The sequence below is a fragment of the Schistocerca americana genome, chromosome 1, assembly GCF_021461395.2.
Source record: "Schistocerca americana isolate TAMUIC-IGC-003095 chromosome 1, iqSchAmer2.1, whole genome shotgun sequence".
Lineage (NCBI taxonomy): Eukaryota > Metazoa > Arthropoda > Insecta > Orthoptera > Acrididae > Schistocerca > Schistocerca americana.
In genome coordinates this window covers 862,204,120-862,348,298 of record NC_060119.1, presented here as the reverse complement: position 1 = coordinate 862,348,298, position 144,179 = coordinate 862,204,120, and the positions used below count along the sequence as shown (strand labels likewise).

General features: G+C 41.3%; 1 protein-coding gene across 2 annotated transcripts; it reads right to left on the bottom strand.

Annotated features, from left to right (window-relative positions):
* Positions 1-30,883: 30,883 nt before the first annotated feature.
* Positions 30,884-138,485, bottom strand: LOC124613787 (F-box only protein 21-like). 2 transcript variants are annotated; one of them, XM_047142512.1, is made up of 11 exons: positions 138,227-138,485; positions 135,535-135,780; positions 134,790-134,955; positions 121,271-121,540; positions 106,252-106,385; positions 105,507-105,660; positions 79,781-79,990; positions 77,336-77,431; positions 58,977-59,033; positions 38,391-38,613; positions 30,884-33,059 (listed from the first exon to the last, which is right to left on the bottom strand). In XM_047142512.1, exons 1-11 carry the CDS (start codon positions 138,394-138,396, stop codon positions 32,866-32,868), a joined length of 1,920 nt encoding a protein of 639 aa, XP_046998468.1. In that variant the 5' UTR covers positions 138,397-138,485; the 3' UTR covers positions 30,884-32,865. The 2 variants fall into 2 exon arrangements, with proteins under 2 accessions (XP_046998468.1, XP_046998476.1); XM_047142520.1 differs by lacking the exon at positions 58,977-59,033.
* Between the last annotated feature and the right edge of the window lie 5,694 nt (positions 138,486-144,179).

The window sequence follows — 144,179 nt, the reverse complement described above, 5'->3', positions numbered from 1 at the left end:
TGTATTGGGAAGTCAATTCCCCTACTTGAAAAAGCATACATTTATGTAAAATAACACTGTATTTGGCCGTCCTGGTTAACAATTTACAGATCTCAGTCACAACACTGGTATAGTTGACAGATGCTTGTGTGCATTAGCCAGCACCTATGATCTCTTGTAAGTCGAGTGGTCCAACAGGGTACAGCTATACAGCAGTGTGGGAGTGTGTCTGTGTGGTGTCACCGCCAGACACCACACTTGCTAGGTGGTAGCCTTTAAATCGGCCGCAGTCCGTTAGTATACGTCGGACCCTCGTGTCACCACTATCAGTGATTGCAGACCGAGCGCTGCCACACGGCAGGTCTAGAGAGACTTCCTAGCACTCGCCCCAGTTGTACAGATGACTTTGCTAGCGATGCTATACTGACAAACTACGCTCTCATTTGCCGATACGATAGTTAGCATAGCCTTCAGCTACGTCATTTGCTATGACCTAGCAAGGCGCCATTACCAGTTTATATTGATATTGTAAATATGTATCATCAAGAGCGATGTTCTCCAATTATGGATTAAAGTTAAGTATTCCAGAAGCTATGTACTATTTTTGGCTACTATAATTCCTTGTCATTTTCCAGACCTCACGCCAGCCTGCGCGAGCTTAAACGCGTGCCTTTCGGCTTCCTCCAAACACCGTGAATTGGCTCCTGCCAATTCACAACATGGGCAATGAGTCTAAAAACGGTCTTCTTCTTTATACTTGCTTATATTACTTGTGTCATGGCTTCGCCACAATCTCCAGATGTACTGTCCGAATTTTATCGCTTACAGAATCAGCAGACGCAGGCATTATTGGATGCCCTTGGACAGCTCGTCCAGGGTCAACGTGCAAAGCAAAATGATGTGGCGGCTGCCACTCCACCGCTACCGCAGCCACAACTCGCAGTTGCACCACCTTTTCGTCCTTTTGATGCGGCACTGGAAAGCTGGACGGAGTGGTCACGCCAATTTGGATTCCATCTTGCCGCCTACAGAATTCAAGGTATTGAGCGGCAGCCTTTTTTGCTTTCTTGTGTAGGAGTGTCCACCTACCGTGTGATAGTGAAATTGTTTCCCCGACGCGACGTAGCAACTCTGTCCTACGACGAAATTTTGTCGGCATTAGATGCATATTTCAAAAACTCAGTCAATGTAGTTGCCAAAAGGTATACGTTCTTTCGTACAAAACGTACGGCCGGTCAAACTAATCGGGAGTGGGTTGCAACTTTGCAAGGCCTTTCTAGGGATTGTGCTTTTGAGTGTGAATGTGGCCTCCATTATTCAGATACTATGGTACGTGATGCAATTGCACAGAACGTTTCTGATGTTCGTATACGGGAACAGATTTTGAAACTAGTCAATCCCTCCCTTCAACAAATGATGGACATATTGGATAGGCAAGACGCACTTGACTTTGCTCAGGAATCATTTGAAACTTTGCCAGTCGTGTGTCACGTTAACCGGCCCGCCGGGCGAGCTGCATGAAACTGTACACAGCCCTCGTGCCCGTCCGCGCAGCTGCTGCCAAGCTCTCCGCTACGTGTGCCGCGGAAGCAAGCAAATGCAGTGCTAAAATCATGCCCGCGGTGTGCTACTAGACATTCACGTGAGAATTGCCCGTCACGCCAGGCTATTTGCTTTTTCTGTAATAGAAAAGGACATGTTCAAAGTGTTTGCCAGAAAAAGCTCAGAATGGACACTCACACCCATTCCAGGCCCTTTGCTTCGCGCCGGAATCGGAATTGACCAAGAATACTCAGGCTCGTGAACATTCACTCATGGACATTCATGTAGTTAATTCCACTCCGCCCAGTGCCACTCTCTCTAACAGTGACTGTGTTCGTCCCACAAATAGTGTGTGTTGACGTCGACGGAAATCCCGTCAAGTCGCAAGTGATTCTGTATCAGTGTCAGTTCACGTTGCACGAGACAGTCGCTCTTGTCATCAGCAGGACAATAAACTTTTTGTAGACTTGGACATTAATGGCAACGTGATCCCATTCCAGCTCGATACGGGAGCTGCAGTTTCATTGATCAATAAAGACACGTACAAACAACTGGGCACACCTCCGTTGCGTGCCGCAAATGTTAAGTTAAATAGTTATTCAGGACAAGCTATCCCTGTGTTAGGACAGTGCAGCCTTCTTGCAACATACAAGGGACAAACAAAACTTGTGTCATTTTACGTACTTCGTTCTTCTTCTGCAGTGAACTTGTTTGGTTTAGATTCATTTCAGTTGTTTAACTTGTCTATAGTAAATCAGGTCCTCTCAGTGAACCAGACTGTGCCTTCAGACAGTGTTTCTCGTCTATGTGAAGAATTTGCAGACATTTTTGCACCGGGCCTTGGTTGCACTAAGAACTATAAACCACATTTGGAACTGAAAGTAAACGCGCAACCGAAATTTTTCAGAGTGCGCAATGTTCCCCACGTATTGCGTGATGAGGTCGCAAGAACATTACACGATTTGGAATCATGAGGTGTAATTGAACGTGTGCAGGCTTCTCTCTGGGCATCACCCTTAGTAATTTTGCCAAAACCTTCTGGAAAATTGAGACTTTGTGTGGACTTCAAGGCAACAGTGAATCCACAACTAGTGATTGCAACTTTTCCTTTACCCTGCCCGGAAGATCTTTTTGACAAACTGTGCCCGGGTAAATATTTTTCGAAGTTGGATCTAGCGGATGCGTACTTGCAAATACCGGTGGACGAAGAATCCCAGCGCGTTTTGGTGGTTAACACGCATCTTGGTTTGTATCGCTTCACACAACTACCATTCGGGTGTGCATCCGCCCCTGCATTGTTTCAGCAATATCTGCAAACTGTTTGTGCCTCGGTCCCTACTGCAGCAAACTATCTGGACGATATTGTGATATCCGGAAAGACGGAAGAAGAACATTTAGCCAATCTCAGAACATTATTTCAGGTCTTGTGACACAATGGTCTTCGCTTGCGGAAGGACAAATGTGTGTTTTTTGCTCGTGACTTACCCTATCTGGGCCATGTACTCAATGCCCAAGGCATACATCCCAGTCCAGAGCACCTCCATGCCATACAAGACTGGCCTTCACCGCAGAATTTGAAGCAGCTACAGAGTGTGCTGGGCAAAATCAATAACTACCATAAATATGTGCACCTCGCCTCTTCCATTTCAGCTCCGCTTCATCGCTTACGCCGTAAAGGTGTTCCGTTCAAATACTTGCCTTACGCCATTCGATCCCCAGAAACCCCTTTTGTTGATGGTAGATGCATCGGATTTCGGGATCAGTGCTGTGCTTGCGCACAACGATGGATCATATGATCGCCCTATTGCCTTTGCGTCCAAATTGCTCTCGTCTGCACAAAGAAATTATTCACAGATAGAGAAAGAAGCACTGGCTCTCGTATTTGGTGTTACAAAGTTTCATGATTTCTTGTATGGTCATCACTTTACCATCATCACAGACTACAAACCCTTGACGTCACTTTTTCATCCGAACAAGCCTGTACCTCCACGTACAGTGCAGAAATTCATTCGCTGGTCTATTTTCCTCTCGCAGTACCGCTACGATATCTTGTATCGGTCCACTGCTAAGCACGGAAACGCCGATGCGTTGTCCTGTTTGCCTGTTGCTGAGGATAGAGCATTCGATTCCTCCGAACTTCCTTGCATGTTCATTGATGCGGAAACCGATGACGTGGTCGAATCGTTTCCGAATGATTTTCGTCGTGTAGCTACAGCCACAGCTGCTGACCCCGTCCTTGCTACCGTTCTGCGTTTTGTTGCTATGCAATGGCCCTTGTCAAAGTCACGGATCGAGGATCCGTTGGTTCGCCGATTTTTTGCTCACAAGGAGAGACTTTTTGTTCGACATGGTGTTTTGCTGTTGCGTTCTGATAATGATCAGTCCAGGGTCGTGGTCCCACGTTCATTACAGTCCTCTATCTTATGGCTTCTCCACCAAGGACATTGGGGTATAGTGCGAACGAAACAACTTGCTCGTCAGCACTGCACTTGGTTCGGAATCGATGCTGCGATTACAAATATGTGCTCTTCTTGCATGGCGTGTGCCGAACAACAATCCGCACCACCGCGGAAATTCTTTGCATGGCCGAAAACCACTAGCCCTTGGCAACGCTTACACATCGATTTTGCTGGTCCATTCTGGAATGCTCGATGGCTGGTTGTAGTAGATTCATTCATTAATTTTCCTTTTGTTGTCCGGATGTCTTCCACGATGTCATCTGCCACCATCCAAGTGTTAACCGCTATCTTTTGCATTGAAGGTCTTCCACAGACTATTGTTTCGACAATGGCCCACAATTCATGTCCGCAGAATTTCAGTCATTCTGCAAGGCCAATGGTATTCAACATCTGACATCCGCGCCGTTTTCACCTCAGTCAAACGGTGCCGCTGAACGATTGGTCCGGACTTTCAAGTCACAGATGTTGAAGTTGAAAGAATCGCATTCTCGGGAGGATGCGTTATTGCTCTTCTTGTCCTCGTATCGCTCTCAGCCCCGAGATGGTCGCTCGCCGGCTGAGTTGCTCCACGGTCGTCCTCATCGAACCTTGATGTCTTTGTTACATCCGCCGCATCAGGTTCCTGCGCAGCGGCAGACGCCTGCTTTTGCTCCAGGCGACGTTGTATACTATCGCAACTATCAAGGTTCACGGCATTGGCTCGCAGGGCGCATTCTTTGCTGCCTCGGCCGCGCTATGTTTCTGGTTTTGGGGGCCTCTGGTGAGGTGCGTCGTCATCTCAATCAGCTGTGCCTCTCTCATCGCACGGGTTCTGCCGCTCCCCGTCTGCTTTCAGCGACGGTGCCATCCGGTCAGCACTCTGGGGACCCATCTACTGGCTCGCCTCATCCCCAGGTGTTACCGACGCTGCCTTCCATTTTGCCCCATGGTGCGGCGCCGCAACCTGTTCTCCCGCTGGCGACGCCCGCAGTGGACACTTCGCTGCAGCCACCAAGCGCCTCCCTGGGTCATGCGCCGCCGGTCGCTTCCCGTCACCAGCTGTCCTCCGACATGGACCACTTGCTCGCTCCGGACCATATGTCGTCTTCGCCCGTCGGCTGCCCCGCCCCGATGGAGGTCGAGTCTTCGGCCCCTCCTGTCTCTCTATGGGCGCATACACCGCATGTTGGCGTGTACCCTGGACTAGGTTTTCAGGCGTTTCCTAGCTCCCCTCGGACCGAATGGCAGGGTGCAGGTGGCACAGCCTCGCCTGTTGTTAGGCTCCCCACCTCGTTGCATACGCCAACATGGGGTCCTCTCCACAGCGGGCGGAAGCCTTATACCACCACCGTCCGCCGATTTGCGGAGGAGGAATGTGGTGTCACCGCCAGACACCACACTTGCTAGGTGGTAGCCTTTAAATCGGCCGCGGTCCATTAGTATACGTCGGACCCACGTGTCGCCACTGTCAGTGATTGCAGACCAAGCGCCGCCACACGGCAGGTCTAGAGAGACTTCCTAGCACTCGCCCCAGTTGTACAGACGACTTTGCTAGCGATGCTATACTGACAAACTACGCTCTCATTTGCCGAGACGATAGTTAGCATAGCCTTCAGCTACGTCATTTGCTACAACCTAGCAAGGCGCCATTACCAGTTTATATTGAGATTGTAATTATGTATCATCAAGAGTGATGTTCTCCAATTATGGATTCAAGTTAAGTATTCCAGAAGCTATGTACTATTTTTGGCTACTATAATTCCTTGTCATTTTCCAGACCTCACGCCAGCCTGCGTGAGCTTAAACGTGTGCCTTTCGGGTTCCTCCAAACTCCGTGAATTGGCTCCTGGCACCTGCCCCCCATCTTTCAGTTTCCACCCTAGAGTTCTCGTCACACCCTCCAGCAGATAGGTAACTTCTTTTAGAATAGAATAGAACAGAATAGAATAGAATGGAATAGCATTCACATCAAATTCTGAAACATTGTTTTGTTTAGTAAATATGCTGTCCAATACCTTCTTCACATCACACGGCATATGCTCTCCCTATTTACATTCCAAAAGCTATTATGTAGGATTTATGCCAAATAAGATTAAAAAGTTTTGACATATTGAACTTTAATAAAGAGAGTTAAATGCAATGAAAAAAGGAACTAACAAGGAGATACTTACAGATATACTAAGATACTATTCCTAAATTTTACAGTACAAATTATAACATAGGCCCATGTCAAAATTGCAAAAGGATCTACTCATTTATTCTCATGGCATGTATGTATCAAATTCTAAAGCACAAAACTATTACAAAACATAATTATATAGTGTATAATAGATTATAACTCAGTCAATAGATAAGACAGAACCTTAGAAATCACATCATATTACATTCTAAATTCATGACAAACAAAACACACTTTATAGTCCTATGAATCTACAAACTTAATGAATATTTTCTTCTAGACTAGGGATCTCGACCAGCACCCACCTGATTCTAAACCTGTGACCAGGTTCTTGCCTTTCTCCCAGTACTTTTCCGTGAACATCCAGGTGCTAAAAATTTGATCTATTTTGATCTGTTACTTCTCCAGCTGTGGTTCTGGGATAGTTGTCAGTCTCTTTTCTATTATCTTCTCAAGTATTTTCAGCCCATGAGACAATAGGGATATTCCTCTATAGTTGGTGTGTTTCTGCCTGCTACATTTCTTAAACAGAGGAATTATTACACCCTTGCTCCAATCCACAGGTATTTTCTTATCTGCCCATAAGGCATTAAGTATTCGGTGCAGCCATTGTATGCCTTGGATACCTGCTGCATTTATCATGTCTATGTTCACTTCATCTTCACCAGAAGATTTTCCTTTAGGCATAGATTTTAAGGTTGCTTCTGTTTCTGTTAAGGTGATGGGAGTTGCCTCATTGTATGTGTGGATTTCCAGTTCTGTATTTGATCAAAATGTAAATGAGAAATGTGATATTGTTTGTGTTCAATTTCAGATACCTGTACCACATCATTAATATTGTTATTATTGTCTAATTGCAAGTGTAAATTGAGGATCCTGTACTTGTCGTGTTTCTGCGCCCCAAAACTGTGGACCTTTATTGAGGCGGATTGTGGTTTCCTGAATAGTTACTTCTATGATTGTTTCTCATATTAAATTGGCCATAGTTATCCTCATTATGCCTATCTTGCTGATGTCTAAAATTTCTCTCTCTATTAACATTTTGATCATGATGGAAGTTACCGTTTCCTCTGTTTCTGTAGTTATTCCCATTGTGATTTTATATCATTTCAATTCTTATTGTACATACTTCTTTCTACTGCCCTATCCAGCCTGTCAACATATCGTAAAAATTGTTCAAGACATTCATCAGGTCCATGTACTGAATCCCACTACAATCTTTCTGGTAATCTCCTTTTAAGTGCATCAATAAATGTCATATCATTAAATGCTTTGTCAAGGTGTTACTAAAGTTGATTCTTACAAAACTCTTTCAGAGTACCATCCCTATTCTTATAATTAGGACCGCTCAAAAATCCACTTTTAATCCTCCCGTGTTCAGCTTCCGACCAAAATTTATTTAAAAACTTTTTTTCAAAACTTTGATATGTTTCCCACTGACTCAAAATTAAATTTACCCATTTTGTTAACAATTGACCAAGTCCACAAACAAATTTCACAAATAGCTTGTACTTATCTTTCCATCTTTGATGTCCCATGTTGTTCTTGTAAAGTCCTCTTTCAATTGATCCGATCCATCATTGTTAATACTACCTCATCACTGTTGATATGACTTTGTTGGGTGTGATCGGAATTCATTTACATACAAACTGCAAATGACACAAATCACTGCCCCTTCTTCTGCAACAGATAAAACTTCATTACCAGTCAATTGATCCTGGACGACACCACCAATTTTAATCTCCCCCCCCCCCCCCCCCCCCTTTCTGGCCACATTTCATTTGTTGATTTTCACTCTTCCAAATAATTGACTCTTTTAATAAGCTTCAAGAGGAGTATTACAAATAACTTTTTTACTTATCTTCCCTTCTCATAATTGCCCCCAGTTTGCCACGTTTTGAGGTTGATTCTCGAGAATGAAATTTCTGACTTCGTAGGTTCCACATGACATACTAATACTGAAGAATTGCCTGTTTTTAATCTTGATTTTTATTTTGTCACATTTTTCAATATCACACCATCTTTACATTCTCCACTTTTAAATAAAAAATTACATTGTTGTTGCCAAAATTAAAAACACATCCGATCACATCATCGGAGGCATGTCCACTATTAACTCATTATGTGGTACTAACAATATTCCCAGTGTTTACAAATTTTCTTGACAAAAGAAGAATCTTCACCAAGTTATATCATTATTTTATAAATGAATCCAGAAATAAATTTAATAATTATTGTCAGATTGCATAATTAATGATAGGAATTTTAAGTGTGCCAGATATTTCTTAATTTCAAATGTTTCCAAAATAAAAGTATTATTAACTGTACATACAGAGTTAGTACATGTCGACTGTAACAACAAAAATTGATTAATTTCTTTTTCTGGATTATAGACTGGAATATACCACATCATATACAAAATCATATGAAATTCTTTTAGAAAAACAGCTGAGATAATATTAACCTGTTTAAATGGTAGAAAGTATTTTCATTATTGATAACTTCTGTTGAAGGAAGGCAATGTTGGACACAGGTCAGAAAATATAAGATACAGGAAGCTAAAAGGGAGTGAAGAAGTGGAATAGGCACTGAGTTTACAACCATCGTGTTGTAGAGCATTCTCTGAAACAAGATATTATGTGTTGCCAGTATACACCCTCTACCAATGCCCACTCATCCTAATCGATGGCTCAGTGGCAGTCATACCAATGGAGATGACTGAACAATGTTTACATTACAGCTGGTACAAGACATGATGTTTCACAGATGGCTTTCCCTTAGTAGTAAACCTTTTGCCAGTCATGGGACTAGGATAGATAGTGTAGGAGGGTGCACAGAGCTAGTCTTACAGCAGGTACAGTCACAGGTATAGGAATTATAGAGCACAGAATTAGGCCTGGCCTGTATACTCCAGAGTTTGGGAGGGGGGGGGGGCAACAAAAAGCTATTCTAGGTGCAGTGGGCAAAATGTCAGATAGAATGGACCCAATTTCAGGGCATGATTTTAGCAAAACTTTGTCTTGACAATGTATTAGATTAATACATTCAATACCAGAATAGTACTGAGTGACAAGAGATGTACTCCTAAATTGTTTATGGTGGGATCAGCAGTACCACAACTGGATGTCATGACATGGGAAATCTTCTTTTGAACTAGGCTGGTGGTATAATTGTGTCCAGTGAAGGCTGAGGCTATATCTAAACAAATATATTTGCCTTGAATGCCAAGGTTATACGGGAGGCAATATTTGACATAGAAAGGATGACAACTGTCAAAATGTAGTTATGTTTTATGTTACTAAGTTTAATCTGAGCACAAGTGTGTAGTTATGTTTTGTGTTACTAAGTTTAATCTGAGCAGAAGTGTGTAGCTGATCCTTGGTGAGAATGAAGTCAACATTAAAGAATTTAGCATGAGATTCAGAATAGAAATCATGTGAAATTTAATTGGGAGAATATACGTACAGTTTCCAAAAATTTTAACAGGTCACCTCACTGTGAGTCCATACGGCATCAGTGTATTTAAGCTGAATCAGGGGCTTAAGGGTAATGGATTCCAGGATATCTGTCTTCCAACAGGCCCATGAAATTATGGCACAGGAAGAAGCCACTGTGGTCCACATGGTGATGTTCCTGACCATTTGTATGTCTGCCCCTCAAAAGTAAAGTAGCTATTCATAAATATAAAGTTGATTAAGGTGAACAGGAAGTGTGTCACAGGTTTAGAATCAGGTGGGTGCTGGTCGAGATAATGTTCAGCACAGACAGACTATGTATATGGGGGAAGTTGGAATAGAGGGAGACGGCATCAGTGGTAACAATAAGGTGTGGGTGGGAGGGAGATGCGCATGGATTTCAGATGATCTAGGAAATAGTTGGTGTCTTTAATTTAATAGAGAAGTCTTTGTACTGTATGTTGCAGGTGTTGATCAAACAAGGCAGATATGTTCAAACAAATTTTGGGCTTGCAGCCGGTCGTCGTTCAATACTTTGGACGATATTTCAACTGGGCACCTGCCAGTCATCTTCAGGTGAGCCGTCGCAGACTGGCGAAAACGTCCTCCATTCCACAATATATAGCGTACTGTAACTATTGTGTGCATGCGTCGAAAAATTGATAGATGAACCACACTGCCGAACGGCAGCGCCCTTGCTGGTGGAATAGCAGAACTCAGTCGCCCTCTGCATTGCTGTTTGCCGCGGCCGTCGACACACTCTGTCGTCTTCGATTGGAGCAAATCGTGGAGATGATGGGATTCCACGCACTGTCCAGCTGGTAGCCACTGTCATGGTTTAACAGATTTTCCACCAGCCATATTTCTATGGATTCTTTAATAATGGAGTCCCAGAAAGACGTTGCTGTGGACAAAATCATTGTTTTCTCATACTCCATTGAATGTCCAGTAGAAATACAATGTTCAGCAAAAGCGGACTTGCTTGGCTGCAAAAGGTGGGTGTAACGTTGATGTTCAGTGCAGCGTTCTTTCATGGTGCGTGTGGTTTAGTGCCCTGTTAATCTGCCGGATGGAATACCCATTTTCGCTGAATACTGTCTTTAGATGGGGGAGTTCTTGAGGTAAGCTATCTAGATCTGAGACAGTATGAGCTCTATGAACAAGTGTTTTAAGCAAACTCATGGTTTGCAATGGGTGATAGTAACTCGACGCTTGCAGGTACAAATCAGTATGAGTGGGTTTCCGGTAAACTGAGTGCCCTAGAGAACCATCATTCTTCCTTCGAACCAGGACATCCAAGAAAGGCAAACAACCATCTTTCTCTGTTTCCATGGTGAACCGGATGTTGCTATGAATGGAGTTGAGGTGGTGTAGAAACTCTATTAATTTATCTTATCCATGAGGCCACACTATGAAAGTGTCATCCACATACCTCCAAAAAACTGTTGGTTTCAGGGCAGCTGATTCAAGCGCTCTCTCCTCAAAATCCTCCATAAAAAGGTTGGCCACCAAAGGAGACAGGGGGCTGCCCATGGTGACACAATCAGTCTGTTCGAAATATTGTTGATTAAACATAAAATATGTCGAGGAAAGAGCATGCTTGAACAAAGCAGTAATATCAACAGGAAACATGTTATCAATCAGTGTCAAAGAATCTGCAAGAGGAACTTTTGTAAAAAGTGAGACAACACCAAAACTTACTAGAAGGTCTAAACTGCTAAGACGAAGATCCCCCAGTCTATTGATAAAATCAGCTGAGTTTTGTATGTGATGTGAGCACTTGCCCACGAAAGGTCTCAGTAAGGAAGCGAGATGTTTAGCTAAATCATATGTAGGAGCTCCAATGTTGCTCACTATTGGACGCAGAGGAAGACCCTCCTTATGAACTTTTGGAAGGCCATATAGTCTTGGAGGTACACAACCATGCGATCTTAACCTCTTGATGGTCTCTTGCGGTAAGGAGGATGAATTTTGTGGTGTCACTGCCAGACACCACACTTGCTAGGTGGTAGCCTTTAAATCGGCCCCGGTCCGTTAGTATACGTCGGACCCGCGTGTCGCCACTGTCAGTGATAGCAGACCGAGCGCCACCACACGGCAGGTCTAGAGAGACTTACTAGCACTCGCCCAGTTGTACAGCCGACGTAGCTAGCTACAGTTCACTGACCAATACGCTCTCATTTGCCGAGACGATAGTTAGCATAGCCTTCAGCTAAGTCATTGCCTACGACCTAGCAAGGCGCCATAGCTTTGATAATTAATATTGTGAAGCATGTATCATCAAGAGCGATGTTCTACAAATGTAGATTAAAGCTAAGTATTCCAGCAGCTACGTACTTTTCTTTATAGCATTCATTACGTATCCTGTTTCAGACCTCACGCCAGCCTGCGTGAGTTTAAGCGCGTGCCTTTCGGCTTCCTCTCATTGTGTCTAGGCTGTCTTGCCTAGACACAACAAATTTAATAGTACTGAAGTTTTCCGTTGCACACGTCCTGTAGGATCATAATCAATCCTCCTATAGGTAGAGTCACTTAGCAGACCATACATCTTATCTTTATACACACCACGAGGTAACAAAACAGTTGCATTACCTTTGTCAGCTTTCAGTACCACTACATCAGGGTCCTCTCTCAGATATCGTAATGCAGCCCTTTCTGCAGAGGTTAAATTACTGCACTGAGTAGCAGCCTTCAACAGAGCATGGCAAGTTCCCTTCTTATTTCGTCTGCAGCATCCAAAGGAAGACATCATACAGCTTCTTCAACACCACTCAAAAAACTTATTAATGATGGTGCTGTAGGTGTAGGTGCAAAATTGAGTCCCTTGCTTAATACAGACAGTGTTGCGTTGTCCAAATTCTTCTCCGTGAGATTGACAATGGAACGTTGTATCATTATCCCTTCTGGTGACGGCTTCTGTGGCAACAGGCAGTCAAATTTTGATATCTGCCAACAGTTAGCATCCTTGTGGATCCACTCAAACTTTGGCGAAGTCACTCCATCAACCCAGTCCCACGATACAGGAGAAAGATACCTTGTAACCTTCAGATGTAACTGGTAAAGTTCTGCTGAAATATCATCTAACCTTCGTCTTGTATAGCAAATCCTCTCTTTGAAGGCCGGAATTTACAAGATACCGTGCCAATGTGGTATGGGTTACATAGGTCAAACCACATGCACCGTGAAAGAACGCTGCACTGAACATCAGCGTTACGCCCGCCTTTTGCAGCCAAGCAAGTCCGTCCGCTATTGCTGAACATTGTATTTCTACTGGACATTCAATGGAGTATGAGAAAACAATGATTTTGTCCACAGCAACATCTTTCTGGAACTCCATTAATAAAGAATCCATAGAAACACGACTGGCAGCAAATCTGTTAAATCGTGACAGCGACTACCAGCTGGACAGTGCGTGGAATCCTGTCATCTCCACGATTTGCTCTAATCGAAGACGACAGAGTGCGTCGACAGCCGCGGCAAACAGCAACGCAGAGGGCGACTGAGTTCTGCTATTCCACCAGCAAGGGCGCTGCCATTCGGCAGTGTGGTTCATCTATCAAGTTTCCAACGCATGTGCACAATAGTTACAGTACGCTATATATTGCGGAACGGAGGACGTTTTCGCCAGTCTGCGACGGCTCACCTGAAGATGACTGGCAGGTGCCCAGTTGAAATTCGTGTGAAGTATGGAATGACGACCGGCTGCAAGCCTGAAATTTGTTTGAACAGTCAATTTGCTGGGAAAATTTTAAAATTCACAAGGCAGATATATATTTGGTGAGTTCCTTGAAGCCAGCAGCTATTGGAAGGCCAGGGTAATTGGGTTTGTGGGTCTTAGGTAGATGGTAAAAAGCGAGTAGTTTGGGTGTGGTAAGAATTGGATTGAGGTACTAGTCCTCGTGAGGTTTTAAGGAGGGACTGTAAGTCCATTTGTATCGTAGGGACGGGTTCTTGATGGCTGATGTTTTATGTAGAGGTGTCAGACAGCTGGCATAGACTCTCACTTACATTTTTCTGATGGTCAGACACTGGCACCAAGTGGTAGATTTCTTGTCAGCCAGGAGGATAATGATGGAGTCATCAATTTTTAGGGAATGAAAAGTTCTGCAGAGGACCGGTTAGGGTCATGTTGTAGGGTCCTGAGAAAGGACTGTGAAGCTATGCTGGATTTTAAGAATTCCTGTAAGTCTTGTAAAGGATGATTTTGAGGTAGTGGTGATGGGTTAAGTTGGGATCATAGTTTGATCTGTTGTAGGCAGGGTTCTATTCCAGGTTTCCTGTTGGAAAAGTGTTGGGACTGGGTCTGGAAGTGAGACCCTTGGATAATACAGGCAGGGGCAATTCTAGAAGTCAGTCATGGGGAGGGGGGGGGGGGGGTGCTAAAGGGGGAGGGGAGTTGGGGGAATGGAATATGGCTTAACAAAAGGATAGATGGGGTCCTCTACCGACAAATTGGTAAAATTGGGAGTTGCTTAAAGTACTTTTCATAACTGTTTTGGAGTTGAGGGTAAAAAAGTGTATTAATAAATAATAAGATGCCTATTTTAATTTAAATGATATTTATTAGTTTAGGTAGTAAGCTGTTTGCAACTCTTATTCTTTAGTTAAAATGTGTTTGGAATACATTGCAACCTATACTGCTACATAATTATTTAAAAAAATTATTGAATCTGTTGGAGTAATATATTCGCTGATTTCTGAAGTCATTTTATCCAGTGTAATATGATACCCCATGGGGGCCTATTATTGCAGTTGTTGCTATAACTTCCTAAAACCACTCTCTGAAATGTGGTCCATTCTATCTGACACTTTTGCAACCATTTCCCTGCTCTGGGAGGCAGTGGTGAAGAATGAGGGATGATAGGAAGGTTGGCCAAGGTCAGTTTGTTGGAGAGGAGTGGTGCTTGAGGGTGTGGCTGTTTGGCTGTTTAGGGAGCTGGAAAGGAAGGGAACCAGTGCTGTTAATATAGTTTAGGAGATGGTAGGACAGCTTTCTGAGGTGAATCCTGGCCTGTTGTTGCAGTTGTTGCTATAAATTCCCAAAACCATGCTCTGAAATGTAGTCCATTCTATCTGACACTTTTTGCACCACATCCAGGATAGCTTCTCTCCGCCACCCCACCCCCACTCCCTTTCCATCCCTGCTATATCCTGTTCAGGCACTATACTGCTTCTGCAACCATTTCCCTACTCTATGTTGCCTACCCCTGTGACCTTCATCACTGTAAGATTCCACCTATGAACCCTCCTGCCATCACCTGTATCAGCTCTGTAACTGGAAAAACATATGCTAGCATATGCTATCAAAGGAAGAGCCACCTACATGAACAAACTGATTTTACAAGTTGCCCTGGAGCTAGAGATGGGCAGAATATATATAGAAATTCCATGTAGGCTGATAACAGCAATGATAGTGGCATTGGTTGCATGTTGTTGTTGTTGTGGTCTTCAGTCCTGAGACTGGTTTGATGCAGCTCTCCATGCTACTCTATCCTGTGCAAGCTTTTTCATCTCCCAGTACCTCCTGCAACCTACATCCTTCTGAATCTGCTTAGTGTATTCACCTCTTGGTCTCCCTCTACGATTTTTACCCTCCACACTGCCCTCCAATACTAAATTGGTGATCCCTTGATGCCTCAGAACATGTCCTACCAACCGATCCCTTCTTCTGGTCAAGTTGTGCCACAAACTTCTCTTCTCCCCAATCCTATTCAATACTTCCTCATTAGTCATGTGATCTACCCATCTAATCTTCAGCATTCTTCTGTAGCACCACATTTCGAAAGCTTCTATTCTCTTCTTGTCCAAACTATTTATCGTCCATGTTTCACTTCCATACATGGCTACACTCCATACGAATACTTTCAGAAATGACTTCCTGACACTTAAATCAATACTGGATGTTGCATATAAAGTATGAATAGTACTCATAGAATAGCAGAGCACATGTACAAACAGTCACACTATCAAACAGCTAAGAAGAAAAGTAAACTCTCAAGAAACACTACAAATATATCTTTTGAGCACATTTAATGTAATTAGTGTGAAAATTTTGTGAAGGAATGTCTTACTTAATGAAAATCAGTACATGCACTGTTAATACTATTCACATGTGAATACCTGACAACCACAAAGTAATAGTAACAAGAAGGAGTAAACAGAAAGCTATTGATATCTATTTACATATTCAAACATGTACCATTAAATTATCATTGTCACACAATATTGAAATTCAAATGTACTGTCATTTATTCACTTATTTCACATGGTCACAATTTCTTGTATTATTTAAGGATTTAGCAGAAACATCAACTAACATTTCTTTAAAAGGCAGGTAGCCAATAACAATAACATCTGACTCAACATACCTTCTTACAAAATGATATTTTATACCTCTATGCTTGGATCTAGAATTTGTCACTAAATTCTTGGCTGACTGAATGGCTCCTTTGTTATCACAATATACTTTAAGTGACTTTGTCACACTACTTGCATGTTCCTCAGACGTAAGTTGTCTTAAACACAGTAAATGTTAACAATTATCACCAGAGCCGTATATTCAGCTTCAGAAGTAGAAATTTTAATAGTTTTATTGCTTTCTGCTAGAGCACAAAATAGAAGAGTTTTGCATTTTTATTCATGAACCAGTTATAGAGTATCTTCCACTGATTTTATTTCCCCTGTCTGCATCACTGCAGGTCGTCATTTCTCTATTGCCATCTCCAGAAAATTCTAGTTTATTGTATAAACAGTGGTTCTGTAGTGACAGTGTACATAGTGATAAATTATAATGACACAAAGTGTTCAAATTCAGAGAAGATGTAATGCACATTATCTGGTGTTAGCGTGACTGCTAGGGTTGTTAATTCTTTGGTTTTCCTTGATTGCTATGGTGTAGCCAGAGGTATCACTCACATTTATGTTTGCTATGCTTGTTAAATTTTTGAAATAAAAATCTTGTTGTAAGACCCATTATTTATTGGTGGCCCTAACATCATGATAATATAATCGTACCATATACAACATGATTAGTAAGAAATAACCACATTGCACAATGCAATCAAAACTCAACAGTGTCGCCTGACTGAGTTTAAGCAATTGTGTCAGCTATATCATGTTCTGTGATTTACATGAAATACTAGATGTTACCAATGGTAACACCAACAACTGCAGATGAGGATCCGATGAGCATGATAGTCGGCTGCATTGCAGTGCAGCCACCTCTGTTCTGGCAACAAAATATGGTACTTCAGTTCACACATTTGGAGAGCCAGTCTGTGCTGGTACGTTACTACCAATGAGACCAAATATAGTTAGGTCAGAGCAGCTCTTAATGAGGAGATGGCCACTGAAGTGAGTGCAGGGAATTCTAGTTGCGCCACCAGCTACAGATTGATATGCAGCACTTAAAAATGCACTGTTCAAACACATGTCACAGACAGACATCAATATATTAAGGAAGTTGCTGTGGGTGGAAGAACTAGGTGATCACACACTATTACAGTTGCTACATTGTCTGCAAACATTGGCAAATAGTGCAGTCAGTGATGACATTCTGAGAAACATTTGGTTGTCATGCCTGCCATCACACACACAAAACGTATAGTGTGCATGGGAGAATTGGATGTACTTGCACATATGGCTGACCACATTGTTGAAACGTATGCACTGCAAGTATGGTAGCAGTTGCACCCTAATCAAGTCATACCACCAAGTCAAAATTCGCTTTGCTTCAAGTACAGCTGGCGGAACTTACTACAAAACTCGCAGCTTTGTACTTGAGTACCAGCCAACCACAGTGCTATCACGCAACAGGAACTTGCAGATACTCGCCATAGGCTATAAAATTATGCTGGTATCATAGGCAGTTCAGTAAAGAGGCAAGGAAGCGCAACCTGCCTTGTGAAATGTGATGAAGACAGTAATGAGAGCAACTGACTCTCTGAATAAGAGCCGTTGACTTTTTGTTACTGGATGATGCACGAAATAACTGTTCTTATTGGACATAGGAGTGGACGTGTTGTTTTACCCGGGATCCACCTGCCTCATTGTACCTGTATCATACTTCACAAGCCGTCTAATGGTGTATGGTGTATGGTGGAGGATACTTTTTGTACCACTAACTGAGCCCTTCATCCCTGTTACACTCACGAATAGCGTGTGGGAAGAATGATTGTCAAGAAGCCTCTGTACTGGATATAATTTCTCGAATTTTCTTCTCATGGTCATTACCTGAGACATATGTGGGGTGAAATAATATGTTATCTGACTCTTCCCAGAATGTGTTCTCTCAAAATTTCTATAAGAGATGCACACAACTCTCTTGTAATGCCTGCCAATGGAGTTTGTTGAACATCCCTGTAATACTCTCGAGCTGACTAAATGATCCTGTGACAAAATGTACCACTCTTTGTTGGATCTCTTCTATCAATTCTATGTAGGGTTCCCAGATAAATGGACAATACTCAAGAATCGGCCGAACAAGCGCCTTATAAGCCACTATCCTGACATCTGCTTTTCCCGTTATTTGTTTTACGTGGTCATTCCACTTAAGGTTGTTCTTGATAGTTAATCCTCGATATTTTATGGCAGATACAGTTTACAGCAGTTTGTGATTAATAGTGTAGCTATACAGTAGTGGGTTAATTTTACTATGTATGTGCAATTTTATTTATTTACAATTGGGTCAACTGCCAGAGCCTGCACCATTTATCAGGTCATTCTGCAGATTGTTATCTTCTGGTACTGCTACTTTGTTATAGACAACTGTCATCTGCGATCAGCCTCAGAGAGCATCTGACGCTTTTTACTAGATCATTTATATGTATTGTAAACATTAACGGTACTATCACACTTCCTTGGGATAGCCCGGAAATTACCTTTACATCTGTCAAGTTTGTTCCAATGTATTGAGTTCTGTCTGCAAGGAAGTCTTGAATCCAGTTGCAGGTCCACTCTACACTCGATAAGCTCGTATTACTTTCACTAAAAAGCAGTGCGGGATGAGGTCAGATGCCTCCCTGAAGTCAAGGAACATGGCATCAACCTTAGTGCATTGTCTATGCACTGTAGATCTCATGGAAGAACAGAGCAAGCTGAGTTTTGCAGGATTTCTGTTTCCAGAATCCATGTTGATTTTTATAGAGAAGATTTTTCCTTCTCCAAGGAAGTCATAATTCCTGAGCATAGAACATGTTCCATAATTCTACAACCTACTGATGTCAACAATATAGTTCTTTAATTGTTTACATCTGTTCTACGGCCCTTCTTAAAAATGAAAATGACTTGCTCTTTCTTCCAGTCACTAGATACATTTTGTTGCTCAAGCAATCTACAATAAATTGCTGCTACAGGGGTAGCAAGTTCTTTCTCATAATCTTTGTAGAATCTTATAGATATCTCATCTGGTCCTGACACCTTTCCACAACTAATTACTGTAGTTGTTTTTCTGTTCTGCAATCGGTTATCTCAATATCCGCCATTTCATTGTTTGTATGATGATTGAAAGGAGCAACCATATTACAATCTTCCATGTTGAAACAATTTCAGAAGACTGAATTCAGTATTTTGACCTTCTCTCTGTTATCTTCCATTTTGGTGCCAGTATGGTCACTGAGCAAATGAATAGATGATCTTGACCCACTTACTGATTTTACATACGACTAAAATCTCTTAGGCTTTTTACTTAGATGAGTTGATAAAGTTTTACTTTCAAAGTCATTGAACACTTCTCTCATTGTTCTCCTTACACTCACTTTTGCTTCATTCAGCTTTTGTTTGTCAGCAAGACAATCTGAGATGAAGCTCTCTCTGTCTTTGTAGCAGTTTTCTAACATAGTTACTAAACCATGGTGAGTCTTTCCTGTTCCTTAAGACTATACTCTGAACATATTTGTCTAGGGATATTATAAAGTTCCTTTGAATTTTTTCCATTTGTGTTCCACATCTTCATCCTTGTCACTGAATATTTGATGCTGACTACTCGAGTACTCTGAAATTTCCATCCTTTCACTCTTGCTAAGAAAGAATGGCTCCCTAACTTTCTTAACATTCTTTGTCAGACCCATTGTCATAGATGCTATCACAGCATTATGGTCACTGATGCCTTCCTCTACATTAACTGACTGGAAAACTTCAGGTCTGTTTGTTGCCAGGAGGTCTTAAGACGTCACCCCCATGAGTTGATTCTCTAACTATGTGCTCAACTTCTTCCCAGCCTAAGCAGCCAGGATCGATCTCATCACAGTGTCTGTGCTTGAGAACAAGTAATAACAGGAGATTCACCATGCATTAAACTTCTTAGGCACTTTATAGAAATTACTTGACAGTCACCCAAGCTTGCACCAGAGCAACATAATACAGTACATCACATACTGATAGCAACAGGACCACCAGTTCATGCATGACTGACATTTGAAACCCAAAAAGTGCAAAGCAGTGAAGCTAGTGTTTGCCTTCATGCTGGCTTGGGAATCTGCTGACTATCTAGTAGTAGTAGTAGCTGGGCTTCGCAACTTCATGAAGTGTCAAAGAAAACTAAGGGGACTAGATGCAATGGTGGAATGAGGGCTGTGTGGTGCTGGAACAGGAACAGGGAAGGGGCTGGATGGATGAGGACGATGAATAACGAAGGCTGAGGCCAGGAGGGTTAAGGGAATGTAGGATATATTGCAGGGAAAGTTCCTACCTGAGCAATTCAGAAAAGCTGGTGTAGGTTGGAAGGACCCATATGGCAAAGGCTATGAAGCAGTCAGTGAAATGAAGGATGTCATGTTGAATAGCATGCTCAGCATGAGAGTGGTCCACTTGTTTCTTGGTCACAGTTTGTCGGTGGCCTTTAATGCAGACAGCATGTTGGTTGCCATGATTACATAGAATCCAGCACAGTGATTGCAGCTTACAAGGGGACCCTCCATACTGTAAATCACGGATTATGATGCACTTCAAATGTGTTGTAGAGGCACTTACGCTGAGTGCCTGGCTATCTGGTTTAATTGCGACGGGCGTTGGTTTTTGAGATAATCGATTTTTGAGTTCATTGTGTACTGTGTATACCCGTAACATTACATATATTATGAGCAAGTCAGCGTAGAGCAGCAGGAAAGGTTCATGGCTACCGCGATGGAGGTACAGTGTTCAATTTCTACTAGTGTACTCTTTTTTTTCTTTTTCAAAAATCTACTGAATTATTCAATTTTATTTCAAAGAATATCAACAAACAGTGTAAGGCATGCTAAATTATAAAGATATATTCAGTCATTAATTTTTTCAAATATCCATTCCGTTTGTGGTTCACATCATATTCTCCCAATTCATCTTCTTTGCTGGAATCTATCAATTCATCATCAATAATGACCTGTCTTTCGGCCAAGAGATCCTGTATTGTGATACATATCTCATCAACAATTGCATCGGAATTGGTAGAGATCATGCTGGGCGGTGTATTCGTTATGAGATACAAATCACACAGTAGATTTTCAGCGTATTTAATGATTCTTCATTCAACTCCTCTACTTGTGGATCTTCTTCTAGCTGCACTACTGCAGGAACACTTAGTTCTTCTATTTCACAGAATTTTTTCTAGCACTAGAAACGCTTTGTGAGCAACTGATGTAGTTAGATGCAAATGTAAAGGAATGCAACTCGCTTCCTCATTGGCCAAGGAGCTGGGGTTCCCATTACGGCTAACTGTATTCGTGGGAGAGGCAATGATAATGGGCGGAGATCGATTTCAGGTAATGCAAGAAGCAACTGTTGTACGTACATTTGGAACTCAAACTGTGAACCACAAATGGAATGAATATTTGAAAAAAGTAATAACTGAATATATCTTTATAATTTCACGCACCTTACACTGTTGATATTCTTTGAAATAAAATTGAAAAATTCAGTCGATTTTGAAAAAAAAAAAAAAAAAAAAAAATAGTACATAAGCAGGATTCGAACACAGTACCTCCAGCACAGTTGCTATGAACTTTTACCGCTGCGCTACACTGACTTGCTCCAAATATAAGTTATTTTGTGGTATACAAAGTGCGCAATGAACTTCAAAATCGATTTTCTCAAAAACTAAGACCCGTCACAAAAAAACCAGATAGCCATGTACTCTGGGTAAGTGCCTCTACAACATATTTGAAGCACATCAAAATCCGTGATTTACAGTATGGAGGGTAACCTTGTTAGCTTGTAGATCACATGACTTGTTTCATGGGGGGGGGGGGGGGTGATTGTGACTGGACTGGAGTGGGTGGTAGTGGGAGGATGCATGGGACATGTCTTGCATTTAGGTTTATTACAGGGGTATGAACCATGAGGTAAGGGGGTGGGAGCAGGGGCTGTGTAGGGATGTATGAGTATATAGTGTAGGTTCAGTTTGACGGTGGAATACCACTGTGGGAGGGGTGGTAAGGATTGTGGGCAGGACATTTCTCATTTCAGGGCATGACGAGAGGCAGTCTAAACCCTGGTGGGGAATGCAATTCAGCTGCTCGAGCCCTTGGTGGTACCAAGTTACAAGGGTAATGCTCCTCTGTGTCTAGACGGTGAAACTTTGGGAGGTGGTGAGAGATTGGAAAGATATGGTGCGGGAAGTGAAGCAAATGGGGGAAAAGCCATTGAGGTTCTGGAGAAATGTGGATAGGGTGTCCTCACCTACAATCCAGACTGCAAAGATGTCATCAATGAAACTGAATCAGGTGAGGGGTTTAGGATTCTGGATGTTTAGGAAGGATTCCTCTAGATGGCTTATGAATAGGTTGCCATAGGATGGTGCCATGTGGGTGCCCTGAGCTGTATCCCACATTTGTTTGTGGGTAATGCCTTCAAAGGAGAAGTAATTGTGGGTGAGGATATAGTTGATCATGGCAACTAGGAAGAAGGCTGTTAGTCTGGAATCCGTCAAGCGTTGGGAAAGGTAGTGTTCAATAGCAGTAAGGCCATAGGCATTAGGGATGTTAGTGTAAAGGGAAGTGGCACCAATAGTGACGAGCGAGGCATCGTGTGGTAAAGGGACAGGAACTGTGGAGAGTTGGTGGAGGAAATGGTTGGTGTTTTTTATATAGCAGCATAGGTTCCATGTATAAGATGAAGGGACACAGTAAGCAGCCACAATGAGACACCCTGGGTGGTTGGGTTTATGGACCTTAGGAAGCATGTAGAAGGTAGGAGTGCAGGGAGTGGTAGGCATGAGCACAGAGATGGACTCTAGGGAAAGGTTCTGGGATGGGCCTAAGGATTTGAGGAGTGACTTGAGATCCTGCTGGATTTCTGGAATGGGGTCACTGTGGCACGGTTTGTAGGTTGATGTATCTGACAGCTGGTGGAGTCCTTCTGCCACGTAATCCTTGCAGTTCTAAACAACAGTGATGTGGCCTTTGTCTGCAGGTTGGAATCAGTTTTTAGATGGTGGACTGTGGTTCTTTCCATGGATGTAAGGTTATTTTGCATGCTGCAGGATTTGGGGAATGATGGTGAGGCAAGGTTCAAGGTTAAGAAATTTTGGAAAGTTAACAGGGGGTGATCTGGGGGCACTGCAGGTAGATCATGGTTGGACAGAGGGGGGAACTGAGTTAGGCAGGGTTCAACATTGGTCTTTGGTTGAATCTGATTAGTACGGTTGGTGGTGAAAAGGTGTTTCCACTGAAGGGACCGGGAGAAGGAGAGAAGGTCTTTAACAAGTCCTGTATGACTGAATTTGTAAATATACCCATTCTTGTGGAAGTATAATTATGTGCTTCTAGTTTTGCACTTATTGTTGTCTCATCATGATTGACAACACACTAATAATCATAGTTTAATTTTAATAGAAGAAGGAACATGCTTTTACAGTTGCACATATGATAAATATTCAGACATCAATCCCACTATAATATACTTATTTTAATGTGCCTGTACTTTTTTCCCTCCTAATACTGCTCTGTCAATAAATTATAGGCCTCTTAATAGCACTGCAGTAAAATTGTAATAAAATTCTTAAAAGGCATAGTAGTAGTAGTTGTTGTTGTTGTTGTTGTTGTAGTTGTTGTTGTTGTGGTCTTCAGTCCAAAGACTGATTTGATGCAACTGTCCATGCTGCTCTATCCTGTGCAAGCTCTTCATCTCCAAGTAACTACTGCAACCTACATCCTTCTGAATCTGCTTACCGTGTTTATTTCTTGGTTTCCCTCTAGGATATGTAACTCCCACACTTCCACCTAGTACTAAACCAGAGATCCCTTGATGCCTCAGAACATGTCCCACCAACTGATCCCTTCTTCTAGTCGGGTTGTGCCACAGATTTCACTTTTCTCCAATTCTATTCAGAATGTCCCCATTAATTACATAATCTACTCATCTAATCTTCAACATTCTCCTGTAGCACCTCATTTCAAGAGCTTTTATTCTCTTCTAAACTATTTATTGGCGCTGTTTCACTTCCATACACAGTAACATTCCACACAAATACTTTCAGAAAGATTTCCTGACATTTAAATTTATACTTCTTCAGGAATGCTTTCCTTGTCATAGTCAGTCTACAATTTATATCATCTCTACTTTGACCATCATCATTTATTTTGCTCCCCAAATAGCAAAACTCATCTGCTACATTACGCGTCTCATTTACTAATGCAATTTCCTTGTCATCATCTGACTTAATTCAATTACATTACATTATCCACACTTTGCTTTTCTTGATGATCATCTTATATCCTCCCTTCAGGACACTGTCCATTCTGTTCTGCTGCTCTCCCAAGTCCTTTGCTCTGTCTGACAGAATTACAATGTCATCGGCAAACCTCAGAGTTTTGTTTCTTCTCCTTGGACTTTAATTCATACTCCAAATTTTTCTTTTGTCCCCTTTACTGCTTGCTCAATATACAGATTGAATAATATCGGCAATAGACTACACCCCTGTCTGACCCCCTTCTCTGCCCCTCGAGCCTTGTAACTACCATCTTGTTTCTTTGCAAGTTGTGAGCAACCTTTTGCTCCCTGTATTTTACCCCTGCTACCTTCAGAATTTGAAAGAGTATTCCAGTCGACATTGTCAAAAGCTTTTACTAATTCTACAAATGCTTTAAATATAGGTTTGTCTTTCCTTAACCTGTTTTCTATCACAAGTCATAGAGTCAGTATTGCCTTGCCTGTTCCTACATTTCTCCAGAATCCAAACTGATAGATAGGTAATTTTCACACCCATCAGCACTTGCTTTCTTTGGAATTGCAATTATTAATTCTTCTTGAAGTCTGAGGGTATTTTGCGCCTGTCTCATACATCTTGCTCACCAGATGGAAGAGTTTTGTCATAGCCGGCTCTCCCAAGGCTATCAGTAGTTCTAACAGAATGTTGTCTGCTCTCAAGGCTTTGTCCCGACTTAGGTCTTTCAGGGCTCTGTCCAATTCTTCATGCAGTATCATATCTCCCATATCATCATCTTTGTCCTCTTCTTTTTCCATGATGTTGCCCTTACTTCATCTCCCTTGTATAGACCTTTGTATACCCCTTCCACATTTCTGGTTTCCCTTCTTTGCTTAGGACTGGTTTTCCATTTGAGCTGTTGATATTCTTACAGTTGGTTCTCTTTTCTCTAAAGGTTTCTGTAATATTCCTGTAGGCGACATCTGTCTTATCCATAGTGATATATGCTTCTACATCCTCACATTCGTCCTGTAGCCATTCCTGCTTAGCCATTTTGCTCTTCCTGTTGTCCTCATTTTTTAGACATTTGTATTCCCTTTTGCCTGCTTCATTTACTGCATTTTTATATTTTCTCATTTCGTCAGTTAAATTCAGTATTTCTCGCGTTACCCAAGGATTTCTACTACCCCTTGTATTTTTACATACTTGATGCTCTGCTGCCTTCACTATTTCATCTTTCAAAGCTACCCATTCCTTTTCTACTGTTTCCCTTTCCCCTGTTCTAGTCATCAGTTGCCTAATGCTCCCTCTTAAACTCCCTACAACCTCTGGTTCTTCCAGTTTATCCAGGTTCTGTCTCCTTAATTACTTATCTTTTTGCAGTTTCTTCAGTTTTAATCTACAGTTAATAACCCTTAAATTGTGGTCAAGTCCACACCTGCCCCTAGAAATGTCTTCCTGTTTAAAATCTGGTTCCGAAATCTCTCTGTAACCATTACGTAACCAATGTGGAATCTTCCGTATCTCCAGGTCTCTTCCACATCTACGTCATCCTTTCGTGATTCTTAAACCAAGTGCTAGCTATGATCAAATTATGCTCTGTGCAGAATTCTATCAGGTTGCTTCCTCTTTCACTCCTTTTCCTCAGTCCATAATCACCTACTACTTTCCCTTCTCTTCCTTTTCCTACTATCAAATTCCAGTCTCTTATGACTATTAAATTTTTGTCTCTCTTAACTATCTGAATAATTTCTTTTATCTGATCATACATTTCTTTAATCTCTTCCATATCTGCAGACCTAGTTGGTATATAAACTTGTATTACTGTGGTAGGTGTGGCATTTGTATCTATCGTGGCAACAATAATGTATTCACTATGCTGTTCATAGCAGCTTATCTGCATTCCTATTTATTATTATTATTATTATTATTAAACTTATTCCTACATTACCCCTATTTGATTTTTGTATTTATAACACTGTACTCACATGACGAGATGTCCTGTTTTTCCCACCACCTAACTTCACTAAATCCCACTATATTTAACTTTAACCTATCCATTTCCCTTTCAATTTTCTAATGTACCTGCCCAATTAAGGGAACTGACATTCCATGCTCCAATCCGTAGAATGCCATTTTTGTTTCTCTGGATGATGACATCATCCTGAGTAATCACCACCTGGAGATCCGAATGGGGGGACTATTTTACATCTGGAATGTTTTACCCTATATGATGCCATCATCATTTAGTCATGCAGTACAGTTGTATGTCCTTGAGAAAAATTACAGCTGTAGTTTCCGGTGTTTTCAACCGTTCGCAATACCATCACAGCAAGACCATTTTGATTGATCTAACCAGGTCAGATCAGTCAGTCATCCATACTGTTGCCCCTGCAACTACTGGAAAGGCTGCTGACACTCTTCAGGAACCACATGTTCATCCGGAATGTCAATAGATATCCCTCCGTTGTTATTGCACCTATGGTATGGCTATATGTATCACTGAGGCATGCAATACTCCCCATCAGCGGTAAGGCCCTTGGTTTGGGGGGATAATTACAAGAAATAATTTTAAAACATATAGTTTTTTATGAGAGCACAATAGATTCTGGGTTCCTTATCTTTCAATAGTGAACACATCAAAAAAAGTTAAGCATATATTTGTTTCTCATATCTTAAAACAAGATAGACATCATATACTGTATATTCTGTTGACAATACAGAAGGTTATGCAAAGGAAAACTACATTATATGTTCTCTTTCAGCTGACTGTGAAATGAAAAAGGAACTTTATTTGAAAAAACAAAAATGTTGTAATGTCCCACAACATCAAAAATCATAAAATGAAGTGTTCAGTGCACTGTTCAGTAATGTATAGGTCCTCCACAAACCCACAGGCACTCCTGAATGCGACGGGGCATCATCCGTACCAACTCATTGCAGATCTCTTTAACATATCGCCCCACTCCTCAATGGCAGCATTCCTGAGAGCTTCAATCAGTAATGGAGGATGCTTGGTCTGCCACAGGGATGTCACAGTCAGGGATGAAAGTATAATCAAAGCCCTGATGAAGGAGATAGTTCAGTTGTTCCAGTCTAGGGTGATATTGGGTGACAAGGAGGGTGCTCCTTAGTAGTTATACCTTGGGATGGTGTGAGGATTGTGTGTGTGTGTGTGCGTGTGTGTGTGTGTGTGTGTGTGTGTGTGATATGGCATGGGATGAGGTTTTTTTTTTTCTTGGGGGGTGGGGGGCTAGTGCCTGTCCATGATGGCCTTCGTGAGACTTTCAGCATATTGGAAAAGGGCTTTCTCGTCACAGCAGATACTTTGTCTACAGGTGGCTAGGCAGTACAATAGGGAATTTTTGCTGTGGAAGGGATGGCAACTGTCGAAATGCGGGTACTGTTGGTGGCTGGTGGGTTTAATATGGACAGAGGTATGGATGGAACCTTGAGAGAGGTGGACGTCAACGTTCAAGAATGTGGCACGTTGGGCTTAGGAGGACTGGGTGAAGTGGATGGGAGAGAAGGTGTTGAGGTTGTGAAGGAATGGGGTTCGGATGTCTTATCTCCATGATCTGGTATAAGAGCTATCATCAATGAACTTGAACTAGACTAGGGGTTGGGAGTTTCATGAGGCTAGAAAAATTTCCTCTGGATAGGTTGGTATAGGAGGGTGCATTGCGGGTGTCCATGGCTGCGCTGCAGATTTATTTGTATACCTTCCCTTCAAAGGAAAAGCAGTTGTGAGTCAGGATATTGTTGGTATGGTGTAAGAGACGTGAGATGGTGGGTTTGGAGTCTGAAGGACGTTAGGGGTGGGGGAAGGGCGGAAAGAGGGGAAAGGGGGGGGGGGGAGGGAGAGAGTGAGTGTTAAATAGTGGCAAGGCCATGGGCACAAGGGATGTTGACATATAGGGAGGTAACACCAACAGTCCCTTCACAAACTGTAATTATCCTCCAACCTTGTACAAAAACAAATTTCCCACACCTTATCTTTCCAGTCTCTCTCTCTCTCTCTCTCTCTCTCTCTCTCTCTCTCTCTCTCTCTCTCTCTCTCTCACCATCCAGACACAGAGGAGCATTCCCCTCATAACTCAGTACCACCCAGGACTGAAGCAACAGAATCACTTTCTCTGCCAGGGTTTCGACTACCTCTCATCATACCCTGAAATGAGAAATGTCCTGCCCACTATCCTCACTCCTCCCACAGTGATATTCCACCGTCAAACCAAATCTACACAATATACTCGTTCATCCCTGCACAACCCTTGCTCCCAACCACTTACCTGATGGTTCATACCCCTGAAATAGACTTAAATGCAAGACCTGTCCCATACATCCTCCCACTACCACCTACTCCATTCCGGTCACAAACATCTATCCCCCCTCCCGTGAAACCAGTCAAGTGATCTACAAGCTAAGCTGCAACCACTGTGCTGCATTCTATGTGAGCATGACAACCAACAAGCTGTCTGTCTGCATGAATGGCCACCAACAAAACAAGTGGACCACTCTCTTGCTGAACACACTGCCCAGCATAACATCCTTCATTTCGATGACTGCTTCATAGCATTTGTCATATGGATGCTTCCCACCAACACCAGCTTTTCTGAATTGCTCAGGAAGGAACTCTCCCTGCAATATATCCTATGTTCCCTTAACTCCCCTGGCCTCAACCTTCGTTAGTCATCGTCCTCACCCATCCCAACACCACACAGCCCACATTCCACAATCACACCCAGTCATTTCACTTCTCTCCTTTCTCGATACTCCCCCCCCCCTCCCCTACCCTCTATCCACCTTTGTCCCTGCACACATCCCAACAGCACTTCACTGTCCCTCACCCCTACCCTACTATCCCCCCTCCTCCTCGCCCAGGCCACCTCCTTATCCCCAGCCAGCTGCTGCTCAGAGTGGCTTCATCTGCCAGAGACTGCAGATGTGTGGGTGTGTGTGCGCCGCCTATTTTTGACAAAGACCTTGTTGGCCGAAAGATTCTTCTGTGACAAACTTTTTCTTGTGCCTATATGTGACTCAGCATCTCCGCTATATGCCGAGTTGTAACTTTCCTTTTCATAATTTGTTACATTCCATCCTGGATTTTCCAGTGTTTAACATTATAATTTTCTAGTAGAGAAATCCAGCATTATCCAGGTATTTATTTATTTATAGCTGTGCAACCACACCTGTAGCATGGAGCATATGTTTTTGTGCTGAATGGGGCTATGATGTTCCTATCTCCTGAACTGTATCATACAACGACATAACTTGGCACTTACATTCAGAGATATATGTGCATACTGTCTGCAAAATCTATTGGGAATACAGTTAGTAGCAAATAAGTAAAAAATTATGTCATCCCTCATGCGGTACTTTTACTGCACGGAAAGTGGAAAAATAGTAAGCAAGAAATGTGAAAATGAAGTCTTTTGCAATGGCACCGATATACAAAACATTCTCAGTTTTCTTGCCACGTCAATTTAGGATAAAATCTTGAGCTTTCGACGAAAGCCTCCATCATCATCGTCACGAGCAACTGACTGTCTTCACAGTTTCTGTGGTGGCCTTATACAGGGTGGTCCATTGATAGTGACCAGGCCAAATATCTCATGAAATAAGAATAAAACGAAAAAACTACAAAGAACAAAACTCGTCTGGCTTTAAGGGGGAAACCAGATGGCGCTATGGTTGGCCCACTAGATGGTGCTGCCATAGCTCAAAGGGATATCAACTGCATTTTTTAAAAATAGGAACCTCCATTTTTTATTACATATTCGTGTAGTACGTAAAGAAATATGAATGTTTTAGTTGGACCACTTTTTTCACTTTGTGGCAGATGGTGCTGTAATAGTCATAAATGTATAAGTACGTGGTATCACGTAACATTCTGCCAGTGTGGACAGTATGCGATTCATGATACATTACCCGTGTTGAAATAGACCGTTTACCAATTGCGGAAAAGGTCGATATCGTATTGATGTATGGCTATTGTGATCAAAATGCCCAACGGGCGTGTGCTATGTATGCTGCTCGGTGTCCTGGACAACATCAGCCAAGTGTCTGGACCATTCACCGGATGATTATGTTATTTAAGGAAACAGGAAGTGTTCAGCCACATGTGAAATGTCAACCACAACCTGCAACAAATGATGATGCCCTAGTAGGTGTTTTAGCTACTGTCGTGGCTAATCCACACATCAGTAGCAGACAAATTGCACGAGAATTGGCAGGGCCGGGGCGGAGGCGAAGCCGGCAGGGCTGAGGCGGAGTGTCACAGTTCGTGTGGAGGTGGGGGTGAGGGTGAGCCAAGAGGTGGGATGGGCAGGTGAGGAAAGAGATGGTTACTGGAGCAAAAGCAATTTTTCCCCCATATGCATGGGATATATGCTTCAAAATGGTTCAAATGGCTCTGAGCACTATGGGACTTAACAGCTATGGTCATCAGTCCCCTAGAACTTAGAACTACTTAAACCTAACTAACCTAAGGACATCACACAACACCCAGTCATCACGAGGCAGAGAAAATCCCTGACCCCGCCGGGAATCGAACCCGGGAACCCGGGCGTGGGAAGCGAGAACGTTACTGCACGACCACGAGCTGCGGACATACATGCTTCCAATATTAAGTTTGTATGTACTGTTATATTTTGAAAGAATAATATGCACTCCATTTGTAATGACAAATTTATTACTGGTTTTATTTTGTACACTTACATGTAGTAACTCCCATACATCAATAACTTTATAACAATTGTAATAAAATTCCATTATTTCAAAGATATGAATGATCTGCTTGTTTAACCAGTTACATTATTTCAGACAACAGAAAATTGCAGAGGAAGTTCATAAATTGCATACACATGTACAGAGCCATAATATTTTTTTGTACATTAACAAAACTTCTGTAAATTTCTTCCCTATAGTTGAATTTCCGCACAATCTTTCAGTCTTTTTTTAAGGAACCAAAGTAGTGTAACTAACAAAAATTAAATGCTGCCATTCAGTGAGTCTTGATAATAAGTGAGCCACCATGTTCCATGTGGTGCATAATCATGAGCAAGCAGCTTTTTAACACACAAAGAAAGAAACAAATTTAACATCAGCAACAACTATACTGAATCACTTAATGGTATTAAAATTTCTTTGATCTATTAAGATTTCCAGAATGTAAATTGTTATTTACCCTAGATAGATACACGCAGAATTTAAACAGGTGTGCTATGTGAACATGATAGTCTGTACTTGAGCACTGACTATTATCAAAATAATCACACAAAGTAATCACTGTTGCATTATTTATAAATTCTGGCAACCATAAATTTAACATTAAATAACTATGGCCTCTTAGTTAAGTTTGGCTTCAATGCCACATCTTCAGTGTAATTAGTTAATATAACTGACAAAATGAAAATATCTGTCCTGTGCATTCATAACTTCTCAAACACAAACCAGTCAGCTAATAAAGTTATACAATAATATTTACAGTTATCCAAGCAACTATGAGGTATTCAGTGGAATCAGGTCCTTCATTTCTACCCAATTCCTTTTAACTTATACCAAAACAAGCTTTATTTACTGTTTAATATTTCACAAGAAAAAGCTAGTAATATATTAAGCAACACCATTTAAATTTCAAAACAAAATGGAAATCTTTAGCAACACACAAACACACACACTGCTGTTTTACCCGGTTCCATAGCAGTACTAAACCATAACAATGCAGTATTTCCTGGCTTTTTCCAGACTTCTGTTTCACTTCATTACATGAAGTTCTCTGTACATGTTTTTCTATTAGAATATATTACAAGGAAATCTTTGTTTTTGAAATTTGATTTTGACAAATGGTGTCTTCATGTATCACATCATGAAAGCCCTTGAGCAATAAACTTCACAGATATTTTGCAATCAATACAGTGTTCCATTCACATACCACACAATTTGCAAAGAGGAAAAGAACATTATTGAAGGACAAACACTTCTGTTCCACTTTTAAACATTGTGGAAGTCTTCATAGAATAGTGAAATGAAATTATGCTGCCAGGAATAGCTCGTTTAATAATTATACCACCAATTAAGAAAACCATTTTTAATGAATTGTAATAGATGATTTTGGCAAATAAACAGCACTGGAGATATTCTCACATGAATAATTAATACACAAAGATAAACATTAAATAAGAGGAGAATATATTTATGAAATTTAAGACAAGTACTTCAGCATTTAGATGACTAAACCCTTGTTGTGTATAAATATTGATATGGATATGCTATTTTTGCATTTAACGAAGAAGCAGGGACAAGATGAAAGAATGAGGGAACGTGCCTAGAGCCATCTTCCAATTTCTGTGTACCACTAATCAAATTCTGAAATCTGGAAGTAGATTTTCTAAGAGGCATAACTTTTAACATTTTCAATAGTATATTCATTTTCACATTTAGATGACCAGTCACAAAGCAGTACTTACTATAATCTAAGTATGAAAAGCTGACTTTATTGCACAGTGCATATAACTTCATTTGGTTGCACACTCTTAAAATCACCAATCTTGTGATCAAAAAATCCAATTCAGTTGAAAATCCTTACAACTGACTTCTGCATAATAAATAGAGTGTGAGTTTGTGACAATTGTACTATTGCAGAATTTTGTTCTCTCACATTTCACGTGCCTGCTCCAAGCAGGGAATACCCACTTCCCTCAACAAACGCATGCGGACCTCCGAATCTTGTGGATATTCCTCTTCCTTCTCTGTGTTTGGTTGGAAGTATGTCACACAAAAACGATCGAAGTACCGGCCAACTTCTGAGTGGGGAATGTAGGCTGGCTCCATACAGATCTCAAGATTTTCTGTAAAGGGAATCATTACATGAAAATTTGGAGACTAATAACGTAACTCTCTAAAAATTAACATTTCAAGTATAAAGCTGCTCAATATAAAAGTGAGTGGTTTAGAATGTACAAGAAAATTTGCAATGAAAATGTACTTCAATATTAATTTATTATTTTCTTCATTCAACTATTAAGCAATCTAATTTTGAGGCTGCTTAAAGAAGGAAGTGAGGAAAGGGAGGGATGAGTTAACATTGCATACAGCAATAGTTTATATGTAAGACCGGTTCAAAAAATTGCCAATAGCCAAAACTAAGTGCGCTAATAACTGACAGAAGTTGTAAGAATAATATTGTACATAAATGTTTTTCATTACACACACTTCTGCCTCATTTGAAATGTGCTTATCCAGCATATACAAATCAAGTGCTATTCTTTATTGTCAGGGTGCCTTTTGTAACACCACCCTTGGGCTTACTTACGGTAAAATTAACAACAGTATTTCAATTAATTACATTTTATTTAATGAAGTACTAATACCACTTACCACCACCAACCAATATTTTGATTTAAGTGTTATCTCTGCATTTTTATTTTTTAAATTCTTGTTTCACATATGAAAATTCAATGATTTGTTTCTCTTCTCACACAGGTGGCAATGATGTTCGTTGACAATAAACAAAAAGCTAGAGAAGTAACCTTCACTCAAGACAAACAGCAAACTAACACACAATTTTTGTGTGTCTTCATATTTTTGTGGAGGTATTGACTAATCCATCAAATTTCAGATGTGCAGCCAAAACAACATTCTTCAACTGATATTTCAGCTATATACCTTTTGGCTATCTTCTGACTGAGCTGGTGAACTGAAGATACAGCAATCAGTTCCATACTTTAAATGTAAGAGCCATGTCATTAATCTTGTAGCCACAGAATACACAAAGTCCAGAGGTGATGCTTGGTGGCAAAGAGCTTTGTATTAACTGAATCAGTGGTTAGATATTCCATCCACACTGGAATATTAATGCATCAATAGGCGTTGCACTGTAGCAACATATTTGTGGGTTGATCAAAGGCATTGCCACATTTCAGGCTTTGTCCAGGGTGAAAACGCTATCTCTGTTAATTCAAACAATGGAAAATCCCGGATGAAATTTAACAATATTACGGAAAGGAAAGTTGCTACTAACCATATAGTGGAGATGCTGAGTCACAGATAGGCACAACAAAAAGACTCTCACGGAATAAGTTTTCGGCCAACAAGACCTTTGTCAACAACAGATGACCACACACACACACACACACACACACACACACACACACACACACACACACTTCTGTCTTGTTTAAAATGTGTCGATGTTTGTTTATCCAGCACATGCAAATAGAGTACTATCCTTTATTGTCAGGTTGCACACGCAACCCCAACTCTCACAGCTTAGAGTGGTCAGTGCCAATGTATTGCTCTCTTACTACCAATCTGTTGCATTGTAAGAGCTGGTGTTCGTTGCATCTCATGAACTATACACATCAGTTGCCTGATGTCAGAAAGGCCACACTTAAAGGTAACTTTGTAAAACATAGCATTTGGTCTCTTTGTCACAGTCCCGAAGTCCAGCTGTCTTCAGTGGAGGGCAAATGAATTATCTTCATAATTGGTGAGAATCTGAGCTATTTTTGTTAACTCACTTCCAAAGTATGGTAGGAAAGCCACGGATTTAATCATCTGAACTATGTCTTCCTCGATCCTTTCATCCACCTTAGGTTTTAGCTATCGTGCCTTGCGTATCTGTTGAGTGTACCCATATGCTTATAAAACTCTTCCAAGTGTAAAAACTCAAACTGTAGAGTGTTCTTGTGAGTAATGCTATATGCCCTATGAACCAAAGTTTTAAAAACAGCCGTCATCTGGTGGGAGAGGCTGCTGTTATTTGCATGTAAACACAAGACCTTATCAGCGTACTTGTGAAAACTGTATGTTCCAAGGTCCATCATCTTTACATAGAACCAAAACACCCTAGAACAGAAGGCAGCTCTCCTTTTTGATTTTTACTGTAAACTGAATATGTCAATGGATGGAATTTACAATATTCAAAAATTGACATAACTCATTCTCACCATGGGATCACACTCCAGAGGTGTCAACATTTCTCCAAAATACTGTGGATTGTATTCTACAAAATTCAGGAGCATTTCCCTCAAAGTCCTCAATAAACTAATTTGATGTAAAACAGTCTACCTTACTGCAAATAAAATTTTTGGAAGAGAGTGGCTAAATATTCTCTTTCACAAAAATTTTTCAAAGCAACATATTTGTTAAGAAGTACAAATGTCAATTTGGGTTGCCATATCACAAACATTCAATTTTGTCATTGTTGACAGAGGGTGGCATTTTCAGTAAGCAACCATTTCAATCTAAGGTTACAAATACTTAACCAACAACAAAAACAACAACAAGAACAACTAACATATATTGAAACACCTTATGGCATAATCCGTACCACTTTAGGCGGGGGAAGGGGATGTTACCTTCATAGTATCTGATGTTATTGAATTTAGCATATGTTCAAATTAAGGAGTAATAAGAAACACACATTTTTTGTTTTCTCCAAAAAAAATTCCTGCCCCGAGATGGAGATGTTTCCGATTATGACTTTTTGTGTTCTACATGTTTTGGCAGAACAACAACAATGATGGTATTTGAACAAGATGAAGCCTCCTGTGGTTCAGATTCTGCATCAATAGAGGAAGAATTAAATACCCTGAGCCAGTGAACTACAGAGGTAGGTGTTAGTCCTGTTAAGAAACCATGGTCAGTGAAGTTGAGTCGTAAGCTCTATGCATCAAGAATGCGCAGAGAAATTACTAAAGCTATGGATGAATACACTACAGCAAAACTGACCACACTCTTCAAAGTAGAAATTCTATCTTCAGAAGAAAATGAACCAAAGCACTCTTGAATATTGTGCATCCTACAGTGAAAAGCTGCAAGTTTTAACTTTTATTCCAGAGACTTTTTCAAAGAAAATAATTTTGAACTACGTTCCATCAGTATCAAAGTACATGGTAGACATATCAAGAAATGTATGGTCTGTAAAAGGAGTCTTTGAAAGACCAGATCCCTATTATGGTCATCCTGTAGAAGCAGATCAGATTCAAAAACTGCTGTCACTTTATCTGGAAGATAAATGGAACTGTTCTTGCCAGAGTGTCAACAAGAAGGATACTATAACAGTCATAGCTGGAGTTGTGAAAGTGAAGAGGTACACGACTCACACTATTAAAGAAACTCTAGCAGTTTATAGGAGCACCTATACAACTTCACATATTGAAAGATCAAAACTATATGCACTACAACCTAAGTGGGTAGCTCTGTGCCCACCTAGAGGTGTCTGTTTATGTGTGTACAGCACGAATTTTGAACTTTATGTGGTAACTTGGAAGAACTTCCTGGAGCACGTGACATATGACACCTTGATCAGGTGTGTGAAGTAATTAGTAGCCTGTGATGTAAAGTGAAAGAATTGTAGTTTCAAGAATGTGGTGACTGCCCTGGAAAGGAAGGACTGTCTTTACAGACATTTGGCCTGGAAGACATAGCAAAAATTACACGAGACATAGGAGGAAAATAAACTAATTTAAAAAAAAAAAAAAACTGTTGCCTTTGACAGTTTCATTGGCAAACTTGGTAAATTGTCAGTGAAAGCAATAACACACCAGCATCTGAAGAAATTGCAACAGCAACACATTGCAGAAGTGAAAGAGTGTGTACAAGCTGAAGAACTATGTTTACTGCTTCACTGTGATTTTGCTGAGAACAAAGGTATCATTGGAGACCACGTTTCAATTTTTACAGGAGTGACATACTTTCAAAACAAGACCACAAGTGTTGCAGTTATAAGTGATGACAAAGTACATGATTCAGCGTGTGCTTTGCTAGCAATGCACAAAATCCTTGAACTGCAAACAGGGGCAGAGAAGATAATCGTTCTTTCTGATGGTGCGCCTAGGCATTTTAAAACTCATTGCCAGATGTTTGAATTAAGTCGCCTGCGCCAAATGGGTATAAGTGCTACTGGTCACGGGAAGGGGCCTCGTGATAGTGGAGGCGGCCTGCTGAAGCACCATGCTACAAAACAAACTTTCCAGACCAAATACAGCTGCAATTCAGAATGTTCGGGATTTTACGAGAGTCATGAAATCTTACACATCCCCAGCCCTCATTTGTTCATCCAAAGGGGAAATCAAAGAATTTTGTGAGCAGAAAAAAGAAGAATGGTCCAAACAAATTATCCCTGTGGAAGAAATTCAGAAGACACATTTTTGGACTCAAAGTGATGGACAGATTCATACTGCATGCACTTTAAAGAGCAAGAGCATTTGGCCAACACCTCAGAAATAGCAGGATAATATTCAGATTCACAACCTGAAAAAGGGATGTTTGTAACGTGTGTGTATGACTCTGACTGATGGATTGCAGAGATTACAGACATCAGTTATGAGTTAAGCAAAATTGTAGTGAACTTTATGTTGAACATGGACCAACTGCTGGATATAGTTTTCCAGCTGAAGGACAGCAACAATGTCATCAGTGCTCACTTCCTGTTAACAATGTTTTGAAAATTGTAAGTGCTCCAGTTCTTATTGGTTGAACAGGAAGGCATCATTCTATATCAAAGGAAGATATTGAAGCAGAGGACCACATTTTTAATTCAATGACTGGCTAATTTCAGTACAAAACAGAGATCACAGAGGTTGTATAAACTGAAACATTTAAGTCTTTGGACCTTTCACATACATCTTGGAACCATTTAAAATGATTGAAAAACGAGCGCCTTACTCATCTTTCAAAACTAAAATTATGTTAAATAAGGCTAGGTTTTGATTTTTATGACCCCATTATGTGATAATGTGGGATTGGCATTTTTGAAAAAAATTTTCCATAAATTATAAAAAGTGGCATGCGAGTCCAAATTGAGGATTTCTTTGTAATCATAAAGCAATTATCTTTCAAATAAAAAACCAACAAAATATCTAGAACTGTTCCAGAGACACAGCATTTTAAATTTTTTTCCACTATTCACATCTTCAAAACAGTATGCGCAGTGTGATCTTCGGAGCAGTATCTCTGAGCAGATATTTTTTTTTTTTTTTTTTTTTTTTTTTTTTGGAGGGGGGGGGGGGGGGGGGAGTGCTCCTTACTTAGTCCTTCATTTTAACACATGCTGAATTCAATAACATCTGAGGCTATGAAGGTATTATTTTTCCTAGCTTGCCTGAATTGATATGGACTATACCTTATAAAATTCTCTTATTAACAGATAAATTTGCTGTTTCAAGATGTCTTACCTTGGGCTGCATATCTTGTTGATCCATCCTCTACAAGAACATTATAAAATGGTTGATCTGCTTTTTTGCTGAGGTTATCAACACCCATCTGCGTAATCCACTCCTTTGATTCCATACATAACAGGTCCCATCCATAGATTACACATCTGTAGTTGAAGAGTCGATGCTTCATGATCATTCCAACGGCAAATTGTACAGTGGGGTCACGTAATTTTGGTTCAATCTGAAAACCAAATCATCAAATAACAAATCTCATGTGAACATCAATTATATTAGCAAATGAAAGCTTCTAAGTATTAGTAACAATGAGTATGGGAAAGACCAACCCTTGATTGTTCTTAGTATCTAAAGAAAAGTTGCACTGACATTATGGCCCACATGTGAACAAAATGATGATTTATGTGCTTGTTAAACAAATTATTATATTTACAGACTTTTGTTTATGTGTTCACTGTCAAGTTCCACAAATGCTTATGATTAAAATGGTACACTCACTAGAATTTGAGAACAAAAATGTGACACTCTACATACACATCTTGAAGACTATGTAGGAGGGGCTACATAAGGGCTGACTCAATGATAGAAACGCTGAGGTGGCAAAGTGGTTAGCAGACTGGACTCGCACCTAGTAGAACAATGGTTAAAACCTGTGTCTGGCCATCGTGATTTAGGTTTTTCGTGATTTCCCTAAACCGCTTTTGGCCAATGCCAGGACGGTTCCTCTGAAAGGGCATGGCCGACTACCTTCCCCATACTTCCTTAATCCAATGAGACCAATGACCTTGCTGTTTGTTCCCCTCTTCACAACCAACCAACGATAGAAACAGCACTACTTGATACACAAATGCACAGGAAAACTGACAATCGTATGAAAAAATTTTACGCTTAACTGTTGCCAGCAATATTTTTAACAAACAACACTGCCACACACATTAAGCATCAAAACTTGTTTAACAAAAGTGTTCTGGCCTATTTTTGACTGGATTTAGCATAATGTTGGTAGTGAGGTCAACACATGAACAGATACGGAGCTGAAGCATTAGATGGCCAAGGATAGCAATTGACAACAGCTACATCCTTGCGTAAGGCATTCGTCTGAAATAATTCAGAAGTGGTGGGTTCCTGACCTAATACAGTAATGCTAGTTTATGATTTTTTTACTTTTCTCCTTGAATACAAATATAATACTTAAAACCATTCCGTGTTACAACCACTGAATTAATGAACAGAAACAGGAAGAAATGAATAAAATGAAGTCCACAGACGAGAAACATCAAAAATACAACTAATGACACCATCCTATGCCAACTTATTCTTCCTATCCAGTCAATACCTGAAACTTCTGGTCTGATTCAGATTCAATTATGATATTTTCGAAATCTAAACTCGTGGCAGGGAAACCTCCATAAACCTCAGCACCTACTCCGAAACTGCACTTCACCTGATCCTTCTCAACTCAACGAGCCACCTTCCTAGATGTCTATCTCCAACTCTCAGATGGCTCCTTAAGTAAGTCTGTCCATATCAAGGTACACAAACCACCAATTGTACCTCCACTCTGACAACTGTCATCCATTCCACTTCTGGAAGTCTCTTCCTTACAGCCTCACCATCCATGGACAACATATCTGCAGTGGACAAGAAGAGTTATCCAATTATACTGACAGCATTATCAGGACCTTTACTGAATCACAATATCCTATCCAGCTCATCCATAAACAGATCTCCCATGTCATCTGCTTCCTCTGATAACAGTAAAACTGCTAACCAGCCACTGACCAGTACTCTTCTGATTACCCAGTATCTCTCTAGCCTTGAAAAGCTCAACCACATCCTCCACAACGGCTACAACTGCTTCTCATCTTGCCCCGAGATGAGGGATCTACTTTCCACATCCCCAATGTAGTGTTCTGTCACCTAGCCAACCTACAGAACGATTTTGTCCATCCCTATCTCATCCTATTTCCAATTCTGCACCCCATGGGGCGTTCCCTTGCGGTCAGCCCAGGTGCAAGACTTGTCCTGCACATCCACCCGATACCTCCCACCACAGTTCAGTCACAGGCATTTCCTGCCCAATAAAAGGCAGGGCCACATGTGAAAGCAGCTTTGTTATGTATAGCAGTTTGTCTGGGTATTACAAGTACCTGAACTGTCTATTTGCATGACTGACCGAGGCGAAACTGTGGCAAACCACAAACTTAGCCATCCAGTTGCCGAACATGTAGCTCACCATAACACAAATGACCACAATAACTGTCACTATGTGGGCCATTTGGATTCTCACTCCCACCACACATTTCTTCCCCTCCGTTCAGACTGTGCACCACCTTCTTCTGACTCCCCCCCCCCCCCCCCACCTCTGATATGGTCAGTCTCTCTCTCTCTCTCTCTCTCTCTCTCTCTCTCTCTCTCTCTCTCTCTCCCTCTCTCCCCTTTTTTCATCTCCTCTCCCTTCCCTCCCCCTCCCTTTCTGCCTCTTCATCTTCACCTCTCTCCTTTTTTCCTCCAAACTGAATCTAAATAATCAGTCTTGCTATGAACATATGTATGTGTGTGTGTGTGTGTGTGTGTGTGTGTGTGTGTGTGTGTGTGTGTGGGCACGCGCGCGCGCACGCGCTATTCTGATGAAGGCATTTGGCCAAAAGCCTTGTCTAACAGTCTTTACATTGTTCCTATCTGTGACTCAGTATCTTCGCTATATGGTGAGTAGGAACTATACTTTCCATACAAGGTGTACAACTTTGCTTCCGCCGTTTTTTCCCCAACATTTGAGGCTTTAATGAAACAAATTGGTTACACATGTATCATTCAAAGTATTTTCCATTGCTGGCCACTACTTTCTCCCATCTTTTCGGGCAGGGTACGAATCCCGTGTCGAAGAAATTTTTCATCTCTTGAAGCGATCCACGAATCGATACAATTTGTGACTTTATGAGATCGGAAGTGTCGGTCAGCCAGGCCATGTGCCGTTGATCTAAACAGGTGATACTCAGAGGGACCAATGTCTGGAGAATACAGGGGTAAGGTAGGACTTCCCATTTTAACGTTTCCAAGTACATTTTGACATCTTTAACAATGTGGGGTCATGCACTGTTGTGCTGCAAAACCACTATCGTACCTCTCGCTGTATGGCAGCCATTTGTCTTTTAATGCTCTACTCAAATGCATTAATTGCATTCGATAACGAGAACCTGTGATAGTTTCACTTTGATTTAAATCCTCATAGTACACAACACTGAGCTGGTCCCACCAAATGCAGAGCATGATCTTTGAGCCGCAAATATTTGGTTTGGCCATCGACGTGGAAGCATGGTCGGGATATCCCCATGATTTTTTGCATTTAGGGTTATCGTAATGAACCCATTTTTTAACCTCTGTCACAATACGATGCAGAAATCCCTTCCGTTTTTTGCCTCTGACGCAACTGTTCACAGACATGCAAACGCTGTTCAACGTCTCTTGGTTTCAACTCACAAGGGACCCAAGTTCCTTCTTTCTGAATCATGCCCATAGCCTTGAGACATTTTGAAATGGCTTACTGTGTCACTCCCACTAATCGTGCCAATTCTTCTTGAGTTTGACCCACGTCTTCACTCAGCAATGTCTCCAATACTGCATCTTCAAAAACATCTGTCTTCCACCACTATGCCAGTCTACAACGGTCATTTTTAACGTTCTATAAGCGTTGAAACCACTCACAACAAGTTCTTTCACTAATAGCATCCTTACCATACATACTTGAAAGCTTGTAAACTGACATTTTCAATCAAGAACAACTTTATCATGCAGACACAAATCACCTAATGTTTGAATGAGGTTATATTGACCGAGGTCCAAGCTAACTGCCTGACATCTGCGATCTGTTTCTTTTGACCGCTACTTACCGTTGTCTCCACCTATCGGCAAACAGCGGAAGCAAGGTTGCACACCTTATAATATTGTCAATAAATCAATCTACTTAGAAAAAGTTAGTGTTTTTAAAATGCACTACTGGTTGTGATTTGATGACACGTTAACGGCAGATAGATCTGCAACTCACAGAAACTAATGGTAGGAGATCTAGAGAGGATCACACTGACATGGCATCGTATTTCTTAACTGTTGTCCATGTAACATGAGATTAGTCAATGTTGCAGTTTTTTATTATCAAAATATTGTTTCTGCAATTTGTGCAGGTAAAAACCAAAATTTTGTGAGAAAATTTACTTGGAAGAAGCATTAGCAATTATACAACCACAAATAGCTTCAAAAATTACAGCTGACAGTGATGTATAGCACAGAAAGTAATGGACCAAGTCAAGACTAAAGATATGGCATAAAAATGGAACATAAATTAAATAATTAAAAATGTGTGCAGAAATACTTGTCACAAGAACCAAGCACAGTTACTGCCTGAAGATAATATAAAGAAATCCCCCCTTTTAGTTAGTACAAAGCTTTAAATGCAGAGTTACTGGAGTTGTGCTTCTGCAATGATTAATGGCTCTGAGCACTATGGGACTTAACATCTATGGTCATCAGTCCCCTAGAACTTAGAACTACTTAAACCTAACTAACCTAAGGACAGCACACAACACCCAGCCATCACGAGGCAGAGAAAATCCCTGACCCCGCCGGGAATCGAACCCGGGAACCCGGGCGTGGGAAGCGAGAACGCTACCGCACGACCACGAGATAAGGGCTGCAATGATTAATGTCAATGAGATTATGAGGCTACATGAGAGCTTTGTATTATATTATAGGACCTTTTTTCTGAACAATAATCTTTTATACATTGAAAGTGGAAGGAAGTATGGAAACCAAATGTAATATTCTCAGAATAATTATTTTCCAAGACACAGAACTCGTAGTAGTTCAGCACTCTATCGTATTTACTATAAACAAGTTTTATCACAAGAAATACAAATAAGGACTAATGCATGAAAGTTGCTGCAGCATGTGTGGCCAACACTGGTGAAATGAAGTAGCTTTTATCCGAGAGGTTCTTTTTCTGTTTTTGATTTTGCAGTACCCAGGCACTTGAACACTACCAACAACTTGTAATAGCTTCAAACTAACAGATTTCTCATAAAATAGAAATGATAAATTGCCCCGCTGATTAGTTTGTCTCCACCTTGAATTGGAATGAAATATATGGTTTTTTACTTTATTTTGTTTTTTTAATATGTGAAGTTTGCCTCAATAGTAAGAGGTGGAACAAATGAGAAGCACCATTTGTTACAGTATTCTGTTAGAACTGCGGAGGGGGAATCCACAAAATGTAACACAAGGCGAACAGCTTACAGATTCAGGTAAAATGTCTTCTTTTTTCCCTTATATCGTTTAATTTGATTTCATCACAATTTCTTTACAAAACTGTACTGAACCAATAAGCCAACTATAAACTAGGTTGGTATCACCAGAACCATCTGTAACTTTTAGTTGCAGAGACGACTTCGGAGTTAACTACGGGGCTCGGCAAAAATATGTAAACTACCAAGAACAAGACACATTACCATGCCTAATATGGTGCAGGAAAACCAATGGCATTCAAAACAACTAGAAGTTATCTCAGAATGATAAACACGGGTCCTGTATGACTTTCAAGGGAATCGTATGCCATTCTTCCTGCAAAGTAGTGGGAAGTTCAGGTACAAATGGTAGTAGAGGCTGATAGCTACCATACACCCTTCTCTCCAAAGCAGATCACAAAGGCTCAACAATACTGAGATCTGGTAACAGTAGTGACTAGAGGACAACATTTCATCCTTGTGCTCACAAAAATCGGTTCTGGATGGTGCAAGTTTGTGAACAGGTGCCCTGTCATTTTAGAACACAGCATCACCAATGGGGAAGAAGCATTATACAATGGGATGGACCTAATCAACCAAAATGGTCACATAATACTTGGCAGCAATACAACCCTGCACAAATACGATGCACCAATCGTCACCGAACCTCCGCCATGTTCCATCTAATGCTCTACACTCTTGACAGAATTTCAAATCAGTATGAAACAAGATTCATTCCTCAAATGACTTTCTGCCACTGCTCCATGGTCCAGCATTTGGTTTGGCACCACGTTTTCCACATATGTGCATATGCATTAGTCCGGGTGGATTTGAAATTCCAGCTCACACTGTAATTCCCGACTGGTAGAGTTCCCTTCATGTCGCTTTGGTGCCGAGAGGGTTTTTGAGTGAGACTTAGTTCTGCAGTGACTTTTACAGTTGTATTCCCCCCTTATTTTTCGCCACAATCCCCTTAAATAGCCATCTGTCACTTATTGGAAGACATTTTTCCAATTTTCCTGTACATGGTATAAATCTTCAATACGGTGCCTCTTAATACATGAAACATTTTGGCTGCCTTGGTTACAGAAGCACTCACCATACAAGCACCAACAATTTCCCCACATTTGAATTTCATATTAACAGAATCTTCCGTCGGTTCTTGGTAGAACAACATTATAATAAATGAAAAGCACCAGTTTGCTTTTGTTCTACAAATGTCTGAGGATGGCCTTGTAAGCCAAAAACTGGTTTACAATAAAAGTAATATTGTAGAACAAAAGCAAACTGGTACATTTTAATTTGCTTAGCCCTGACATAATGCACTCACAACTACATAGAACGCTGTTCTGACAATGACTGACACTTGCAACGTATTGAGGACATTTCACAGGTATCGTTCATGATTAAATACAACAACACAACTTGCACGCTTCATCAGCAACTGCATGTGTGTTCTAGCATGCATTTCTTGCAGTGTTTCCATAGTTTTGTCAAACCCCTGTATTTAAAGCCCTTCAATTAAAGGTCTTGCAAAACTATTTTTACATTTTTGTTTGTAATGTCTGATTGTGTACAAGCTAGTTGCACTTAAGAATTCCAATATTATGAAAACAAAGTAACTATGTTTTGATACCCATTATCCTCTCAGTCTCCCTACTATCTCTTGCTTCTAGTCCCTTTTCAGGCATCAGACAATGTAAGTACAACACTTACAAGCTTACATCACTTTGTTCCCTACAACTAATCTCCCCCTTACTTCTGTTCACAGTAGGTTTAGGTGTGACAACCCCATCCCCACCTTTTCATACAAATCTTTCTCTGGCACTGTTTCCCAACCACATTTTCTCACTAACACTCTGTTTATGGTGGCCAATATCTATGTTTTACTCCCCACATATTAATGCCACCATTGTTGTAATCTTTCTTTCCATGCAGGTACTCATTCTCAGATCTTAAATTCTGAAAACTGATCCTCCCATCATATTTCCTACATATACCTTCAACCTATTTCTCTGAGGTTTAAGAGGGACACACTTTGGATTCAAATGTTTGCAATTAAGTATGATATTCAAGCTTCTATCTATGGGTTTGTTTTAAATAAATTTCTGATGCCAGTAACTTGCTGTGGAGAAAATTATTTTATGGACAAGCTCATTATTTTCACATTTATAGGCCATTTCAAATACATAAAATAAAGGCTTCTATCAGTTCAATCATAAATTCAGTTTTTTACTCTTTGAACATTTACCTAACTCTACTTAACCTTGTGGCTTTCATGTTGGATTTTGTTTGTCACATTTGAAATAGTTATATTTAAGCACAATATTGCTTCCTGTTCACAGAATACAATGATGTTATGACAAAAGAATGTGTGTGTAAAACACTGATCATACAGACCTCTGCTATTTTAGAACAGATGTGAGCGCAGTTGCAAGTACCAAATGATTAAATGACAAAACTATTAGGTTGGTGAATAAGTTTGTAGCATTTTCTATTGGTTTAATAAACACAGTAGAACCAATAAAAGAGACTTAACAGTCATCATCAATATATTCTCCTTCACTATTTACAACAGTCTGCTGATACTGGGGTAACTTCTCAATTCTGCAACTGTGGAAATCACTTTGGTTTCAGGCAAAGAACTCATCAAGCCATGTTCAGAGCACATTTTCATCCAGAAACAAAGTTCCTTGAAACTTGTTTGATAGAGCGGAAAAGATGAAAATCTGAGGGCTCAAGATCAAGTGAGTAAATTGGGCATGGAATTACACCGCAGCCCAACTTCTGTAAAGTGTTTTTTTGCCAGTCTATTAGAATGCAGGCAGGCATTATCGTGGAGTAGCACCACTTTGCACAGTCCTCCTGGTGGTTGTTCTTGGATTGCATCTACAAGACATTTCAGTTGTTGACACTAAATTTCAGCAGTCACAGTTACACCTCAGAGAAGCAATTCTTAGTACAGCATATTGTCACTGTTGTGCCAGATACATAACATTATCTGTTGTACATGCGTGCATGTCTTTGTACAGGGAGTTGCTGCTTTGTTTGGGCTCAACCGTTCCTTTCTTTTCCTTACATTAAAGGTACCACTTTGTTAGCAGAGTAATTTATGGACAGTTTCTGATTGGAACAATTTATTGATACATTCAGTAAGCTACACGAGTTATACACATAAAGCTCAATACATAGAATAAAATAAAACACAGCGTCCGTAATTGGCCATAGCAAAACAAAAGATATTCACACAGCACGGAGGCGTAGATTCTAAAATCCCACATCCCCACTAGAATTATGCCTGGTTCGACTCTTATAGCCGCTAGTCTCAAACAGGTCAATTGCTGCCCTGTTGTCACATGATAGTTTGACGGGGTCTTTTTTGGGATCTGGTGATACTTCATTGCATAGTCTTTGAAGCCATAGAGCCTCTTGACATGCTGAGGTCAGAGCCATATATCCTGCCTCAGATGTAGATAAGACCACTGTTGGCTGTTTCTTACACTGCCAAGATATCACTGCTCCTGAGATTTAAAGAGATATCCAGTTGTTGACTTCCTGTCTTCAGAATCTCTGGCCCAATCTGCATCACAGTAACCTACTATGCGGCAGTCCTCTGATTTATAAAACAGAAGTTTCATATCTTTAGTACCTTTTAGATATCTGAAGACTCTTTTGACTGCTTGCCAGTGCAGTATGCCTGGATTATTACAAAAACAGCTAACAATTCCTATTGGAAAGGCTAGGTCCGGCCTTGTTCCTAATTGTACATACATTAAACTATCTATTTATAGCTTCTTGCTCTTGTTCTGTTTTCGGACACACATCATGAGTGAGCATCTGATTACTGTCCAGTGTTGTACATATTGGGTTACAATCTTTCATATTTAATCTGTAGAGAATTTGTTCCATATCGTGTGTCTGATTCATCCACAAATAACCTTCTTTGCAGTTCCTAGTAATTCGGATGCCTAAACAGTTTGTAACTTCACCAAGATCTTTCAGCTTAAATTTTTCTCTGAATTTGTTTTTAAAAGCATCTGTCTTGTGAATTGTTACTAAAAATGAACATATCATCCACATAAACAGCAACTATTAAAATGTCTGAACCTTGATTTTTATAATAAACCCAAGGATCAGCTGTTGACCTTTTGAAGTTTAGATTCAATAGTGTGCCATCTAATTTCATGTTCCATCAGCGAACACCTTGTTTCAATCCATATACTGCCTTTTTCAGTCTTTTTACACCATTATCTTTCACTGCCTTTGTAACTGGATCTACTTCTGGAACTTTCACATAAATCTTTTCATGTAAGTCCAACTTGTAAGAGAGCTGTGACAACATCTAAGTGATCAATGTCAAGATCATATTTAGCAGCCATAGCAAATAAATATCTTAATGAGTTATATTTATGACTGGCACATATGTTTCATCATAGTCCAGGCCTCGCTTCTGAGCACAACCTTTTATCGCTAGCCGTGCTTTAGAGCATACAATGAGACCTTTCATATCTTTGTTTCTTTTAAATACCCATTTTGCTTTTAATGGCTTTTTATCTGTAGGTAAATCAGCAGATTCCATGTGTGGTTCTCTTTGTGAGATTGTAACTCCTCTTGTATTGTCTTCAGCCAGTTTTCAGTATTGTCTGACATCATCGCTTCTTCCAATGTCAAAGGATTGCAGTCAGTTGACTGTTTAGACTGATAAGTTTTCAAAGTCATGCAGTTTCTCTGGTTTTGGAATTCTTGATGACCTTCGTATTTGCTGCAGTTGCTCATTATCATTTATTGGATTGTCTGGACTTGTTTCGTCATTGCTGCTAGTATTCACTGAACTACTACTTGATGTTACACTCTCAGGTTCAGGTTCAATTTCTTCTAATTCAGTTGCAGTTACTTCATCTTGCTTTTTCCTCTTTCAGTTCCCTCTTTACACTGTTTTGAAGTATCTTCATCAAAAATCAGATCTCTCGTTTTTATGATTCTCTGACAGTTAGGTTCAAAAAGTCTGTATGCTTTTGAATCTTCACAGTATCCTTCTAAAATACATTCAACACTTCTTTTGTCCATTTTCCTCTGTTGGCTCTTGGAATGTGAGCATATGCCTTACTTCCAAATATTCTAAGACGCTTACTATTCGGCTTCTTGTTTGTCCAATCTTTCTCAGGGGTCTTGTTCTTTAGCGCATCAGTCGAGGACCTCTTAATTAAATAAACTGCAGTGGAGACTGCTTCTGCCCAGAATTTATTTGGCAAATTTTCTTCAAAGAGCAGGCATCTTGCTTTTTCTACTGTTGAACGGTTGTAACACTCAGCCACTCTGCTTTGGTGGTGGTGGTGGGTAGTGTTTAACGCCCCGTCGACAACGAGGTCATTAGAGACGGAGCGCAAGCTCGGGTTAGGGAAGGATTGGGAAGGAAATCGGCCGTGCCCTTTCAAAGGAATCATCCCGGCATTTGCCTGAAACGATTTAGGGAAATCACGGAAAACCTAAATCAGGATGGCCGGAGACGGGATTGAACCGTCGTCCTCCCGAAGGCGAGTCCAGTGTGCTAACCACTGCGCCACCTCGCTCGGTACTCTGTTTTGTTCTGGTGTATATGGCGCTGTAGTCTGATGTTGGATTCCTTCCTTTCTGAAAAATTTTATCAGATTATCATTTGCATATTCTGTACGATTATTGGTGCATAGAGAGCAGATCATTTTTCCAGTTTGCTTTCTACTAAATTTTTGAAGTCTCGTATCGGTTGTGCTACTTTATTTTTATTTCTGAGGAAATATACAAATACTTTCCTAGAATAATCATACATTAGAGTGAGGAAGTATTTGGCTCTTCCAACTGATCTAGTTTCCATCGGCCCACACAAATCTGAGTGAACTACCTCGAGAATTTCTGACTCTTGAGCTACATTGTGGAAAAGGTGGTCCTGTTTGTTTTCCCTCTAAGCAAATTGCACAGGGTGTATTTACTGCTCCCTTGTATGAAATTCCACTAGCCAGGCCTTTACAAAGTGCATCCATAGCTTCAGAATGTAGATGACCTAGCCTTTTATGCCACAAGTCTGCACTATTTGCCTGCAATATGGATTTTGCCTCAAAAATTCGATCATATGGTTGGTCTAGTCGGTACATTCCATTTGCTAATGACGCATTAGCAACCATGCATCGTAAATATGACAACCTTGTTTGTCAAATAAAATTGAATGACCTTTTTCTACTATTTTACTGACAGACAGTAGATTTGTGCTTAGCTGAGGTTAATATAGAATATCCTCTACTTTGATTCTAGCTTTCTTGTTACCAGTAAGAACATCTACAAATGAAGATCCTACACTTTTTAGGGGTGAGTTTTCCTTATTTGCTATTAAAACTCGTGAGCCTGTCAATGCTTCAACACTACTTTCATTACAAGGACATTTAGACTCATGCGCTGATGTGCCCGAGTCTGCGTACCATTCTGTCTGTGTATATCTACCTGCAGCTACTGTTGTGAGAAATGTCTGGTATCTGGCTGTCTTGGTCGAAGATTTTTCATTGTTTTTCTTCTTGCTGCAACAGTTTTTATCCAGATGCCTGCACTTGTTGCAATAATAGCACCTGGGACCCTTTCTGAGTATTACATCGCTTTTTTCCTTGTCGATTCGCAGAGCAGCATCACTAATCGATTGTTTATTACAAGCTTCATCGTTTATTTCTTGTAGTAATTTATTTTAATGGAGTCTCCTCTGATCGGCACATTTGAATTTTCTATGCTCATAACCATAGACTTATATTCGTCTGGTAATCCTGCAAGCAGAATTCACCCAATCCATTGCTCTTTAACTTCAAAATTCAAGCCATTTAATTTTTGTGACGTGGAAATTATCTTTGACACATATTCTACTGACAAACAATTCTCCAGTCTGGTTGACAGTAACATTTTTAATAACCCTACCCTTCTGAAGAGACCAGAATCTTCGTAGACTTTCTTTAGCTTGTCCCACGCTCCTTTTGCTGTAGATGTATCTTGCAAGTGAACATATATAAACGGATGAACAGAGAGTATAATTTTGGCTCTTGCTGTACAAATTTTAGTTCCATCCTGTACTTCACCACTGACACACCCCCACAATTGCTCATGTTCTAAATATGTTCACATAGTGAATTGCCAGGTACTGTAGTTTCCTCTTCCCATCAGCTTTTCAATTGTAGGCAATAAATTGGTATTTACTGGCACCATGATTTTAGCGATTACATCGTTCCAAATTACCGCGCGCTGCTGCTAATTTTCCTGAGCCGGTGATCTCGTAATTTTTTAGAATATTATGCTGATTTATAATCCTGTTAGTAGAGTAATGTACGGGCAGTTTCTGATTGGAACAATTTATTAATACATTAAGGAAGCTACACGAATTACACACACAAAGCTCAATACACGGAATAAAATAAAACACATCGTCCATAGTTGCCCATAGCAACACAAAAGATATTCACATGCCAGGGAGGCATATTTTTCAAATCCCTCACGTTTCTTGTCAATAGTAACAATACAGGAGAGGAATGGTTGCTGGTGTTCACAAGCCAATTGTTGATGAGGAAGCAAGGTGCACATATGGTCACCTACTGATTTTTGTAATTTTGGCTTAGAGCATGTGGTACCCATAACCATAATTTTTGAACCTTCCCCAGCACATGCAAATGTTGCACAGTGGTGGAATGATCACAGGTCATCACATTTGCCACTTTTCAAGTACACTGATGTGTATTATTATGGACTAACATGTTTAAACAATCTTCAACAAATCCTGTACGTCTTCCTGAATGTGGAATGTCACTTATGTGAAAACGATCCCCCTCGCTCAAAATGAGGAAGTCATGCTCAATGGCATTATCTTTTTTTTTTCCCCATCAGTCCACTGACTGGTTTGATGCGGCCCGCCACGAATTCCCTTCCTGTGCTAACCTCTTCATCTCAGAGTAGCACTTGCAACCTACGTCCTCAATTATTTGCTTGACGTATTCCAATCTCTACCTTCCTCTACAGTTTTTGCCCTCTACAGCTCCCTCTACTACCATGGAAGTCATTCCCTCATGTCTTAGCAGCTGTCCTATCATCCTGTCCCTTCTCCTTATCAGTGTTTTCCACATATTCCTTTCCTCCCCGATTCTGCGTAGAACCTCCTCATTCCTTACCTTATCAGTCCACCTAATTTTCAACATTCGTCTATAGCAACACATCTCAAATGCTTCGATTCTCTTCTGTTCCGGTTTTCCCACAGCCCATGTTTCACTACCACACAATGCTGTACTCCAGACGTACATCCTCAGAAATTTATTCCTCAAATTAAGCCCGGTATTTGATATTAGTAGACTTCTCTTGGCCAGAAATGCCTTTTTTGCCATAGCGAATCTGCTTTTGATGTCCTCCTTGCTCCGTCCGTCATTGGTTATTTTACTGCCTAGGTAGCAGAATTTCTTAACTTCATTGACTTCGTGACCATCAATCCTGATAAGTTTCTCACTGTTCTCATTTCTACTACTTCTCATTACCTTCGTCTTTCTCCGATTTACACTCAAACCATACTGTGTACTCATTAGACTGTTCGTTCCGTTCAGCAGATCATTTAATTCTTCACTTTCACTCAGGATAGCAATGTCATCAGCGAATCATATCATTGATCTCCTTTCACCTTGTATTTTAATTCCACTCCTGAACCTTTCTTTTATTTCCATCATTGCTTCTTCGATGTACAGATTGAAGAGTAGGAGCGAAAGGCTACAGCCTTGTCTTACATCCTTCTTAATACGAGCACTTCGTTCTTGATCGTCCACTCTTATTATTCCCTCTTGGTTGTTGTACATATTGTATATGACCCGTCTCTTCCCTATAGCTTACCCCTACTTTTTTCAGAATCTCGAACAGCTTGCACCGTTTTATATTGTCGAACGCTTTTTCCAGGTCGACAAATCCTATGAAAGTGTCTCGATTTTTCTTTAGCCTTGCTTCCATTACTAGCCGTAACGTCAGAATTGCCTCTCTCGTCCCTTTACTTTTCCTAAAACCAAACTGATCGTCACCTAGCGCATTCTCAATTTTCTTTTCCATTCTTCTGTATATTATTCTTGTAAGCAGCTTCGATGCATGAGCTGTTAAGGTGATTGTGCGATAATTCTCGCACTTGTCAGCTTTTACCATCTTCGGAATTGTGTGGATGATGCTTTTCCGAAAGTCAGATGGTATATACCCAGACTCATATTCTACACACCAACGTGAATAGTCGTTTTGTTGCCACTTCCCCCAATGCTTTTAGAAATTCTGATGGAATGTTATCTATCTCTTCTGCCTTATTTGACCATAAGTCCTCCAAAGCTCTTTTAAATTCCGATTCTAATACTGGATCCCCTATTTCTTCTAAATCGACTCCTCTTTCTTCTTCTATCACATCAGACAAATCTTCACCCTCATAGAGGCTTTCAATGTATTCTTTCCACCTACCTGCTCTCTAGTCTGCATTTAACACTGGAATTCCCGTTGCACTCTTAATGTTACCACCATTGCTTTTAATGTCACCAAAGGTTGTTTTGACTTTCCTGCATGCTGAGTCTGTCTTTCCGACAATCATATCTTTTTCGATGTCTTCACATTTTTCCTGCAGCCATTTCATCTTAGCTTCCCTGCACTTCCTATTTATTTCATTCCTCAGCGACTTGCATTTCTGTATTCCTGATTTTCCCCGAACATGTTTGTTCTTCCTCCTTTCATCAATCAACTGAAGTATTTCTTCTGTTACCCATGGTTTCTTCGCAGCTACCTTCTTTGTACCTATGTTTTCCTTCCCAACTTCTGTGATGGCCCTTTTTAGAGATGTCCATTCCTCTTCAACTGTACTGCCCACTGCGCTATTCCTTATTGCTGTATCTATAGCGTTAGAGAACTTCAAACGTATCTCGTCATTCCTTAGTACTTCCGTATCCCACTTCTTTGCGTATTGGTTCTTCCTGACTAATGTCTTGAACTTCAACCTACTCTTCATCACTACTATATTGTGATCTGAGTCTATATCTGCTCCTGGGTACGCCTTACAATCCAGTATCTGATTTCGGAATCTGTCTGACCATAATGTAATCTAATTGAAATCTTCCCGTATCTGCCGGCCTTTTCCACGTATACCTCCTCTTCTTGTGATTCTTTAACAGGGTATTCGCTATTACTAGCTGAAACTTGTTACAGAACTCAATTAGTCTTTCTCCTCTTTCATTCCTTGTCCCAAGCCCATATTCTCCTGTAACCTTTTCTTCTACTCCTTCCCCTACAACTGCATTCCAGTCGCCCATGACTATTAGATTTTCATCTTCCTTTACATACTGCATTACCCTTTCAATATCCTCATACACTTTCTCTATCTGTTCATCTTCAGCTTGCGACGTCGGCATGTATACCTGAACTATCGTTGTCGGTGTTGGTCTGCTGTCGATTCTGATTAGAACAACCCGGTCACTGAACTGTTCACAGTAACACACCCTCTGCCCTACCTTCTTATTCATAACGAATCCTACACCTGTTATACCATTTTCTGCTACTGTTGATATTACCCGATACTCATCTGACCAGAAATCCTTGTCTTCCTTCCACTTCACTTCACTGACCCCTACTATATCTAGATTGAGCCTTTGCATTTCCCTTTTCAGATTTTATAGTTTCCCTACCACGTTCAAGCTTCTGACATTCCACGCCCCGACTCGTAGAACGTTATCCTTTCGTTGATTAATCAGTCTTTTTCTCATGGTAACCTCCCCCCTGCCCTCTCAGGGGACACCGCCTTATAGTAGGCACCTTCAGTGCCGGGCGGGAGGGTTTGCGTGCTTCGGTGAAGTCGAGAGCTATGCCGGCGGTAGCATAGCTACTGGCAGGGTCTCCCAAGCCGGACTGGTCCCGACAGAGGAGCCAGACAAAGTGTGTCCCACAACATAGGGCAGGGAGGGCTCTAGAGGCGTAGTGAAGCCAGCTTCCCTAGAGGAGTAAACCTCATACAAATCCTGGTCCTCCAGTTTGGGGGTTGGGCATGGGGCTAATAACCCCATACTGTAAAAAAAAAGAATATTACGGAAATTCAACAGAAGCCTCGGAAACTGGATGGAAAGCATGTATCACGACCCCGGCAAAGGAAACGGATAAAGGATCTAACAGTAGCATCATGGAATGTGAGGACAATGCTTCAGCCTGGAAAGATGAAAGAAATAGCTAATGAAATTTTAAAATTCAAATATGATATTGTAGGGCTACAGGAAATAAGATGGCAGGGGAATGGGCAGATAGATAAACCTGAGTACTCGTTGGTATATAGTGGACCAGAAGAAAGAACAGGCCAACTTGGAACAGGGTTTATAATAACTAGGGAAGTTAGGAAAAGCCTTCTAGAATTTGAACCCATAAATGAAAGGATGTGCAGACTCAGACTAAAAGGTAAATTTAGGAATATATCAATAGTTAATGCACATGCACCAACAGAGGGAAAAGAGGATATAATTAAAGAACATTTCTACGAAGACTTGGAAAAAGTATACGGTGCAGTACCTAAGTATGACCTGATGCTAGTAATAGGAGATTTTAATGCAAAAATAGGGAGGAATGAACATCTGTATGGAGTTTCTGGAAAATATTCACTACATGAAGAAAACAATGAGAATGGAGACTTACTATGCCAATTCGCAGCAAGGAATAATATGATTATTAAAAGTACCTGCTTTCCACATAAAAGGATCCATCTGGGAACTTGGAAGTCTGCAGCCAATGGAGTAGTCAATCAGATTGATCATATTTTAGTGATTGCACGCCACTCCACGTCAGTTACGGATGTACGGAGCTGCAGAGGACCAAACTGTGATTCAGACCACTTTCTGATAAAATCAGTCTTGAGAGAGAAACTGTCACTAACAAATGGCAACAGAATGGGAAAGATGATGAAATGGAATACAGACAAACTGAACATCCCCGATGAAGTAAAAAAATACCAAGCAACACTAAGCAGAAAGTTGAGCAATGAAGAGACCACAGAAGGAGTAGATGGAAGGTGGAACAGGTTTGAAAAAGCCATTAAGGATGCTGCAGAGGAAATAATAGGCATAAGAAGGAACAGAAGAACCCAGGAGTGGTTTGATGAAGATTGCAGGTCAGCAATAGAGGAAAAGAACAGGGCAAGAACAAAAATGCTACAGAGAGAAACCAGAAATAATGTGGAACAATATAGAGAATTAAGGAGAAGAGCTAACAGACTGTGCAAGAGAAAGAAAAGAGAGTGGAATAAGAAGAAATTTCAAGAACTAGAAGAATTAAAGGAACAGAGTGAAATAAGAAAGTTCTATCATGCCATAGGCAAAATGAAGAATAGATTCCAACCAAAAACAATGGCCTGTTCCAGTAAAGATGGGAAAATGATAAGGGAGGAAGAACAGATAGTGGGAAGATGGGCAGAATATTTCAAAGATACACTAAGCACCAGCCTAGAAGATGAAGAGACAGCTGCACAGGAGGGAAGAGTGGAGCTGGAAGTAGACAATGAAACCAATGAGGCAAGAAAACCAACACTACAAGAGGTCTCCCAGGCTGTGCACAAGTCAAAAAACAATCGAGCCCCTGGGGAAGACAGCATAATTGCTGAATTAATAAAAACTGGTGGTGAGGCTGTAATAAAGGAACTGCACACATTAATATCAGATATATGGGAAACAGAAACTATGCCAGATAATTGGAAAATTGGAATAATAGTCCCCATTTATAAGAAAGGGGACAGAACAGCATGTGAAAACTATAGAGGTGTAACACTCCTAAGTACAGCTTATAAGATCTTCACAAGTATATTAAACGAAAGGATACGGAATTGTGCAGAAGGCATACTAGGGGAATATCAGTGTGGCTTTCGACCGGGCAGAGGAACAACTGATCAAATATTTGTGATAAGGCAAATGATGGAAAAGTTCTATGAATATGATATAGATCTGCATTTCTTATTCATCGATTTCAAACAAGCCTTTGACAGCATAATTCGGCAAGAACTATACAGAGTACTGAAAGAAGTTGGTATATGTGCTAAATTAATAAGACTAATCAGAATGACAATGACAGAGACAAGAGCAAAAGTAAAGGTCCTTAGCAGAACAAGTGAGAGCTTTGACTTTAATAAAGGTGTGAAGCAAGGGGATAGCCTCTCCACTGTCCTATTCAACATTGCCCTGCATAGTGCAGTAAATAAAATCAACAAAAGAGGCACCATATTTATGAAAACTAGCCAGATATGTGCATACGCTGATGACATTGCTATAGTAGGAAGAAATACCAATACACTCCTAGAAACATACCGGGCAATGGAAACAGAAGCCTTAAAAATTGGCCTCATAGTAAATGTAAACAAAACAAAATATATGGTAATGTCACAATCTGAGGCCAGAAGAACCCCTAAAAACCTAAACATCAATGGGAAATGCTTCAATGGAGTGTCCTCTTTTAACTATTTGGGAGCCCTAATAACAAATGATAACAGTATTGGAAAGGCTATAAGGGAAAGAATACAAGCAGGAAACAGAGCTTACTTTGCAAATATGCAGCTTTTCAAAAGTAGCCTTGTTACAAGAAAAACTAAATTGCTAATATATAATTCCCTAGTCCGCCCAGTTATCACATACGGCTCAGAGGTATGGACATTGACAGAACACGATAAAAATGCTCTAAGAAGCGTTGAGCGGAAAATACTACGCAAAATCTATGGGCCAATAAGGGAGGAAGAAGGCTGGAGAATACGCTACAATGCTGAATTACAGGAGTTAATACAAGGTAGGGACATAGTAAAATTTGTTAAATCACAGCGAATACGATGGCTAGGACACTTGGAGAGAATGGCAGAGGATAGAATGCCAAAGAAAATGATGAAAGGTATGATCCATTCAGTTAGGCGAAAAGGGAGACCTAGAAGAAGATGGATCGATGAGGTAATAATGGATATCAGCAATATGGGAGTCCGGGGGTGGAAAAGAGCAGCAAATAACCGAGAAGTGTGGAGGAAGATTGTTGAAGAAGCCAAGGCTCACCAAGGGCTGTAGAGCTACTGAAGAAGAAGAAGAGAACCTCCCCCCTGGCAGTCCCCTCCCGGAGATCCGAATGGGGGCCTATTCCGGAATCTTTTGCCAATGGAGAGATCATCATGACACTTCTTCAAATACAGGCACATGTCCTGTGGATACACGTTACGTGTCTTTAATGCAGTGGTTTCCATTGCCTTCTGCATCCTCATGTCGTTGATCATTGCTGATTCTTCCGCCTTTAGGTGTAATTTCCCACCCCTAGGACAAGAGAGTGCCCTGAACCTCTATCCGCTCCTCTGCCCTCTTTGACAAGGTCGTTGGCAGAATGAGGCTGACTTCTTATGCCGGAAGTCTTCGGCCACTAATGCTGATTATTTATCAAAATTTAGGCAGTGGCAGGGATCAAATCCGGGACCGAAGACGTTTTGATTATGAATCAAAGACGCTACCCCTAGACCACGGGTACCATCATGACACAAATGTTTCTGACTGCCTCCAAAGCTGTCACCTCTCTATCGGACTCAAAGAGAAGAGTAAGTGGGAAACATTCTAATTTCTCCACTTGGAACTTTTCTAATGTCCACAGCTTCACTTACTATCTCCAAATGACAAAAGGACAGTATGTGAACTCAAATATCAACACTGTACTACAAATAAAAATGAGAATCTATCAATAAACCCATATCAACTGGAACACCAACAGGCAAAACAGAAATGCTAAGAACTTATACACCAGCCTAATATATTAAAAATAAGATACCAAATTTTTAATTTATATGACATAGTATACAAAGATACAAACACATGGAAACACATTGCTAACATAACTTTTCATATGCCATGATGCTAATAATAATAATATTAATAATAATAATTACACAATATTTGTATTAATGGACTTCAACAACAAGATGAATCAATAAACATATGATGCAAATTAAAGAAAAATAATGAATTCAGTTCTATGTACAGTGAACTAAAAATACTTCAAATATTAATATAAAGAACACAAATTGCATCTTATTAAAAATGAGGAAGCAAAATAATGGTGAATCAAATCCTGTGAAACTAAAAAATTAAATCAGACCACTAAATCACTGATTAAAATACTACCCCGAATACAGTGATACAACAATCAGCAGCTTTTGAGGACTATGTGGCGTCCCGTCTATGATGTAATTTCTCAAATATAATCGTTTTTGAATGTAATCATGTTGGTAAAGGAAAAAAAAGACAGTCTATATGCAATTGTTATTACTTGCCTTATTCTTGCCCCAGATGCAGTTTGCTTTGCATTTTGTCAAAGCATCATCAGTGGTCTGCAACAATTTTCATACTTTATTTTAAATGTTTCTTTCTAAAATTCTCATTAGAAGAAAATACAGTTCATGTTCGAAGCAATACTAGAAGTACATGCACTAGTCTATAAAGCCTCATTGTTTCAGTTGTGAATTGTTCTGGCTGCTTCCCAATGTGCTTGCATGCATGCATGCACGCATGCAGCTTCATTAATGAATATTCCAATGTTCCACGGCAATAACATACAAATATAGTACTAAAAGGTATTTACAACTATTTTTAAAAAAAGTTTTTCTACACCATTAATACTTACAAGCCAAATAGATGCATCATACTCGCTTCTATTCAACTCTACATCAACCAAGTTGTGAGTGCTGTTGACAAACCAGCCTATCAGAATTGTTGCTGCAATTTACATTCTTTGAAAGTAATGTGTCATTTGTTTGGTGCGGTGTTGTGACAATGAGAGACCAGAGCTTGAGACATTTGTTGAGAAACAATGGTGGCCACAGCAGTACAGTTCAGTACATGGGTATGTAGGTTATCAGGTTATCTGGTGAAGGTTGTCACGGAAACATTTAGTATCCTCCAGTCAACTGCACATCATGAAATGCAGCAGAAATATCCAAATGCAAACTATGTTCACAATATTGTTTGTAGGATAATCTTGCAGCCATTGACACTGTGAATTAGGAAGTGTGTATCTGGGACAGTGGGGAATCCAGAGCTGTTTAAAGAGGAGAAAGAATCAACTGATAGTAAGAACAGTCTTCAAACAGCATGAGGACGTTGAAAATTATTTTCTTACAGGAACTACCATAAGGGATGACAGTTCTACTTATTGTGAGCCAAAGTGAAAATGCAATTAACAGGATTGTAGAATGTAAATTCAAACGAATTCACACATACAACAGAAAAATAGCAAATGATGCATAAAAAAAGTTTCTCAGATTTTACTGCCATAGTGATTTTGAGACTTATATGGGGCGAGTCAGTATGGCATTCAATCCTTATTGAAACAATCAATTTTGAGTAAGCTTCTCCATAATACACAGCACTTCTCTTTTATTGTAAGTTATTTGAGTTTATTCAGAATCTCCATAGCATTTGCGATGAGCAAATAAATTCATGGCAAATGCACCAATTTTCTACAATTAATAATTAATTATAAGTTTATACAGCAGCCTGAAAAAGTTTAAAACTCAGGCAAGCTGGAGTAGGGGCAAAATTTTGTTTTACAAGCTAACCTTTCTGTCAGCCACAATGCCAATGTTACGTGACACTCAAAACTTCGCTGAACTATCACCATCCTTACATTTATTAAAATTTACCACCATATTAAACCACCATCCAACAGAATTTCTTACTTAATACGCAGTCAATAGGACATGGGGTGTGCGCAGTTACAAGATGTAACACTGATGTCACAGCAAATGCTGCCACTGCTCAACTGCCAGCCATAATTTATTGTGCTGTCATTGCATTTTTGAGTGACTACAAAGTTGCTTAATGGATGGACCTGCATCCACTGTCTGTTGGAAATCATGTAATCATACAATAATGAGTATATCTGCCTATTTGTGCAGCAAAATATATTACATTTATATATGTTGAGGGTCAACTGGCAATCCCTGCACCAAGCATCGATCCTCCACAAGTCTTCCTGTATTCTGCTGCAGTTTTCCAGCATTGAGACTTCTCTGTATATCACAGCATCATCCATAACTGATGATTAAGTGTAGAGTTAAGCTACCATTATCAGTACATTGGACAGGGAACTCTTGTGTTAACCACTAAAGATATTGAAAAAAGTTAGAAATTAAATATCATGTTACTCCTAAGATCAATGAGAAGAAATCAAAATTGATAAATGCTTATAAATGTGCAGATTCTTTTTCAGTTGCAAACATCTGTGTCTGCTCAACACATATTGCTGATTTGGCTCATGAAAGGTGTTTACTCTTCGAACTGTTGACTCTTCTTTGAAATGCAAGTTAGGGGGTAGAGCAAAAAATTTGGAGACAAAAGCGAAGTTCACATACAGAAATAGGAGACATTTTACAGGTAAATGAAGCACCTGACAAAAAACGTTAAGCACTCAGGTGGCAGCTGCACCCGCAAACACATCCAATCCATCAGCAGATATGCAAGTGGTTAGACTCTCAATTCTCTGCAACAGATTGAACAGCTACCACAGTGAGCTATTGTTGTCAGTAGGCCTGGTAGGATATATAAGGGGCAGAAACAGTATCGGATGTTGAGAGCACCGAAGGACAAGGAGATGCTGAGCACTCTTTTGAGCCAGTGTTCTCAGCACCTAACAAATCTTGCAAAGGACTCCATTGTGGGTCTATATTTGCCTGTCTGGTAGAATCACACAATATCTAGATTTGTGGCACATTTATAAATTTCCACAGACAAGTGATCAGCACGGCTGAATTTCATGTGAGGGGCACAGGGTCGAATCCCGGCTGGGTTGGAGATTTTCCTTACTTGAGGACTGGGTGTTACCACCACCAATACTTCGCTATTTTTTTAGCAATGAGACACTTAAATATTTTTCAGCAGTCTCATCACTGTTACTGTAAATACTCTTACATGTGACAACCAAGTGAGTCTCACAAAATTTAACGCCTCTTCAAATTCTTAAAAGCTAATTTATGTCCCTTACATGCCAGTCAGGTATGTTACGCATTCAGAATCTCTGACTATAACTGTGCACGTCAACTTTTACTGTGTGTTAGCTGCAACAGAAATATTTTTCCCCAGTGGAAACTTGGGGCAGATGTTCAGCCCTTCCATCATGTGCAAGTGCTGTCAACTGCAGGCATCACTATGAAAACGTCAGCAGCGCACAGCAGTTCATGACCACCAGAATACATGGTTCACCACAGTCCACCTGGTACTGTTATTGTCTTTTGCATGGTAATTGTTGAATGATCATTTTATTTATTACAATAGATAATATTTCATAATTAATTATTTAGTCCATAACATGAAGCCAAGTGTGCAAAGTATACTATGAAAATGGGTACATATTTTTGTAGAAACCTTGCATCAAAATAAAGGGTTAAGAAACATGACCAGAAGGGGTGTTTGCATAAAATTTAAAACTGAAGTTTTGCGCCAACCTCTTGAGTGTCAGCTGAAGTTTGTAAGTTGTGGTCACAAGGTTAGAGAAAGAGCAGAAGAATAAATATCACCCACTTACAAAGGAAACTTAACAGGACTTTTCACACTGGAGGAAACACTATTAAAAGCAACAATGAAAATGATATCACTTTAAATATTTCAGTGAGGGCACCATTCTCTTCATATAAAATTATCTGAGAAGCTATTCAGCATCTATTACATCACTCGCTTCATAAAGGAAGGACAGAAGTAAAACAAGGAGATGTCCACAAAAAATCCGATTGCAGAGCTGAGGTATCATACCTCTAAGTGGTGTCACACTCACTCTTTAGATAACAAACACTTATATATTTACTGAGGGAGAAAGATCCCTGTCTAGCCACCTCCCATAGGATTTCTATGGATTAGGAATACAGTTGCAATAGTACCCCATAGTGAATTCAATCAAAGAAGGGGAAAAAAACTGTTTTTGTACAGGCTACGCAAGTTTTAACTTCCATACAAAGAACGGGCAACAATGTTCACATGCCTTACAAAGTGAGTCAGGCCACAGCAGATGTGCAAGATCCAGTAATTGAATGCAGGAGGAAGAATATTGAGAATAGTTGACTGAGTATGGGCGACAGCTGTGTCCATGAAGCTTGGCCAGTTACTACTACACCTCCACCTTGCTACACAAATCTTTGATAATAGACAACAATGTTACCCTTAAAAACCCTAAAGCTTTTCCTAATTTTTACTTAGAAACAATAAATTTCAATAGGATCATAAGATAGGTTAAATGAGTTGGAAGAGGAATTAAGTAAGATCAAATGAGATGTGACAAAGGTGATCAAATAGCATTAGAAGCAGAACATATTTCATTACAGAGAAACAGAGTAGAAAGAAATTTCATATCTATAGCTTGTTGCAGAAAAATAAATTATGGAGGATACATAGCAGACCCCGTTGAGACTTCAGGCACAACAGCAAGACTTGTTCTAAATATATATAATATGGACTGACAACCAGGAATGATGGTCCGGGGGGTCATTTCTTTTCATAGCAGGACCACTTTGGTTCTCATCAGCAGCACTCTTGGTATATTTACAATATTCTACACACTGTTTTGTTGCTCTTCATTGCAAGCCAGCCAGGGCTTACACTTCAGCAAGATAGTGCCAACTCACACATGGCATGGGTTTCTACTGCTTGTCTTTTTGCTTGCTAATGGGCAGGGGCTTCCAAACCAACTCAAGATTTTGACAATCTAACATGTCAATTGGAGATAACTTGGCACAACATCCCTCACGAGAACATCCAACGATGATCAACCAATGCCAAATCGAATAACGAATTATATTAGGGCAGAGGTGGACCAAAGCCTTATCTGACTTGCTCAGTTTGTGAAGCTCTCTCTCTTGAATAAATTGTCCAATATTTCTAAAACATTCATCATTTTCTTGTCTCTTCATGTAGAGCACTACCCATTTGCATCCCATTTGGATAATTCCTTCATGGTGCCTTTTTTTCCCGTGGAAATTATTCAACATGTTCACATTCTGGTAAAGATGTAGAAGGTACACACGAAGAGTTACAGAAACTGAAATGACAGGAAATCTCACTACAAGATGTTTTATATGAACAGGGGGAGTGGCAGTCTAACATAAATCTGGGTGAAAACCAAAAGAAAAATTCTTCAGATAGATACATGGAATACAATATTGGAAGTGACTGTGGTTATATGACAGTGTGGTCCCAGCACTGGTTGCATGACCATCTCAGAAAAAAAATTGATCTTAGTTGTGTGAATTCCCTCACGTTTGGTTAACTCAAAAATATTTATAAGATTTTTTTTATTGGTTATCATTTAGAAACAGCAGCTACTTTTCCTTCAGCCACAAACATTCTTTCACATTTACAATCATCCGCTGTTTTTAAATTATTCAGTAATGGGTTGCCCCAGTTCAGATAAGAAGCATTTAGTTCAGTCCACATAGACTATAAATTAAAACCAAGCTCACGTAGCTGGAAGTATTCCATAATATATTTCTAATGGCTCAAAATTACTGGTCGCAAATTAAAGTAACTCAACTTTTGAAGAGTATTTCTCCAAAGAAGGAATAATTGCTCAGCAGTAATATTTTCTGTGCTATTACATTACACAATATAGTTACTTTTTATAAAGTACCAATGGTGAGAAGCTTACACTTAAAAAGATATACTTTTTTAAATAACAGAGTTTTTGAATTTTTTCATTCCCTGGTCTGCAATTTCTTTGTTTAGGGCACCAGATAAAAATCTGAAAATTACACACTTAATAAACCTTTATGTTATCAAACTTTAGTATAAATTTCCACTTTGAGATTCAATGAGAAGTTATGAAAAGAAATTACCGGTGCGAGTCGAAAATTTGTTTCTTAATATCTGCAATATCTGGGCTAATGAATACAGTGTATCAGTTACATAATTTAAATATATCTATGATAATTTTCTTAAAAAATAAACCAACTACTTACATTGTCTTGTTCTTATCTTATTTGTTTTTACCACATTGTTTATTGAACAACAGAGGAATACCTTCACTCAGTTTCATCATTAGGTTAAAAGTTCGCCCAGTTACAGCTGAATATTCCATGGGAGAAAACTTCTTCAGTACATTGTAACAAGCATCCAGACTTGATACTTTTCCACATTTTTAAACAAGGTCCTCGGTCCTGGTGGGTGGTAAATTGTAACACGCACATCTTTGTTTTGACAATCAATATTATCAACTTGGCAACCCACCACTGTTCACCACAAACACAAACCACTATGTCCTCTTTTTTTGAATTGTCAGTGGTACACGTTTTCCACATTGTGGAAGTTCACTGTCATGGGATGTTGATGTGAACTCACACTTGGAAGAGTTGTGCGACTGAGGTATAAAACAATGCAAAGATCGGGTGCCTTTAATCTTCTAACGAGTGTTCAACATCTTCTCCAAGGAACTGGCATAAAGTTCTTGTATTTCCTTATATTTTCCCTGTTCTTTACAGAATTCAAACATTTATTTAGGTGTCAAGATCCAGTTCTCTCAGGTCCGCTGCAGACTAGCTTTCAAGCTTTCGTGACAGCTTGCTTCATTGTACATGTGACACTATCTCACACATTCTTCCCATGACATGATGCAAAAAAAAAAAAGTGCCATTCTGCATCAAGTCCACGATCTTCTTTGTGAAAGGAAGTGTGTGTGTATTTGCAGCACCACCAGGGAAGTAATAAGTTTTTTTATGGAAGGAGGATGGTGCTGTTTTGCGTAGTTTGTCAATTTCAGTTGAAAAGCAAGCACTGCTGTAGCATTGTGTTCAAGGTAGTCACTTATGACACAGTAACTGAGACACTTAATCTTGATCTTTATAACAGAACAAATGGATTAGCTGTGGTCCATTTGTTTACCCATTGCTGCCCTTAAACTTCATCTCTGAAGTCTTAAGAACTAAGCATTCATCAACTGAAAAGGCTTGCTTTTCTCTTTCAGAAATTTGCCCTGAGTTTTGGTAATAAAATGATACATTTTCTGGTTTTCAAGGTTAGCTACCAACACTTCATGAAACTCTTCTTGTGGTTTTGTAATTGTCACAATTTCCATTATGTCTTGTGTCACCCATTGTTTGTATTTTATATTGTCAAGCAGCAAATCGTCTTCTTCCAATTCTTCCAACATGTCAAGTAAACCTTGTTTGGACAATCCTGACATTTTTCCATGATCATACAATTGTAACTATCAATATTGCAAACCACAACTTCCAAAAGGTCTTTATAATCAACTACAAGATTAGCCTCATCTATCATCAACTTTACATTATGGTGATAGAAACAAATGCAAACATCACACGTGTCAGACGCCCCCGCAACAATACACCATTACAGTCTCAACTTGCAAAATTTTAACCTCCCAATTTTATTGTCAGGATTTTCTTTTTTGAATTCAGTGAATAGTTCATTTAAATTACGCAATATTAACCTCTTATGTCTGAATCTTAGTACAATTTTCTTTCACAGAAAATCTTTTTTGCGAGGAATCAGACGCTGGTTATTGTCATCTTCATAAAACCTAATAACCTTTTTGGACATCTTTACATTTATGAAATTAGACGCATATTTCTTTTGTAATGGAGGGAAAATTCCCAGCTCTTTTACTAATTGCACTGTTAATTTAATCAAACATTCTGACATATTAAATTCATCACTAACTTTTGCTCGACTCCAACAATTTGGTAACAAATCTTAACTTTATCCTCTTTCCTTGAAATACAACCTTTAATTTTTAGCTTTTCCATCAAACCATCATATTTTGTCAGAGAATTTTTAGATCTTCCATTTGGTGTAGTGCAACTTTGCTTTTGATAGCAGTTGCCACTTTCTCAATTTTTGCATTCAATGCAAAAAGTATTTTCTGTGCTGAGTCTTCTAATTTTAGTAGCAGGCCATATACTAGGATTTCAGAAGCTAAGTCCACTTTTTTATAGTCTCTGATGAGTCGAAAAACTCTTCATCTAAATATCACCAACCCTTTCTTTGTTAAAGACAAAGATTTTACAATAACGTGTTGGACACAATGACTTTCCTAGTATTACACTGATAAAAGGGATTTTATTTTTAGAACACTGATCAAACATTATTTCTCTCAGACCTTTTGTAATAGGCTTTTTACGTTTCTGAAAAGGGTCCAAAGCAAGACTGGTCAAATATGTGCTGAAATTAAAGTATTTAATTTCATGGTATCTGCAAGCTGAGATGACCTCTGAGACAACTCTTAAATAAACCAACACATTTCTCTTCAGAGTACTCTTCAATTAAAGTGAAGTCTTTAGGAAACACTCCATTCACTCTTTTATGGCAAGCTTCATTAATACAAACACCAGGACATTGAGACTCCATTATTAAACAGCACACTTCAAGAGCACATTGTTAACTGAGTGTGAGTGAACAGATGTTGGTGGAAGGGGCAGACAACACACAGAGGATTGTTTCAACACCTACTCATACTTTAATTTCATGTGTTTTTCATGCATTTAAATTATGTAATTGATATACTCTATTCCACTAGTCTAGATGTTGCAGATATTAAGAAATGTGTTTTTTTTGTGTGTGTTTTTTTGGTAACTTGCCACTGAATCTCAAAGATGAAATTTATTCTGAAGTCTGAAAATTACACACTTAATATACTGTTATGATATCAGATTTTTTATTTTGGTTCCCTAACAAAGATATTGCTGGGCAAAGAATGAAAAAATTCAAAAATCCATATTTGAAAATACTTTTTTTTGGTGTTTTGGAAAAATACTGTTCAAAAATTGCATTTTTTTAAAATTCTGTGACCATTAACTGTACCATTAAAAATATATCAAGGAATACATTCAGCTAGGCAACCATGGTTTTAATTTATAGTCCAGTGTGTTGAACTAAAGACTTCTTATTTGAAAGGCCTGGGGCAATCCATTACTGAATAATTTAAAAAACTGCAGATGCTTGAAATGCAAAAACCCACTTGCAGCCCGAAACAAAAATGGCAGCTGTTTCTAAATGATAAACAATTAACCCCCCCCCCCCCCCGTACCTCTCTGTCCACCTCCTCCGAAAAACCCCCCTCCCTCTCTGTCTACCTCCTCCAAATCACACTCTCTATCCACCTCCTCCGATGGCTCAACATTTTTTAAGTTGTACCTCCTGAATTATGTGTTGTGCAACGATATAATTTTGTGGGTATGTTCAGCATTGTGCCTGATGCGGCAGTTTTACTGTACCATCAGCAAAAATGCGGTAAGAGAAACGCTTTTTTCCTTTAATCATTGTGTGGGAGCCTTCAGCGAGGAAAAGTTATGTAAAGTTTTGAAATTATGTGTAAAATTTTTTGCAAGTCACCAAGTGCTCTCATTCTCAAATATTAGATGAAAAATTTGGTTATTCCTGCATCTTGGGCTACACTTGTTTTCCACCTCCACCCTAACACCTTTGACTGGAAGGGTGGTTCTTTCCAGACAGGAAGTGATACATGTACCAAGTCTAGGTGAAATCAGTCCAGTGGTATAGGAGGAGATGTGGAGCACAAAAAAAAATAAAAAGACACACACACACACACACACACACACACACACACACACACACACACACACACACACACGCGCGCGCGCGCGCACGCACGCGCATATGTACTTTTATATTATGTATGTATTATCTGACAGTCCAAAAATTTATGACAAAATTACCCAAAAACTGGAAAGCATCATTGGCAAACAAAGCATATGAGGAAACACTTCTCAAAAATGTGAAATAAAAAAAGAAGTTTAAAAGTCCACGCATGTACTGCCAGTTCATTGTGTCCAACAGGCACAATATTTCATGATCAGACCTCTTCCTATTATCAGGCGCACTATTTTATCACCCCAGGATGTCTTGTATCCACGTTGCCTGTGGGCTACTCTGTATGCAGTCTATGCCTGAGAGCCCGTGACAGCGGCTAAGAAGCAAGAGCATCTGCTTCTGCAGTTGGCGACGCCCAGCAGGACACCCCGGCTAGGGTATCATGGATTTGGGTACTCCATCTGCTCTCTCCACCAGCTCAGCGAGTTTGCTGAGTGTATTTGTAATTAGATCAAGTGCTGGTTCTTGCTGGGACTACAGTTGCAGTCCCAGTTGATGAGATTGTTCCTGGTACATACTTTGATGGCCTCTAATGACATTGTCCCAGTATTCCCACGCTGGTGCTGAAGTCCAGGATCATCCGTCTTCCACTGCCTCAGACAAACAATGTAATGCAAGTGCTGATTTGTCGGAATACATCAACTGATGTGGGTCATTAGTGTTCTCAATTGCAATTTTCGATGGTGCACATTATTTGCACAACGTGTGTTGCCTCACTGGCAGAGAATCTGGTATACCACACCTTCCATAAACAAGTGTCATCTTTTACTCTCCTCAATTACACTCGTGTTATATTGGGTGGGCAGAAGATAGATCTTACCAGGGCTCTTTCAGTACATGTGCGAGTTTACCTAATAGCACACCAGAGTGCGATATAAAAGCAGCGACTGCCTCTTCCTCCATAACTTCGTCCATCTCCACAGGTTGCACTGTAGTGGTTGGCATAGAGCATACTAATCTGCCACGCACACACTGTGTACTAATATTTTGGCAGCACATTCCTCTGCACAAGTTGATGGCAGCTGTCTGCACGCTAATAGATATCAGTGTGCGTTTGTTTTGAAATACACTGCAACTTTAAATGCCATCTGCTCTTCACTTGACACTATGTTCAGAACAGTGCTCTTCCTCTGCTTCAGTCTCTATAATGAATCTGATGTTGGTGAGTATAGAGTAAATAAATCTGATGTTGGGGAGTATAGGGTATAGGTGCATGAGGAAGTCACCGAGTTTACCTCTTCCATGTGGCCAGATGAATATGCCATCTGCAGAATGGAAAAAGCACCTAAGTTTATATTTGGATGAATTCTGGGCTTCTTCCTGCAAGTATGCCATATATACATTCATAACCATGGGCAACAGTGGGCTGCCCATTGTGACTATCTCCATTTGTTCACAGTATTCTCAATTAGCGTTTTCTGCCGCACAGTAATTTTATTACCATCAACCCCTCTAGTGTCAACCACTTTTTTTTCCTATTTTTGATGCTACTTACAGACAAAGTGAGCTGCATTTTCACTGAAAATAATATCTTATAACTCTCAACTAAGGGATTGCTTCCTGTTATTTTCTTTCTGTTAACATCTGCAGTCACTGATGAAACATACTTTAAGCATCAGTCAACTCAACCCAGTTCTCTACTATATTAAAAGCAGACACAAACTAATATTCACACACATTCCAGTAGATACTGAGCACCATACTGGATTATTTTGTTATTTATTTGCATTTAAATATTTCTTAATTTTTTTAAAAAGGGATTTTAGGATTGGAAAATGTTAAGTGCATACATTATAAAGGTTCATTCTCATAAATTTAATAGAAAATATTCCATTAATTCCCTGATATAAAATTTTATCAGGCTATGCACAATATTATCAGTTATTGATGAACTAATAAAATAGTCCTGATAAATATAATAAGCATGGTTTACAACTCCGCAAAATTTCTAAGTAATATCATAGTTCTAGAAATTTACAGCAAATTTTAAAATTCCCTTTTATCCATAGAAACAGGAATACTTAGTTTTCTTTCTATTTGGTGATAGTCAATGCGACTCTCATTCACTGTCTCAGTATATCTGAACTGGAATCTTGCACAATTTCTAGGAGTAATATGTGTATAGCACACAGAGGCTCTGGAGGGCACTAACTGAATCTGAACATAATACACAATTGAGAAGCCTGAGTTGTCGGATGTACTGGGTGGCCCGATAGAGGACAGAAAGCACTGCAGTCAAAAATCGTGCACTGTTATTGAAGAAAGTATCTAAAATGTTTATTGCTAATGGCAAAGGTGCATCCAACACCATGGCCGGTTTCAGAGCCATCAGTGTAGACTAAGGTGCTATCTGCAAGTTGCGCGCAAAGTTTGAGAATCTTTCAGCGAATTAAGTCAAATTTACATTAGCGTTCCTTGGAAAAGTCCAACCTCTGCACAAAGGCAAGGTGATGAAGGGGTCTCATCCTTCAGGAACATGGTAGATAATGTGAGGTTAAGCTTCTGAAGCAGTAACCAAACAGGAGGCAGCAAAGATGTTGCACTTACTATGTACTGGCAGTCAGGAAGTTATCAAGAAAGTGCGCATAGGATGGGTGGTTGAGCATAGAGAACAGATGGTACACATGTCTGCTAAGGAGAAGATTAAGTCGGTATGACAGTAGTAGTTTGGCAGCATGTGGATAGAGACTTATAACTGGGATAGTGTAGAAACTTCCCATGGGCAGTCAAATGTGTCGATGGTGAACTGCATTGAGATGGCATAAAATAGGCAGTCATGCCAATGAGTAAACGAGACAACCATAGTCCATTTTTGATCGGACAAGGGATCGGTACAAGCGAAGGACGATTTTCTGATCTGCATCTCAAGAAGTACAGTTTGAAACATGCAGATATTCAGAGATCAGGTACAGCGTGCTACCAGATAACAGATGTGGCAGGACCAACGGAGTTTTCTATTGAACATCTGCTCCAAGACTTGTGCTGTTTCAACGAAGAGAAGAGCAACAGAACTGAGATGTAGGGACAGTGGAAGAAACTTCTTCCACCACCGTAAGTCACAACAGTGCCAGAGGCACCTAGTTATCCTAAATAAAAGTGTTCAACAAAACCGAACTCACACGTACCTTGAAAACTTGTCTTTTAAAATATCCCAGATATAATGGGGAAGCCAGAATCTGAAGTCCCACATGTGCATTGTTCAAAGAATGCCCACCCTCCGACAGATATTGCAAGTCGTCTTCAAATCAAAAAACACAGCTACAATCTGGCACTTGCAGCAGAAACTTTTTCATAATATGGGTTGACAGGGGAACAACATGATCAACTGTAGAGCGCTGCTCATGAAATCCACATTGTGCATTTTGTTAGCAAATTCTAAGACTCAAGCTACCATACCAGCCGACCATCGATCATGCGTTCCATCACCCTGTCAGATTTCAGCTGCATACTACCACAGGGTTCTGAGGCTGGAGGAGCCTGTTCCATTATTTCTTCAGAGGTATCAGTAACCTCCTTGGGTCGGGTCAGCTGACTCCACGCTGCAGAATCTGTTGGTGAATAGCACCTGTGAAATGTAGATCAGCCACACAGAGGTGTTGTGTGATGTCACTGTTGCAGAGGACCTCCGAGTGGAAGAAGGGGAAGAATTTTTGTGTTTTCGACTTCTTAGTACCTTCACATTTGTCAGATGTGGACCCAGACGCCTTTTAGGTGCACTAAAGGAGTATTCTTTTATGAATTTCCATTCTTCTGGTCGTGTCACAAGTGACTTCAACAGTGTGGGTGAAGGTTTTATGGTGTGTTGACCAACTGTAGTGGGCAGAGGTAGTGACATCACCTTAGCACGACACGATTTCACAACTGTAGCACTGAAGTGGAAGTCACAAGTTTGCACAGCCATATCTTTCATGGATCGTGATGTAATAACAACGGTACTGTAACTGCCAGACAGTGGTATACAAGGCTTTTGGCTGCTAACATTTAATGAGCAACATTGATGGGTACCTTTTCCTTCACCTGGATCTTCTGAGCAGCTCACTAATCAAGGTTCACAGGATGAAGCAGCATATTCGTCACTGCAGCTGATGCAGCAGGTAGAGGGAGGTTTGCAATCTCCCTCATGAACATCCCTTTCACAAGTTACTCATTTGGCCAAGTTTTTACAGGACATGCAAGTGTGGTTATACACAGTCATTGGTAGCAACAAATTGGGTTCGGTATGTAGGGTCTGATGATGACTTCATAGCCCAAGGTCCACTTGCTCGAACGCTAGGAAACGGATGCGGGTAGGCACTAATTCTGCATACACCTTCTTCAAAGCCCGATGGACTGTGTTTACAGCCTGATCAGAGAGATAACGTCATATGCCTCCCTCTATCATACCATCACGTAGCTGAGTGTATATGACACCACCTGAAGAATCCAGTGTTCAATGAGCCTCTATACAAACAGCATATCCATGGAAGAATGTAGCTTTAAGCCATTTTTGGGCTTGAAAAGCACTGTGTCTCTAGAATCAAAGTTGCACTGAGTAAGCAAGTGCAAGACTTTAATGCACCTGCAACTGTATCCACAGCTTTCTAAACAATGAACTGGTTCACTGTAGGAAGTTCTGACCTCCCCCTACGCACAACATCGTAAGGTATCCAGGTGCAACTGGGAGATTCGCTGTGTCTCTGGCCCCATTCCATTTCCATTTATTAGATGGAGGTTGTGTTGATGAGTTTATGTACTCATCGTGGGCGAATCCCCCATGACTGACAGCATCTCTAATGGTGCACTCCTTCCTTCCGGGGGGCCCCACAGAGGGGAGCACACCGGCCTTAGGTAACTGTTCACACCTCAGATCACACTTTCCATACTCCAAACAGAGGGAAGATAAGAGCTCAGGCAATCACCCTTCCCTGGTCTTGGCTTAATGACAACAATGGCTTTTGTCGCAGAACGAAATCAGTAACCAGTGAAACTGTTCTGCCAGAACAGCTGTTCTGCGTGGTTGATCCTGTACTGGATTACCATTTCAATTTGTGACTACTTTCAATAACATGAAAAAATATTTTTGTTGTGGTATTTTGCTAAGCTGAAAATCTTAGAAATATGATTATTTTGTATTTTAGTGCAGTTTGAAAGGGCTCAGCTGAGAAAAGTTAGAAACACTACTTTTTGTTGTTGGCAACAGAGTTAGAAATCATCAACACAATATGTTCCATGCTGCATTGCGAAGTAAAAGGGTAGACCTTATTACTCAGCTAGAAGCCAACAGTAGTGGCTAGTAGCTAATTGTGTTGGCATAAACACGAGGGTACACAGTGGTTGAATCTAGACCCGCAGGTCAGTTCTAGATGCTTCTATGGTAACTTACACATGACAAATCTCATTTTTCTAATTTGCCCACTTTCAAGTAATCCTGCAATATTTAATACAGCATTTTGCATATAAAAATAAAGGAATCTAAGTTTAATGGTTTACATCTATTCTGGTAGGTATTTATGTTTCATGGGTCATAATAAAGTATCCTGCAGTGTCTGTTGAGAGACTGTAATCATTCCGCTTTGGCTGTACCAAAACTTTTATTTTTCTTACATCACAATTTCAATTTCAACATTTGGTCATCATCAGGTGGTCTGGAAGCAATCAGTCCCACAAAACACGAAAATTACAAATTTGACCATAAAGAAAAATAAGAATTTATAATTACTTACGTGGGGCAGTTGTATTCACTTAACAACAAATTTATCATGTACGGCAACACGGTACCAAACATTATAAAAACAACATATGGTGGTATAAATCCCTCCATTCTTCTGAACACCATGCCAGAGCACATATTACCTAAGGTTAAAAAGTGACAAAACACTTGACATAATGATAAAACCAATGTTCACAATAGACACATAAAACAAGTCCCATGTAACCAGTATGGTGGAAGAAACACAAATGTTGGAAAAGTGACAAAGATCTCGTATGCTCCAAGGATAAACCTGAGAGTGCAAAGATGCTAGTCAGAGTCGATATTATACATTTACGAACATGTACACAGAAAGGAACAGAAATGATGAAAAAATGTGTTAAATCAAGTTGACAACTAACACTGACATTTTGTATAAAAGGAAGTAAACATAAGTACATATGCTTCTAGCATGAAGTAAGTCAAACAGAAAAATTTAAGTTGCCTGTCAGGTGAAAGAAATGACATCCTAAACTATGATGCAAAGTAGCAAACTTTAAGTGTCAAAATAAACATACGCAAAGTATGGCATGTGAAACATGCTACAAGAATCAAAACATGCACTAAATGTGAACATTTTCGTAAAAAGAAAGTAATGACAAGTTCTATTAGTACAACCCACCTGATAACAGAGAGTGAGTCATAAGATAAAAATATTAAAGTGACTTCCTAGTGTCAAGGGCACTTACAGACATAGGCATAAAAAAGGAAAAAAAAAACCTCCAAGTAAAAAATTAAACCAGCGACCCATACACACACAAGCATACATCTGAACAGACTAAAACGTGATGAGATACAAGTTATGTACAAACATTAAGTACTATACAAAGGAAGCAATACTGGTTTGAAGTAAGTGTAGAATGCCAAAATCCACTCAGGCGAAACAAACACTGTTTCCATTTTTTTAGATGATGTGATCAAAAAGAATTTTATCCAATCAGTAGCACCACTCTTGAATGGTAAATGTTCATAAAGCTAATGCAGAGTAACCCAGAAGTGCTTTTCAATTGAGCAAGATTTTTTTCTAGCTATTTGATTTGATTTAGTAAGGAAGGAGGGAATTGTGGCATAAAAGATGTCCTTAATATTATGCTTCCACCTACAATCATAACTAACAATATACTGTAACATAAGAAAACACTGCAACTAGTTGATACTAACAAAGTTATAACAATAAATCCTGTTAAATTTCTGGTAGTGGGACTCAATATGGTAACACAAATCCACTAGTTTTTAATGATGCAAAGGCCTGAGACACGTTGCTACAATATTGTGACACTTTATTGACTGACTGAATATGAGCCACCAGTCCACCCTATGCATTGATTCTTGGTTTTTGGAGTAAATATCAAATCAACGAAGCAATTAAAGAAATGGACTGTGAAGAGAGGAAATGTGTGTGCCCTGTAGTGGTAACATTCATGGAGTGTTCTTTCCACAACTGAAGCTTTCACACCACATCAGAGGCTCAGAGGTGCTCCAGCTGAATATGGTGAGGATTTCAACAGTTTGCCTGCACAGTCTCATGACAGCACTGCTTCCTTGAACCCAACACATAGGGTCAGACACCTATTTCACTTTAGATAAGCTACGATATTGATAATTTATTTTCATTTTGCCATTTTATGAGGCCACTGTTACTATTCAGTGTTACTGTGTATTTATTAACCGCCTAGATACAATTATCAAATTAGTTTTGTCTCATTAAGCAATGCAGATTTTTAGCTCTGGAACAGGAGTTCTAGATGAGTTCTAAGGCTCTTTATGCATTGGCTGTAAGTTCGAACATAGTAAATTCTTTGCTATTAAAAATCATTTCAGGCATCAATATTTTATTGTCAGCATAAATTAAATAAACTTTGGCAAATGTCCCAATACGGAGACTGATTCCACTATAATTCATTCACTTCTTCAGAAAGGCCGGTGCATAATCTAGTGTATCCCATCTTGAAGCATGTCAATGTTAAGAGAAGCATAAAAGTTCGAGTAAGGCATATTCAACCCACCACAGAAATATGAGGAAAAACAGTTTTGAACACATTTGTACTACATAATGTACTCTCACATCTATGAAATTGTTATATCATTGAATTACATATACAGGGTGTAAAAGATGATTGTTTACAACATACACAGTGGTATAGGGGAAGTCTAGCTGAACAATTTGATATTTTCAATATCCTTTCATTCCCTTATGCCACCAGCTTAGTTGGCTGTTTCATTACTATTATCAATTAAAACTTTCCTGTGAGGGTAATGAAATAAAAAAGACTTCTGTAAACATTATGTAAAAACTAATTGCAGTTATAATTTGATCTAGACCTAATCCTTATACGCACATTAGTTTTGTAGTAAAATGGCCAGACATACAAAACTTCTTATTAAATTCATGCCATTATAATGCATAGTATTTTGGGGCAAAATTTACATGAAAGTCTGTTTCACATTTTGTAAGTGCAAGAACATGTTTTTAATATTTGTGGGCAATTTTAGCTCATATCTTGTGTGGCACACTAGCACTGCAGCTTAGGTTGCTTTTGTTGGTCAATTTGTGGCAATTTCCCACCTTGATAGAAGTGCCCTTTATCAAACTGTTCATCTTTATTCCACACGCACCACAGTGGTACATTGTGAACAGTTATCACTTAAACCATGTATACATGTGAACATGTATAAAAATATTATATACATAAAGTATGTTCTTGTTCTTAATGGGAGTTTTTGTAAATTCTTCAGAAGCTTTTTAACTTACAAGCTTTCATTCTCACACTTCAATCATCTCTTGCAACAGCACTGTCAACAACTGGAGGGAGCACACTAGTCGGAAAAACAGATTTACTCACCCATTAGAGGGCTCTGCTATATACCTGTCTCTCCCCCCCCCCCCCCCCCCCCCCCACCCTTCTTGGTCAAATGACCATACTCAGACTGCTCAACAGCTCCCATGGCAGTACTGGAAATACCACAGGAAGCACACTTCTCTGAACTATTCCTAGCCCGCCAGTCAAAAGGACTCACTGACTAGATTAATCTGTTCAGTCTCATTTAAATGTGGACACTGCCATAAAGTCTGAACTATTTAATTATTCTCATTGCATGTTCCTACTGATTGGTATGCCATTTTACACAGCTCTCAATACGAATTACCACAACAAAATTCACCATGTGGATATCAATCGGAAAAAAAATAATTTGTTTTGGTGCATGAATTATGTCTACACAATATTAAACTATTTTTCTCCACTTTGGCAGAAAAGCAATGTAATAAAGAATACTTTCTGATCATAAATTACATACCTCAGGAGAACTTTGGACATAAGTTCTGTGTGTTTCATAAACTTGCAACATCTGCATTATGTGTTCAGCTTGATCCCTTAGGCGACGTTCCATATTCTGTAAAAAGGAAGGGTTTGTTGAAGTATGAACTCTTTTAGGCACAAAGACTAAAACGCAATGTCTACTTTCCATTATTAAAAATCTTGTCTTGCTGGACTGTACACATTTTCTAGTTTGCAATATATCTATCACCCACACCTATCAGTAACACAATTTTGTCACTTTTTCCTGATATGACCTTCTAGCACAGCAAAGTACCGAATTTCACTGTTTTTATTTGATCAAAATGGCTACAGGAAAATACTGCTGCACCACAATCTAGTTTGGAGCGTAGAACTGCCTGGCACCAATGAAGCAAAACTGTCATAGGAAAAGAGGTGCCGTGATTATGGTGACCACACAGTACGATTTAAGAAGATATATTCAGAGTGCAAGTGTACTTATTCAGTACGCCAACACTGCGAAATACATCTGCTACCACTTCTGAAAAGCAAAATTAAGACACCTTTCAGCTATGGCAAAGCAGCATGAAGAACTGATTGAAGGAGAAAAGCAGGCCATAGTGACAAATGGGGACGCTAACTTAAAAAGGTTTCTGGGCTAAAATGCTGAAGAAAAGAGAACAACATTAGCCAGCTGGATTCGCATAGTTAGCACTTGAGTCAGATATGCTCATTCATTGTGCTCAGATGTTCTCAGACAGTATCCAGGTGTGTGCATGATGCCGAGTTACGACACTGTGCCAACCTCAAACTTCAAGACTAAGACTGCGTGCAGCCCATCACCTACTCTGGACCTCTGCTCCAGAACTGCAGTCACCTGCGTGAGCAGAACATTCTACACAGACTACGTGGCATCTTCACACTGCCGAGTTGTCTACTGGGTGATTACCACCTCAAGGCATTCAACTACCAGACGGGATGCGTGTCTGAATCTGGACTGGTAGCTGCCTGGCTACCCTGTCACTGTAGTACAGTCCTTGTGGACAAGTGGCCTTTGAAGTATATTGTGCTGGGGGACTACAGTTTGAGTACTGATCTTCACTACCACTACCACTTTTAACCCATGTCCAGATGACAGAAGTGGTGGCACATCTTCACATTCACAAAGCTGTTTCCCTTCATCACTATTGGTGTTATCATGCAGCCTCACCAACATTGAGTACAAATTTGGAGTCTTCCAGATAAAGCAACTTGGCTCAGGGAGAAATTAGACTTTGAACTCCACTTGATTACAGGAACTGGTATGGTTCACTGATACTTTCAATGGTTTCACCCAAATTATTTAAATAAGAATGATCATTCAGCAAAATTTTTTAAATAACTTCTACATATGACAATAGTTTTAAAATATCAGCTGAATTAATGGACTGAAAGTAATAAACATCAATCATATAACAGCATGAAAAATTCAGTATTCAGTTTCCCAAAGGAAAATGGGGAGTGGGAGGGGGGAGAAAGTGGGAGGGGGGTGAAAGTGGGAGGGGGGGAGAAAGTGGGAGGGGGGAGAAAGTGGGAGGGGGGGAGAAAGTGGGAGGGGGGGAGAAAGTGGGAGGGGGGAGAAAGTGGGAGGGGGGGAGAAAGTGGGAGGGGGGAGAAAGTGGGAGGGGGGAGAAAGTGGGAGGGGGGAGAAAGTGGGAGGGGGGAGAAAGTGGGAGGGGGGAGAAAGTGGGAGGGGGGAGAAAGTGGGAGGGGGGAGAAAGTGGGAGGGGGGAGAAAGTGGGAGGGGGGAGAAAGTGGGAGGGGGGAGAAAGTGGGAGGGGGGAGAAAGTGGGAGGGGGGGAGAAAGTGGGAGGGGGGAGAAAGTGGGAGGGGGGAGAAAGTGGGAGGGGGGAGAAAGTGGGAGGGGGGAGAAAGTGGGAGGGGGGAGAAAGTGGGAGGGGGGAGAAAGTGGGAGGGGGGAGAAAGTGGGAGGGGGGAGAAAGTGGGAGGGGGGAGAAAGTGGGAGGGGGGAGAAAGTGGGAGGGGGGGAGAAAGTGGGAGGGGGGAGAAAGTGGGAGGGGGGAGAAAGTGGGAGGGGGGAGAAAGTGGGAGGGGGGAGAAAGTGGGAGGGGGGAGAAAGTGGGAGGGGGGGAGAAAGTGGGATGGGGGAGAAAGTGGGATGGGGGAGAAAGTGGGATGGGGGAGAAAGTGGGATGGGGGAGAAAGTGGGATGGGGGAGAAAGTGGGATGGGGGAGAAAGTGGGATGGGGGAGAAAGTGGGATGGGGGAGAAAGTGGGATGGGGGAGAAAGTGGGATGGGGGAGAAAGTGGGATGGGGGAGAAAGTGGGATGGGGGAGAAAGTGGGATGGGGGAGAAAGTGGGATGGGGGAGAAAGTGGGATGGGGAGAAAGACAAGAATTGTGCTGGTGCTGCAGACAACTATGAAAACCTGTTAGAAGCTAAGAAATTAAGTAATTTACTCACATCTCTAACAGCTTCAATGGTTTCTGTTAGATCACCTAGATCCATATTATACAACATATAGTAACGAGCCAGATGCAGAATGCAACTCAGGTCACTAGGGCTAACCAAGTGAAGCAGCTCCAAGTTACTCCGCATTCGCATGCGGCGGCAACTGCTGTGAGTACGTTGACGGCCAGCCACTTCTAAGTTGTTTGCCATTCGTTCGACAACCTAAAACAGATTTATGATAGGATTATAAAAGTTTCTAGTATTATAAGGTAGCAATATTTTTTCACACTAGAGAAATTTGAAAAAAGTATCATATTGGGATGAATTTTACATGTAAAATCTTTAATTATTTATCCACTGCTCTAACATTTTTTCTATATAGAACAAATCAAGTGCCATGTAATGAGCCTAACTGAAAATTACAGATGTGCAGTTGCAAATAACAATGAATGTAACCAACGCTGTTGTATTTTCTTTGCCACTGCATCTGTCACTGGACTTATCAGATACAAAATAATAGATTAGGACAGTGAATGAAACATTGTAAATTTGTGAGGAGCTGTTACTCTTCATCCTACTGAAGGACTGAACAGGGCAAGATATATTTTGCCCCTTTTTGCATTCCTATACACTGCACAATTCACAAGGAAAATGCTTGTTTAAAAAAAAAAGTGTACAATTAATTAGTCAGCATATTAGTGAAAATTTCTAATGCTACCTGAGTGAAAGCATTTAATCATCTACAGTACAAGATTTTTTCTAGATCTCATTTGTGAATATGGAGATTTACCATATCTTTGGGAAGTTCACTAGCTGAGCCATGCCAAACTGTTGGAGCAGTTCATCGAACTTTGCCAAGAAACGAGTTTTTTCATGGAAATGAAGTGCAAGTGTTCTCAAACTCCAAGATGATGGATTTGTGACTAACATTACAGGAGATCTTCATAACCACGATCTGTACTCCAAGCAAAAATTGTTTGCCTGTACGAGAACAATTTTGGCTTTGAGTACACATTCAGGTCATGAAGATCTCTTGTAATGTTAGCTGCACAGTTAAATATTTACACACACACACACACACACACACACACACACACACACACACACACACACACACACAATTTAAACAAAGTATTACCAACTGACATTTTCTTTGACTTCTTGAAAGTAATTCATTGTGCAGTTCACAGTAAACTCCTTGTTAAGCCCAAAAATATTATATTATCAGAAATGTCCTATCTAACTAAAAGCATGCAGAATATTGTGTTACGAAATCCCGGGACTGTACGCAATAAAACAGCATCTTCAGAATCAGAAATAATCACTACATATGTACCATAGGTGCAGATTTTGGGTTCCACTCTTATTTCACTATCCATCTGAAAGTTCAGGTATCATGTAAAAATGTGAATGAATCAGCCAAGATATTTTTGAAATTTTTGATATCTGCATTTCCCTTTTATATATTAATTACATATATATGTACATACGTAATACATTACAAAAATACACAGCCTGTCCGCCTATGTCTGAATGTTGAAGTACTGTGAAAAATTTGAAGTAAAACAGTCAAGTACTTTAAGATTTTCTGTAACAATGTTTCCCCTTTATATATATTATACGTGTATTTATATATAGGGTGTATCAAAAAGAATCATCAGATTTTAAAAAAAAATTGTAACTATTCTGTTATTTGAGACATGTGCATGAACATACTGTTGGAAAGAGCAAACTCTTGAGTTTTACACGGTTCCCACTAGGTAGCAGCAGTGTGCGCCCACTTCAATTCTAGTAAAAATAGTGTCAGGTCAACAGCAAGTGTTCTACATTTTGCTCAGTGCAGGTCAGTAATAACTGTTCAGCATGACTTTTGTATTAGGTATGGTGCAGATCCTCCAACAGCACAGAGCATTAGACGACGGCATGAATAATTCCGAGGAACAGGTTGCTCATGTAACGGCAAATCACCGGGGCCGTCCCCTAGTGTCTGACACAGACATCTAACACATCTGCCATAGTTTCACAAGGAGTCTGCAGAAATCCATTCACTGTGCAGCTCAACATAGCCTCTATGTCCCTCTGGAGTGTTTTGCATTAACATTTACACATGAAACCATACAAAATTCAGCTACTGCTAGCTCTTCACGAAGGTGACAAACAACAATGTGTTGTTCTGTAATTTCGTTCTTGGCAAGATGGAGGACAACAGTTTCCTACTACACTTGAGGCAGCATTCCATTTAAATGGAAAGGTGAACCATCATAATGTGAGAATATGTAGTACGCAACATCCACATGAAGCTGTACAGCATGAGAGGGACTCTCCAAAATTTAATGTGTTTTGTGCAATTTCATGGGAAAAGGTGTATGGTCCATTTTTCTTTGCCAAGAACATTGTTACAGAAAGTATATATCTCGATATGCTTGAGAACTTTCTTTTCCCACAGTTGGAGACTGATCCACATCACTTCATTTACCAACAGGATGTGGCACCACCACACTGGCATCTGAAACTGTTGGAATTTTCAGAGTAAAGGATTATTGAACACTGGATTGGTTGCACTGGACCAAATGATTCAGTTTTACATTACTGGCCTACAAGGTCACTGGACCCTACTGTATGTGATTATTTCTCGTGGGGGTTTATAAAAGACAGTTTATGTGCCTCTGCTACCAACAATGTGTGACCTGAGACATTGCACAACAGCAGTTGTGGAAGCTGTAACTCGAGACATGCTTGCTGCAGTGAGGGGACAATTTGAATACCGCATTTGTATATGCTGCGCATCTCAAGTGGGCGTATTCAACAGCTATGGAAAGGTATTAAAAAAGATTTTTGAGTTTCCCACATTCATCAAGAAACAAAATTCACCATTTTTTTAATTATTTTTTTTTGTTATGGAAACATGCGACAACAGAACTGTCAGACCGAATGCAAAAAACTTATTTCAACCAGTTATCAAGTGATGACCTTACACAACTGGTGTAATAGATAGACTTATTCATGAGGAACCATTGTGGGCACAGAAGGTAGGTGTAGCGCTAACCAACTTTTTTTTTTTGTGGTGTTTAAGGGCGCTCAGTCACTGTTGTTAGAGCACATGGAATCTAGTAAAACTCAAGGGGAGGGGGGGACACCAGAAAGACCTGACAAAGATGCAGATAAAATAAGTAAAAGGGTTAGATGTCTTTGGACAAGCCAGTCAAAGTTATAAAACGCAGAACACGAGCAGCTGCTCGAGCGTCATCAGCTAAAATATCCGGTAAAGTAGATGGCAGGGACAGGACAACACGAGATTGACTAAAGCGGGGACACGACAATAAAACACGGCGCACTGTTAATGCCTGACCACAAGGGCACTGCGGGGCTGGGTCACCGGAGAGCAGGTAGCGGTGGCTAAACCGGCAATGCCCAATCCGCAACCTGGTCAGAAGGACCTCCTCTCGCCGAGATGGTCGGGAGGAGGTTGTCCAAGCAGTTGGGAGCGGTTTTACTGCCCTGAGCTTGTTTCCTTGGAGGGATGACCAAGCATCCCACCACAATGACACAAGCCTCTTACAAACATCCCCACGAACGTCAGACGACGGGACACAATGGGAGGCTGGCCGAGGCAGGACGACTGCAGCCTTGGCTGCAGCATCCGCAGCCTCATTCCCGGGCACTCCTACATGTCCGGGAACCCACAGAAAGCTGACAGGAGAACCATTATCAGCGAAAGAATGGAAGGACTGCTGTATCCGTTGAACCAAGGGATGGACCGGATAGGGAGCTCCAAGGCTCTGAAGAGCACTGAGTGAGTCAGAGCAGAGTACATACGATGAATGGCGGGTGGCGGCGGGCATACTGAACGGCCTGATGGAGAGCAAAAAGCTCGGCCGTAAAGCTGGAACATTGGTCGAGGAGGCGGTATTTAAAGGTGGCGGCCCCGACGACAAAGGCACAGCCGACACCATCGTCAGTTTTGGCTCAAATGGCTCTGAGCACTATGGGACTCAACTGCTGTGGTCATTAGTCCCCTAGAACTTAGAACTAGTTAAACCTAACTAACCTAAGGACATCACAAACATCCATGCCCGAGGCAGGATTCGAACCTGCGACCGTAGCGGTCTTGCGGTTCCAGACTGCAGCGCCTTTAACCGCACGGCCACTTCGGCCGGCTCGTCAGTTTTGGAGCCATCGGTGTAAATAAAGGTGTGACCGGCAAGTCCAGCACGAAGTTCGACAAACCGTGAGCAATACACTGCAGCCGGAGTACCCTCCTTCAGGAGTGAAGTGAGGTCGAGATAAATATGAACAGGAGCCTGGAGCCAAGGTGGTGTCGGGCTCTCACCCTCTCTGAAGGTGGTAGGGAGGGCAAAATCCAATTGTCGAAGCAGGCGACAGAAGCAGACTCCAGGGGGCAGCAGGGCAGACACATACAACCCGTACTGACGGTCGAGAGAATCAGCGAAGAAGGACTGGTAAGAGGGATGGTCGGGCATAGACAACAGCCGGCAGGCATACCGACACAGCAGTACGTCGCGCCGGTAGGTCAATGGTAATTCGGCAGCTTCAGCATAAAGACTCTCGACGGGACTAGTGTAGAAGGCTCCGGTCGCAAGACGTAACCCCCGATGGTGGATGGAGTTGAGACGGCATAAGAGGGATGGCCGAGCAGACGAGTAGACGAAGCTCCCATATTCCAGCTTCGATCGGACTATGGACCGATACAAGCGAAGCAGGTCAGTGCGATCCGCTCCTCAAGATGAACCGCTAAGAACTCTGAGGACATTAAGGGAACGTGTACAACGGGCCGCCAAATAAGAGACATGTGGAGACCAACACAGTTTCCTGTCCAACGTGAGCCCTAGAAACTTAGTTGTGTCCACGAATGGGAGAACAACGGGACCGAGATGTAAGGATGGCGGAAGGAACGCTTTATATCGCCAAAAGTTGATACAAACCGTCTTCTCTTCAGAGAACCGGAAGCCATTTGCCACGCTCCATGAGTATAGGCTGTCTAGACAACGCTGAAGGCAGCGCTCCAGGAGGCATGTTCTCTGGGCACTGCAGTAGATCGCGAAGTCATCGACAAAGAGAGAGCCTGAGACAGTAGGTGGAATGCAATCCATAATTGGATTGATCGCGATGGCAAAAAGGGCTACGCTCAAGATGGAGCCCTGAGGCACTCCGTTCTCCTGGAGGAAGACGTCGGACAATACGGAACCCACACGTACCCTAAACTTTCGATCCGTTAAAAAGGAATCAATAAAAAGGGGCAGGCGAACGCGTAGGCCCCACCTGTGCATAGTGCGGAGGATACCTCCTCTCCAACAGGTATCATAAGCCTTCTCCAAATCAAAGAACACGGCTACCGTTCGGCGCCTTCGTAAAAAGTTGTTCATGATGAATGTCGACAAGGTTACAAGGTGGTCAACAGCGGAGCGGCGGTGACAAAAGCCGCGTTGGACATTGGTAAGTAGCCATCAAGATTCAAGAATCCAAACTAACCGAGCATGAACCATGCGCTCGACCACCTTACAGACACAGCTTGTAAGAGAAATGGGGCGATAACTAGAAGGAAGGTGTCTATCCTTCCCGGGTTTGGGTATAGGAACAACAACGGCGTCACGCCAACGCATGGGGACCTGACCTTCTGTCCAGACGCGATTGTAGGTACGAAGAAGGAAGCTTTTGCCTGCCGGAGAAAGGTGTGCCAGCATCTGAACATGAATGGCATCTGGCCCCGGGACAGTGCAAGAGCACGTTCGAGTTCCCGCGTAGTAAAGGGGGCATTATAAGTTTCCAGATTCAGCGAGTGGAAGGAAGGTCGCCGAGCCTCTTCTGTCTCTTTCCTGGGAAGGAAGGCAGGGTGGTAATGGACGGAGCTTGAAACCTCCGCGAAAAACCAGCCGAAGGCGTTGGAGACAGCCACAGGATCAACGAGGGCCTCATTACCTGAGGTCAGGCCAGGTACCGAGGAGTGGACCTTACTGCCCGACAGCCGGCGCAGGCCACCCCATACGACAGAAGAGGGAGTAAAACTGTTAAAGGAGCTGGTGAAAGAGGCCCAACAAGCTGTTTTGCTGTCTTTGATGACTCTACGGCATTGCGCCCGGAGTCGTTTGTATCCAATACAATTCGCCAACGTAGGATGGCGGCGAAAGGTGCGTAAAGCATGTCGTCGAGCACGGATAGCGTCCCTACAAGCCTCGTTCCACCAGGGGACGGAAACGCGACGTGAAGAAGAGGTAGTACGATGAATGGAACGTTCGGCAGCATTGATGATAACAGCCGTGAGGTATTCAACCTGACTGTCACAACTGAGAAAATCGTGGTCCGGAAAGGTCGCCAGGGAGTTGTAAAGTCCCCAGTCAGCTTTTGGTATGTTCCAGCTCGAAGGACGTGGGGATGGGGTGTGGTGCAGGAGACGAACGACACAGGGGAAGTGGTCGCTCGAATAGGTGTCAGAAAGGACATACCACTCGAACCGACGGGCAAGAGTGGTAGAACAGATCGAGAGGTCCAAGTGGGAGTAGGTATGAGTAGAGTCCGAGAGGAAAGTCGGGGCGCCGGTATTGAGGCAGACAAGATTGAGATGGTTGAAGACATCCGCCAAGAGTGAGCCTCATTGACAGGATGCAGGAGAGCCCCAAAGGGGATGATGGGCATTGAAGTCACCAAACAATAAAAACGGCAGGGGAAGCTGAACAATCAGGTGCATCATGTCAGCCCGACTAACAGCGGATGACGATGGAGTGTAGATGGTACAAACTGAAAAAGTAAAAGCAGAAAGAGTAATACGGACAGCTATTGCTTGGAGTGGGGTGGTCAATGGGATGGGATGGTAATAGACATCGTCCCGAACAAGCAACATGACCCCAACATGAGCTGGGATACCGTCCACAGGGGTGAGGTCATACCGCTCCGAGGTATAGTGGGTAAAGGCAATACGGTCAGTCGGGCGCAACTTGGTTTCCTGGAGACCAAGGACGAGTTAGGCGGAGGAGCAGTTGTAATTCCTCCCGATTAGATCGAATACCTCTTATGTTCCAATGTAACAAGGCCATCGCTAGTCAAAAAAGAGGGGGAACGAGACGGGGGAAGAGCTGGTCACCTCGACGGCCGCGGAGGGCCAGGTTTCGAGGGAACAACGCTACAACCGGCGGGAGGCGGATCCTGTTCCATCGAGTCGTCGCCAGCTGCGCCCGCTGTCCCTGGTGGTATAGGAGGGGCAGCGTCATTTGCCGACGAGAGGCCAGCTGAGCGCCTGGCAGCAGAGTGTCCCGGCGAAACTGAGGACGGCCGGGAGCAGCGACTCACGGATGGAGCGTCAGACGAAATGTGCCGGGGTGGAGAGGGGGATAGAGACTTTTTCTTGGAGGCCTTCTTGGAAGTCCGAGGAGGCACAGGGATGGTGGGCTGGACCCGAAGAAGGTCCTCACGCGCAGGGTCCATTTTGGAACGCCGGACCTCGAAAGCTGGGGTCCGGCACGTTTCCCCGATGGACGCCTGAGAAGAGGATCGCTTCTCAGGCGGCGTGAGGAGGGGGGGGGGAGGAGGAGGAGGAGGGGGAGGAGGAGGAGGAGGAGGAAGGGTGGCCCCTGGGGCAGAGGGGGCGGGGGCCACGGGGGAGGAGGATTTGGAAGGGAGGGATTTGGGAGGCGGAGGCAGAGACCCCGGATGGGGGGAAGAGGCGGAGGGGGGACAGGATAGGGGTGAGGATACCGCGGAAGGAGTGGACACAACTGAGGCAAACGAAGTGGGCAACGGCACGGGATGGAGGCGGTCATACTTCTTCCTGGCCTCAGAATAAGAGAGACGATCCAAAGTTTTGAGTTCTTGTATCTTCTTCTCCTTCTGATATGCGGGCAGTCTGAGGATCTAGGCGAGTGGATGCCAGGACAATTAACGCACTGAGGTGGTGGGGTGCATGTATGTTCCTCACGAAGAGGACGTCCACAGTCGCCACAAAGGGGCTTAGCCTCACACCGTGACGACATGTGCCCAAAGCGCAAACACCGAAAACAGCGCACAGGAGGCGGGACGTAAGGTCGCACGTCGCACCGGTAGCACATCACCTTTACCTTCTCCGGGAGAACGTCCCCCTCGAAGGCGAGGATGAAGGCCCCGGTGTCGATGCGACGGTTTTTGGGGCCCCGCTGGACTCGCCGGACGAAATGCACGCCTCGGCGCTCCAGGTTGGCCCTGAGCTCCTCATCAGATTGCAGCAGGAGGTCCCGATGGAAAATAACCCCCTGCGTCCTATTTAGTGCCAGATGCGGGACAATGGACACTGGGATGTCCCCTAGGCGGTCGCACGCCTGGAGCGCCGCCGGCTGTGTGGCGCAGGTGGTCTTGAGAAGAACGGACCCCGAACGCATCTTGCTGAGAGCCTCGATTTCCCCGAAGATGTCCTCAATGTGCTGAACAAAGAACATGGGCTTGGAGGTGGCGAACGTCCCCCCATCGGTTCGAGAACAGACCAAATAGCGGGGGAAGTACTTCACCCCAAGCCGGCGGGCCTGTCCCTCCTCCCAGGGAGTGGCCAAGGGGGAAAGGGCAGGAGAACCAGAACTAGAGATAGTACCTTTCCTTTTGAAAGACTCGGCCGCAGAGCGACCTGATACGTGTTGACGTTTCATCTGTGAAACGTCCGCCCCGATACCACCCACTCCGACCAGGGGCTCTCCCCACGGGTACCACCCAGCCTCAACAAGGGCCACCTGGCAGGATGACCGTTGCCGGGAGTCCTGATGCCCCAAGGAGACGGGCATCTACTCCTTGGCCGATGTGGGGAGGGTGCAGCGCACGTATCGGCAGTACGATTCCTCTGTTGTCAGGGGGCTACAACCTAGAGGGTACATGACGACCCCACCACAACGGGCTGGCTACCGTGCTGGATTTCTGGTGCCATGGAAAGCCCATCATGATCGTAGGTGCAGATGGGGACGCACTACGGGCGTAACTTGTACATCCCATCAGGCGTTTAGGCCCAATTTGAGGAATAGTGGGTATGGTTACAACGCCGGTACAATGCTGAGTGCCAATGTCTTAGTGCACTGAGGACCAGTGGTACACCACGTAAGGCGTCCTTCCCCAAAAGGCTCGTACTTCTGTAGAATTTTGAAAAATGGAGGTCAAACCCCAAGGGGGACCATCACATGGAAGGCCAAAACGGTTGAAACTCCTTTTAGTCGCCTCTTACGACAGGCAGGAATACCTCGGGCATATTCTTACCCCGGACCCGCAGGGGGGGGGGGGGGGGGGGGGGGCTACCCAACTGTGAGCCAGGCTGGCAGAAGCTACCACTACTGAGAGGCTGGCACAAGCTACTGGAATGTTTCCTTGGTCTTTATTTCCCCAACAGGACTGTTAGGAATAGGCCATTGAAACAGTCCAGTAGTCAATCTGTAGCTTCAGTACCTTCTTAGGTTTTGTGCTTCTCTTACTTTTTTTTCCTTTCTTCGCAGTCGCCATACAATACCAATGCTGTAAGGGTCCTACTATTTAGTACCCTTGAATTATGACACAGCTTCTCGCTCATGGACTTCAATCCCATGTGTTGAAGATGCTGAAAAGAGACTTTTCTTGTTCCAGTGGAGTAACACACTCAGAAGATGAACTCTATGTATTTCCTACAATGTACAACTAACTTCTCTTAATGAATTTACTACACATGCATTACATTCCAGGTAGATATTGTCATGCATCCATCTCAAAAGAGGCTCAGAACGATAGTACAATCAGAAACATAACATCAATGTTCTTTGGCATCTTGAAGGTCACATGCACTCCATGCCTTTCCTTCATGGCTCCACAGACCAAACAACTCCACCCAGCATGTAGAAGCACTGGTCTGGGGCTCACATCACTGATAGCACAAGATTGGTACAATGCTGATCTGCAAAACCTATCAAAAAACCTCCTAAAAGTGGGTTACTTCCTACTTACTAACTACCTGAACCCACTAACATCTTTCATCAGCCAACAGATATCAAGGATGTGGAAAATCTCACTCTACAAATGACACACTGACTTCATGAATTATCTGTGCTGAATGGCATATCAGAAGTGAAGCTGATAATACATTTTCTGGCATATATGAGCCGTGGCAGCATTGTGGTATCTTTGGATTCCCTGACTGACTGACTGACTGACTGACTGACATCCTGGTAGGAGGCATGAGTGTCACAATGATTCACTTGGTTTATTGCTGTTTGCAACTGAGGAAAAGTTGGTACCCATGCCGCAGACGGTGAGATGATGATGGTACAAGGTGGCAGCAGGTACGGACTGAGGGGCCAACCTGTTGACATGGTGGCTGTTGGGGCCTCTTGTATTAGGAGCCATATGCACGATAGCATCCACTGTGGCTGATTTCTGGGTTTTAGAAAGAGAGGGGGGGAGGGAGGGGGGGAGAGGGGAGGGGAGAGAGGGGGGGGAGGAGAGAAAGAGAGAGAGAGAGAGAGAGAGAGAGAGAGAGAGAGAGAGAGAGAGAACCAACAAGTTGCCTTCTGGAGTGTTCTCACCGCGTGCAGTTTGGATGTTGGTGGCCGAAATAGTGCTTTGAACGATAGCATGTGGAGTACCAAAGAAGTTACAGTACATACTGTATTTTTTCCCTCAGTGAACCTTGCCTGTGGAGTTGAAAGATTAGGTTTTCCGCAACTACTGTAACCTATTTGAAGCCACAAGTGTAACTCTCCTGAATTGCTTAGTGATTTCTGTTTATGTATGTGTAAGAAGTGTTGTCCAAGCAGCCAGTCTATTAGAACCTCGTAGCCAGTCTCAGCTTACATGAATGTTTTAGATGGGCTACTGACTGAAGTGGTAAATTTGTCTTTGAATTATCCTAACCAATTCTGCCAGCGATAATATGCACTGGTGTTTCCATTTATTGTTACTCAGCTTTAAGTCATTCATTATCTGTTGTAAGTTTTAAGCAATGCTGAATCAGCTTTTGATGTTTAAACTAAAGTTCTTTTAAATTTAACAGTATTATGAGAAGGAATGTGCTACTCACTATGTAGAGGGGATGGGGATGGTGGTGGTGGTGGTGGTGGTGGTGGTGGTGGTGGTGGTGGTCGTATGTATGGGACAAGTCTTGCATCTAGGTCTATTACAGGGGTATGAGCCATGAGGTAAGGGATTGGGAGCAGGGGTTGTTTGAGGATGGACAAGTATATTGTGTAGGTTCAGTGGACAGTGAAATACCACTGTGGGAGGGCTGGGAAGGATAGTGGAGCAGGACATTTCTCATTTCAGGGCAAGATGAGAGGTAATCGAAACCCTGACGAATAATGTAATTCAGTTGCTCCAGTCCTGGGTGGTATTGAGTTACGAGGGGAATGCTCCTCTGTGGCCACACAGTGGGTCTTTGGAAGGTGGTGGGAGACTGGAAAGATAAGGCATGGGAGATTTGTTTTTGTACAAGGTGGGTAGGATAATTATGGTCAGTGATGACTTCAGTGAGAACCTCTGTATTTTTCGAGAGGGACTGCTCATCACTGTAGATGTGACGACCACGTGTGGCTAGGCTATACAGAAGGGACGTCTTGATATGGAATGGGTAGCAGTGTCAAAGTGGAGGTATTGCTGGTGGTTAGTAGGTTTGATATGGACGGAGGTACTGATGTAGCTATCTTTTGAGGTGGAAATCAACATATAGGAAGGTTGCTTGTTGGGTTGAGGAGGACCAGGTGAAGCAAATGGGGGAGAAGTTGCTGAGGTTCTGGATGAATGTGGATAAGGTGCCCTCAACTTCAATCCATATAGCAAAGATGTTATCAATGAATCTGAATCAGGTGAGGGATTCTGGGTTTTTAGGAAGGATTCCTCTAGATGGCCCATGAATAGGTTGGCATAGGATGGTGCTATGAGGGTGCTAATAGCTGTACCCCAGATTTGTTTGTAGGTAATGCCTTCAAAGGAGAAGTAACTGTGGGTGAGGACATAGTTGGTCATGGCAACTAGGAATGAGGTGGTTGGTTTGGAATTCTTTGGGCTTCGGGAAAGGTAGTGTTCGATAGCATTAAGTCCGGGGGCATTAAGAATGTTGGTGTACAGGGAGGCGGCATCAATAGTGACAAGCAAGGCACCGTGTGGTAGAGGAAGATGAAGTGTGGAGAGTCAGTGATGGGAATGGTTGGTATCTTTTATATAGGAGGGCAGGTTCCAGGTAATAGTCTGAAGGTGTTGGTCTACAAGAGCAGAGATTCTCTCAGTGGGGGCACAGTAACCAGCCACAATGGGGCATCCTGGGTGGTTTCGTTTATGGACTTTAGGAAGCATGTAAGAGGTAGGAGTGCAGCAAGTGGTATGGGTGAGTAGAAAGATGGACTCTGGGGAGAGGTTCTAGGATGGGCCTAAGGATTTGAGGAGTGACTGGAGATGCTGCTGGATTTCTGGAATGGGGTCACTGTGGCAAGGTTTGTAGGTGGAAGTATCTGACAGCTCTTTGAGTCCTTCTACCAGGCAATCCTTGCGGTTCAAAACAACAGTGGTGGAGCCTTTAAAGTTGTTGTAGAGTTGCTGGACAGTGGTACTCCAAGGCGGGAGCAGGAAGTGAGCAAGATGGAGAGCTTTTTGAGGTGGCATTGTGCATGTTGCTCATGTTGCTGGAGGTAAAAAGTTTCAATGTGCGTTACGAGTTCAAGGAATTTGGGATTGAATAGCAGGAGAATTTTGCAAATGAGAGAAGGTACTGCAAGGTGGTTTGGGCTTGGCTGATATGGTTTTGCAGTGCTATGTTTGTGAGGGCTAAGGATTAGTGAAACCCAAACAGGCAGAGGTCATTGTGGAAGTAGGGGTAGCAGCCAGAGATGGGTAATTTGATGGTGAGGTCATTGGGAGGATTCCATGAACTAGGCAATAATGCAGGAACAGTATATGGGTCTGGCTAAGAATAAGGAAACTTTTCTGTACTGGCACAGATGGAAGGAGCAAGGATCCATGGTGGGGGGAAAAATGTGAAAAATTACGTAAATAATGTAGAATTATATCCAAAAAATTTCGCAGAAATACATCCAAATGCATGTGAAAATTCAAGAAAAGGATGAAATGAATGCAAAATGGGGAACCAGGATGAAATCTGATGGAGTCACTCCAGCTTTCGATAGCAAAAGACGAGCCTGTGCCGTATGGATCCTTCCCACCATGACAACCACCACCACCACCACCACCACCACCACCACCAGCTTTTCTGAACTGCGCAGCTGGGAACTTTCCCTGCAACACATCCTATGTTCCTGTAACCCTTCTGGCCTCAACCTTCGTTAGTCACTGTCCTCACCCATCCAGCCCCTTCCCTGTTCCCATTCCAGCACTACACAGCCGTCATTCCACCACCAGACCCAGGCTTTTTATTTCTCTCCTTTTCCACTATTCTCCCGCTCCCCCTCCAATCTATCCCCTGCCCTCCATCTAACTTGCAGAACTTCATTGTCTCCCACCCCCACCATACTATCCGTCCCCCTACCTGCCCCAGTCTTCTCCTTACAACCACCCAGTCGCCACTCCCATCACGCTTTGGTGCTGCTCTGCTGCTCGCAGTGTGGTTTCAGTTGCCTGAGACTGAAATCTGTGTGTGTGTGTGTGTGTGTGTGTGTGTGTGTGTGTGTGTGTGTGTGTGTGCGCGCGCGTGCGTGTGCATTGTTCACAAAGGCCTTAAGGGCCGAAAGCTATAATTGTGAGAGTCTTTTTGTTGTGCCTATCTGCAATTCAGCATTTCTGCTATATGGTGAGTAACAACTTTCATTCTCATAATATTGTTACATTCCATCCCGTATTTTACATCGTTTGGTTCTTTTAAATTTGTTTTAGATGCGTTTAAATCTTGAGGATCTGCAACCTCAAAGTTATCTATAAATACTAAGCCTGAAGTCAGTGTTAGGCACGCAAGCTTGTATCTATTGTGTAGTTTCAGAAGAGCATTCGGTGTCTGTTGCTTAGTCTGCTATTGATTATCGTAAGCGTCTTCTTCTCTTATATTAACATCTTTGGTAAAATAATTGAAATTTCTGTTTATAATTAATAGGTTCCAACCTCATTCACTTCACTTAGAGTTAAGCAATTGCTTAGCAAATGTTACGTTACTTTAAGGGCTTTATTCAGTTTTTAAAGATCTAAACAGCTTATTGCCAGAGCTCTTTAATTTAGTGCTGTAATGTGTGTGGTATTTGTTAGCAGCCTTGGCTTCTGAGCCATGACATTTTAATCAACACAGCAGTCACCCGCATGTATGTACTCTTGTATGTACCCAGATGGCATCTCCAGTGGCCATTAGCTCTCGCATGGAGTTTTGATTCCAGCTGCAGCTGCTAACCAAAATAAGTTTTATGGATATTCTAGTTGATGGGTGGTTTTAAGCAACTGCCTTTTCAAGCTTACCCTGTCTTGGAATCTAACTAATGAAGCTAAGAATCTGTTTTCTGTACTTGCAGTAATGAACATATACTGTGCTCTTCAACTCAAGTTTTTTAATGTTTAAATTCCATCTGCACTTCACTGTCCTCTACTCTTGATAGTCAGCTTGGCGTAACTTAGTTGCACACCTCTTATAACCCATTGGAAGATTACCAGAATGAAGGTTGTAAATTTGCCCTTCTTCTCAGGTGATTGATTTTTGGTCTTGGTTAATGTGTAATTTAATTTAGAAATCTTTACTTAATACCACTATTATACATGTGGGGGTTTTATTAAAAGGCCTTACAGCCGTTTAAAATTGTGTGTGACTAACTTGTTGTCTACTGAGTTTTAAGGGGACACAGTCGCGAGGGACTCCCACAAGGAATCAATGCTAAAACGAGCAAACGTCAGGTACACTTTCTGAAGTAACTAATGGAGATAAAGACCTGAAACTTTTACAGTGTACAGCTGAAACATCATTCTCAAATCACATAAAAAATGGTTAATGTATTTTATATATTTCATGAGTAATCATTTTTTTGTTCTATAAGACAAAAAATTAAAACTTTTCTAAACACCTTGGAGCTTGTAAATCTGTTCTTTTTATCACTATTGGTCTATTTTTTTTTATCTAATTAATCATCGTTGTATTAACAAGAGATACTGTAAGTCTGATGTCTGTAGCAGTCATAGTTTTTGAGAAAAGTGTACCAGAAGGTCAAAAAATGTAGTTTTGAGAAAAATGGTATTAAAGTTTTACATGCAAGAAAGGAATGTACAATGTCATACAGACACACTTAAAACATTCCAGGGCTATACTGTGGCTCAGCTTCTTGATCTTTATCTTCTTTTCTTTGATCTTCTGGCTATCCTGGCCTCCTTGGTAGCATGTCCTGCAGAAATATCAGCATAACGGATACAGTCCATGTCAATCTTTTTCAGTCCCCTTTCAGTATTGATACCATCCTTTGTTCCCAAGACTCTTAATACATCGGTCTTCTTTGACACACCAGCACTGAAGCACATCACTGCATCATGAACATCAAATTTTAGTGTTTCTTTTCTAACGAAAACAGTTTTTGGTAGCCTTGTCTAAATGACAGAATTCAAATTTTCATTTGAGTTTTGAGTTTTTCCATGCAGACACTTTTTCAAGAGCTCTTGTTGGGTAAGGTCTCTGAAAATTGGTTTCACAGCTAGCAGGATTTTTTTCTGGAATTGAATGTTTGTGCTTATAGCTGGAAGATGTAGCTGGGTTGTTGAATTTGCACCAGCTGTCAGGTCCCTGTGGGCAAAGGTTATGTTGTGGTTCCTCATCTGTTGAAATTTTATGAAAGAATACAGCCCAGATGGCTCTCCTCATTTCTTCTACATTGTTGTAATTATTTCTAATGGCCATACCATAATAAGTCTGGATCCTGTCTATTTCAGCCTTTGTCAGGCCCCCTTTACCACCTAACTTTTTTTCCTTACATATATTTAGCAGTCGTGATCCCATTCTTTTCTGTACATGTCCTATGCATTACAGTTTATTAATTTTGACTCTAGCTAGGCTCATAAGGTTTATCTTCTACCACTTTCTGATAAGCCTTACTGTCCCCGTCCCATTATAGTCTGTATAGAGGATACCTCTTGACTGCACAGACCTTTTGAAAATGTTAGCAACACCAGCCACTTCCATGCCTCCACTAGAACCATCATAGTCCTTTTTGCACACATGTTGTATAGTGGGATTTTTGCTACAGATGTCACAGAACTTAGTAATAATTTCAATATCCAGAACCTTCGCAGTATCAAAAGAAGTTGTTGACACAATGCCATTTAGGGATGTATGCCCATGTTTCTGCCAACTGCCATCAAAACCAGCAGAAATTTGCCTTGGGTCAGATTTCATATCATTCAACTGAATTGCTTCTTTGGCTGCTTGCAACATTGTAGATTCACTTACCTCAGCTAAAACTGCACCAGTAGTCTTGTTGTAAACATCAAACTTTCTTGGAGGTGGAGGAATGTTTATCACTGCACAATGAACAGCACCTGCACTTCGCCCTTTTCCAATAGATCTAAGTGCATACACTAATCTTATATTGTTTTCATACAATCTGCTTCTTGCTACGTGGGATGACATTGTATTGGCAGTACAGCTACATTCCAAACTTGTCAAAACTAAATTACAAACAATTCCCTTGGTTTTCACCACATCTTCGTGCAAAGTAACGTTTCCACCACAGTTTTTACAATTTGTGTGTTTTTCAATAAGTTCACATAATAACCTCATGGAGATCAGAATGTTTGTGTCAGTAACAACAGAAACACTGTTCACACCACATACTGCATTGTCACGCATTTGAGAGGCACTTGGAAAACCGGCAGCACCTAGAAGCTTCTTGCTTGAAGCACTGACACTCGCACTGACTTCACTTTCAATATTATTTTCTGCCCTCTGTTCAAAACTAGCAGTTTTGCGGTTTATTTTTACATATTTATTTCAACGAAACTTAGGCTTATATCCAAACTTCCTTATTCTACCCATTGTGTTATAACGTTTCAAAAAATCAATACATTTGTATCACCAAAACGTAAACAACTAGGATGAAGAAACTGACAAACGAGTCAACAATGCAGACAGGCTGGCAAACATAAGCATAACAATTCTCTCTTGCAACCCAAATAAAGAGTATTTATATCCGTGGAACATAAATGATTGTTGTACTATAGTCAATGCTGACTACTGCGCAAGACACAGCAAAAATGGACGTGGCGCTAGTTACCATGCTTCACGAACAAATTCATAACTCCGAATCTAATAATCATATTTGTATGAAACGAACGGCATTTTGGAGCCAAATAATTGGAGCATAGATTAAAAAAAAAATCGATTTTTTTGAGCCTGTTCGCGACTGTGTCCCCTTAAGAGTGGCCCCTGCACGGGTAAGGGTGGTTTCGGCCCACTTATTATGATGAACAGTAGCTGTTTCAACTATTGTTTCTCCATTATAAATTTGCTTGTGTAAGTGAAGCTTGTTATTTGAATTGATGCTTCTCTTGCCTTAAAGACTGCTTATGTAAGAGCAACTTTCTCTTCATTATTACACATCCGGTGAAAGAAGAAGACTGCAGTTTTAATCATCATTCTGACTGTTGCCATATATTGAAATAAATTTGTAATTTTTAAGGAAAACTGATGTGTTTCAAGGAAAACTGATGTGCTCGGGATGGGTTTGTTCTTCCAAGTCTCCTATCCTTTGTCCAACCTATGTTCAGACATTTAAATATAGGTAATGTTTAAAAGGTGTAAAGGTAAATGCAGAGAAAGGTCACACACAAAATATAGCTCACACCAGACTAGTGCTGGACTTGGGCAGCCAGTTAGTGGCCATGGCTCACACCAATTCCAACAGTTGGGTGGACTGTGTCATACTGGTGGTGAAGCTGGGCAGGTGGGAAGTCATGGCATGTCATTTTAAATGCCAATTAAATATGGAGCAGGTAACATTCTTGTCCCCTGAGAACTTTCCCTCATACACATTGTGTAAATCATTTAAGTTACATTGCAATGCATTATGCTACCGCTGATTTCTACCTGGAGAGATCAACGAACAGCAATGTTTCTGGTGGGCGAGCACGCAACTATTTAGTACATTTAGTGGCTTGAATACTTGTGCTGGGGCTGGTTGTGTGCCGCTGCTTTGTTCCCTGTACAATACACACAAATAAAGGACTATACTATTGTCTTATTTATATGTATTATACATCCGGAACAGTGAATGGACAATTTACAGCACAAATATGAAACATCAAATAAGAAACTGGGAAAGGCTTGTGTGGACAATGATGTATCCTGACACAGGTTTTGACTCAAGTTTAGTTTTATTACACTCATCAAACACATTCCCTCAACCAGTGGCCTACAGGAACTAATATTCACAATAATTAAACACAATTTTAGCTTATAGCACACAATTTAGTATCCGTACACTAGACAAGTTGTCGGCCATATGTCTGTCATAGATGTCTGTTTTTGGACTGCTATGTAAAGTTATGATTAAAATTCAGACAGCAAAGTTAGGTAACTGAATATTTCCACTTTCATATCGTGATGTTACAAGCTATAGGTTTTATATGTATAATTGATGATGGAGAGCAAAGACTGGGTTGAACAACATATAAGTGGCTAGCAAGATGCCTGTATAAAGTATGTGATACATATGCCAAAAGGAAGGTTGGGACCTCAGAGCCACAGGTGGCAACTGCGTCCAGAAAATCTCGGGCCATTAAGTACACCACATGGCCGAGCACTAGCAGACAGCACAACTTGTACTACAGTGGTTGTGTTCCAGAACAGAAAATCTGCCTCAACTACAGAAAAAGATTAACCTCTGCATAATACAATACGATAAAACAATAGTATAGACTTCAGTTTATATGTATTGGTAAGAAAGTGTAATATGTTGTAAGTGTGTCATTTGACTAAATCAGTAATTGTAAACATGAAGAATTAAGTTGTGAACTTGGATAGGTTACAACAGTCCAGATTCGTAGTGTAAAATATTTACCTAAACGGGATACTTTCAGTGACATAGGAAATTAATATGTGTAATATTGGAATTCAAATGAAAAGTAAAAATATATTTAATTTGTTTAATATGAAATATGTTAAACCTAAATAATTTCAAATGGTGGTCTAGAAGTTAAGAATTAACATAATTCAAGTAGTGATCATGTGATAAAGGTGAAGAGGAAGAGAGCAGGGGAGGTTTAAGGGTATTTTGTCAGTGTTCTTGGTTGGGATAAGAACTGTGTGGCCTAAGAGCCATTGGTGGTAGTGATAATATGGTAGGCAGTTTGAACTTATTCATTTTCAGTGAAAACGGTTTACATTTGCGAGACTGTTATTCAAGAGATGTGTGAACTAGATAAATGTGGGGAATTTATCGACATTAGCGAGTTAGAGTACTGGATGATGCCATTGCTCAAGTAAAAAATTACCTGTGTAGAAACTAATTGTTTGCTTGTGCTGCTATAGGCTAAAATTGTGTTTAATTATTGTGAATATTAGTTCCTGTAGGCCACTGGTTGAGGGAATGTGTTTGATGAGTGTAATAAAACTAAACTTGAGTCAAAACCTGTGTCAGGATACATCATTGTCCACACAAGCCTTTCCCAGTTTCTTATTTGATGTTTCATATTTGTGCTGTAAATTGTCCATTCACTGTTCCGGATGTATAATACATATAAATAAGACAATAGTATAGTCCTTTATTTGTGTGTATTGTACAGGGAACAAAGCAGCGGCACACAACCAGCCCCAGCACAAGTATTCAAGTCACTAAATGTACTAAATAGTTGCGTGCTCGCCCACCAGAAACATTGCTGTTCGTTGATCTCTCCCGGTAGAAATCAGCGGTAGCATAATGCATTGCAATGTAACTTAAATGATTTACACAATGTGTATGAGGGAAAGTTCTCAGGGGACAAGAATGTTACCTGCTCCATATTTAATTGGCATTTGAAATGACATGCCATGACTTCCCACCTGCCCAGCTTCACCACCAGTATGACACAGTCCACCCAACTGTTGGAATTGGTGTGAGCCATGGCCACTAACTGGCTGCCCAAGTCCAGCACCAGTCTGGTGTGAGCTATATTTTGTGTGTGACCTTTCTCTGCATTTACCTTTACACCTTTTAAACATTACCTATATTTAAATGTCTGAACATAGGTTGGACAAAGGATAGGAGACTTGGAAGAACAAACCCATCCCGAGCACATCAGTTTTCCTTGAAACACATCAGTTTTCCTTAAAAATTACAAATTTATTTCAATATATGGCAACAGTCAGAATGATGATTAAAACTGCAGTCTTCTTCTTTCACCGGATGTGTAATAATGAAGAGAAAGTTGCTCTTACATAAGCAGTCTTTAAGGCAAGAGAAGCATCAATTCAAATAACAAGCTTCACTTACACAAGCAAATTTATAATGGAGAAACAATAGTTGAAACAGCTACTGTTCATCATAATAAGTGGGCCGAAACCACCCTTACCCGTGCAGGGGCCACTCTTAAGGGGACACAGTCGCGAACAGGCTCAAAAAAATCGATTTTTTTTTTAATCTATGCTCCAATTATTTGGCTCCAAAATGCCGTTCGTTTCATACAAATATGATTATTAGATTCGGAGTTATGAATTTGTTCGTGAAGCATGGTAACTAGCGCCACGTCCATTTTTGCTGTGTCTTGCGCAGTAGTCAGCATTGACTATAGTACAACAATCATTTATGTTCCACGGATATAAATACTCTTTATTTGGGTTGCAAGAGAGAATTGTTATGCTTATGTTTGCCAGCCTGTCTGCATTGTTGACTCGTTTGTCAGTTTCTTCATCCTAGTTGTTTACGTTTTGGTGATACAAATGTATTGATTTTTTGAAACGTTATAACACAATGGGTAGAATAAGGAAGTTTGGATATAAGCCTAAGTTTCGTTGAAATAAATATGTAAAAATAAACCGCAAAACTGCTAGTTTTGAACAGAGGGCAGAAAATAATATTGAAAGTGAAGTCAGTGCGAGTGTCAGTGCTTCAAGCAAGAAGCTTCTAGGTGCTGCCGGTTTTCCAAGTGCCTCTCAAATGCGTGACAATGCAGTATGTGGTGTGAACAGTGTTTCTTGAGCGCGATCCGCCGCGGCTGCCAAGCGAAGCTCGTTCAAGGTCACCCGCCAATATGGCGGCGCACACAGCAATGATACTAAATTATGTGCACGCGCGCACACACACACACACACACACACACACACACACACACACACACACACACACACACACACACACACACAATCAATATCCCTGCAATAGTTCCCAACAACTTCTCATACACAGAGAAGACTGCAAAAGGGGACTAATTTAGTAATCGACATCTAAGATCTTCCAACATATATCCAAGAAGCAGAAATACTTCTCTTTGCTGACTAAGCAAGCATTATAATCAAGCCTAACTGAGAAATTTCGACACTGGTTAACTACAAGTGGACTATCTTAGAAATAAGCTCAATGTTTTGCAGACCTTTTGTAAATGATCATTCACCTCATGTAGCTGTGTTAACCGAGCATGGACTGAAATCTGAGAAAATTATTTACTTTAAACTAGTTGGCTATTTCCTAGGAAATAGCTACTGTAGACACCATCTTAAAGGTGGAGGTGTAGCAGTATTTGTTAGAGTGCAACTCAAAGTAAATAAATTTAACCATATAGATCTGCATAATAATCAAGACTTGACTGAAGTGACAGGCTTTGAACCCCATATCAAAGGTTGCAGAAAGGGCACGGTGAAACAGAAAATAGAGGCAACATCTCACAATAACCATAACTGAGGCTAATAGATACCCTTAACTCCTAAAATCTTATGGATGCAGTAAATTCAGATACAAGAGTAACTCAGTCTACTTCAAGTAGAACAGACTACATAATACTAAGTAAAGAGATAAAAGATAGTATTAGATGCTGTAATGTGGACTTCCACTACTCAGACCACAAATGTCAATTTGTAGATTATGGACACACAAGCATCCAAGAAAGGACTCAGGTCATAGAACATAAAAGTATGCTTAAAGAGAAAAACAATGCTTTTAAAAGTAAACTAGCATCTGAGGAATGGGAACTAGTTCTTCAGCAAAAAGGGTCCAAATAGAAATTGGCCAAATTTTATAATATTATTTTACAGTATCTTAATTTTTGCTGCCCAGTGAAAGAAATTAAGGAAGTAGTAACTCACAACCAAAATGTAAAAAACACCAGACTGACTCTTCCAGCTTACATGATTAAACTCAGGCAAAATATCGAGGATCAAAGTGTGCTACATAAGTCAAATAAATTGCAAATGTTTAAGGGTAAGTACAATCAAGCTAAAAAACAATTTCGGGAACAGCTCTCAAATTTAAGAAGACAGATCCTAGATAAGGAAATAGCTCAGTCAACACATATAGGAAAGACTTCACGGAATATAATAAATAGATATTGCAAAGTCACTCTGATGTTAGATGCTCAAATTGACAGAACCAACATGAAGGAAACCATATTATTGATCCAGATAAAATCTGCAATATATTTAATGATTATTTTATATCTTTAGCTGAGAATCCAGATAATAACACAAGTCTGACTCAGATGGTAAAGCCTTACCCTAAGCTGAAAACTGCTTTTGACTTTAAGGAAGTGAGAGTGGACGAAATAGGAAACATAATAAATAAGTTAAAGAATAAGACCTCATCTGGCTGGGATGGACTGAGTAGTATTATAATTAAAAAATGCAATAAGGAATTAGTTGGAATAATTACCCATATGATCAACAGCAGTATCAGGGAGCACACATTTCCAAATATATTGAAGAAAAGGACAGTTACACCTGTGCCTAATAAAGGATCGAAAGAAGAGCTATCAAACTTCAGGCCCATATCACTAATACCGATTTTCAGTAAAATATTTGAAATTGTTTTGTTGACAACTTATCGATTATTTCACAAAGAATAATTTTCTAGCAGAAACACAGCATGGCTTCAGAAAGCAATCACAGTACCATTACGGCAATTACTGTATTTCTCCATAAGGTGTATGATGCCCTGAATGAGGGAATGCAGATCATAAGGATATTTCTAGACCTTACTAAAGCATTAGACTCCGTGAACCATGAGCTACTATTAAGCAAACTGGAAACTTACAATATAAATGCCACATCCATACAACTACTGATCACTTATCTAACCAATTGTAAGCAGTGTACAAAGCTGAGTTATGAAATTAGTGATCAGATCAAACATTTCCAATTCAGCTACGAAACAGTAAAACACGGTGTACCTTAGGGCTCCGTATTGGGCCCTTTCCTTTTCCTGGTCTACATTAATGATTTAGAGGCACCTCTGTACTGCCAATTAGTAAGTTATTCAGATAATACCTCACTTTTGTTGTTCTGCAAACAAACTAATGACTTGACACTGACTGCAACTGATGGCTTAAGTCAAATAACTACTTACTACCATGATCGAGGTCTAAAAGTTAACATTAGCAAATTCTTGCTATTACCATTTAAACTTGGTAATTCATACCAAACCTATATTGATTATTATCAATTATTATTAAGTGGCATCAAAAAAGTAGACACTGACAAATGTAAATTTTTGGGTTTATGCCTGCTTATTATGGGACAATATTTGCACATATTAATTATGGAATAGAGGTATGGGAATGTGCTGCTGTTAGACACATGAACAGAATCCTAACACTGCAGAAAAGAGCAATCAGGACCATGCATCGACTAGGATACAGAGATTCATGTAGGGAAACCTTTGTACAACATAAATATCTAACAGTACATTCCTTGTATCTGTACAAATTAATAACATTCTTTGTGGACCATAAAAATAATGAAACCAAGTGCTCTGGTGTGCATACCCATACCACAAGACAAAAAGATTGCTTCTTCAGAAACAGAACTAAACTGAAGACAACAGATCATAGTCCTTGGATTTGTGGCCACATGTGGTTTAACAAACTGCCAAGTGCTATAAGACGCTACAGAGGTAAAGTATTCAAAAGGGAATTAAAATCATTCTCAACTCTCAAATGTTTGTACTCATTGAATGAATACTGATATTAAAATGTAGCTATTCTTAAATGTAGGCCTAACTCTTGTAAATTCAAATACCTATACTATGTAACAACTGTATGATGCATTATAAAGTACTGCACCATATATTGCCAAGTGCATCACCTGTAAGAGACTTTTGCAATTCAGATGTCTGAATTGCAGATTCCTACTGTTTGCACAAAAATTGTATAAAAATGCTATGACATTTGCAAAAGTCACCAGTTGGTGACTATATGCAATAAAAGATAATAAATAAATATAAATAAAATAAATAAACTAACTACTGCAAAATGCTTCATCCACAAGTAAAAGTAATGCATGAGAAAATTCAATAAACGGAACAGAATATGTTCAATTCTTAAAAAACGATTCAAAAGCCAAGATAGCACAAAATATTTTTATTTAAGACAACTGGTTTCAAAAGTCTTATCTGTATCTTCAGGCCTTAACTTTTTTTTGTAAAACATTTTCATTTTACACAACCTCATACACAAGAAGTCAAGTGGATAAAACCCAGTACATTAAAAATGTCTGTCATTGCTAAAATATTAAAAATACATAGCACATTGTCCAGAGGGGCATGTCCATATACATATTGCTCACAGATGCTTGTTACACGATACAAGTACTGCACACGATACAAGTACTGCACACGATACAAGTACTGCACACGATACAAGTACTGCACACGATACAAGTACTGCACACGATACAAGTACTGCACACGATACAAGTACTGCACACGATACAAGTACTGCACACGATACAAGTACTGCACACGATACAAGTACTGCACACGATACAAATACTGCACACGATACAAATACTGCACACAATATCACATCTGTTTAAATACACTGGACACATACTAAACAGTGCAAATCCACAATAAATGGCCTATACGCCATTTAAAGTGATTTGCACTGTTCAGTATGTGTCCTGCTTATGTAAACAGATGTGCTATTGTAGGCCATTTAAAGTGTGTTTGCACTGTTTAGTATGTGTCCAGCATATGTAAACAGATGTGCTATTGTGTACCATATTTGTATCAAGTACAAGCATCTGTGAGAAATATGTACATGGACATGGCCTGCTGGACAACGTGCTGTGTGTTTTTCAATATTTTAGCAATGACAGACTGGTGCTGAGTTTTATCAACTTCACATCTTGTTCATGAGGTCCAGCATAAAGTGAAAATGTTTTAGGCCTACTAAAAAAATAATAATAATAATAAATTAAGTCCTGAAGTTGACAGCTATGACAGTTTAAACCAGTTGTCACGAATAAAAAAATATTTTGTGAGATCTTTGCTTTTGTATGATTTTTAACAATTAAAATACATTGCCCTTCAATATTCTCATAATGAGAAAATTAATGACAATGTTAAATGCTGACAGGAATGAAACTGGAAGTCGTATGTTCTAGATCTTATTTAAAACTAAGCTCGCACCTTGTTCACTACATAAGAAGATTCTGGAGATTAAAATGTCAGGAATATGAAATGCAGCTAAAAGAATATTTGCAAGCCCTGGAGAGCATACCAGTGTATCTAAATGTATCAAGTACTTCAGGAAATGTCAATTAATTCAGGTATTAAAGAAACCTGCTTTGAACACTCTTATTATTTTATGGCCTGTATTATACAGAGGCAGCAGCATTTATATCCTGTATGCTGATGGCTAGCAATAATCAATAGTTGATTTAACAGACCTGTTGAGCAGTAGCAGCTTGAAAGGTAAGTCCTCCCATGGGACAGGGGACGTCTGATGAGTACCGAGGGCAGCTGCGCTTTGTGAGGAACTGTCCACCATTGAAGACATCTATGTAATAGACTGGGCTACCACCATCTGGTGCAGTATCAGTTCTGTAAAAATCCAAATTACCAACATCCCAGACCCACAATGCAAGAATGTCAAACCATATTCATATTATTTGGTACTGTGATATCCAAAGTGGAATACAAACAACAGATTCCGTCAGAAAAACTCACACTGTAGTGGAGGACTAAGCAGGCACTCTACAACATCTATGTATACGCACACTCACATGTACATATTCTAGATCATCCCCCCCCCCCCACACACACACACACACACACACACACACACACACACACACACACACACACACACACACACACACACACACAGAGAGAGAGAGAGAGTTGCTTACAATGTTCCTTATAGCTACAGCAGCCTTTTCACTAATTTGAAAACAACAGAACAAGCAATGACCAATACAAAGCATTCAGTAATGCCTACAGCAACTGCTCGTTGAGTTTTGCAATGCCACAAACAATCTAGTGCCGGCTCAATTTATACTGATATCTAACACAACCAACACTAGCAACACAAAACCTTCACATTAAAGTGACTCCACAATAATCAATGTAATATCACCACTGATGTTAATATGACATTTTAACTAGTCGCACAATATAAGACACAATACTGACCCATAATGATCTCTCCATCGCAATAAGAAATGTGCAGGAAAACTAACTGGTTCACACCTCACACCCAGGCGTCTCGCAATACTTTCAAACAGAATACTCAGAGTAATGGGTATGCCACGTCGATACTGCAGTACCTGGTTTGTGAAAAAGCAATAATTATGTATTAAGAACTGACAACACACAATTACAATATCTAAGCATTATGAGTACCATTTATAAGTAATTCAAAGACATGGACACATTACCTGATCCAAGCAAAAAGTATCCTAAAAGTAATAGAACAACACAAATATACCTTAAGTTCTGCTTATGGGCTGATCTGAGCAGCAGTTATATAGTATCAATCACCTGCACTTTTAATAGGAAGATATTTAAGGAATATCCTATTTCAATTTACACATTTTCCATTCCCTTTACACTAAATGCAACTGTGTAGATCTGGACTGCAATAGAAAATCAAAGGATGGCCCCAATAATAAAGGCTTCTAATTTGGATCTGAAAGAAGAGGAATTTTGATTTTCTCTTTTCACTGGTAATGATGCATGTATAATAATACACTTTTGTGCATTATTTTCAGAACTATGCAAAAAAATTACAACTCTCTTCTCATTACATAAATAATCCAGGTTCTAGGGTAGGCAGGATACAAAACTAAATGTTAATAGCATCCATACAACAAATTTTTATTTTCTAGAATACTGATTGTGTGAACTGTGTATTACATTTAATTAAATCGTAAGTACATTTGAAAGCCACCACATACAATCTGAAAATTAAATTAAAAAAGCTTGTTAAAATTGCAAAACCAGAGAAGGAAAGTTGCTACTCACCATATAGCGGAGATGCTGAGTCGCGATAGGCACAATAAAAAGATACACACACACACACACACACACACACACACACACACACACACACACACACACACACCTGCAGTCTCAGAGAGCTGAAACTACACTGCAAGCAGCAGCACCAGTGCATGATGGGAGTGGCGACTGGGTGGGGGTAAGGAGAGGACTGGGGCGGGGAGGGGGAGGAATAGGGGGAGTGCCCTCCGTCTAAACTGCAACACTTCACTGTCTGCCACTCCCACCATTCTATCCCTCCCCCTCCCCACCCCAGCCTCCTCCTTACCCAGTGTAGTTTCAGCTCTCTGAGACTGCAGATGTGTGTGCAAGTTGCATTTGTGTGTGTGCGTGCGTGTGTGTGTGTGTGTGCGCGCGCGCGCGTACTGCTAACAAAGGCCTTAATGCCTGAAAGCTAAGAGCGTGTGAATCTTTTCATTGCGCCTATCAGGACTCAGCATCTCTAATATATATGGTGAGTAGCAACTTTCCTTCTCTGGTATTGTTACATTCCAGCCTGGATTTTCCATTGTTTAATTTTGCAAAGAGACAGGAAGACTGGTCAGTACTTAACCTTCAGGAGGCACAACTCTCAATATTCCTAAGAGAAACACTTAACATGGGAAGCAGTATGTCTTGCTATTAGAACTATACACTCCTTCCTCAGGGAAGGAGGGGGGACTGGTTGAAGTTCAGAAAGGATTGGACAGGGGAGTGAATTCAGGTCACTCAGTCCTCGCACTAAGGTGTGAGAGCCCTTCCCCTTTTCCCCCCCACTTCACTCACCCCCCCCCCCCTGCTCTCTCTCTCTCTCTCTCTCTCTCTCTCTCTCTCTCTCTCTCTCTCTCTCTCTCTCTCTCTCTCTCTCTCCCCCCCCCCCCCCCCCCCCTCCTAAAAGGAGGAATGTATAGCTTCGAAAGTCACTATTATTTTCTACTTAAAAAGTTACAATTATTGCTTTCTACTTAAAACATTTCTACCATATTTCTACCGCCAGTTTGTAATTGCACCACTGAAGATAAGCATGATCAGCCTTGCTACCTCTGTAATTATGGTAACTATCTGAAATATCACTGTTTGCCTTTTATCTGCATGCATAATAAGCACATAGATGGCCTACAATTCTACCAATAAACATTAAGCTCTCCATCCTACCAGATCAATGAGGCAGACAAGTATTCTGCCAGTGTTTACACACTGTATCAACCTAAATTTATGATGATTTACCTAATAGTACAAGTGATGAGTCATCAACAGATGAGATAAGCTAGCTTTCAGAATATACCCTTTGTCCAGGCAGTGTGTGTGTGTGTGTGTGTGTGTGTGTGTGTGCGCACTATGGAGATGACTAAGGCACGGATTTGAAGGCGTAATAGGACAGAGAAAGGGGAAACTGTTGGGCAGAGTGTGTGGGGACAGTGGGTTACTGGAGATGGAAACCAGAAGTGTTACAGGAGTGGAGGGTGTGTTGCAAGTATCGCTCTCATCTATGTAGTCTAGCAAAGCTGGTGCTGTAGAGAAGAATCCAGGTGACAAAGATGTGAAACAATCACTGAACTCTGGCACGTTATACTCAGCAGAGTGCCGTGTCAGTGCATGGTTAACTTTGTCCTTGGCCAATTTGGCAGCAGCCATTCATTCTGGTGAAAAGTTGCTTGGTGGTCATGTCCACATAAAATGCTATACAGTACTTGCAGCAGAGCTAGTTATGGCACGGCAGCTCCCACAGGTGGTCTTGCTTTTGATGGTATAGGCTATGACTGCGACAGGACTTGAGTGGGATGTGCAGGGTGGGTGAATCTGGTAGGATTTGCATCTGGGTCTTCCACAAGGCTATGATTCCTGTGGTTGGGAGTTGAGAGTGGGAGTGTGACTAAACAAGCTGGGATATTTTTACTTCCCCTATTGTTTTGCCATCTGTCTCCTTAAAATTCCTTTTTCCATTTTGAATTAATTACCCTTAACGTACCTGAGTATAATCTACATTTTCATAGATGAGAAAGATTGGGCCTAGATGAGAAAGATTGGGCCTCAGTTCTAAAGAATATAACACCAGGTCTAATTTTGTGCTTAATTTTATGTATGTCATTTATCTTCTAAATTATTTGCACTATTACTAGTTAGTATCTTTCATTACAGAGCGAGATCAGCAATTGTTTCGTAACTTAAAGTCTATTGCTGACTTACAAATAAATATAAATTCTGTACTAATTATAAACATTTGGAGGAACAACTAACAGTATTCTTGAAGGATCTATCTGGCTCTATTTGAAAACATGTTAGCGAAGCCAGCCCTTAATTCCAAAGTAATTAACAGTTTTGTCAAAAGTATTGTTTGTGTAACTATATATGTTAATTTGATGATTTAAACAAATAATTCAGCTTAACCCTTTTAGTAGAAGAAACTATAAAAAAGAGCCAATTTTTGATGTATTCAGTTAATTTAATGAATTAAGTTTTAATTGTAATTTCTGCAAATTAAACTTTGAACAATGTGTAGTTTCAGAAACTATTACTGTAAGGCTATATAAGGGCCCGATTTCTGGTCCCGAGTCAGTCAGTCCACGGCCAAGTTTCAGACAAGAACCTGTGTTGGCTGAAACAACAACAACGATGCATCAACTTACCTGTGGAATAAGTTTAACAATTATGCAGTGTGTTAAACCAATGACAGACTGTGAAATGTGTGGTTAGGTTTTTACTGCTTGTAGGTGTTCAACAGTAATCTATTGTAGCAGTATGTGGATGTTTGCCTGAGATCTACTAATGAGGCTTTTTGAAAGTTAAACAATAGCACACTGGCCATATAACTGTATATTATTTTTGGGGGGGGGGGGGGGGGTTGCAAACAGTGAAAGTAAAGAACCGTGAAATGCAACTGTGCACCTGTCTGCTACATTATTTACAGTAGTCAGTGTCGAAATTACAAACCCCATTTGTCAGCCAATGTAGCAACGCAGTACATTGACACTGAGGACAATCAATTAAGAAATAAAGCAGGTCACTGTCACAATGGGTCAGGACATTGTGTAGGTTGGGTGGATGGTGGAATATCCCTTCAGGAAAGGTGGGAGGATCTTTAGCAGGGCAGCCCTCATTTGGGCATGGCTCCAGAAGTATTTACATTAAATTTATGATACATCTTTTACTCCTGACTAAAATGTCCTGTACTAAAATGGGAGGGGGGTAACTTACACAGAGACACTGACAAAGTGCTACACACCAAAGGGTGACAAGTGCAAAACCTTTTTCACAATAATTGTGCTCATTTAACTCCATGAATGTGATTGTAGCACCATAAATAATTGTCTTAATAGTTGGCTTTACAGGTGCAACTTGTCTGTTAGAAGAATGAAAACCAAAATTTTTAGCAAATTGGTAATTTGAATGTTCAGAGGAACATTCTCAATAATCCTCATCACACACACTCAAAGGAACCCAAGAGAGACAAACATCAAAGACGTCGAGCAGATGAGAATCTTCCCCTATAGCTGCAGTTCATCACCTCATGTGCATTTTGGATGTTCTACATCCTATACAATATTCATTTCATCGCACTGAAAAAACCTAGGAGATAACTACATTTCAGAAACACCAAATTTGGATGAAAGTTTCGCTGCAGTTAGGTATAACAATTCATATAAAATCATGGTAAACATCTGAAGTATAATTAAAAATAGATTTATAATTCTTTACTGTGAGAATACAGTACCTCGTTTTTTGTCATTTCTGACAACAATGTGTGATTTTTTAATGACAAAAAGCATCTACCTACATGATACAGATAAAAATTGGTACTGGCCTTCCCGAGTATGGATTCTAAAAGTTTTTGTTTCATGCGAGTTATTTACAGACAACGACAGAAAACTATTTCCAGAGAAACCACCTCACAGAATGCGGACTCATAGGTCTGTACTAGACACTAGACAGGTTAAACAAGCACAGGTTATCAGAATACTTCCTTGTGTATAATTAAACACCACTTCATGAGAGGTGGGAAGGATTTTGTGTAGGATGTCCCTCAGTTTAGGGCATCATGATAGGTAATCAATGCCCTGACAAAGGATGTGATCCAACTGTTCCAGTCCCAGTGGTATTAGGGTGACGAGATGAGTGCTCCTTCGTAGCTGGTTCTTGGGGGTGGTGGGAGATTTGGGAGTGTGTGAGAATGACTTGGGAAACTGTTTGCGGATTAATAGTGGGGGATAGTGTCTGTCTATGAAAGCCTTTGAGAGACCCTCAGCATACTGGGCAAGGGAGTTCTTGTCGCTGCAGATATAACATACCTGAATGGCCAGGCTGTATGGGAGGGATCTTTTGGTATTGAATGGATGGCAGCTGTTGAAATGCAGATACTGTTGACGGCTGGTGAATTTAATGCGGGCAGAGGTGTGGATGGAACCATCACAGATGAAAAAGTCAACATCCAGGAATGTTGCACACTGAGTTAAACAGGATCAGATCATGAAAACAAGGTGTTTGGAATTTTGGAAGGCTAGGAAGGTTTCCTCTACATGACCCATAAAAAGGTTGGCCAACAAGGGTACCATTTGGGTGCCCATGGCTGTGCCACAGATTTGTTTGTATACCTAGCCTTCAAAGGAGTAGTAGTATTCTGTTACAATTAAGTTGTTAAGGTGTACGAGGCATGAGGAACTGGGTATGTAGCCTCAACGATGCGGGGAAAGGTAGTGTTCAATAGTTGCAACACAATGGACACAGTGTATGCTTGTGTATATGGAAGTGGCACGAGTATGGACACAGGAGGTGAAGGGATGGGGTTGGCTGAGAGTCTGCGAATTACGTGGTTCTTATACTTGACATGGGAGGCTACATTTCGGGCAACTGGTTGGAAGTATTGGGCAATGAGGGCCGAAATGTTTTCAGAACGAGCACAATATCCAGCTACAATAGCAATTCCATGAGTGTTGGGTTTGCAGATTTTGGGGAGCATGTAGAAAGCATGTATGTGGGGTTGTGTTGTATGAGGAGGGAAATTTTATGTTGTACTTCTGGAATGAGATCACTATGACAGAGTTTATAGGTAGTGGACTCAGACATCTGGCTAACGTCTTCTGCCAGGTAATCACGGGAATCCATAATGACAGTAGTGGAACCTTTGTCTACAGGTAGAATGATCAGGTCGGTATCTGTTCCGAGGCTGTGTATGGCTGTTCTTTCTTCTTCTGGAAGCTTAAGTGTTTTTAGGAAGGGTCCTGAGGAAGGGCAGCGAGACCCAAGTTGGAGGTAAGAAATTCCTGAAACGTGACCAGGGGGTGGTTACGTGGGGGTGAGGGGAGAGGATCACAGCTGGATGATGGTATGAACTAGAAGAGGTAGGGTTCATTGTTGGAATTGGGTTGGTTTTGGATGGAGGGACTAATGGCAGAGAAGCGTTTCCATTGCAGGGGTTAGGAGAAGGGAAGTAGATGTTTGATAAGTCCAAAATGGTTAACCTTGGGTATGAGGCTAAGTGTTAGGCCTCTGGATAGGACAAACTTCTGTGGGGCTGAAGATTTTGGTGGAGATGTTAACAACAATATTCTGGGAATGTTTCAGCTCTGGATTTAGTCAAGTATTGGTAGAAAGTTTTGGGGAAGCAGCAAGTTGAAAAAGTCAGTTAGGCAGGTGTTATGAGAGGTTGATGATGAGGAACACTATGGGTAGGATAGGGACTGGATAATGGTGCCTCAAGGCAGCAGTAGGATGTCAGCAGGCTGAATAACTTACGGAGGTGGTATCTAGAATGCTCTTCCAGGTGCTGAAGAACACGGGACTCAGAGATGGGATGTATGTAGTAGGGATTACAGAGCAGCAGTATCTTACAGAGGGAGCAGAAAAAGTTATGGGATTCCTGGGTCATGGATGTGTTTTCGCAGAACCGGGTTTGCGAGGGACAGGGTTGGCAGAAACTGGAAAGGTGAAGGTCATTGTGAAAGGAAGGGTGGAATCCAGCTAGGCCATTGGGGATTCATGCTTTAAGCAGATTTAAAGAACAAGATTTATGATTATTTTAGCTAGGAGAAGGAATACTCTTCTGAACTGGTGCAGAAACATAGAAAAGGGATCCACTGAGGCAGAGATGGCATTGGAGAAACAGGAAATGATTTAGGAAATGGGCAAATGAAGGTGCAGCAGTTGTGAGGGAAGACGGAATAACAAAACGACAAGTAAAAATACATACAGATACATAAAAAGACACAAATTCGTAAAAAACGTAGTAAAAGTGGCAGAACAGATGAAGTATGGGAATATGTGCAGGGTGGGATAAGTAAGGAGAAAGAGAAGGGGTGAGGGAAATTGGTTAAGGCAACATTCGCAAATTAGTGTGGCACAGGTAGGAGAGGAAAATAACACACAACAACAGAGAAAGACGAGGGAAGAAATGTGATCAATAGGAATAATTATGACCATCAGCTGGCAGAGATACTGCCCTGACCATCCACATTGTCACACAGTGGTGTGTTGAGTGTAGACGAGACTGTTGGTACAGTGTTGCTTGGACATCAGAGCAATTCCAGTTTGGAAAGCAATTAAAATACACAGGAAGGAAGATAATGAACAGACAGTGAGTAATAACAAAATAAACATCACTGGGTTGTGGGATGGAAGGAAAGCTGTTAGGCAAAATCAAACAATGTAATACTGTCACATATTGAGCATCATGCACCATGACCACTCTCTCCAGCCAGAAATGAACTGTGTAACTGAAGCAGCAGGAAGAGTCCAGTGGGCGTATTGGCAGAGAATGGTGTAGAATGGGAGTGAGGAGACATGAACTGGGAGGGGTTGATAGGAAAAAGGGTGTGGAAACTGTTGGATGGAAGGTGTGGTGACAGTAAATACTCTTATGTTGACACCACGATGATTCTGGTAGAGGAGAATGTGTTGTAAGGATAACTCCAATCTGCAAAGATCAGAAAAGTTGGTAGTTGAGGTGAGGACCCACATGGCCCAGGTTGTGAAGCAGCCATTGAAATCAAGGATTTGATGTTCAGCTGTATGTTGTATATGCTAATAACCTACTATGAACTCCAGGCCTGCGACTCCAATTCCAATTATATTTCCATAATTAGCACATTGCAACTCTGTGTCTACAATTCTGATAACATTCTTGGGATTAATTCACATCATGTTAATGGCATACACTCTTTTTACTCTTAATCCGCAACTGAGCACTCCAAAAGATGGCCTCCTACTGCAGGTATACTATCCACACAACTTAAGTAAATACTCACCACTGCAGGTACAATATGCCACTGTCTAAAGCTGGCACGGCTATGAATTTGGCTCATGAGTCATGCCCTGAAATGAGTGTTATAGCACTCAGCCTTGCTGCATACTTTCCCCCACCATCATATCATGCTGTCTGAACCTGAGGGGCTCGAGCAGAGGAGGAAAGGGGGGGGGGGGGGGGGAGGACCATTTAAATGCCAATGCAGTCGCACTGCATACAACTTGGTTTTATACTTCACATCCTCCACAACATAGGTCACAAACCAAAAAGATCTTCAGTATTATTTTCAGTGCACTGAAAGCATAACATAATTTATATGTGGTACAAACTGTCGGCATATGGGCAGCTTGTCATGTATGATTAATATGGTTTCATAATTGATAAAAGGTCTTTCACACAAATATGTTGCTCAAAATATTGTAGCACATTTGCAACCTCATTATGGAGAACTGGAAACTGTACCTGAGAAAAGCAATGTGGACAGTTTTAATGCAAAAGGATTTGTCATTAAAATCGGAATTACTTAGCAAGTCAATCAGTTATATCTCCAATCCACAGGGACACCTTCAAGTGGAACAGCAAACAGTCTCAAAAAAAAAAAAAAAAAAAAAAAAAAAAAACACAAAACAAACTTGAAAACAGCCATCATCAGAATGGCAGCGACCCCAAAATTTTCACGAAACTATTCTTTTAATTCTTTCAAGGCCACAATAAAGCCTTTAAACATCACATTTTCACCTCATGACAGTAAGTTAAGTGAACTGGAATGCATTTTCCAGTACGTGTCTGCTCTATAATGGAATTCTCTCTTTAAATTTGCTGTCATTAAATCAGTAAGAAATTTTTCACCTTGCAATGTCTTACTATAGGCAGTGTGCAATCAAGTCCAATTGAAATGTGACATTTCCAATCCATTCTAATAATTCTACTTTTCATTCCTGCACTCTTTTCCTAGTTCATACATTCAATAACATCGAATTTTAAATCTAAAAGTAATTTGAGACATGCCCTTTCACTTGACCAATATACTTTTCAGTAATATATAAAATCTCCATATTCCACTCCACTGAAAATGGCTACAACTGACAGTATAACAATGGGTGTGATTATGAAAACTTTACTATTCATATCACTAATTTCATCAAGTGCTGCATGCCTGCAAATTTAGCACAAAGTGCTTTTTGGTGTACAGAACAATGAATCTTTTTTGTCAAACACTGTTTTCATTGTCAGCTAATTCTTTAAACTCTTTCTACTTGGTATTGTAACATTGTTTCATAACAACTCCGCAATACCTGTCACCTATGCAGTTGCATTATATACGCTGAGAATTTTCATCCCTTTATTTCGTAATTCAAATAAATTTTTTAAAACCTTATGATGACAGATCACTAGACTGCCTCTTTTAGTGCAAATAGTAATCAGATCTGTTAACATGCTTCATACCACAAACAAACAATGGAAAATCCCGGATGGAGTGTAACAATATTAGGAAAAGGAAAGTTGCTGCTCACCATATAGTGGAGATGCTGAGTCACAGACAGGCACAACAAAAAGACTGTCACAAATAAATAAAGCTTTCGGCCATTAAGGCCTTCATCAACAATAGATGTAGACAACACAACACAACACAAAGTAGTGGAAAAGGAGAGAAGTAAAAAGACTGGGTGTGGTGGTTGAATGAAGGCTGTGTAGTGCTGGAATAGGAACAGGGAAGAGGCTAGATAGGTGAGGACAGTGACTAATGAAGGTCGAGGCCAAGAGGGTTAGGGAACATAGAATGTATTGCAGGTGCAGGGAGAGTTCCCAACTGCACAATTCAGAAACGCTGGTGTTGGTGGGAAGGATCCATATGGTACAGGCTGTGAAGCAATCATTGAAATTAAGTATATCATGTTTAGCAGTGTGTTCAGCTACAGGGTGAGCCACTTGTTTCTTTGCCACAGTTTGTCGGTGGCCATTTGTACAGATAGACAGTTTTTTGGTTGTCATGCCCACATAGAATGCAGCACAGTGGTTGCAGCTTACCTTGTAGATGACATGACTGGTTTCACAAGTAGCCCTCCCTTTGATGGGATGGGTGCTGTTTGTGACCGGCCTGTAATAGGTGGTGATGGGAGGATATACGGGACATGTCTTCTATCTGGTCCATTAAAGGCGTATGAGCCATGAGGTAAGGGGTTGTGTAAGGACGGTGTAGGTTTGGTGGACAGCGAATACCACTGTGGGCGGGGTGGGGAGGATAGTGGACAGAAAATCTCATTTCCGGGCATGACGAAAGGTAAACAAGGAGCAAGTGAATTACATTCTCTGTCAGGGTATCTACTACCTTTCGCCGTGCCCAGAAATGATAAGTGTCCTGCCCACTATCCTTTCCAACCCTCTCACAGTGGTATTTCTCTGTCCACCAAACCTTCACAATATACTTGTCCATCCTTACACAACCCCTGCTCCCAACCCCTTACCTCATGGCTCATACCCCTGTAATAGACCTAGATGCAAGACCTGTCCCATACATTCTCCCACCACCACCACCTACTCCAGACCAGTCACAATCACCACCTATCCCATCAAAAGCAGGGCTAACCTGTGAAGCCAGTCATGTGATCTAGAAGCTAAGCTGCAACGACTGTGCTGTATTCGATATGGACATGACAACCAACAAGCTGTCTGTCCGCATGAATGGCCACCGACAAACTGTGGCCACGAAACAAGTGCAGCACCCAGTTGCTGAACACGCTGCCTAACATGACATCCTTCATTTCCATGAGTGCTTCACAGTGTGCCATATAGACCTTCCCACCTACACCAGCTTTTCTGAATAGCACAGGTGGGAACTCTTCTTGCAATGCATTCTATGTTCCCGTAACCCTCCTGGCCTCAACCTTCATTAGTCACTGTCCTCACCCATCCAGCCCCTTCCCTGTTCCCATTCCAGAACTACACTGCCATCATTCCACCATCACACTCAGTCTTTTTACTTCACTCCTTTGCCACTACTTCCCCCTCTCCCCTGCCCTTCGTCTAACATGCAGCCCTTCACTGTCTGCCCACCCTCCCCTCACCTCACCTGCCTCCTCCTTACCCCCACCCAGTCACCACTCCCATCATACACTGGTACTGCCACTTGCAGTGTGGTTTCAATTGCCTGAGACTGTGTGTGTGTGTGTGTGTGTGTGTGTGTGTGTGTGTGTGTGTGAAGGGGGGGGGGGGGGCGGCACTCGACACTCTTTATTGTGCATATCTGCGACTCAGCATCTCCGCTATGGTGCATAGGAACTTTCCTTTTCATCATTCCATGAACAAATAGCTGAGAGTGAACGGTGCTGATAAGACAATTCTCCCAGACCAAAGAGTGTTTTCTCGCCTGAAAAATCCCATACCACAATACTAAACAAAATGTTGCACTGTAGCAAGTATTTCCAGGAAGGAACGAGTGAAGCCGACAGGCTGAGCCAGGTCCACATGTGGCCTGCAGACCCAGTCTGTCTGAAGTTTGTCACAGTGTAACCAGGCCTGGCCTACAGGCACTAGCACACAACAGCTTCATTTTGCTTGCAAATGGCTCATACCAGTGTCTTTGGGATGAGTGATTTGTATTCTAAGTGCATTTTTGAGGGGTTTTAAGCATTCAGCATCATTAATTTCCCTTGTTAGTATTTCTGTTGCAAGTCATTTTTCCTCACCCTCATAATTCTAAACATTGCTATAGTTATTCTAAATAATGCTAGAGTTTCTCGAGAAAGGGTGATCTGTATCTTCACAGTGACCTTTAAATTTAGACTGACAATCTTTGTTCTCCAATGAACAAGCTGCCCTCTGCGTACCCGCCAGCAGCTTTGTGACTCATCATAACCAATTGTCATTTTAACTGTCCATTTTTTGGGCAGTGGCTGTCCACCTTAGGAGAAATTACCATGAACTTTCACAATGGAGCAGCCATAAAACTCCACAACCTTGTTTTCCCAATCTTCACTTCAGCTCCCTTATGTTCATGAAGCCCCAGTGAATGTTTTACTTTTAACAGTGCTAACAGTGCCTTTTTTCAACACAGATAATAATAAAATGAGATGGCACCACAGGTAGATAAGTTAACCACAAAGCTCAGTTGTGATTTGTTTCCACTAAGAAATATCCCATTCTGTTGCCTGCTGGTAGGGCTGCTAGCACAGGTTGCATACTTTCACTCAACACTGCCCACAGGAATACTCTTCTTGGGCACTATAATTAAGGTCAAAGACCATTTTACAGAAATCTGCAGTAAGAATATTGCATGAAGTTCATAACCAAACTGTTTATGTAGTCTCTTCAAGGCCTCTGGTGAATAAGTTGAAAGCTGCAATTCAGAACTTAAATACCAGTAATAAAAACAGAGATCATGTAACTGTATTTCGTGTTCCGAATACAGTTATATATTATGATGCAAGAGTATACACAAAAGGTTGCTGTATACATCAGGCAGGAAGTTTGAAACACCCAAAAATCGAAAAAAGAAGTAACAGAATATCTGATTAGCCAGCCTTATAATTTACGAGAATAATTAGCCCCTTGATTGTAAAATTTCATTTAACTATAATGATATGTACTGAGCAGATCTTGACTTTACCAGTATATACACTATTTGATAAAAATAATCTGGACATCTATCTATTAGTAAGCATTAACAAGGGGTGTGCCCACCCTTCAACTTTACAACAGCTTGAACTCTACTGGGAAGCATTTCAATTAAGTGTCTGAATGTACGTGGAGGAATGGCATCCCATTCTTCCTCAACAGCCAAAGCCAGAAAAAGTAGTGATGCCCAATGCCAGGATCTGAAGCGAAGTTGACGTTCTAACTCATCCCAAAGATGGTTCACTGGGTTCAGGTCGGGGCTCTGGGGAGGCCAGTCCATGTCAGGAATGTTATTATCCACAAACCATTGCTCCACAGATGCTTTATTGGAGAAGATCAATGTTTAATGTCCCGTCAACAATAATGAGGTCATTAGAGATGGAGAAAAAGCACGGATTAGGAAAGGCTGTGGAAGGAAATTTGCAGTGCCCATTCAAAGACCCCATCGCAGCATTTGTCTGAAGCGATTTACGGAAATCACGAAAAACCTAAATCAGGATGGCCTGTTTGAACTATCATTCCCTCGAATGCAAGTCCAGAATGCTAACCAATGTGCCACCTTGCTCGGTCAGATGCCTTATTACAGGCTGCATTGTCGTGCTGATACAGTCATCACCTCTGGATTGTTTCTTTACCATATGCAGCACACAATATTATAAAATGTGTTCTTATCCTTCCTCATTTAGCATTTTATTAATAATATTAAAAACAGACCACATCACAGCCATGAAGAACACTCCTATAAAGTAACACCAAAACCACCATACTTCACTGCTGACATTACACACGATTGCAGGTAATGTTATCCAATCATTTGCCAAATCCAAACCCTTCCATTCGATTGCCACAGGGTATTGCCCAGTTCATCGCTCCAAATCACACTTTTCCTGTCATCCACTATCGAGTGGCATCATTCTTGACATCACCTCATGTGTTGCTTAGCACCAACTATAGAAATTTGTGGTTTATTGTACCACATTCCTTTTAGCTCTTTACAGTCTCTGTGTCAGCTGGATTGCTGGTAGCACTTTGGAACTCTCAAGCAATTCCTTTAGCCAATTTCACATGCCTTTTTTTTTTTTTTCAGTCACGCAATGCAATGCTTGGCAATTTTTTTTACAGTCACCCAATGCAATGCTTGGCAGTCCCTTTCCACCAGTGTATAAGGGCTGCTTGGTCTCTTTTTAGCTGTAACTGTTCCTTTGCATTTCCACTTCACAATCCCATTACCAACAGTCTATTTTGACATCTTTAGAAGGGATGATGTTTCGCTGACAGATTTGTTGCTCAGATGGTATCCAATGACTAATCTACATTCAAAGTTACCAAGACCTCCTAATTGACCCAATCTTCTATTACTGCTTCTCTATTGGAAACACAATACTCTCGGCCTCTTTTTTATATGGGCGGTCTGCCTCATGACATGCAGTGGTCAATTGCGCACTACATAGGAGCGTCTGGATTGTAGAGGTCTGTGTTGCATAAATGCTTTGTCTGAACTGTTAGATAAAAACAGCTGAGCAGAATAGGCAGAAGAGCAGTACAATTCTTTCAAAGCTGTTCTCCTAGTATTTATAAGCATGTACAAAGTAATCTAGCAGTAATTCCCATAATTATCACTGTGTAAGATCAGCACTGGTCATAATTTGTCGTTACTATATTTGATAGAAGTAGCTAGTAGTTAATGTGTCCACATCCCTGAAGATATCTTTCACAATGAAACTGACTGAACACAAAATATGAAAGAATCTATGAACGAATGAGTACGCTTTCAGGCTGAAATACTTACACCATTATTTGGCATGCAGTCTTTATCTCTCTTGTGTAATATTCCCAACAAATTGCAGATGGCAAAATTTCTATGGCTGAGTTGCTGCCTTTTTTGCAACATGGCTGAGAGCTAGGTGGTCTAACAGAGACTCAGTTCATAAAGCAGAACATCTTAATCTTTTCCTTTTTTAATGGAGAATTAGCCAAAGCATCATTAAGCAAATTGCTGAAGGTAATTAATTTGAGCTACATTTTACCAATAGACTTTGCAAGTTAATTTCAAGTTATTTGATTCTAGAGATGAAAAGGCTTTAGAATAAAGAGCAATTAAAAAAAAATTTTTTTTTGTCCTCTCCCCTCTCAACAGGTTCTAGGAACACACATTAACATTTATAACCAAAATATTCAATATTTCATAATGACCAGTAACTGTAACTGTGAGCACACAAAATTCACCAATCATAACTGGAGCAAACCACTTGTCTCTAAATTTGCACCTTTAATTTTTGAGTTGCAGCCTTCTGCATGTGAAGAAAAACCACAAATATTTACCTTGTCAATGTAAGAATTATCTGCAGAATAATACATCGTACTGTTGCCATGGAATCCCATCTCCTGGAACAGAACATGGCATACAGCACTGAGGACTTCTTGTGATTCACTTGGCTTCCACTGATTATCTGGAATATTGCACTCCCGGAAACGGTGCAGGTCCTCAACAGATGCTGATAAAAGGGGATGATTCGGGTGTTCTTCTTGCAATACTTCTTTAGCACGAGCAGCTATTGAATCAAGCTGTGTAGCAATAGACTGGTATGGAACCTGTATTACAATGTAAATCATGGAACATGAATAACATAAAATGCAGTCAAATAACTATCTGATTAAAGTGAGTTAAAAATTCAACTAAAAATATATGTGTATAAAACAGTCCTCAAGATTACACATTACAATACATTTATTAAAAGAATAATGCAATGTTCCTGGTCTTACATTCACTAAAATACACTCCCATGGTGCACAATGAAAACACACTTTACATATGGAGTACAATATAAAGAGAACTCTTTCTTGTTTAAATAGCGGCGACAAATATAGGGGACCAACTTTGTTTCACCATAAAGGTTTGCTCAGGATTTCTCAAATGAAATTCCTAACTCCAATATTGTTGTATGTGAACTCTAGTTTTACTTCAGTAGTTTTCGTAGCTGCAGATGACTTTTTCATTTACCATAGTGCTTAATGATTATTCCACAGTTAGCTAAAATTTACTGTTTGATCAACAATTCAGTAGGTTACAAAGTCTTGGCACCCCTGGACATTCCTTAATTAGGATCATCCCTCTCCATTTCATGCCATGTCATTTTCTCTTACAATATCCTCAAATATAGATAAAACATCACAAAAACATGCTTCAAATTTTCACCCGAGTGTACTATCAACAAACTTGATAGCAACAACACATCACGTTTCAGCCCATATTACATTAAGTATACTTAGCTCCATACATTCATAATGAGGAGATCCTCAAAGACAAAGAACATGTCATAAAACAAGAATACGTAACACCCTTTTAAAAGAAAAAGTTATCCTAACATTCCTTAAACAATCCATAAGTGAAATAAAACTCACAGTTGTGGGAAAAGGCAAAAATCTGAAACATTTTCATTTAAGAAGCAATAACAAATGTGTGATAGAATATGTAAATGTACAACACAGTATAGTTCTAATAGAGGGAAACATTCCACATGGGAAAAATATATCTAAAAACAAAGATGATGTGACTTACCAAACAAAAGCGCTGGCACGTCGATAGACACACAAACAAACACAAACATACACACAAAATACTAGCTTTCGCAACCAACGGTTGCTTCGTCAGGAAAGAGGGAAGGAGAGGGAAAGACAAAAGGATTTGGGGAAAGACGAAAGGATGTGGGTTTTAAGGGAGAGGGTAAGGAGTCATTCCAATCCCGGGAGCGGAAAGACTTACCTTAGGGGGAAAAAAGGACAGGTATACACTCGCACACACACACACACACACACACACACACACACACACACACACACACCCATCCACACCTATACAGACACAAGCAGACATATACAGAGGCAAAGAGTTTGGGCAGAAACGTCGGTCAAGGCGGAAGTGCAGAGGCAAAGATGTTGTTGAATGACAGGTGAGGTATGAGTGGCGGCAACTTGAAATTAGCGGAGATTGAGGCCTGGTGGATAACGGGAAGAGAGGATATATTGAAGAGCAAGTTCCCATCTCCGGAGTTCGGATAGGTTGGTGTTAGTGGGAAGTATCCAGATATGTGTGTGTGTGCGCGCGCGAGTGTATACCTGTCCTTTTTTCCCCCCTAAGGTAAGTCTTTCCGCTCCCGGGATTGGAATGACTCCTTACCCTCTCCCTTAAAACCCACATCCTTTCGTCTTTCCCTCTCCTTCCCTCTTTCCTGACGAAGCAACCGTTGGTTGCGAAAGCTAGTATTTTGTGTGTATGTTTGTGTGTCTATCGACGTGCCAACGCTTTCGTTTGGTAAGTCACATCATCTTTGTTTTTAGATACACAGTATAGTTCGTATGATACTCTTAGGCTATTTGAACAACACAATATCAAACAGAAAGCAGTCTGCGAGGCTTAGAAGATGTGCGGAAATCAGGTTTTACTTAATACTCATCTTATTTCAAATTTAAAACAAAACACACACACACACACACACACACACACACACACACACACACACACACACACACACACACGGCAGCTGTACATTAAATCCCAACTGTGTGTGATCTGACTGAGCAGGAATCTGCTGGGTTGGGTGATGCGGGTAAGGAGGCAGCATGATGTGTGGGGAAGGGATAGCAGGGTATGGGTAAGGGAAGATACTAGCACTGCCTGGTGGTACATGCAGGGACTTGGTGGGACAAGATAGAGCTGTTAGATGCTGTGTCGGGAGGGGCATGGGGGGGGGGGGGGGGGGGGAGGGGAGTCAGGAGGAAAGGGGAGAGGAAAAAGGAGAGAAATGTGGGAAGGGGAAGGCGTTTTAGTGTGTTGGTGGGATAGAGGATGCGTGTAGTACTGGAGTGGGAGCTCAAAGGGGAACAAACAGATAGGTGGGGACAGACTAGCAAAGGTTTAGGCCAGAGGGGCTTCACAAACAATATGCTGTAGGGAAAGTTCTCATCTGCACAAAATTTGGAAAAACTATGGTTGGTAGGAAGAATCCAGATAGTGGGGGTTGTGAATCAGTCAAAGTGAAGCATATAACATTGGCAGCACGTTCAGCAACAGATAGTTCAGCTGTCTCTGGGCCACAATTTGTCTGTGGGCATTCATGCAGACAGAGCTTGTTGGTTGTCATGCCAATGGAGAGGGAGACAGCAGTTGCAGCTTAGCTGGTCAATCACATGGTTGCTTTCACAGGTGTCCCTGCCTCTCATGAGTAAGACATGCCTGTGACAGGATTGGAGTTTGTGGCAGTGTGAATATGTAAGGGACAGGTCTTGCATTTAGGTCTAGTGCAAAGATATGAGCCATAGAACATCGGGTTGGAAGCCGAGGCAGAGTAGGGACAGTAAAGAATATTGCGTAGGTTTGGTGGATGATAGAATAGCACTCTGAGAATGGAGGGAAGGATAGTGTAGAGGATATTCCACATTCCAGGACACAGTGACATGTAGTCAAAACCCTGGGGGAGAATGCGATACAATTGCTCCTGACCTGGATGGTACTGAGTCATGAGAGGAGTGCTCCTTTGTGGACAGACAGTGGGTACGTGGAAGACAGTGACTGGAGAGATGTGGCATAGGAGGTCTGTTTCAGGACAAGATTGGGAGGGAAATTTTGGTCTGTGAATGCCTTCACGAAACCCTTTGCATGTATGGAGAGGCCTGTATCACCCTAGATGCAAGAACCATGGGTGGCTAGGCCATATGGAAGGGACTTCTAGGTATGATTCTTTTTTTTTTTTTTTTTTTTTTTTGGGTAGGGTTTAAGGGCGCTCAACTGCTGAGGTCATTAGCGCCCAGTCACTGGTGTTAGAGCACATGGAATCTGCTAAAACTCAAGGGGATGGGGGGACATCAGAAGGACCTGACAAAGATGCAGATAAAATAAGTAAAAAGGTTAAATGTCTTTGGACAAGGCAGTTAAAGTTATAAAACGCAGAATACGAGCAGCTGCTCGAGCGTCATCAGCTAAAACATCCGGTAAAGTAGATGGCAGGGACAGGATAACACGAAATTGACTAAAACGGGGACACGACAATAAAACAGGGCGCACTGTTAATGCCTGACCACAAGGGCACTGCGGGGCTGGGTCACCGGAGAGCAGGTAGCGGTGGCTAAACCGGCAATGCCCAATCCGCAACCTGGTCAGAAGGACCTCCTCGTGCCGAGATGGTCGGGAGGATGTTGTCCAAGCAGTTGGGAGCGGTTTTACTGCCCGGAGCTTGTTTCCTTGGAGGCATGACCAAGCATCCCACCACGACGACACAAGCCTCTTACATACATCCCCACGAACGTCAGATGACGGGACACAATGGGAGGCTGGCCGAGGCAGGACGACTGCAGCCTTGGCTGCAGCATCCGCAGCCTCATTCTCAGGCACTCCTACATGTCCGGGAACCCACAGAAAGCTGACAGAACCACCATTATCAGCGAAAGAATGGAGGGAATGCTGTATCTGTTGAATCAAGGGATGGACCGGATTGGGAGCTCCAAAGCTCTGAAGAGCACTGAATGAGTCAGAGCAGAGTACATACGATGAATGGCGGTGGCGGCGGGCATACTGAACGGCCTGATGGAGAGCAAAAAGCTCGGCCGTAAAGCTGGAACATTGGTCGAGGAGGCGGTATTTAAAGGTGGCGGCCCCGACGACAAAGGCACAGCCGACTCCGTCGTCAGTTTTGGAGCCATCAGTGTAAATAAAGGTGTGACCGGCAAGTCAAGCACGAAGTTCGACAAACCGTGAGCAATACACTGCAGCCGGAGTACCCTCCTTCGGGAGTGAGCTGAGGTCGAGATAAATAGGAACCGGAGCCTGGAGCCAAGGTGGTGTCGGGCTCTCACCTTCTCTGAAGGTGGTAGGGAGGGCAAAATCCAATTGTCGAAGCAGGCGACGGAAGCGGACTCCGGGGGGCAGCAGGGCAGACACATACAACCCGTACTGACGGTCGAGAGAATCGGCGAAGAAGGACTCGTAAGAGGGGTGGTCGGGCATAGACAACAGCCGGCAGGCATACCGACACAGCAGTACGTCGCGCCGGTAGGTCAATGGTAACTCGGCAGCTTCAGCATAAAGACTCTCGGCAGGACTAGTGTAGAAGGCTCCGCTCGCAAGACGTATCCCCCGATGGTGGATGGAGTTGAGCCGGCGTAAGAGGGATGGCCGAGCGAACGAGTAGACGAGTAGACGAAGCTCCCATAATCCAGCTTCGATCGGACTATGGACCGATACAAGCGAAGCAGGACAGTGCGATCCGCTCCCCAAGATGAACCGCTAAGAACTCTGAGGACATTAAGGGAACGTGTACAACGGGCCGCCAAATAAGAGACATGTGGAGACCAACACAGTTTCCTGTCCAACGTGAGCCCTAGAAACTTAGTTGTGTCCACGAATGGGAGAACAATGGGACCGAGATGTAAGGATGGCGGAAGGAACGCTTTATATCGCCAAAAGTTGATACAAACCGTCTTCTCTTCAGAGAACCAGAAGCCATTTGCCACGCTCCAAGAGTAGAGGCTGTCTAGACAACGCTGAAGGCAGCGCTCCAGGAGGCATGTTCTCTGGGCACTGCAGTAGATCGCGAAGTCATTGACAAAGAGAGAGCCTGAGACATTAGGTGGAATGCAATCCATAATTGGATTGATCGCGATGGCAAAAAGGGCTACACTCAAGACGGATCCCTGAGGCACTCCGTTCTCCTGGAGGAAGACGTCGGACAATATGGAACCCACACGTACCCTAAACTTTCGTTCCGTTAAAAAGGAATCAATAAAAAGGGGCAGGCGACCGCGTAGGCCCCACCTGTGCATAGAGCGGAGGATACCTCCTCTCCAACAGGTATCATAAGCCTTCTCCAAGTCGAAGAACACGGCTACCGTTTGGCGCCTTCGCAAAAAGTTGTTCATGATGAATGTCGATAAGGTCACAAGGTGGTCAACAGCGGAGCGGCGGCGACGAAAGCCGCATTGGACATTAGTAAGTAGTCGTCGAGATTCAAGAATCCAGACTAACCGAGCATTAACCATGCGCTCCATCACCTTACAGACACAGCTTGTAAGAGAAATGGGGCGGTAACTAGAAGGAAGGTCTCTATCCTTCCCGGGTTTGGGTATAGGAACAACAACGGCGTCACGCCAACGCATGGGGACTTGACCTTCGGTCCAGACGCGATTGTAGGTACGAAGAAGGAAGCTTTTGCCCGCCGGAGAAAGGTGTGCCAGCATCTGAACGTGAATGGCATCTGGCCCCGGAGCAGAGGACCGGGACAGTGCAAGCGCACGTTCGAGTTCCCGCATAGTAAAGGGGGCATTATAAGTTTCCAGATTCAGCGAGTGGAAGGAAGGTCGCCGAGCCTCTTCTGCCTCTTTCCTGGGAAGGAAGGCAGGATGGTAATGGGCGGAGCTTGAAACCTCCGCGAAAAAGCGGCCAAAGGCGTTGGAGACAGCCACAGGATCAACAAGGACCTCATTACCTGAGGTCAGGCCAGGTACTGAGGAGTGGGCCTTAATGCCCGACAGCCGGCGCAGGCTACCCCAAACGACGGAAGAGGGAGTAAAACTGTTAAAGGAGCTGGTGAAAGAGGCCCAACAAGCTTTTTTGCTGTCTTTGATGACTCTACGACTTTGCGCTTGGAGTCGTTTGTATTAAATAGAATTCGCCAACGTAGGATGGCGGCGAAAGATGCGTAAAGCACGTCGTCGAGCATGGATAGCGTCCCTACAAGCCTCGTTCCACCAGGGGACGGAAACGCGACGTGAAGAAGAAGTAGTACGAGGAATGGAACGTTCGGCAGCATTGATGATAACAGCCGTGAGGTATTCAACCTGACTGTCACAAGTGGGAAAATCGTGGTCTGGAAAGGTCGCCAGGGAGGAGTAAAGTCCCCAGTCAGCTTTCAGTATGTTCCAGCTCGAAGGACGTGGGGATGGGGTGTGGTGCAGGAGACGAACGACACAGGGGAAGTGGTCGCTCGAATAGGTGTCAGAAAGGACATACCACTCGAACCAACGGGCAAGAGTGGTAGAACAGATCGAGAGGTCCAAGTGGGAGTAGGTATGAGTAGAGTCCGAGAGGAAAGTCGGGGCGCCGGTATTGAGGCAGACAAGATTGAGATGGTTGAAGACATCCGCCAAGAGTGAGCCTCTTGGACAGGATGCAGGAGAGCCCCAAAGGGGATGATGGGCATTGAAGTCGCCAAACAATAAGAACGGCGGGGGAAGCTGAACGATCAGGTGCATCATGTCAGCCCGACTAACAGCAGATGACGGTGGAGTGTAGATGGTACAAACTGAAAAAGTAAAAGCAGAAAGAGTAATGCGGACAGCTATTGCTTGGAGTGGGGTGGTCAATGGGATGGGATGGTAATAAACATCGTCCCGAACGAGCAACATGACCCCACCATGAGCTGGGATACCGTCCACAGGGGTGAGGTCATACCGCTCCGAGGTATAGTGGGTAAAAGCAATACGGTCAGTGGGGCGCAACTTGGTTTCCTGGAGACCAAGGACGAGCGGACAGTGCAGGCGGAGGAGCAGTTGTAATTCCTCCCGATTAGATCGAATACCTCCTATGTTCCAATGAAACAACGCCATCGCTAGTCGAAAGGTTGGGGGAACGAGACGGGGGAAGAGCTGGTCACCTCGACGGCCGCGGAGGGCCAGGTTGCGAGGGAACAACGCTACAACCGACGAGAGGCGGATCCGGTTCCATCGAATCGTCGCCAGCCGCGGCCGCTGTCCCTGGTTGTGTAGGAGGGGCCGCATCATTTGCCGACGAAAGGCCGGCGGAGCGCCTGGCAGCAGAGTGTCCCGGCGAAACTGAGGACGGCCGGGAGCAGCGACTCACGGATGGAGCGTCAGACGAAACGCGCCGGGGTGGAGAGGGGGATAGAGACTTCTTCTTGGAGGCCTTCTTGGAAGGCCGAGGAGGCACAGGGATGGTGGGCTGGACCCGAAGAAGGTCCTCACGCGCGGGGTCCATTTTGGAACGCCGGACCTCGGAAGCTGGGGTCCGGAACGTTGCCCCGATGGACGCCTGAGAAGAGGATCGCTTCTCAGGTGGCGTGGGGGGAGGAGGAGGAGGAGGAAGGGTGGCCCCTGGGGCAGAGGGGGTGGGGGCCACGGGGGAGGAGGATTTGGAAGGGAGGGATTTGGGAGGCGGAGGCAGAGCCCCCTGATGGGCGGAGGAGGGACAGGATAGGGGTGAGGATACCGCAGAAGGAGTGGACACAACTGAGGCGAACGAAGTGGTCAATGACACGGGATGGAGGCGGTCGTACTTCTTCCGGGCCTCAGAATAAGAGAGCCGATCCAAAGTTTTGATTTCTTGTATCTTCTTCTCCTTCTGATATGCCGGGCAGTCCGAGGATCTAGGCGAGTGGACGCCAGGACAATTAACGCACCGAGGTGGTGGGGTGCATGTATGTTCCTCACGAAGAGGACGTCCACAATCGCCACAAAGGGGCTTAGCCTCACACCGTGATGACATGTGCCCAAAGCGCAAACACCTAAAACAGCGCATAGGAGGCGGGACGTAAGGGCGCACGTCACAACGGTAGCACATCACCTTTACCTTCTCCGGGAGAACGTCCCCCTCGAAGGGGAGGATAAAGGCCCCGGTGTCGATGCGACGGTCATTGGGGCCGCGCTGGACTCGCCGGACGAAATGCACGCCTCGGCGCTCCAGGTTGGCCCTGAGCTCCTCATCAGATTGTAGCAGGAGGTCACGATGAAAAATAACCCCCTGCGTCCTATTTAGTGCCAGATGTGGGACAATGGATACTGGGATGTCCCCTAGGCGGTCGCACGCCTGGAGCGCCGTCGACTGTGTGGCGGAGGTGGTCTTGAGAAGAACGGACCCCGAACGCATCTTGCTGAGAGCCTCGATTTCCCCGAAGATGTCCTCAATGTGCTGAACAAAGAACATGGGCTTGGAGGTGGCGAACGTCCCCCCATCGGTTCGAGAACAGACCAAATAGCGGGGGAAGTACTTCGCCCCAAGCCGGCGGGCCTGTCCCTCCTCCCATGGAGTGGCCAAGGGGGAAAGGGCAGGAGAACCAGAACTAGAAACGGTACCTTTTCTTTTGAAAGACTCGGCCGCAGAGCGACCTGATACATGTTGACGTTTCATCTGCGAAACGTCCGCCCCGATACCACCCACTCCGACCAGGGGCTCTCCCCACGGGCGCCACCCAGCCGCAGCAAGGGCCACCTGGCAGGATGACCATTACCGGGAGTCCTTGATGCCCCAAGGAGACGGGCATCTACTCCTTGGCCGACGTGGGGAGGGTGCAGCTCAGGTATCGGCAGTACGATCCCTGTGTTGTCAGGGGGCTACAACCTAGAGGGTACATGACGACCCCACCACAACGGGCTGGCTACCATGCTGGATTTCTGGTGCCATGGAAAGTCCATCATGATCGCCGGTGCAGATGGAGATGCACGATGGGCGTAACTTGGACAACCCATCACGCGTTGAGGCCCAATTTGAGGAATAGTGGGTATGGTTACAACGCCAGTGCAATGCTGAGTGCCAAGGTCTTAGTGCACTTAGGACCAGTGGTACACCATGTAAGGTGTCCTTCCCCAAAAGGCTCATACTTTTGTAGAATTTTGAAAAATGGAGGTCAAACCTCAAGGGGGACCATCAAATGGAAAGCCGAAACGGTTGAAACTCCTTTTAGTCGCCTCGTACGACAGGCAGGAATACCGCGGGCCTATTCTAATCCCCGGACCCGCAGGGGGGACTTCTAGGTATGAGATGGATCGCAGCTGGCCAAGTGGTGATTTGCTAGTGGTTGGTAATGCTTGATGTGGACAGAGGTACTGATGATGTTGAGGTCAACACTGAAGAAGGTGCACCTAACAGCCCCATCCTGTCCCTGTACACTCCACCAGGCAGCACTAGTATCTTATTCCATCCATATCAGCCATCCCTCTCCACCTCATCCTGCCGTTTTCTTAGTACTATCAACACCACCACCCCCCCCCCTCCCCTCCCAGCAGATCGCTGCTTCGTCAGACCCAGTCAAATCTGCACTCTTGTGGCCAGAGACAGTGACCATGTTTGTGCAAGTTGCACTTGTGTGTGTGTGTGTGTGTGTGTGTGTGTGTGTGTGTGCGCGCAGCAGTGTGAGTAGATGGCCACTGATAAATCCTTAAATCTTTGAGGCTTCTCTTAAATTGAGCTTTACAAGTATTTTAACTTCTTATGGCTGTGACAAGTTATTGAAAATGTGTTTTCCTGACTAATGGACACAATTTTGGACCAAAGAACATGAATGTAAATCTTTTAAGTCTTTTTTAAATTTATAGTATTAATTCCATTAATTAACCTGTTGGTATGAAAAAGAAAAAGATATGTTTCATTACATAATAAATACACTGCAAAGGAGTTGTTAGTATCCCGTTTCTCTAACAGACCACTGCAGCAAGTTCTAAGTTCACACCACAAATCATCTGTGTTACATGTCTTTGGACTTGGAGAATTATTGCTTGGCATGATGAGTTGTCCTAAAAATGATCCTGCAAGACATTATGTACTGAAAGTAAGTGAATTATGTTAGTATTTCTTTTTATAAAAAATCCCCTGCGTCTGGTAACACCTGCACTGCCAATGATGACTTGTTTAGGAACTCCAGCAGTTCTGTGGTATGCTCCTCCCAAATTAATTTACTATGAAGTGGTTTGTCCAAAAATTTAACACTGTCAACCTCTTCTATCTTGTTAAAATCAAACAATGGAAAATCCAGGATGAGATGTGAATATTACAAAAAGGATATAGTGGAGATGCAGAGTTGCAGACAGGCGCAACAAAAACGTTGTCACAAAGTAAGCTTTCAGCCAAGGCCTTCATTGGAAACAGACAAAAAATGCACACACAGTTTCTGGCTGCTGAAGTCAGACTGCAAGAAGAAGTGCATGATGGGACAAACAACCAGGTGGTGGGGGTAAGGAGGAGGCTGGGTCATGGAGCGGGAGGGATAGAATAGTAGGAGTAGGAGATAATGAAGTGCTGCGTATGTGGGAGCAAATGGAGGTGACGTGATGAGAGTGCAGGGCAGCTAGGTGCCCTACACCATCACCCACAATTACTTATCCTTTGGAGGCATCACCTACAAACAGTTCCAGAATACAGCTATGGGCCCCACATGGTGTCATCCCATGACAACCTATTCATGGGCCACCTAGAGGAATCCGTCCTAACCACCCATTATTCCAGATCTCGCAGCTGCTTCAATTCACTGATGACATTTTTGTGATCTGTATCGAGGGTGGGGACACCCTATCTACATTCCTCCCAAACCTCAACACCTTCTCTATCTTTGCTGCTACATTTAGAAAGTGATTGTTAAAAGTACTCTCAACTTGGGAATTATCAGTCACAACATTTTCATTTAGCTTAACTGTTATGGTATCTTGTATACTGATTGGTTGTCCTGTGTCTAATTCGACAATATCGCATACAGTTTAAATCTTATTACCTGCATTATTTATTTCTGTCATGACATGCATACTTCTGGTTATTTTGATGACTTTCCTTTAAATGCTACAGTATTTTTTGTAGTATGCAAGTGATGTTGGATCTTGTCTTTATCCCTCTTCCTCTTACATGAGATTTTAACTCCCTTAGTTGGACTTTTTTAATAACTTTTAGGAAAGCAATTTTCAAATACTGACACAAATTTACCACAAAATAAGTTTGACATTATCATCTCTTTCTACACATGCCTCACCCCATACTACCTATTAACTTAATCCTAAAACATTGTATCCTGTTCTCATTAATTAGCCTCAATTAACTATAAAAATGTTTATGAAAATCTAAGGCTTAAATATTTTTTAAATAAATTCTCATAAAGTAAGGATGTTGTTTGCGGACAAATGGTAGCACAAGTTGGGAAACTTCATGGTCTGCCCACATGTGGCAGAAGGCGAGCTGTTTGCAGTTACACAGTAGTGTTAATGACTGATGTAGCTCAGATTGCATTTTAGAGTCATGAGAATATGGCATTAAACATGTACCATTGCTAAGTATGACTTCTTATATTTTTTTTTAAAAAAAAAAAGAGCAACAGCATTAAATAGAAACCTTTGAGGCCAGGGATGTATCTCGTGTAAAATAACAAGCAATTAGCTAGTACTCAAACACAGAGCTGCCTAAGTGGTGCAGAACAGGGAGGGGGGGGGGGGGGGGGCGGAGGGGGGGGGGGGGAAGCATCAGATGTTTCTTATTCAACACGATTACAAAATTTTTAGCATTGTAGTGGCTTTCTGTGAAATTAATAAAAGAATTCAAGCAGATTGCTAAAAAATTGGGTTGCTATACTTTCTGAAGTTCTTAGTCTTGTCCAATTAAGCTATTAAGAGAGAGAGAGAGAGAGAGAGAGAGAGAGAGAGAGAGAGAGAGAGAGAATCTTCAAGACAAATTGAACATGCACACATCAGGTAACAACGTACAAGTATTTCTACCCATCACATAATAAACTTTTTTATAAGGACTTTTGATTAAGAAATATGAATAGCAAGAGAGAAGCAACAGGTCAACCTAAGTTCGCAGTACCCTCCATCGGCTTTGATGCACGACTTAGCTATGATTTGTTACATGACTAAATGTTTGTGTGGCAAATTCAAATGCATCATGTTTGGATATGACATTTTATCATCTGTGAACCACACTAGATTTGAATGTCTATGTTTCAAAATTTTAAGTGAATAATGTTAGTGAAACATTGACTTAGTACTGTCTATTACTGTGTTCTGGAAGTTTGTTTTTGTTGGTTTATTCAGAGAGTTACTTTCATGTCATTAGTTATTGGCTACTCATTTGTTTTTGGTTTCAGAACTGTTAAGTTCACTGTGTGGTTATTAGCTGGAAATTTAATTGTTTGCTTTTCCTATGTTACTAGTTATGGATGTTATGATGAAATTCATGATTTATAATTTTTATGTTGCTATGGGCAACAATATGGCCTCTACAAGCAATTTTCTGCATTTGTATGGTACGGCAGAATGTTTTTAAGTGTCAACGGCACGGTGAAGTAATGACATTGAGAAAAGGTGCTGCATCTCTAATGTAGTAGAACATGTACATGGAGCAGAATTATTATGTAATTATTATGTAAGTGTGTTTTGCCAAAAATATTATAAATGTTAATTTTTTTATTTATTATATTTTCATTTGGATATTGTGTTGGTAGGCCAGTGGTTTGGTTGGTATTTATGGGGCTAGGGTTAGCTGGATACGGATTTAATAAACAGTTGTTAGTTTGTTTCCTTTAGTGAACTGTGTGAGGCTGGGAGGAGGGTGGACAAGAGGGGGGCGAGTTTCTTAGTTGAAGTTCACAATATTCAGTTTTTTTTTTTTTTTTTTTTTTTTTAAGGATTTCATCTCAATTTTTGTATTACTTGTTTTAATATACCTTCATTATAAGGATTCTCATACATTTAGTATGTCTAAACCCCTCAATTCCCACAGTTATCCCATTAGTTCCATGTTATTTCTGCTATTAAACATTTTTCGCATTATTTGTGTATGTTCACATGTGTAACGAATGATGTCATGATTGCCAGGTTGTACAAGCTCAAAACAGATGTGTCTGCCAGACAGATGATGTCACATGTCAAAGCCGATGGGTGGTACTGCAATTTTAAGTTAGGTCAGTGCAACTCTATATAGTTTTTACAGTTGCAGGGCTCATCTGTTCTTAGTAAGAAACTTGGGAAATTAATGCATCTCCCAGAAATTTATATTAGTTCAGACATTTGTGTCCACCTCTGTTTACACAATAATATCCGAGTTAATTTATATTATTAAATGAAGAACTCAACTACTGACCTCTATAAGAGGTTGACACCATTGTGCTACCATTGTTGCCCCACGCTCCAGGATCTGGCGCTCAGGAGGTAATGCAATGAAATTCTTCCACTTCTTAGTCAAATGTGCTTGGCGTACCAAGCGAGTAACCTTCTCAGCATAGTACTTCAAAGTCAGATCTGTGCTACTGTAATAGAAATTCAGTACACGGTAACTTACGATAAGTGCAAGACGTCGGGACTAGTGTAGCAGGGGATACAACCCGTCAGCTTTGGACAATGACGTCACAAGTCGCCAAACGAGAAGCGATTCTTCTTAGTGTTGTAGCTCCCTTCAGTAGCTGATAAGTGTTTTTTTGGCTTTTTTAAAAAAAATCTCACGAGATAGAATAAACAGATCCACTTTATTAAGCAATCAGTAAAAAAACGAAACTGAAACATAACAGCAAAAGCGAAAATGGTAAACTGCTCTCTGGCGACTTGTGACGTCGTCGTCCAAAGCCGACAGGTTGTATCCCCTGCTACACTAGACCCAAGATGTCTATGATGGCTGTTTTTTAATTTAGTGTGTTCTGTCACTCATATGAAAGTTACTTATCAGTGGGAAATATGCAAGGCAATCGTATAACATCAAGCACAATAACTCCAAAGCACAATTTCTTTCGTTACTTTAAATTCATTAATGTATAGTGCATACAATGATATAAATCAACCATGTCAATAATTTACTATGGCTACATTAGCTACAGAAATGTTTTTCTACTTACACACTATGGTCATACAGTATCAGCATCAGTTCACTGATCATGAAAGGATAAGCATGTGGATGATGTTCCAGCAACGCCCAAAAATCTGACAGCTGTGCATGAGAAATGTCCTCCTTTTTGTAAAACTTTGCAGACATTTGTGATAACAGTTGTCTAACCTTCCACCCAAAGTGGAGTCTGGTTTTAAACTCCGTTCTCCAATCAGCAACATAGTGCCGTTTCGAATTGCAGACAAGTCGTGGCCACCTTCACACACACATACCACTAATTACACACAAGATTCACAAGAACCAGGCATTATAAAATTTCACAGATACCATTAAATATAATTTAATCCTACAACCTTATGTTTTTTACCATTGAAGAAAGTAATATTGACAACAATGTAACATCACTGAATAGAAGCTACCTTATTATCAGTTCAACTCTATGAATTGTTGCATAATTAGAGAGCTTAAATCAGCATCAGTACTTAGGTAATAATTTTGGACGAATACAGTTTAAATATTTAAATGTTATGTTTTAAAGGTGAAATTTATAAAAATTTTAGTTTCATAAATTTACAACCTATCCCAAAATTCAGAACAATCACTATGAGAGCTCAAGATTAACAAATGCGCAGACCCAAAAATTTCTTCACATCAAGTGCCACAGACTTTATTAGGAATGTGGTTTCACATTTGGGGTTTCTTGAATCTTAAATATGCAGGAGTACATTGTTGAGTGCTCAAGCAAAATATGGTATCAACCAATCACTGACAGTTAAAACTCTGCTCACTTTCTATTTTAAGGAGAAGTACGATCAAAATAAATATTAAAAATATACACTACACTCATTCTACTATTATCTGAAATGGCAGACTGGTTTCTATTTAAACCAGTGAAATACACTCGATATGGATGCAGCTGGATGGAGTTATGCCACAGCCTGTTGTAGCCTCACATAACAAAAGTTGTTGCTCACTTACCTACTTTCAGGTAATGTAACAGTTCAACGCCAAGCTAACCGCTGGGTTCAGCACTCTCAGAATCTTATCAAATGGAGAATTCACATCCCAATCGCATCTTATCTACTGGATGAAAGGTCTTGTCATTATCCGAATAAAATCTGCCTTAAGATACTTATGCTTCTTTGGCATACTGAAGGTTATAACAAATCCTGCAATTCGAAGAAGTATGATATTTACCTCTTCCATTAGATTATGTTCTGTGACACCTAGTTCTCCTTTATGCAGATCTGACTGCATCTACATCAATTATATTTCAGTATGTCACAACGCATTTACTGGAGTTATTCCAAAAATTGATAGGTTCTTCCAGTTGCTGTTTCAAGACATTCAACAATAGCAATCATATGAGCAAATCATCTAGTGTTTGGACTGTGATATGACAGTGATAATCCTAAAGTACTCAAACAGAACAGTAACATCATCATCTGATGTAGTTCAGTGATGATCCGACAGTACTTGAGTTGAATTACAAGCTGTATAGCTTGGCAAGATCAAATTTTCTTCTCTGACAAGTGTTGTCACATTATTCCTTAACTTATTCTTCAGGGCAGACTTCGAACTCTCCTAAACAGTCTGATAGCTTGAAGTTATTTTAACTGAAGCCTTTGATACCACTTCGCCTAGTCCTCTGGCTACACTAGAAATCGGCCAGCTATCAAAATATATATAGCAAAAAATAAAGGATGCCAAATATTTGTCACTGTTCTGTTCTCTTCCTGTTTGCATATCTACGATATCACACACTATGGAGTTACACCACAGAACGAAGCCGATATCCCGGATCAGCTGAACTTTTGATTTCTGAAAGTGTTCTAAGTTCTACAAAACAAAAAGACAATGTTAATATCACAAAACAAACTGTGATGGTGCAGATAATATTCAATTTCCTAGAGGTCTTTGTAAATTCTAAAATTTGTGCAAGAATGATAATGAGTGGAATTTCGATGGTAAAACTACATTAAATAAATAATTTTTGCTTGTCACTTGTGACCACTCAATCTTATAAAATTTAAATGTTACTAGGAGGATGCGTGGGAACACTATGATAAAATTACAAGCCCCGTTCAGCCCAAAGAAAACTTTATCAAATTATTCAAAACACTGTCGATTCTTCAACTTCAATGTGGCCATTTGGTGACTAAAATGATGGAATGGTGTCATTTTTAGTTCTCTTCCGTATAGTTTAGCTGCTTCCACTATACGACGTGTATCACTGATTTCTGCAATACAAATTATTCTGCGCCTCTAAATTCCAGCGAATGATGAAAACGCTTTTACTAAAAACTGCTGCATTATTGCAGCTCATCAAAAAATACATTAACATCACGACATACGTCTCCGTTAAATACATTCTGTGTGCCGGAACTATAAAATCACTAAATGTATAATTGTTGCACTCACATTCAATCATATTAACACGTAAATATACTGCACTAAGTGGGGAAAGTGATATAATCATTCCTTGATTTACTCATTACACAATGGACAGGAAAACAAAAATATTGTGAATCAAGTACAAAATAGATCTTTTAACACTATTTAAATAAGACCTGTTCTAATTTAAGGACTGAAAATCAGCACCCGTGTTTCTTAATTAAATGACAGTATATTTTGCTTCACTAAATATTTGAGTTTTATTACCAAAAATTGGTATCTATTACAGTCCGAAGCGATGTACTCACGATTGATGAAACTTGATTTTCCACAGCTTATTGTTGTTGATGAGTAGGTTTCTGAATTTGGTACATGTTGCTTCAAAGTTGCATAAATCTTTCGCCGTTAAACATTCACTTTCTAGGATATGTTCTATTATCTCATTGGGTAAGTAAGTTATAGACAAAGCACCATCCATGTCAACTGACTTCAACCATTCATCTTCCCAATATTTACCCTTCTCAATCGCCCTGTCAAAGCTGCCTACCAAAGAACTTCAAAAGAAGATTTCATAGTAACTCTTATTAAATCCGGCTAAGAAGCAGTAATCCCACAGACAACGAAAAGTTGCACATGCATCCTCTGAAGCAATTCGTGCAGGCATACATGTACCCCAGCAGATTGTATGTTGGGAGCTTACAGAAACGCTAGAGGTGATTTACACATGACGTAAGTGTCAGCGGCACAATATTAGTGTTCTTTAATTTTCTTTACCCTCTGTATGCATTATTGTCGTCTGCCATTGACTTACATATTACAATTTTGAGTGAGTCTGTACGAACAGACTTACAATAGAGCTTCATTTACTGCACCTGATTACAGGTTATAGGCGCAGGTGAATAAGTGTAGTGTAGTGGCAGAGTTTTTTGGTGATACCGCTAGTAATAGCAAATTTGACCTTACCGCCATAGTGTTGGCATGACACAGTGGAACAATTAACGCGTAAGTATATGAAGTTGTCTGGAAGGGACAATTGGGTTGTGTGAAAATTCCAAATCGAAGTAACATTCAGAGGAAAAAACCTTCTAGATATTATCAATGACATAGCTATTAAGCCTCCGAAACAGAAAGAATGCGAGGAGAAAACATTACTGCATAAAGACGTAAAGGCAAGGTACTTATTGTGATGCAGATGAAGGTAGCTCATGTAATTTCATATACGACGTCACTGGCATGTGGACTAAACTAAAAAAAAGTATGAGAAAGAGTCAGCCGTGAGCATCCACCTACTTCCGTAAATGATTTTCTTGCTCCAAGTGCTAACTCGGTGGTTGCAGTTATGCCGAAAATATGAGAAATCAACACCAAATTAAAGCAGGGGTTTCAGAGAAACTAATAATAACCAAGTTAGAATGAAATTTTCACTCTACAGCGGAGTGTGCGCTGATATGAAACTTCCTGGCAGATTAAAACTGTGTGCCGGACCGACACTCGAACTCGGGACCTTTGCCTTTTGCGGGCAAGTGCTCTACCAACTGAGCTACCCAAGCACGACTCACGCCCCGTCTTCACAGCTTTAATTCCGCTAGTACCTCGTCTCCTATCTTCCAAACTTTACAGAAGCTCTCCTGCGAACCTTGCAGAACTAGCACTAATGAAAGAAAGGATATTGCGGGGACATGGCTTAGCCACAGCCTGGGGGATGTTTCTAGAATGAAATTTTCACTCTATAGTGGAGAGCACTCGCCCGCGAAAGGCAAAGGTCCCGAGTTCGAGTCTCGGTCCGGCACACAGTTTTAATCTGCCAGGAAGTTTAATAACCAAGTTGTTGATGTCATTGCCAGAGAGATATCAATATTTCTCTTCAGCATGGGAGTCTGTCCCCTTTGAGAAGCAAACACTTAACGAATTAAGTTCAAGATTGCTTATTGAAGAAGAGAGAAACAATGTCTGATCAGCAGGAGGCAGCTTTGGACAGTGTAAGCAGGCAGAAAAAAATTACTTGTTATGTTTGTGGCAAGGAGCACCAATTTGTAAAGGATTGCAAAAATACAGCGAAGAGAGAAAAGGGGAGCTACAATTATTGTAAGCAAAGAGGCCATTTGAAGTCATATTGCAGGTTGTTGAAGTCCAAGGATGGCAAAAAAGGCTCAGGATATAAATGCCTTTTGCATGTGAGTCAAGGAGTTAACCTAGAAGATTATTGGTTCATTGATACAGGAGCTAGAGAGCATATTGCAGTAAGAGAGAACTGGTTAAGAAACCTGATCATGTGCAAAGATCAATGAAAGTGACTGTGGGTAACAGTAAACTTGGTGGTAAAATTTGGCATGGTACTGTGGAACTGTATGCATGGAACGGGGCAACAGTGCTTAGTCGAGTACTTTTTGTGCCTGAACTGAAATTCAATCTGTTTAAGCAGGTACTGCGTTGGACAAAAGTATGTGTTTAGTTTCAAACAAGGAAAGACGTGAATTCTTGAACAGTGAAGTTTACCATCATCCAAATACGTCAATACAACGTATCGAGGTTGTTTTCCCTAACTGAAATACAATCATAACCGTCAATGGTTACTCTCACGCGTGCTGTTACGCACACTCTGTGGTTGACAATAATGAGCTTCCATTGATCAATATTGATAGTGGTCTGGTGAATTTGTGTAAACATGTTGAAAACTTGAATGTTTGGCATTAAAAAAATGTGCCCTCAGACCATTATACATATGAGGGACTTCTTGTCATGTATAGGAATGGACTTCGTTATCGACTTTGTCACTTGTTAAGAGTGTTCGGTGGGTAAACAACATCGCTTGCCTTTCGTCCAGTGGTAATGCTCCACTTGAAATGGTACATGCAGAAGTCTATGGACTGATGGAGATGTGAGAAACTTTCGGCATTTGAAGGATGACCACTCAGTTTACCTCAAAGTATTCTTTAAGAAACAGAAGGATGAAGTTAAAGCTTTGAACAAGAACTTTACTGGAAAAGCTCAGAGAGAAACCAATCTGAATATTAAGCATGTAAGGAGTGATAATAGTCTAAAGTTTATGAACTCTGACATAGGTATATAGTGAACTGGTCCAAGTCGTGTCAGAGGTAAAACTACATTTTAAGTATTTTATGCCAGAGAATTGCACTAGGAAGATTTGAAAATATTACTTAGAGGATAAAGAGTTGGGCCTGTGTATTGCAGTGAAAGGGGATGACTGCAGCACCTACATTGAAGTGATGTCTCATAGTGATGATGAAAATGGGAAGGATGAGATAGCAAGGGAAAATAATATGGAAGAAAATAATATGTGGGATCATACATTGAAACCAAATGATTGTAATGTTATTGACACAAAGTGAGGTTTTAGGCAAAAAAGAGATGAGAAACGAAATGTTGTTTCTTATAAAGCTCATCTTATAGCTAATAGTTTCCATCAAAGATTGACTTATTCAGAAATATGCAACCAGTATCAAAATTAACTTCAGTGAGATTTCTCAGTCTTTTTTCGATTTTTTTTTTTTTTTTGTATTGAGGATAACTTTAGCACCTATGTGCTTTTTTCTATGGAGAGATAACCGGAGACATTTATGCTGAATTACCTACTGGGTATTTCAGTAACATGAATGGTAAATTTTGTGAACTTGAAAGGTTCTGGACTCACCTAAAACTAGGATGTTAAATCCAACACAGTTATAACTGCCTCAGGATTGGTAAGAACTGATTTTAAGTATGGCTTGTATATAAAGATAGAAGATAGTCATAGAAAATACCTATTTGTTTACTCTGATGACCTGCTGATAGCTTCAAATTCCCAGACTGAAGCTGATAATTCAAGTGAACACTTTAAAATGAAAGATTTAAGTCTGATTCGGAAATATTTGGGCATGAATATTGTTCAGAAATTACAGGAGGGTACTATTACTATTTTTCAAATTATCTATCTTGAAAAAGTGTTGAATGTGTTTGATATATTTGAATGTAACTCCGTTTTAGCTCTTATAGAGGAAAATTTTGATCACAGTGTCAAAAAGAGAAAAATCTGAAAATGAAGACGTTGAGAAAAGATGTAAAAATTAATATTGCACCGATGTATGCCATGTTAGGTTCCAGCCAGATATTTGTGCAGTAATAAGTATTTTAAACAGGTGCCAATCATGTGCAAGTCTGGATTTATGATAACGTTCAAAACATGTGTTATGTTAAGGGAACCCTAAGACTTAGTCTGTTATATGCTTGGGAGAAAAATTGTACCAATCCCATAATTGGTGACGTTGACTGTGCCTGGGCTGGTAGCAGAGTAAATAGAAAGCCCACAAATGGTTATCTTTCCAAAGCTTTGGATTGTAGCGTTTCATGGTTATCTAAGAAGAAACCCACAGTGCTTCTGTCATTAACAGAATAAGAATTTGTAGCCTTAAGCATGGCAGCTAGCGAGTAATTTGTATTGTAGTCTTTCTGACAGTCAAATAGCTATTGTACTTTATGAAGACAATATGCCAGTAACAAATGTTTGCAAGAACCCACAGTTCCATCGTAAACTAAAGCATATAGAAGTCAAAATTTTACTTGTGATTGGGAAAGATTTTGCTATGAAAGTTATGTAAAAGCACTTTAGCACAAATGAGCAACAAGTTGATGGTCTGACATAGTCACTACAAAGAGTAAAATCTGACAAATTTGGAGCCTTGTTAGGACTTGCTTAAAGTTTGTAATTTTGTTTTTGTAACGCCGATAATTAACATTGAGAGAGGGTGTTAATGATACAATGTTAATGTTCTTTTGGTTTGTGTTAATTTACATTTGTCAGGTGCTTTTTTTTACACTCTGTGTGCATCATCGTCATCCACCATTGAGTGTAAACTATTTCATACTGGGTAGTTATAATTGAACTTTCCCTATTTAACACATTATAACGTGGACTCTAATAACCATATGAGGACCAAACTTGATAGCATTAATGTCAAGGACATGGGGAAGAGAAATAATGCAGAATCAATTCAATTGAAACACTTTCAATGTGTTACTACAGTACATCATACCATTACATACCAGTACCATTACTGCTACAAAACGAGCTCAAATGGCGCCCATCAGTGTCCAGAAGAGTCTGAATAGACAGTATTGCATTTTACACAACAGAACAAATCATATCCATAGTTATGCTGGCTACCTCTCATGATATGCTGCACTTGAGATTAGCATATGTGTGAATGTTCCCCTGGTAAACCTTGTCCTTCAGGTAGCCCCACAACCAGAAATCACAGGGAATGAGATCAGTTAATTGTGCTGGCCAATCATTTGGAAACAATCGGCTGATAATACGATCATTTCCAAATGTGTTTTGGAGAAGCAGGTGAACTGCATGAGCGATGTACGGTGGGGCCCCATCTTACATGAAAACTGCTGAGTTCAATGTCTCTCCTGTAGTACAGGTATGACATGCTGGTGCAGTATATCACAGTAACGCTGACCAGTCACATTGCACATCTTTGGTAACTGAGCGTCAACCTGCTCAAAAAACAATGGGCCAATGATGAACATAGCAGTGAAGCGACACCATACAGTGGTACATTCACCATACACAGAAACTTCAAGCACCTTTACTGGAAGTGAAGAGCCTCACACTCAGCAATTCTGTGTTCACCTCACCCATCAGAGAAAAATGAGCTTCCTCTGTCCATAGGATGGTCTAGGACCAGCGCTTGTCAACTTCAAGCCTTGTGAGAAAGTGGAGAGCGAAATCAATACGCGTCCTTTGGTGCGATCTGCTGTACAATGTGGACCTTGTACAGATACCATTTGAGAATGGTTCGAAGTATCTTCCATACAGTGGACTACAGGATGTTCAACTGTCATGACACAGCATGCACACTGCCTGACAATCGGGAATTGCGCGCAGCGTTGTCTGCCATAGCAACAGCGATTTCATCAACCACCTGTGGTACTTCCTGGAGCGAGACCACTTCTCCAGTTGATTCGAAGTTCCTCACCATGCACCACACAGCAGGTGGAGAAAGAGGACTCTTCCATAATCCTTTCAGTCAGTGATGTTCTCGAAGCGCAGCTGCAGCATTACTGTTGTTTTGATAACAGACTTCCACTAATAATACCCTGCTCCTATTGTCCAAGCTCATGTCGACATATCAACAAGTGAGCTGCAACTGTTCAGTTGAATGAGACTGTGAATCACGATTACTGATCACGGCAACTGGTGGCCATAGTTGGAACTGGACGATGGAACTGTGACACATGGAAATCATGCATCCCATA

Bases quoted from the DNA above. Each gene is read 5' to 3' on its own strand.
- LOC124613787 (XM_047142512.1), bottom strand. From the start codon at position 138,396: ATGGATGGTGCTTTGTCTATAACTTACTTACCCAATGAGATAATAGAA. The intron at 77,432-79,780 runs GTGAGTAAATTA...TCCTTTTTACAG, and splicing joins CCATTGAAGCTGTTAGAGAT to AATATGGAACGTCGCCTAAG. The intron at 33,060-38,390 runs GTAAGACATCTT...TTCCCTTTACAG, and splicing joins AACAAGATATGCAGCCCAAG to AAAATCTTGAGATCTGTATG.